Raw genomic sequence first — 144,179 nt, 5'->3', positions numbered from 1 at the left:
TACGTGGCCCTTTATGCGTCAAAGTCTAACTCAGTTGAGAGTATTGCGACTTGACAAGGGAATGGTCCTTCTGCTTACTAGAAGGGAACCCCTTAGCAATAAGTTTCCTTCCCAAGAGGCATATCTAGCTATTCCTGTTTTTTGAGACTCATAACTGAGGCTCTATTGATTCCTTTTTTGCATATTTTAGGGGACAGTGTATCAATGGAGACTCTTTAGCTCAGTGATTGTTGTGATTTGCATGTCTACTATTCATTGCCCCCATTTGCCAGAATCCTGCTCCACACTGATGAGGGGAAATTCTCCCGAAACAGCTGTCTGTGGATGGATGCCTGGCTTTGGTATTTCTCTTGTCATGTGGTGATATGCACAATTGAGTTAGACCTTGAAGCAAATGGGGCCACCCTGGTACTTCCCTATTTGTGTCCCAATACTGGCAACTGAGTAGGATTTAAGGGGCTACATCTCAGGGTGGTTTGGTAATATCATTACTAGGAGGCACCCCCTAGTAACAGGTTTTCTTCCTAGGAGTGATATCTGGCTATTCCAGCGTTTTTAGACTCATAACTGAGGCTCCAAAGACTCTTTTTGTGCATATTCAATGGGGCAATGTATCAATGGAGACTCTTGAGCTAGTACTCCATTGAATCTTTTTGCTGATCTCCCTGAGCTCAGTGATTGTTGTGTTTAGCAGGAGAAAAGGATTGAGGAGCAGTAAAATCACCAGTGCAACCAGGCAGTAGGGAAAGCTAATTGTATGCTGGGCTGTATAGCTAGCGGTATAACCAGTAGGAAGAGGAAGATTGTGATCCCACTGTACAGAGTTCTAGTGAGACTAAATACGGAATACTGGTCCAGATCTAGAGGTCTTACCTACAAACAGTGCTGTACTTACCATTAAGCACTCGTGATCCTCTGCCTAGGACAGCGGTGTTGATTGGGGTAGCCATTCAGTGAATTTAAAAAAAGGAAAAAAAAGCTAGATATTTTTGATGTAGATGCTGCCTCAATGCTGTGGCCTGGAGAATAAAAATGAATATCTACCTTTGGTTAAATTCATATGGATCGGAAATTATGCAAAATGTACCTGCAGATTTGCATTTAACCTGCTAAAATGTCCCATAGCACATAAGATGCTGAGGATGAAGGTATTTTTTTTTACCTTCATCCTTGGCACCACTTCCATGATATTAAGAGTTTAATCCATATGCATATATGTCATTTTGGTGCACTGGCGGCGGGGCTACCACAATGGGGGAGATTTATCAAAGGGTGGAAAATTTAGACTGGTGCAAACTGCCCACAGCAACCAATCACAGCTCAGCTTTCCTTTCAGCATTGCCTAAAGCTGAGCTGTGATTGGTTGCTGTGGGTAGTTTGCACCAGTCTAAATTTTACACCCTTTGATAAATCTCCCCCATTGAGTCCTGGCTGGGCCGGACTAGATGGACCAGGTGATCTTTTTCTCTTGATAATCTTCTATGTTTCTATGTTCTGAATACATTCCCTGTGACCTGTGCAGAGCCAAACCAGTAAGTACACTCTGCTTGTGAGCATCGCCCAACTCTAACCACCACATCGCAGAGAAGAGTGGCAAACAACAGACTAGAGGAGCATCAAGGGAGCTTGGAGAGGTGAGTATGTTATAGTACCTCTTCCCCTACCAGGTTTAGAAGGAAACTGTTGAATTTCTTGACCAAAACATTAGCATGCACAGATTTATTAAGGATCAAAGATCTCTCTTCAGGACCGTCATCCTTTCCAGAGAACTACTGTATGTATTGCAGAGCTCCACTGACCCTCTGGGAATCCCCAATCATTCAAACTGAAAACTCCAATTCACCCTCAAACATGAGCATTTACTAGCAACTAGAGAACCCTGTGGTCTTCATCCCTTAATTTGAATATAATTTGTAATATCTTACTACAGGAGAATAAGAATTCTATAAGGGAGGCACCTATGGAGTAATGCTAAGAAGTCCTATTGTACAGTTACATTACATGTAGATCCGCTTGGAGCATCAGCAGTGATACAGGACACTACCGGCTTTAGTACATTTTCCAGAATTCAGTCAGCTGTTGAACAGTGACATCTTGTGGTCTGAGATAAATCTATACCCTCCCTGGTTAGCTGTGTTCTGCACAGTCCACCACAGTACACAGCCCTGCTACAACTACACATTTAACACCACCACTATAACCCAAGGAAATACTGAATGATACAAAAAAGAACATCTCTTCTGAAGAAACCACGGTTTACCTAGAAGAGTTCTAATTTTATAGGCTGAACACCATTCTCTCTATGATGATATTAAGAGTATTGCTCCAATGGGAGTCTGCAAAATATATTTTTTGATACCGCAATCTCAGGGACTGCTCCACCTCACTATCAACACTAGAGGAAACATAATCCAAGCTCCCTATTTATTCTTGATATCACAACTGTGTCCTTGTTTCCATTCACTCTCTTGTACTGTTTCTCCTGTCTTATTGTGCATTCTTAACAATACACCAGCTGCCATACCAGTATGCCTATAACATACTTGGGTATAGAACTAATATTTGACTAGTCAGTGCAACATGAACACGAGTCCAATTTATCTGGTCGACCTTGACTGGGTGGTCTATTACCAACAAAAAATCTTGGTGTCTGTTTCTCTATTCCAATGGCCTATGGTCTCCCAGCCACATTAATACAGAACTTACCAAAAATCTTAATGGACCAGAAATTCCTAAAATTGTAGGAGTCCAGAGCCCTCTGGACTTTCCCCAACTTAAGGTGGCCTTACACATCAAATAAAACTACAATAGAATAACAGTTAAATAATCATCTAATGAACAATCTTTTCATAGAAACAGATATACACATTTCAGTCCATACTGGCTGGTAAAGTTGATCAGACATCAGGGTACTGCAGCCTCAGCTCCTACTGAAATGAATAGCAGCTGAGGCTGCAGTACCGGGGTGTCGCTGCTACACAAGGAAAAGAGCCAACTGCTTCCAGCTCCATTCTTATTGTAGTGCAGGCGCTGAACAGCTGATTGGCAGGCCAATGGACTATTGATAGCCTATCTTGTGAATAGATTATCAATTGCTTTTTCCTGGACAATCTCTAAGACTTACCTTAATAATGTTAATGCCCTCCTTTTTCTTTTCCCTTACCTTGTCCCTCTTTCTCTTCTTTCTTCTTCTATCGCTCTCTCCTGGGGTGGGCTGCGGAGCACTCCTCTCCTAGCTCCTAAATGCATGCATGAGCCTGCTGTTTGTTATAGCAGTTAGCAGTTACATATATTTTTTCCAGTGTTATTTTTCCCAATCTCCAAATAGTCAGTTCAGGTAGAATTCATTCAGACCATGTTAAACTATTGTATATTCATGATGCAGAGATCGACTGGCCCAGAAATGGATACAGAGAGAAATAGACACCAATGAATGGGCACAGAGATGGAGAGACACAGAGATGGAGAGACATAGAGATGGAGAGACACAGAGAGATGGTAACAGAGATGAAGAGACACAGAGATGGATGTGAACAGAGATGGAGAGACACAGAGATAGTGAGACTCAGAGATAGAGAGACACAGAGAGATGGGCACAGAAATGGAGCGACACAGAGAAGGATGGGCACAGAGATGGACAGAAACAGAGATGGAGAGACACAGAGATAGCGAGACTCAGAGATGGAGAGACACAGACAGATAGGCACAGAAACGGAGAGACACAGAAAAGGTCGGACACCGAGCTGAGCAGACACAGAGATGGACGGGAACAGAGATAAAGGGACCCAGAGATGGAGAGACTCAGACACAGAGATAGATGTGCACAGAGATGGAGAGACACAGGGATGGAGAGACACAGTGAGATGGTCACAGAGATAGTCTGTTTTGGAGCACCCTTAGGAGCACTGCCGCGTCATCCGTCCTGCCCCTTCTAATGATAATCAATGGAGGGTAGGGGCCGGATGATATGGCAGTGCTCCTAAGGGTGCTCCAAAGCAGATTTTAATCTAAGGAGGAATGCCAGCTGTATCCCCACTAGACTGAGGGGAGGGGCAGGGGGTGTCAAGGCAGGGAGGAGGCATGGCCTCCCCTTGTGCCAGATTTACCATGACTGGCACGAATGTGCAGCTGCCCATGAGCAGGTGTGGATTTCTGCACCCACTGTACAGCAGGCACAGGTCAGGCCGGTGTGCGCTTCTCAGTGAATCCGGCGGGTCACTTGGGGCAGGGCCCGATTTATAACTGCCGTACTTGTACGCCGGTCTTCATAAATGTCCCCCAATGTTGTTATATGAAGTGAGATAACCAATCAAGAAACAGTAATTCATTACATTAATTTCAAGTGAAAGCAATGCACAGATTTCATTACAAATGGAACACAACAGTGTGGAGCAAAAAACTGTGGATAACTGAAGTGTAAGGGCACAAAGAGGGGCTAATAACTCCTTGGAGAACAAAGGGGACATAACTGCAAATTGGGCAGAAATGTGGCTTGGTCCATTTTTCTTTTCATTATTTCTATGAAGGTTAGGCCCCAAGAATGATTTCCTCTAGAAGGACCAGGGTACTGCAGTCTGACACTGGACCTATGGAATTACATGAAATACAGTCATTATATTTGTCAGTACATTTTGTGTAATAGATTTGTCATAATCATAATTTTTTTGTGGAAGATATAAGATATATATTTTGGAGCTTTGTGTATAAATGTAAGTGTACAGTCCCATATATCAATAAAAAGGTATACAAACATTCAGTTGTAGTAAATATTCTCCTACATCGTGCAGAATTGTTTGAGGGGGTTTATAAACACATAGCGTTAAAATAGAAAAACAGGAAATCTCTTGTCCCGCTGTTTAAATGTTAAAGATACACTCCGTGTGTATATACACTTAAAATTATCTCCTGTTTGTGATAAGCCTATACTAACTTGGTATTTAAAAAGATGAAATTTGCAGTAAGTAGGTGTAGTTCTAATGCAGGAAAATGGAGGGGGCATCTAATCTACCCTGGGCCCGAAGCTAAGGGGGGTGCAGGTCACCCTTGATACACAGCGCCTCTGTCAGCAGTTTTATTATGTAACAGAGACACTCAATATTGAGCAGCTGGTCTCCTGTGTCCACACACATAGCACTTCTGTCACTTAAAGCTGCCGACAAAGGCGCTGTGCATCAGGGCTGGTGGTATTTAGAGCCTCCTACCTCTCAACTGCCGCTCGGCATTCCGAGGAGCCAAACCTGATGAACAGATCATCGGTTTAAAACACTGCTCAGGAGGGCACACTTTATTATATCCCATGGATGGTAGGGGGGCAGTTTAGCCTTTTGAGGAGGGCACAGTGCATTATATCCTACTGAGGGGGCGCAGAGCATTATAACCTAATGGGGGAGGCATAGTGCATTATATCCTACTAAGGGGGTGGAGTGCATTATGTCCTACTGAGGTGGCACAGTGCATTATATCCTACTGAGGGGGCGCAGAGCATTATATCCTAATGGGGGAGGCATAGTGCATTATATCCTACTGAGGGGGCGCAGAGCATTATATCCTAATGGGGGAGGCATAGTGCATTATATCCTACTAAGGGGGTGGAGTGCATTATGTCCTACTGAGGTGGCACAGTGCATTATATCCTACTAAGAGGGCACATTGCATTAAATGCTACTTAGGGGGCATTGTGCATTATAACCTGTTGAGGAGGACGGGGGGCATGTGTGGGCACCACTGTGCCCATCTACTGCGACACAGCAGGAGGAGATCACTATGTCACAATTTCCACAGACTTCATGCTCATAGCATGTCATGGCATGACTAGAGTACGAATTTCAGTATGGAATCCCGGCAGAGCTCCCCAGTATGTAATCCTGACACAGCCACCTCAAAACATTGCATCCTGAATTAGACACTGCCCTGGTGACAGGATGATCGGATACCAACTGGGAAAGGACCACGCATGGCACCAGCCTAGATCGTAGTTTCACACTAGTGATAGCAACAGCGGAGGAACTGAAATCTATTGTTTTCAATATGTGTATGTCGATTGTTTTCTCTCCGCCAGTCTCTTTTGTGTATGTTTACTTTTACTTTTCACAGCATGTTCTGGTGTTGCTGTTTTTCGTTTCCAACAGCAGAACTGAAAGGAAAACATGCTGTAATAAGTAAATATACACAAAAGAAGCTGGCGGGGTAGAAAGCAATCAACATATGCAGCAATGCATCAGCGGGAGCACCAGGGACCCATAGGAGGGCTACAGGGTAGCGTGGACAGGTAAGCATAGTCTTGTTTTGTTTTTCAATGTGTATTAAATTACACGACCGCCATCTCTACAAATTCATTACCAAACAAGTAATAAACCAAACTTTTTGCAAAGTTCATAACGAATCTCGGCTCATGAAGTTCGGTTCACTCATCTCTATTCGTGTCTGAATGCATATTGACTTTTTCTGGTGTTTTTTTCCTGATTCTTCAATAGAAAACCTGGAATCACGTGATATAGAATCTCAGAAGAATGAAAACTCAGAAAATAAAACACCAGAGACAAAAATGCCTATAGGAAGTCCTCTTCTCAATAAACCCTGAGCATAGAAATTTCATTTCTAGATACCCACATCTACAAATAGGAAATTCTCTCAGATCACACTTTGGATTCCGTATGGAGACTTCAAGCAGATTCTGCCACGTGGCCTCCGCTTGAAGTTCCGGCAAATATCATTGAGCCTATGGGACGGCCAGAACCTCTAGCGGAGGCCGCGTGGCAGAATCCTTTCGAAGTCTCCACGTGGAATTTATAGTGTGAATATACACTTAGGTTATAATCACTGAATACAAGAACTTTGGACAGCAACTGGGTGGTTGCTCAGGGTAAACAGCGTGGTCAGTGACCCAGAAATTGTTCACACCTGACTGGAAGAAATGTATTAGAAATTTAAAAACTGAGGGCACCCTGTTGTTTTGATAGAACAACACAAGCCAAAGGACAGGCAGATACAAACAACAAAGGTGGCAAGAATCCTATTTGTGCCCACATTCTACCCTCATGCAGGAAGGAGGTAGGGCGGTGGTCCACCTTGAGAAAACACTGGAGGGTGGAATCACAAAAGTGTAATATCACAAATTTTTGCCTAGAAAGGAACCACAAGATCATTGATAGCAGCCCTCAACAAAGGTAACTTCCCTTGCCTCAATTGTGCTGTCTGTGGTATCCTGCTCAATGGTTATTCGCCCACCCACACAAAGGTCAGCGTTTTATCATCAAACAGAAGTATACCTGTAATCCTGCCTTTGTCATCTACATGATCATGCGGTTTGGCATATAATAGTAAAATCAAAATAGAGGTCAAACGTTCCATAAGCAAACACAAAAGCATCATTAGAAAATATCTCCCGGATTTTCCCATTTCGAGACAATAGAGATGAATCACAGAATTAGAGATAACGGGTCATTGACGATGTGCCCCCTTAAAGACAAGCGGAGACAGACAGAGGTTACTCAAACAGAAAGAATCCAGATGGATATTTTCACTTGATTCTCTATATCCAAAGGGTCTGAATCTAGAAATGAAATATTTATATTAATTTTGGGTTTGTTCTTGTTGGCATTTTTTTATAGCCTGGATAGCTAGATACATTAGGTTTCATCATTAGGTTTTTATAATACTGTGTTTCCCCGAAAATAAGACGATGCCTTATATTCCCCCCCCCCAAAAAAAAAACAGGCTTACAAATGTCCCCACAGCTCCGGAGCTCAGGGGATTTATGTAGAGGCGCATTGCCTCTACATAAATCCGCACGGCCTCTCCGTGCAAAAATTTTGAAACCTACACCAGCTCAGAGCGTAGGTTTCAGTATATTTTTTTTTCATGGAAAAAATGATAAATGTGGCGCACGCAGAGGCCGCGCCCCCCCCCATAACGCCCCCTCTCCATCCCACTGGCGAAGGTGGCCCAGATGCGAAAAAAATATTCACAAAAATACTGTTTGCGAATATTTTTACGCCGAATTGCCCCATCTGCGCCTAAAGAACGCATTTATGCCTTTTCATACATGTCCCCAATTGTCTTATTTTCGGGGAATGTCTTATTTCTCTCCCTCCGGCCCCTGGGGGGTGAGAAATGAGACATCCTCACCATGACCGAATCAGCGGCAGGTCAGGCGTGCGGCGGAACATGTGGAAGACATGGGGGCTATGGACCAGGCTGCCTGCGGTGCCGGTTTCGGAGGTTGACAAGGAAATTAGGTGAGTCCTGGGTGGCGGCAACTGGCGGCCTTACTTTCAGGGGACGCCTTCATTTAGACTAGGGGGTGTCTTATTTTTGGGGGAATGCCTTACTTAGGTTAAAGGGTAGAGTAGTTGGGGTGTCTTATTTTAGGAGGGTGTTTTATTTTCGGGGAAACATGGTATGACACAAGGTGGTCTCACCTAGGTGGAGTCTACCTTCACAGCAAAACCCAGTGATATTCCACATTTGGAGCACTTTTTTCTTGGCTCTCATTATCTCGGTTGATTCTTCTTGTATTTGTAGTGTGCATGGTTCTTATTCTTATTTGACTTTTTCCCCTATACAGTCCTTGATATAGAACTTGGCACTTTTCTGGCTACGTATGAGGCATGGGGGCAGCCACTTAGTCTCAGCACCCACACAAGGGGTTTAGATCTACATAGGACTGAGGTCCCCTACTAACACTAAGATGGCTGTGACCCCAGTACCATGGAACCTTCCTGATGGGCAGTATAGCCTAGGGCCATGCAAAAGGCCAGCAAGATATAGGCAGCTCTCACCCAAAGCTACTATCCATGCTCAGGTCCTATAATTATGGGATGTTGCCCATTACTTTCCACCACTATTTCTTGCCAAAGTGTCATCATTATGAGCTGTTACCAGTTACTTCCACTAATCTTTACTCATTTTATGCACCAGCACTGTGCATTCTTACATGTACAAGCTTGGGGAACACAGAAATGGCTGTACATTGCACTTATGGTTAATAATAAAGCTTGTTCAGCTACATTTAAACCAACATCAGAAGTTAATATATAATTTGATCAAACCATATTGCCTACTTTAGCCATAGTGCAGCGTATGCTGGCGACCACCACCGACGCAAAGCCAGTGCCCACAGGGGGAGCAGCCCAGTGGTCCAGCGACCCCAGTGTCGTAGAACCAAGCTCCCAGGGCCAGAGCCAAACCCCCCGCAGGCATGGCCAGCAGAGGCAATGGCCGGCATCCAACACCTTGTGTGAACAGATCTAAAAGCCCACTCCATGTGCTCCCAGCTAGACTGGAAGAGAAGGGGCTTACCATGCACATCACTTCCCGCTAATTGGTCACATATGGGTCTTACTGGAAGGAGTGCAAAAAAAACAAAGCAAGGGGACAGAATACAAAAATGTATAAGCCTGGAGAACACAGAAATGGCTGCACATCGCACCCATGGTTGATACTAAAGCTTGTTCAGCTACATTAAAAACCAACATCAGAAGTTAGTAGTGGTCGCCAGCGAATGCTGCACCATTGTTAGAGAAGGGACTCATGTGTATCAGAAGACCTGCACGTGAGGCAAAATGGTTTGATCAAATTATATACTAACTTCTGGTGTTGGTTTTTAATGTAACTGAACAAGCTTTAGTATCAACCATGGGTGCGATGTGCAGCCATTTTCTTGTTCTCTAAGCTTGCGCATTCTTACTGTACATGTATACACACATGCAGAATAAACTAAAAGACTACCGGTGTAACAGGCCAGAGTATACCCCCAGCCCAGACTATACCCGGCGTTAAAATGACCTAGGCTAGATTATACCCCGGGTATATTTTGGCCTAGGCTAGATTATACCCCGGGTATGTTTTGGCCTAGGCTAGATTATACCCCGGGTATGTTTTGGCCTAGGCTAGATTATACCCCGGGGAAAAATTTTGGCCTAGGCCAATTCATACCCCCTCAGGCCATTTTATACCCCCATGAAATCAGTAGCATTAAGTGATATGCACAAGAATTACTTAATTTTTCAACATTTTATTGGGGATTCAGCTTTGTCTGCTGAATTAAAGTGACACTGTCACCCCCTTTGTGCATTCTAACATCTCTACACAGGTGTAAAGGGTAAATTTAGCGTTTTTCATACCTTATTTCATATCATACATCATGGTGTTTGTTCAAGTAAAAAGTGTCCTTTTATCAACTGCAGATTGTATTAAGTGGGCGTGGCCTCACTGCATTAGCACCACTTAGCCCCGCCCACAACGGCACCATTGGCCCCGCCCCCTCGACGGCCATTGGAACAGGCTGGCCGAAAGGTCTAGACTCCACCCCCTTTACGTCGGCCAACCAATAGGCGTCAAGGGGGCGGTGCCAACGGTGCCGTTGTGGGCGGGGCTAAGTGGTGCTAATGCCGTGAGGCCACGCCCACCTAATACAAACTGCAGTTGATAAAAGGACACTTTTTACTTGAACAAACACCATGACGTATGATATGAAATATGAAAATAGTGACAGTGTCACTTTAAGTGAGAAGCTACTGATGGAAATCTTAAAAATATAATCACATAGGGGGAGAATTGTGATTTGAGGAGTTTTGTGAGGAATGAAAGGTGGAATCTGATTGGTTGCCGGGGGCAACTAAGCCAGTGTCACTTTACAGCATGTTTGATAAATCTCCCCCTTAGATGACATTTATCTTTGTTTTTGCACAATTTTTTTCCCCTGGCTAATAAGGAGATTTTGTGCACTTCATAAATATCTGTGCAGTACTTATTCAGGGTTTTGCGCTATTTTACATCAGTTGCCAATGCCTGAACCTTTTTTTTAATAAAAAAAACAGATAAAAAAGGAATCCGTTTTTTAGGCATACACAAAAAACATGGTTGACTGCGTTTTTGTGTACGCTAAAAACAATGCGTTTTGATCTGTTTTTCAAACCATTTTTTTATTTTAAATAAATGCAGTGTGAACCCTGCCTTAGGCATAAATTGTGCAATAAATTGTGCAAGATGTATCAAGGCACTTGCGTTTAATAATGATTTTTGCGCAACAACCGTAAAATTATGCGCAGCCCCTAAAAACCTCCTCCTGCTCATATAAATTGTGCAAATGATGCACTGATGGGACAGCGCCATCTACTGTCAGTTCAATGTGAGGAGCCTAATATGTTTCTCTGGCAGATTCTGTGGATTCGTGGCTCGGAGAAGTTCTCATAATGGCCCAGGACAGATGGAGAAGATGAGGGAAGAACTCCGATCAGAGAAGACGTCCCCTGTGAGTCACTTCATATAACTGCACTGTAATGTATATGGTGTACAGAGCCTGTGTACAGTGCGCCCACCTCTATATGACTGTATGAAGTGATATTGGTCTATGTAGAGAGGATTATATTCAGTAGCAGCGGTGGTGTTAGTCAGTATGTGGTGGTGTTAGTCAGTACGTGGTGGTATTAGTCAGTAGCAGCGGGGTGTTAGTATGTGGTGGTATTATTTGTTACTTGTTATCTGGTACTGTGTTTTATTGGACTTAGTATACTGGATTTGGTCAGTAACAATATGGTGGTGATGGTTGTGGTGTGGCGGTAATATTTCCCCTTGTGTACTGGTAATATTGGCAATATTGGTCTCAGTAAACAGGATTTGTTTAGTAACAGTATGGTGGTAATATGTATAGTGATAATATTTCCTGTATACTGGTATTATTGGTAATATCAGTCTTGAGATATATATATATATATATATATATATATATATATATATATATATACCAATAGCATCGAGAAAGGGGGGGCCCAAGTTGACCTCTTACACCAGGGTCCAAGAGACATTAGCTACTCCCCTGGGTACATTACACCCCTGTGTATGAAAATATATGCCCAGGGGTATACTGTGGCCTGGGCCAGGGGTCAAAAAAACTGTGAAGTAATAACATTATGGCCTGGAGGGATATAGCATGGTCTAGGCTGTTTTACACCCCCAGATATATAGTTTATCCCCCGGGGTATACTGTGGCCTGGTTCGACATTAGATGGATATATTCTGACCTAGATGGGAATACTCTGGCCTAGGTTATGTTACACCCTAGGGTATAGTTTGGTCTAGGCAATTTTATACCCTGGGGCATATTCTGGCCTGGAGGGGTATTGTTTGGCCTAGGCTATTTTACACCCCGGGGTATACTCTAGCCTAGGCTCTTTTTTCCTCCGGGGTATACTCTGGCCTAGGCCAAACTATACCTGGGCCAGTACCGAATCCTCTTTTAAAGGACACCTAACTCTTGCATACAACACCTTGCACCCCTGGGTTACTACACTGCGACATGCCAAAAGGTTTTTGAAATGATAGTAACATTTTAAATACTTCTGCCTCTCAAAGTCTGACCTCATCAGAAGACAAGTAATGGAATATACTGTATAAGAGATGAGCAAATTATTTTGTAACTAAATGCTTCTAAACATGTTCATATTTCTACAATTTCAGACATTTTGAGATACATTTAGGAAAAAAACACTGAAAATGGTTGCAGCAATACTCGCACATTGCTGGACATGGCAGTGATGATGATGATGGATCACATCATCTCGAGGAACCCACACGATGGGCTTCCCCATAATGCTTTGCAGTCACCACTTCACATCAGGGGCACTAGCTAACACACCAGCCTTTCATCCCTTGTGACTCTCCAGTGTTGCTGATCTACACTTTATTCTCCACTATGACAGTGTAAAAAACCAACTGCCTAGAGTCATTTCTAGAAAACCTTTGCCTTCTACCCAAAGAAAATCCCCATAGCAGTGATATTACCACCTTGGCTAACTACTGCTCCCATCAGGCACAGTCTGATTAGTATTAGTGCATGTTCAGAGAACAGAAAACAGCAGGTTTTATCATCAACTATCCCTACCAGGCATCATATACACAGCATAAAGCTGTACTTCTTATTGATTTCTAGACATTTACTGACACTCAGTGGCCGTTTTTCAGTATTACATAATATGCAATACTAGTATAAGCATACAAATTTTTAAGGATTGCATATTACTGCACATAATTCTCTTTGCCACTCGCTTAACAGTGAATGTTCCATTTAAGAAAAATGATAAAGCAGGTCAGCACTTTCACCATAAAAACATTAATTTATTAAAGACGCATTAAAAATACAAAATGTGAACGTCCATAAGGAAAAAACAATGGCCGAAGGCCCTCACTGGTAGATGATGTGCACCACAATAACCATAGGTATAAGAAAGAAAACACGTAATAGGGTTCCTTCCCCTCCCACCTGTGGCCTAATTCAAACAACTGCGATCAAATTATATACAAATTAATATAACAAATAAAATTCTTTTAATAGTTTAGCAGAAGATTAAGTCTATGATTCCACCCCCTTTACGTCGGCCAACCAATAGGCGTCAAGGGGGCGGTGCCAACGGTGCCGTTGTGGGCGGGGCTAAGTGGTGCTAATGCCGTGAGGCCACGCCCACCTAATACAAACTGCAGTTGATAAAAGGACACTTTTTACTTGAACAAACACCATGACGTATGATATGAAATATGAAAATAGTGACAGTGTCACTTTAAGTGAGAAGCTACTGATGGAAATCTTAAAAATATAATCACATAGGGGGAGAATTGTGATTTGAGGAGTTTTGTGAGGAATGAAAGGTGGAATCTGATTGGTTGCCGGGGGCAACTAAGCCAGTGTCACTTTACAGCATGTTTGATAAATCTCCCCCTTAGATGACATTTATCTTTGTTTTTGCACAATTTTTTTCCCCTGGCTAATAAGGAGATTTTGTGCACTTCATAAATATCTGTGCAGTACTTATTCAGGGTTTTGCGCTATTTTACATCAGTTGCCAATGCCTGAACCTTTTTTTTAATAAAAAAAACAGATAAAAAAGGAATCCGTTTTTTAGGCATACACAAAAAACATGGTTGACTGCGTTTTTGTGTACGCTAAAAACAATGCGTTTTGATCTGTTTTTCAAACCATTTTTTTATTTTAAATAAATGCAGTGTGAACCCTGCCTTAGGCATAAATTGTGCAATAAATTGTGCAAGATGTATCAAGGCACTTGCGTTTAATAATGATTTTTGCGCAACAACCGTAAAATTATGCGCAGCCCCTAAAAACCTCCTCCTGCTCATATAAATTGTGCAAATGATGCACTGATGGGACAGCGCCATCTACTGTCAGTTCAATGTGAGGAGCCTAATATGTTTCTCTGGCAGATTCTGTGGATTCGTGGCTCGGAGAAGTTCTCATAATGGCCCAGGACAGATGGAGAAGATGAGGGAAGAACTCCGATCAGAGAAGACGTCCCCTGTGAGTCACTTCATATAACTGCACTGTAATGTATATGGTGTACAGAGCCTGTGTACAGTGCGCCCACCTCTATATGACTGTATGAAGTGATATTGGTCTATGTAGAGAGGATTATATTCAGTAGCAGCGGTGGTGTTAGTCAGTATGTGGTGGTGTTAGTCAGTACGTGGTGGTATTAGTCAGTAGCAGCGGGGTGTTAGTATGTGGTGGTATTATTTGTTACTTGTTATCTGGTACTGTGTTTTATTGGACTTAGTATACTGGATTTGGTCAGTAACAATATGGTGGTGATGGTTGTGGTGTGGCGGTAATATTTCCCCTTGTGTACTGGTAATATTGGCAATATTGGTCTCAGTAAACAGGATTTGTTTAGTAACAGTATGGTGGTAATATGTATAGTGATAATATTTCCTGTATACTGGTATTATTGGTAATATCAGTCTTGAGATATATATATATATATATATATATATATATATATATATATATATATATATATATATACCAATAGCATCGAGAAAGGGGGGGCCCAAGTTGACCTCTTACACCAGGGTCCAAGAGACATTAGCTACTCCCCTGGGTACATTACACCCCTGTGTATGAAAATATATGCCCAGGGGTATACTGTGGCCTGGGCCAGGGGTCAAAAAAACTGTGAAGTAATAACATTATGGCCTGGAGGGATATAGCATGGTCTAGGCTGTTTTACACCCCCAGATATATAGTTTATCCCCCGGGGTATACTGTGGCCTGGTTCGACATTAGATGGATATATTCTGACCTAGATGGGAATACTCTGGCCTAGGTTATGTTACACCCTAGGGTATAGTTTGGTCTAGGCAATTTTATACCCTGGGGCATATTCTGGCCTGGAGGGGTATTGTTTGGCCTAGGCTATTTTACACCCCGGGGTATACTCTAGCCTAGGCTCTTTTTTCCTCCGGGGTATACTCTGGCCTAGGCCAAACTATACCTGGGCCAGTACCGAATCCTCTTTTAAAGGACACCTAACTCTTGCATACAACACCTTGCACCCCTGGGTTACTACACTGCGACATGCCAAAAGGTTTTTGAAATGATAGTAACATTTTAAATACTTCTGCCTCTCAAAGTCTGACCTCATCAGAAGACAAGTAATGGAATATACTGTATAAGAGATGAGCAAATTATTTTGTAACTAAATGGTTGTCACCCAAAGCTTCTAAACATGTTCATATTTCTACAATTTCAGACATTTTGAGATACATTTAGGAAAAAAACACTGAAAATGGTTGCAGCAATACTCGCACATTGCTGGACATGGCAGTGATGATGATGATGGATTACATCATCTCGAGGAACCCACACGATGGGCTTCCCCATAATGCTTTGCAGTCACCACTTCACATCAGGGGCACTAGCTAACACACCAGCCTTTCATCCCTTGTGACTCTCCAGTGTTGCTGATCTACACTTTATTCTCCACTATGACAGTGTAAAAAACCAACTGCCTAGAGTCATTTCTAGAAAACCTTTGCCTTCTACCCAAAGAAAATCCCCATAGCAGTGATATTACCACCTTGGCTAACTACTGCTCCCATCAGGCACAGTCTGATTAGTATTAGTGCATGTTCAGAGAACAGAAAACAGCAGGTTTTATCATCAACTTTCCCTACCAGGCATCATATACACAGCATGAAGCTGTACATCCTATTGATTTCTAGACATTTACTGACACCTAGTGGTCGTTTTTCAGTATTACATAATATGCAATACTAGTATAAGCATACAAATTTTTAAGGATTGCATATTACTGCACATAATTCTCTTTGCCACTCGCTTAACAGTGAATGTTCCATTTAAGAAAAATGATAAAGCAGGTCAGCACTTTCACCATAAAAACATTAATTTATTAAAGACGCATTAAAAATACAAAATGTGAACGTCCATAAGGAAAAAACAATGGCCGAAGGCCCTCACTGGTAGATGATGTGCACCACAATAACCATAGGTATAAGAAAGAAAACACGTAATAGGGTTCCTTCCCCTCCCACCTGTGGCCTAATTCAAACAACTGCGATCAAATTATATACAAATTAATATAACAAATAAAATTCTTTTAATAGTTTAGCAGAAGATTAAGTCTATGATTCAACCCATTGGGGAAGGAAATAGATAACATTAGAATCCAGAAGACTGAGGTGGAGCGGGGCTCCTGGACCCAAAATTATATCATTCCACGGCAGTGCTGTAGCGTGTTTGATTGGCACTTTTATAGAGAGACAAAGCAATGGGTGGGTATAAAAGTTTTTTTAGTTCACCCTCAGTTACACAAATTACCATGGGTTTCATGGGTAGATAGGCCAAAGAATATAATTTAAAAAAAAAAGTTTTTTTCTTTATGGGATAGATTCACTGAAAGTAATGAAATAGTCACAGTAAATGGGCCTTTAACTCCTCTTTTCCACAACCCTTCTTCTCCTCCTGCTTTATCAGAGGCTACCTTTATGGGATGGGATAGAGAGGATGACATTAGATTTTATCACATATTGGGGGGAAAACCGCTGTCAAGTATTGAGACTTTGCGTGTACAGACTCCGGGGGGTTTCTATCCCCTGGTTTGTTTATAATCAATTATTTTCTTACGTTAACACTTTGAGATTTAAATGTTCACTGAGGGCTAAACCCACAGCACTAGAAAGGTTATTTTTACAAAAGGAAATCCCTACACATACACTTTCATTTTTGTATTCTGTCTTATTGGAATCGGTCACACGAGGACATCCTCACTATGTTGGTTCTTGGGAAAGGGAGTTGCAGGTTTCTATTGCCAAGGAGGATTGGGTTAAGGCGTTTGGTTTCACCCATAGGATGTCCACTGCTTGTATCGCACAAGAGAGGAATTACAAGTTGCTCTCAAGATGGTATAGGTGCCCCGCCTTATCACATTCAATCTACCTGGATGTACCAGAGGTTTATGCTGGTGCTGTGGAGTAGGAAGGGGGACAATTCTTCATATTTGGTGGGATTGCCCATTAAGCTGGTCATTTTGGGATAAGATCTTTGATGTGTCTCACAGTGTTACGGGATGTCCCATAGGAAGGTCCCCAAAGGTTGCTTTGTTTTCTATTATTCCTGGGTCTTGGCTCTCTATAAAGAATGGGTTGTTGTGGCATTTTCTAGTGGCCGCCCGAACAGTTACTGTATTTCCAGGAGATGGAAAAGCAAAGATCCCCCTACAGTTGTGGAGAGGATTCATGAGCTTAATATAATTGAGAAGATGGAGGAGTAAGTGGCAGGAAGGGGGGGAGGACAGGATGGCGCTCAGGGGATATGGGATCCATGGAACCAAATTTTGGGGTCTCAATATATGCAGTCAATGTTGAATTATTTTCTTTTTGACAAAGCTTGTATAGCGAAATGCAGCGTTGGGTGAGTGGTCTTACCAGGCAAAATACATTCATACCCGGAGGTTCAAGTATACTCCTCTTTGTATATATTTTCTTACACATTTTTTTATTACCTTACTTTGTTTATATTACTTTGTTCTAAACTTGCACTTGCAGTATATATATCTAGACATTTAACTTATTTAAGCACTGTTGGAGTTCCTTGTTTACTTTGTGCACTTTTATACCTCCTGGGACTGAGTGATATACCATCAACTTAATTTAGCATATAGAGCATACATTATTCATCTATTTTTTGCCCTGTAAGCCATCCAATGGTTGTACTGTATCATTTTATGCTTCCCCCTTTTTTTAGCATGGTTTTAAAACATGTTTTTTGTATGTAACAATAACGTTTTGATTTGATTTAATAATTTAAGAATATTGTCCAGCATCCTTTTTGGTTGTAGGATTTATATATTGTTTGATGTATATGGACATGAGTTACTAGTAGTCATATTTAGGTTACTGATATAATACAGGAATATATTCCTCTACAATACCCCATATATTAAGGTCTTGTTTAGAATAGGTTGTGACGAGAAAAAAAAAACAAAACAATTCTTAGTATCGTCTCTGATTACTGATTTTTCGGGTTTACGCAAATGTTCTCTGTTGTTATGACTGACAATATTGGATGCATGTGTAATAAGGCCTCTTCTTCTCAAATGTGAGGAAAGAGAAACTCATAGAAAATCTGTGTGGAAAAATTTCTACTTAGACAAGTGAATTCACCCAGCTTTGTCTGACACCAGAGATGAACTGATCCCAGTTGTTTCCTTGGTCATTGACAAGATGACTAAGGGTCCTATTATACGGAGAGATTTTTAACTATTAAAGACTAACGATAAACGATCGCAAACAAGATTATTTATCGTTACCTGAAATCATTCACCATATTAGGCAGAACGATGGTTGTTAGTTACGATCGTTACTATGATCGTTTATTCCTTCTGATCCCAGCAAAACAATGAACAATGTGCAATTACACTGAACGATTAGTGAAAAAAATGCGGAACGATTGTGAAATTACAGCGAAAGATTAACAGTGATTTTAGGTTCAGATCTAAATCAACGATCAACCACATACGAACGATTTTTCGAGCGTTGCCTGCAATTACACAGAACCATTATCGTTTAAATTTGAACGATATAACGACTTTTCGCACAATAATCATCCCGTGTAATAGGGCCCTAAGATTCTTTGAGTTTTTGATTGTCACGTTTCCACTGGCCATTTGTATGTGGGCGGTAGGTGGATGAAATGCAGTGATCTGTTTGAAAATGCTCAGGTTGTCAATGATTGAGTTCACAAACTCTTGTCCCTGGTTGCTTATTAGAGTGTCCATAGAGCGAGGGCAGCAAATAACAATAATATTGCTACTACCTTGGCTCTGTTATCTGGAACAGCAGTTGTTTCTAGGTTTTCTATGGGGATTTGCTGCAGCTCTGAACAGTTCCTGTCTTGACCAGAGATGTCAGCAGAGAACACTGTCAGACTAAAAAGAGAACAACATGCATTCTCTATGGAAGTGTGTGACTTCCGGTGTTCAATCATAGGAGAAAGAAGAGGAGTCGTGACGTGAGCACGCACAGGACCAGAACGAAGCCGCGCCGCGGGACACCAATCACCTGTGGTGGGTATATGCACCAGCCAGTAGCGAAATTTGGTGGGGGCAAGGGGGGTGGTCGCTCCCGGGCCCACTCAGACAGGGGCCCACTGAGGTCTCAGACAGTTAATGCTGTCTGCAAAAGCTATTGCTTTTGCAGACAGCATTAACACGTCAGTAGTGGCCGGGGCCTCCAAGCAGTGTCGGACTGGGCCATGGGAGGTGCGGGGATCCTCCGGTGGGCCCCTCCCCCACTCCCGATGACCGACCGGCAGCTGCTGGATCCCTGGCTCCAGCCCCCACCTCGTCCCCGCAAATTGGTCGGAACTGTATGCACTCGCACTCCTAATGAGCGTATACAGTTCTGACTGGGCCAGGATGTGATTGACACAGCATCAGGAGCCATTGGCTCCTGGCTGTGTCAATCATTCTTGTTGCCGGAGGCAGCGTTATGCCTCCAGCCACAAGTTGCTGTGCTCCGCATCGGCGCACGCCCCCCGAACTGCTGCGGCCACCCTCTCCTCTACGTCTCTCTTGCGACTGCAAGCATGGTCTTGCTTGCAGCCGCAAGAGGCAATCTTGCCCCTGTCTGATGCGTCGCTCCCTGGGGGATTCCCAGGGAGCGCACGTATCAGCAACCTTAGTGCGCGTCGCTGGGACTTCCCGTACCGGAAGTCCCGGCCCGGGCGCACACTCAGCTTCCGGATGTGTGCGCTCCCCGAGAATGCCCCAGAGAGCGACGCATCAGCCGGGGGCAGAAGAGGAGAGGAAGCAGCGACAAGGGAGCGCTTGTTAGGTGAGTTGTGTGTTTGTTTTTTTTAATCTGCTGTGCAGGGGGCAATCTATAAGGGGGGAATACAGGGGAGGGGAGCCATCTATAAGGGGGGGATACATCTATAAGGGGGAATACAGGGGAAGGGAGCAGTGTCGGACTGGGGTACCTTGGCCCACCAGGGAAATTGATTCTTGGGGCCCACCCAACATATAAAGACATAATCAGCGCCAAACCTTTCACGTTAGTACAGCGACTTTGCATAGAGCTGTGTATGTGAGCAGCAATACTAGTGCACTGCCAGTCACTTATACAGTTGTTACTGGTTGATGCAATTGTGGTAAAACTGCACCATTTATGTAGAAACTTTAATGAAATTCCAACAATATTGCTGTAAAAACACATAAAAAATGTCATGTGTGAACACAGCCTCAGAAGATGAAGGAAAAAATGACCATCTAGTCTGCTCCTCTATTACAATCTCCAGCAGAGGAGACCCATGACGGTTTTGCCTCACCACAAGCTGTTGGGCTAGAATAAGACTTTAAAGGACCATCATGAAAGGCACATCAGTGGTCATTAAAGTGTTAAAGGGGTACTCTGGTAAAAAAAAAAATATTTTTTTTAAATCTGATATCAGAAGTTACAGATTAGTAAATTACTTCTAATTGAAAATCTTCAGTCTTCCAGTACTTATCAGCTGCTGTATGCCCTGCAGGAAGTGGTGTATACAGTGTGACACAGTGCTCTCTGCTGCCACCTCTGTCCATGTCAGGAACTGTCCAGAGCAGCAGCAAATCCCCATAGAAAACCTCTCCTGCTCTGGAGAGTTCCTGACATGGAGAGAGGTGGCAGCAGAGAGTACTGTGTCAAACTCAAAAGAATACACCACTTCCTGCAGGACATACAGCAGTTGAAAAGTACTGGAAGACTGGAGATTTTTTAATTAGAAGTAATAAACAAATTTGTATAACTTCCTCACACCAGTTAGTTTGAAAAAATATTTTTCACTGGAGTACCCCTTTAAGGTCAATACAAAATGTCAGACAGATGTGATTAAAAGTTTAATCTGTCTCAGGGTTGAGACACCCAACAATGTCCAGAATGTCACTCAATCCATCATAATGCAAGTGAGGGGCTGAGCACTCATTATAGGAGATGGGTTCCATTATAGTCTATGGGCCCGTCATGTGTAACATGACTGATGGAGTGATGATCTAGCCACCACAGGAGGTCTCAGCACTGACACTGACTGATCAAAACATTTTACATGTCTGCATGATGTCAAAAGTTTTTATAATTGCAGTGGAAAGAAAGCGGTAAGCATGGTGTCACACCGCTAGGTTCACACAGTAGTTTGGTCATTTTTTTGTAACCAAAACCGGGAGTGGATTTGAAGCACAGAAAGGCTCTGTTCACACACTGTTAAAATTTAAAATAACGCCAATTATTTGCCATTAAATGGCGGTTGTGCAGGAGATCCGTGAGGCTTGGGCGCTGATCAGCTGATTCAGGATTCTCACATCAAAGATGATAGGTGTTGTAGTAGACGTAGGAGTAAGATTTAAATCAATGGATAATGTGTTTCTAAGGGAATCCTCAATAGATCTGATGATCTCATCTGATGAAACCCGTCATACATTGATTAAAGCATTACTGTTATATCAACTACAACACCTATCATCTGTGATGTGAGAATCCTCAGCTGATCAGAGCCCAAGCCTCACGGATCTCCGGCACAACTGGACCTCCAGAGTGTGACCTTCTCATCACATACATACAGTATACATATATACACAAATAGACATACTGCAGACACACATACAGTATATATATATATATACACAAATAGACATACTGGAGACATAAACACTGTATACATATATACACAAATAGACATACTGCAGACATACATACTGTATACATATATACACAAATAGACATACTGCAGACATACACACTGTATACATATATACACAAATAGACATACTGCAGACATACACACTGTATACATATATACACAAATAGACATACTGCAGACATACACACTGTATACATATATACACAAATAGACATACTGCAGACATACACACTGTATACATATATACACAAATAGACATACTGCAGACATACATACTGTATACATATATACACAAATAGACATACTGCAGACATACACACTGTATACATATATACACAAATAGACATACTGCAGCCATACACACTGTATACATATATACACAAATAGACATACTGCAGACATACATACTGTATACATATATACACAAATAGACATACTGCAGACATACACACTGTATACATATATACACAAATAGACATACTGCAGACATACATACAGTATATATATATATATACACAAATAGACATACTGGAGACATAAACACTGTATACATATATACACAAATAGACATACTGCAGACATACATACTGTATACATATATACACAAATAGACATACTGCAGACATACACACTGTATACATATATACACAAATAGACATACTGCAGACATACACACTGTATACATATATACACAAATAGACATACTGCAGACATACACACTGTATACATATATACACAAATAGACATACTGCAGACATACATACTGTATACATATATACACAAATAGACATACTGCAGACATACACACTGTATACATATATACACAAATAGACATACTGCAGACATACACACTGTATACATATATACACAAATAGACATACTGCAGACATAAACACTGTATACATATATACACAAATAGACATACTGCAGAGCAGACATACACACTATATACATATATACACAAATAGACATACTGCAGCCATACATACAGTATACATATATACACAAATAGACATACTGCAGCCATACACACTGTATACATATATACACAAATAGACATACTGCAGCCATACACACTGTATACATATATACACAAATAGACATACTGCAGACATACATACTGTATACATATATACACAAATAGACATACTGCAGCCATACACACTGTATACATATATACACAAATAGACATACTGCAGACATACATACTGTATACATATATACACAAATAGACATACTGCAGCCATACACAAACATGCAGACACAACACACCTTACATATATACATCTAATCATACTAACACACACAGACTCACCAACATGGATACACAGATACAAAAGCATGCAGATTACACATATAAACCAACTATAGAACTACATTACATAATATATACACTATATACATGATAGAAAACACACACACACACACACATACATATATATATATATATATATATATATATATATATATATATATATATATATATATATCACTCACATGCATAAACACATGACACATGTACAGACACACTGATGACAGATAGACAAGTATATACACACACACTCACATGTTCAGCAGGGCAGGAGGCTTCCGTCTTCTTGTCTCCATCTTCTCCCAGCCAGGCCCAGCAGCTTGCAGCCTCTCCCCATCTCCTGTGCACCGACTGCACACATAGCAACAGGAGAGTCACGTGATTGCAGAGGGGAGGGGGATGGAGGAGGCCCTGCTGCTGCTGCTCTCCTGACAGGCAGGAAGAGGGCAGCGCTGAGGCCCAGAGCTGATGTGCGGGAGTCAGGTGAGCAGGGGGGAGGGGAGGGCCAATGATTATACAAAGAACAGGCCCTGATGCCGTGCTGAACTCACCCAGCAGTGTGGGAGCCAGCAGGGGGCCCCCTTGAGCTCCCGATACTAGGCAGCTTCCAAACGGGAGGCCCTCTCTGGCTTAGGGGAAGGGCCCTGCAAGAGGGAGGAGGGGGTGGGGCCCACCGGGGGATCCCCCGGCTCCCCGGTGGCCCAGTCCGACCCTGGAAGGGAGCCATCTATAAGGGGGAATACAGGGGGGATACAGGGGGAGCCATCTATAAGGGGGAATACAGGGGAGAGGAGCCATCTATACGGGGTGGATACAGGGCGAGACATCTATAAGGGGGAATACAGGTGAGGGTAGCCATCTATAAGGGGGAATACAGGGGAGGGGACCCATCTATAAGGGGGGATACAGGGGGGAGCTATCTATAAGGGGGGAATACAGGTGGAGCGATCTATAGGGGGGAATACAGGGGAGGGGAGCCGTCTATAAGGGGTGGATACAGGGGGGGAGCCATCTATAAGGGGGGAATAGGGGGAGCCATCTATAAGGGGGGAATACAGGGGGAGCCATCTATAAGGGGGGAATACAGGGGGGAGCCATCTATAAGGGGGGGGGGATACAGGGGGAGCCATCTATAAGGGGGTAATACAGGGGGAGCCATCTATAAGGGGTTAATACAGGGGGGACATCTATAAGGGGGCAATACAGGGGGGAGCCATCTATAAGAGTCAGCCTACCCACTAAACAAGGGTGTAAAGCGGCAAATACAGATGTGCAGTTTGTTGAGAGATGACAATGGTGACAGAGTGAGGAGCCTAATATGTCTGTCTGGCAGATTCTGTGGATTTGTGGCTCGGAGAAGTCCTCATAATGGCCCAGGACAATTGGATTTAGTATAGAGGATTTAGTCAGTAACATTATGGTGGTGATGGTAGTGGTTGTGGCGATAATATTTCCCCCTTGTATACTGGTATTATTGGTAATACCATATATATATACCAGTAGCACGGCTTGGTCGAGGAAGGGGGGCTCCAGGTTGACAGTCTGCAGCCCTCAGGGTATGCTGGGAGTTGTAGTACAGTAGTGCAATCCTCCAATAACTTCCTCTGTAGACAGATTTATTGCTGGAACTTCAGGGCTGATGGTTGTCACCCACAGGTTGCAGCCACCAGGAGAATCAAACTGAGGACAAGAATGGTGCTGTCTGTGGAAGAAAGCAGCTATATTTTTCTAATCTTAAGCACTTTTCCTTTTTTTGGTTCTATATTCCAGATATAGAAGCCTCTTACACGGCTCTGTATCCTTATTCACTATAAGAAATGTAGAAGAATATACCCTTTATTATTCAAAAAAATCCTTGTCACCTGCTGGGGTTCCCTATGGGTAATGTTGGTTGGGGGCCCACTTAGACTCACTCGCCCCACCCCTAGGCTGAACCCCTAGCTACGCCCCTGGCACCAGCACCAGTTTGGACCAGAGATGTCAGCAGAGCGCAACGTGTCAGACTGAAAAGAAAACACCATTTTTTTGCAGGACATACAGCAGCGAATAAGTATGGGAAGACTTGAGATTTTTAAAATAGAAGTAAATTACAAATCTATATAACTTTCTGACACCAGTTCATTTGAAAGAAAAAGATTTTTGCTGGATAACCCTTTTAACTATGCACTGATAGGACAGCCCCATCTAGTATCACTTCGATGTAAGCACTGTCCTGTAATTTTACGGCAAGTGGAAGCAGCTGTGTCTGAGTATGATAAAAACAAAAAATCTGCACACTTTATGTTTCAATAGTTTTTTATTCAAATTTTTTCCTAAACAATGAATATACAACCAGCCTGTAAATAAGGCAATGACTTGTGTAGTAGGCATGTCAGCAACAAACACAATGTGAACAAACAAATACTGCAACATATGTGATCGGGTAAATATTTTTGACTAGGGGGGAGATTTATCAAACTGGTGTAAAGCAGAATTGTCTTAGTTGCCCCTAGCAACCAATCAGATTCCACCTTTCATTTTTCAAAGAGTCTGTCAGGAATGAAAAATGGAATCTGATTGGTTGCTAGGGGCAACTCCCCCTAGGTGTAAAGTAGCAACAAAGATAAATTAAAGGAAGTTATAAGGGTCCATGGTGCCCATGTCTTCTCAAAGGACTTAAACAAAAGATTTCCTATAGCAAAAATATACTACGTATATGTGCGGAGTAGTAATAAATCCAATGGCTTCCTGAAGCTTGGGGACAACAGAGGATTTCCAATACCATAGTAACGGGTCTTTTGCGCTTATAAAATATAAAAACATTTGTTTCTTTGATATATGGGCAGGTTATGCGGTCCAATTAGCAAAGGCACAAGTTGGAGGAACCATAGGGCATCAATTGATGCCATAGAAGTGAAAAGACACTCCTCACAGTAAGGCTGTACCATAGGGCCGGTCCATAGACTATGGAACAAGGACCCTCTAACTAAGGCCACAACCCTCCAGCATCTGTCTGAGCAATTAGGATGCATGATGGCTAATCTATCTGGAGTACAGCACCACCTAGTGATCGTTTTATGCATAGATTCGATATGTGAACTGCTTTTTAGAGCACTCCAGGACGACTAAGGGTCCTATTCCACGGAGCGATAATCGGCCGAATCGGGCCAATTAGGCTGATTTTCGCTCCGTGGAATAGAGACAACGATCATCGGCTGATCGTTTATTTAGGTTCAAACCTAAAATCATCGGGCACCAACCGCGCATCACTGTGTGGAATAACGATGCGCGGCAGGCGACCGGCGATTTCACAGATCTCAGCAGGGTTGTGGAGTCGGAGTTGGAGCCAGTTTTGGCTGGAGTCGGAGTTGGAGTCGGAGCTAGCTTTGGCTGGAGTCGGAGTCGGAGTTGGAGTCGAAAAAAATTGTACCGACTCCGACTCCAGCTTTAAAAAAAAATCTTTAAAAAATGTAGAATTGAATTTGATATGAATTTTACAAGTTTTGCTCATGAATATATATTATGAGCAACATTCTAATAGGACACTGGCCCTATTACATAAGGGTGGTCGAGGAAAAGTTTTCGGTCACTATTTGGCAGTTTGTTTCTGAGCTGGAAGAATCCATTGTGTGGGGGGAGATCTGTGCTGTTCTCTTCCTGGATGCTGGATGATTGCATATGAGCAGCAGTGTAATATGAAGATATCCTGTGTAATATAGAGGAGGAGAAGACATAAGTAGTGTAGCTGTAATCTCTGTCCTCAGTGTGTTGTTTTTTCTCTGGGAGAAGATTGTGTGTTTTACTTCAGTGTTCAATGGCTGCAGCTGCGTATGTGTGTGTGTGTGTGTGTGTGTGTGTGTGTGCTATGGCTGCAGCAGGCTGTGTGTGTGCTATGGCTGCAGCAGGCTGTGTGTGTGCTATGACTACAGCAGGCTGTGTGTGTGCTATGACTACAGCAGGCTGTGTGTGTGTGTTATGGCTGCAGCAGGCTGTGTGTATGTGTGCTATGGCTGCAGCAAGCTGTGTGTGTGTGTGTGCGCGCACACACTATGGCTGCAGTAGGCTGTGTGTATGTGTTCTATGGCTGCAGCAGGCTGTGTGTGTGTGTGTGTGTGTGTTCTATGGCTGCAGCAGGCTGTGTGTGTGTGTGTGTGTATGTGTATGCTATGGCTGCAGCAGGCTGTGTGTGTGTGCATGCTATTGCGTGCCCCCACAGTGACCTTCTATATCACTGTGTGACCTCTATATCACTATGTGTGACCCCTCTCTATATCACTATGTGTGACCCCCTGTATATCACTAAGGCTGACCTCTATATCACAGGGATCTGGCATTGTTAGCAGTGTTTCTTTAAGTATGGTGAATATTTAGTTAGAAACATAGAAGACTGTCAGCAGGAAAAGATCACCTGCTCTATCTAGTCTAGTTCTGAGTTGTTCAGGACATGGAGGCTGAAGACTGGCTGCATCCACTGCACACACAGGAGAAGCTGCTTTATATGTTTCCTTATTCCCTCAGAAGTCGCCCCAGGATCATGTAGGACATTAGGGAGAAGCTGCTGAGCCAGTGTGATAAATAACTCCCCTAGTATATGACTGGCCATTTATGAAGGAGCAGAAGTCGGGAGTCGGAGTCGGTCCTGATAAAATTCAGGAGTCGGAGTCGGAGCTGCGGCTTACCGACTCCAGAGCCCTGGATCTCAGGAGAGTGTAATTCCGAGATATAGATGGATTTGCAGGATTTGAAGAAATTTATATAACTCTCTTTTCAGGAGATAGTACTTCTGTTGAAGCTCTTGGTAGGAACATAAACTGTCTTGGGACATGAGATGGGTAATAAGCATGATACTCCTTGCTCTCCAGTCCGAGAGATCTAAATTTGGTAGAAGAGCTTGAACAAATGATAATGGAATATCTTTCAATAACATTTTATGGCCAGAAGCCACTTTCTTATGGTGGTTAATCCCTGCATCATAGGAGGCCCTTACAATTGGATCTGAGCAAACCAGTCCAGCCTACTGCCAGAAATGAAGTAATAATACATCCTTCAGAGAACATGGATGCACCTAATGGTTTTCTAATTGAACCCAGGTAGCAGCCACCGACATTTGCCACCATTTGTCTGAGCTGACCCACCAGAGTAGCCTCATAGTAGCCTTTTAGGTCTGTTATACCCATGCCTCTTGCGTCTACATGTCTATACAGGATCTTTACAGCTACCCTAGGCTGAAAGAGGACATATGTTTTTGCACTCAGCAAAAAAAAGGGATGCAGGGAGGGGTATTGGGATCATGTGAAATAAGTATAGGAATTTGAGCAGTGTAGACATCTAAAATGTAGCTGCTCTACCCACCCAGGGTATTTCAAATTTAGTTCTTTAAAAATATTATTCAAGAGGGGAAGATAATTTGCTGCATAGAAAGATTTACATGGAGTGGTTAATGTGATCCTCTTGGATTGCCAAGAGTGAATTTCCTAAAGAAAATCTTCAAGCCTTAGTAACCCTCCCTATACCTGACCAACCCCAAAATTACCAACCAATTTCTTTGCTTAATTCTGACATCAAAATACAGTGGTACCTTGGTTTAAGAGTAACTTGGTTTAACCCTTAGACGACCCAGGGCGTATAGTTACGCCATGGAAGTCTGTCCCCAGACGACCTAGGGCGTAACTGTACGCCCTGGGTGTTATTCCCGCTATGAAGCGCGCTCCGGAGCGGAGCGCGCTTCATAGGAGGTGGGGGCCGGCTGCAGTGAGCAGCCGGGACCTCACCGGCAATGACACGCTGCAGCGATCGTGCTGCCGCGTGTCATTAACCCCTTAAACGCCGCGATCGCGGCGCGACCGCGGCGTTTAAGTGTAAGTGACAGGGGGAGTCCCCTGTCACTTACCGATCGGGACCCCCGCAGTGTGACTGCGGGGGTCCCGATCGGTAAAACGGACTGCTGGAGGTCTCTTACCTGCCTCCATGCGGTCCGATCGGCGCTCTGCTACTCTAAGCCTGCACAGGCAGGCTCAATGAGCAGATCGCCGATAACACTGATCAATGCTATGCCTATGGCATAGCATTCATCAGTGTAGAAATCCAAGTAATGTATGTAAAAGTCCCCCAAAGGGGCTTCAAAAGTGTAAAAAAAAAAAAGTTAAAAACACTAACACACTACCCCAAAACCCCTCCCCCAATAAAAGTTGAAATCACCCCCCTATCCTATTATATAAATAAAACATATAAAAATAAATAAATAGATAAACATATAATATACCGTAGCGTGCGTAATTGTCCGATCTATTAAAATATAACAAGCGTCATTGCGAACGGTGAACGGCGTACACGAAAAGAGGGAAAAAAGTGCGCGGATTACCGATTTTATGTTACATTATATATATAAAAAAATTAATAAAAAGTGATCAAAACGTCCGATCTTCACAAATATGGTATTAATAAAAACTAGAGATCATGGCGGAGAAAATGACACCCCATACAGCCCCGTAGGTGAAAAAATAAAACCGTTATAAGCGTCACAATAGTCCCATTTTATTTATAATTAATTGCCAAAAAAAAGGATTTCATTAAAAAATACATATATAACATTAGAGAATCTGTGTAACCTGCATATGGTTGTGTTCGGGCTGACCTATAGAATAATAGTATCATGTCGCTGTTACCATATAGTGCATTACGTAGACACAGGAACCCCCCAAACGTTACCATATTGCATTCTTTTTTGCGATTTCACCAATTTATATCTTCATAAATAATATATTTGGAATTCCATCATACATGTTATGGTAAAATGAATGACGCCATTACAAAGTACAACTATTCCTGTAAAAAACAAGCACTTACATGGCTTGTAGATAGAAAACTGAGAGTGCTAGAGCTCTTAGAAGGGGAGGAGGGAAAAACGAAAACACTAAGATCAAAATTTGCGCGGTCCACTGGGTCATTTTGGGCCTGGTCCTCAAAGGGTTAAGAGTGTTTTGGTTTAAGAACTCACAGTTTTTCAAAATTGTGACTTGGTTTAAGAGCATTGCTTTGGTTTAAGAGCTCCCTGTACTGGGTGGGAGCACGAGCAGAGGAGGGGCATGGTCTGTATAGCGGGGTCTACAGCACTGTACTCTGACCCAGGAAGTCTCCCTCACCTTACAAATCATAGCAGATCCACTTCATGCTGGGGCTTGCATCAAGGGACAGGACTAAGGAGATAATCTCCTCATAGCTGTAACCCCTCTCTCCCCGGACAGAGAGACCTGCATGTATGTGCCCACATATGTCCTGCTCATTCCTTCATGCTCCCTGCAGTCTCTGTCCGCACTTGTGTTTCTCATCCTCTCCAATACTGTACAGTAACTTATAATATCACATATTCTGCTGTTTCTGAATGTTTGTTTTATCTGTTTTAAATGTTATTCAGAATAATAAATCATTATTTTTGTGGTGTGGAACCAATTGTCTGCATTTCTATGATTTCTTGTGGGAAAATTTGCTTTGGTTTAAGAGCGGATTTGGATTACAAGTGCGGTGCCGGAACGAATTATGCTCGTAATCCAAGGCACCACTGTATATGCCAAACTACTAGCACAGATACTTGTCCCCCTTTTGCCTTCTTTAATTAAAGTTGACAAAGTAGGATTTATACCAGGGTGCCAAACGTCAGACAACACATGTCGTCTTATTCACATTTTTCGCTATATACAACAGACAGGCATGCCAGCACTGGCATTAGCTTTGGACGCCAAGTAGGCAATCCACTGACTTTGTTGGCTGGGGATAGCATTATAACAGCAATAGTGGCCCTTAGGGTGCGTTCACACCTACCGCATCCGCAGCTTATTTATCGTTGCGTATATGTCGCATACAAATCCCCTGCGATTTTTGTCTCATAGGATTGTATTATATGGAATTTCCGCCAACTATCCACAGCGTTTTTTGTCAAACGCTTGTAATCATGCGTATATGGCAGCGGATTTTAGTCACGTGATGCTAATGATGTCACTTCCGCCCCAGTGGATCGCAGAGGCAGAAGAGTCGACAAGGGCCATTCGTGCGTCGTGCTCTACAGGTAGCGGGTCTCATCTTCTGTTCCTCTGCTGGGATGCCGCCGTATCACCGCATGAGTATAAACGTGAGTCGTCTGATCGAATTGGTGAGTATGTATGTCTGTTAATAATGTGTTCAGATGCATATTATATTTTAATATCGGGTTGTAGTCTTCCAATGTGCATGTTAGGTGTGGACATGGCGCTAATGTGGTAAAAGAAGCATGATCAGTTAGCACTTATACGGCAAGTATGTTTGTATGTAGTGAAGACTGTTTGATTTTTTAAATTCTGCGAAATTGTGATCCCTGGTCCTGGTGAATTATTAAGCATTTGCAGCAAGAAAAGCCTATGCTGTGCAATGGCGCCAGTCTGTCTGTCAGACAGGGAAGGCAACTCTGACTCCCATAGGCTGACATAGTTTCAGAGAGGCTGACGCCAGTCCGCGGAGGAGAAGTTAGCGGGCAAATGTAGCCAAGGCAGCTTGTGGCGGAGGCTTTGGTCATATGCTTCCATTGATGAGGTAGAGAAGTTTTTTTGGCCGTGGTGGCACAGTAATTAGACATTTATTTCCTCTTGCTGCTCATCCCCCATGACAGAGCAGCAATGTCATGCACCAATCAATTGTCATGCTGGGAGAGACACATTCCTTTTTGTGCGTTTTTTTTTTTTATTTTATTGTAACTTTCTGTGCATGAGTGAAATTTTTGCTGTGCATGTTTAGTGCATGTGTGAAATGTTTGCTGTGCAAGTTTTGTGCATGTGTGAAATGTTTGCTGTGCAAGTTTTGTGCATGTGTGAAATGTTTGCTGTGCAAGTTGTGTGCATGTGTTAAATGTTTGCTGTGCAAGTTGTGTGCATGTGTTAAATGTTTGCTGTGCATGTTTTCTGCCTGTGTGAAATGTTTGCAGTGCATGTTTTCTGCCTGTGTGAAATGTTTGCAGTGCAAGTTTTGTGCATGTGAGAAATTTTTGCTGTGCAAGTTTTGTGCATGTGTGAAATGTTTGCTGTGCAAGTTTTGTGCATGTGTGAAATGTTTGCTGTGCATGTTTTCTGCCTGTGTGAAATGTTTGCAGTGCAAGTTTTGTGCATGTGAGAAATTTTTGCTGTGAAAGTTTTTGGCATGTGTGAAATGGTTTCTGTGCATATGCGAAGGTGTTGTTGCTGTGCAACTTGTATGCATTTGGATAGTGATTGGTTTTCAACTTGTGTGCCTGTGGTAAGAGTTTGCTTTGCAAGTTGTCTGCATGTGTGAAAGCTTTGCAGGACAAAGTGTGTGCATGTCTGTATTCTTTGCTTTCAACATTGTGTGCATGTTGGAGGTGATTGCATTGCTAGCTGTAGGCTTGGCAGAAATGTTGACTGAAGTAGTTGTGTGCATGTACCTCGAGCCTTCAGTCCCTGCAGCCTCCTCTGGGGACCTCAATTTGAGGACAGGAGATGATAATCATCCTGTTATAGTGGTGATCAAGGAGCTGTGTGGCCGGGAATAAGGGGTATACTGAGTATGTTTGCTACTCCCCCAGTCTAGCCCATGTTCCCCACAGTCTGCCCCATGCTCTTTCAAGTCTCCAAGGTCTCATGGGGCTCCTAGCTATGTCCCTTACCCTCATGTGGACCCGGACTATAACAACCTACATCTTTTCTTGAACTTCAAATACAACATTCATCTTTATCTGTACTATTACACCCATCATCTCTTTCTGTCCTTATTCCCCCGTCATATTTACCTGTACTACTACACCCCGCATCTTTAACACTACTCCTAATACACCACTCTTCTTTACTTGTAATACTACTGCACCCCTCATATATAAATGTACTCCTACATCCCTCAACTATACCTGTACTACAACTTCTACAATACCTCTCATCTATTTCTTTACTTCTATACCCCTTATGCACTATAGTTCCACTACTACACCCCAGCTACATGCAGGCCAAAAGAAGATATCATATACTATAGAGAGTCATACACTACATAGGCAAATTGTTGTGAAGTTTTACTTAAATGGTGAAAGCATTTTTTACTTTACAATGCCATTGGGTAACTTGTAGCAGCTTTATTTAATGTTTTAAATTATTGTTGTAGATTTCCATATTTTTCACAGTTTATTTTTCTCATATCTTCTAGGTGGAGTCCCATACATGTTTATGGGACATAACGCATGAAAGTTATAGTGACCGGCTTGTCAAGGCAGAAATTTGGCTAAAGATATGCAAAGAATTATATCCAGAGTGGGAAGAATATGCAAAAACCTTGAAAAAGCAAATAAGTACGGAAAATTCCATTGTTATACATATATGAAGCTAAACCTTATCTTATGCAGTTGTAATGTTTTTTTGCTCTTTACGTGATCAATTTCGTAAGTTTGAAAATGAGAAGGAAAGGAGTGGCTCCTCACCCAAAAAACGCAGGATGGCTTATTATGACCAACTTCACTTCCTACACAGCGGCCGTGAGATGCGCAGGTTAGTATTAATTAGCCAATAATATTGCTGACAATAATGGATGTAAGGGCCGTGGTGATCTCCTTAACCAATAAATACAATGTCCCCCTATGTCCATGTCACATTTCAGCATGACTATTTTTTGACAAAGTGAAGGACCATTATCAGCATGACAGCACTATATATATTTTTTTCTTTTTCTTATCACATATTGCAGCACTGATGGCAACATATCTCAAAAAACGACCGAAGCCACGCAGAGCCGGCAGAAAGCACCGGGCGAGGAAGACGCGGCAAACAACAGAGGAGGTAAAGACTGAAATACTTGCCGATGTGTGTAACTTATCTGCCACTGTCCTTTCAAAGGATCATTTAAAGGTGTTGTCCCGGGGTCTTAATTTTGTCCCCAATAGAACCTTTGACCTTTATGCCACCTTACAAGATGTTAATAAATTTATGCGTCTCGTAACGGTCAAGAGACATTTTCTAACAACAAATGAGGACATTGCACCTAACTCCCCCTGCCCTTCCACCCCTCCCTCTCCCCCCCCCCCCACGATCTGAATATGGTGGGTCGTAATGCTGTACCACTAAATTTATTGTTCCATGAACAAATGTCTATTCAATCTTTACTAGACCTAGAAGGGGAAAGCACTGTTCGCACAGATATGGTCACAAATACTGACAAGATACCAGTTCCGAACCCGGACTTCTATCCAGTTAACTCCAGAGCACCTTGCATGGATGCTTTTCAAACCAAGGTTGAGGAAGAGTTAACTGCACTTGCCAATAGGTCCCGTTTCGAAACTGGTAAAGACAATTTGTCTAATGGGGAGAGACGAGCTCTGAAGGATTTGACTTCTAACCCTTACCTTACCATACGCCAATCGGACAAAGGAGGGTCGGTGGTTGTCCTGGACAGGGACCTATATGTCCGGGAGGTTTTTACCATCCTTGGTGACACCTCCACATATAGGTCTCTCTCATCGGACCCCACCTGTGTAGTGAAAAAGAAGTTGCAGAACATCCTGGATACAGGGCAAGAGGGAGGTTTTTTTGACACCCAAACAACGTGAACACATGATGCCCGTTTTTCCTAGAGTCCCTATTTTTCATGCCCTACCCAAAACTCACAAGGGGGGTTTTCCCCCACCCCTTCGCCCGATTGTCTCGGGCATAGGCTCTTTATTAGAGCCCTTATGCATATGGCTAGACATTCTCTTACAGCCTTTGGCTACACGCAGCATAGGGTTCATCCGTGATAGCAAAAGTCTCCTTGCCACGTTGGATGAACTGCCACCCATACAGGATGCCACATGGCTGTCGTGTGATGTGGTGGCACTTTACCCATCACTGCCACATGACCTTTCCATTACTGCTTTATCATACCATCTGCATAAATACAGTAACTACAGTAATGATCTTTGTACTTACATTCTTGAGGTCACACATTTTCTACTGTCTAATAATTATTTTCAGTTTACAGACAAATTTTTTCTCCAGGTCAGGGGCTGCCCCATGGGGGCTGCTTTCTCCCCGTTGCTTGCTAACATTTACATGTCATATTGGGAGGAGGTCGTCCTGCACAATGTACACAATCCGTACCGTGGATTCATCCTCTGGTACGGTAGGTACATCGACGACCTCCTCCTGATGTGGGCGGGCGACGGGGAGAGAGCTAAGGATTTCGTTAAATACATCAATGGCAACACACTGAATTCAAAATTTACGTTTCAGCACGAAATCCATTCAATTTCTTTTCTAGATGTTTTGTTGTCCTTCAATGAGGGTAAGGTCACTAGTACACTATTCAGAAAACCCTCTGCGGGCAATGGAATACTACACGCAGACAGTAGTCACCCCAAACATGTGACCAGAAATCTCCCCATTGGGGAATTCATAAGGGCAATACGCAACTGTACGACTGAACAAGCATACCTGGCCACTGCAACACAATTATCCATTAGATTGCGTAACAGGGGCTACAGTGTCCAAACCATTAACAGAGCACGCAATATTGCTGAAAGTCATGATAGGGCATACCATCTCACAGACAGACGCAAACAAAGAAAGCATACACCTGATCATAAACATCCACTGACCTTTTCCACACCTTTCAGTCCACAGTTTAAGGATATCCAAACCATCATTACAAAATATATACCTATCCTGTTTCAAGACAAACTGTGTGAACAAGTACTTACAGGAGGAGTTAAATGCGTAGCCAAGAAAGGTCAAACTTTAGGTAATATGTTGTCTCCATCAACACTTAAACTAGACCGCAACTCTGATAATAGGGGAAACTGGCTTAAAATGACCGGCTTCTTTAAATGCGCTGCCCCTAGATGCCCGATGTGCACCTTTACTGCCAAAAACACCTCTTTTGTGTCCCACGTCATGGGGACCTCTTTTAAGATCAAGAGCTTCATTAACTGCGCTAGTACATATGTGGTGTACTTGGCGGAATGTTCCTCCTGTCATGTACAATATGTAGGGTCCACCGTGAGGAAACTTAAGGTTCGCTTTGCTGAACACATGCGTGACATTCGCTCCACAATTAGTTTCCCTGGGAACAAATCTATGTCTGGTTTATCCAGACATTTCCACCAATGTCACGAGGGCGACGCTAGTACCCTTAAAATAATAGCCATAGAAAAAGTAAATAAACCCTCAAGGGGAGGGGATTGGGTTAAGCTTCTCAGAAAAAGGGAAGCATATTGGATACTTAATCTGGCCACACGTTTCCCACAGGGCATGAATCTCAAGACAGATTTATTCTACATTTTTTGATTTTCATAAATGTATCCATCTGTATCCATTTTACTCTGCTATTCTTTGCTTCATTTGCCTGGTCATTATTTACACGTCTTGTTACTATACAGTTATTACCTATTTGTTATTTACAATACACGTATTTGCCATGTTTTTTATATAGCTCCTCGGCCATGCTTCGAGGGGGGCGTTCCTTTCTCTCTCCTACCCCTCAGGGGGAGGGGCTAGTGGGAATAGGTACATCCTACAAACTATATAAAGGTTCATTATGTTATATACTCATTGCCATGATTAAGGAGGGTTGCCTCCGCAACGCGTCGGCGCGGTTTTAATCAGTTTTTATTTTTGTATGTACCAATAAAGTTTTCCTTACCACCACAAGGAGCTGTGGAATTTTCCTATGTTGGATCTGCACATACGGGATACGGCCCGCACCTTTATTCACGTGCTCCAGCCTTCCTGAGAACCGTGCTACGTTTGCATCTCTACTCGTGTGGGGTGAGCTGATCCCCAAGTTCCACGTACCTTATTAGCTTTATTTAATGTTTTAAATTATTGTTGTAGATTTCCATATTTTTCACAGTTTATTTTTCTCATATCTTCTAGGTGGAGTCCCATACATGTTTATGGGACATAACGCATGAAAGTTATAGTGACCGGCATGTCAAGGCAGAAATTTGGCTACAGATATGCAAAGAATTATATCCAGAGTGGGAAGAATATGCAAAAACCTTGAAAAAGCAAATAAGTACGGAAAATTCCATTGTTATACATATATGAAGCTAAACCTTATCTTGTGCAGTTGTAATGTTTTTTTGTAGTGGTTTGTGGTTAAGTTTTAACACTTGATTATATATGTTTTATACTAGACACTGACTTGAAGAACAGATGGCGCTCTTTACGTGATCAATTTCGTAAGTTTGAAAATGAGAAGGAAAGGAGTGGCTCCTCACCCAAAAAACGCAGGATGGCTTATTATGACCAACTTCACTTCCTACACAGCGGCCGTGAGATGCGCAGGTTAGTATTAATTAGCCAATAATATTGCTGACAATAATGGATGTAAGGGCCGTGGTGATCTCCTTAACCAATAAATACAATGTCCCCCTATGTCCATGTCACATTTCAGCATGACTATTTTTTGACAAAGTGAAGGACCATTATCAGCATGACAGCACTATATATATTTTTTTCTTTTTCTTATCACATATTGCAGCACTGATGGCAACATATCTGCTCCAGAAAATGAGGAGGATCCCAGTAGTCCAGCACAATCCACAGGATCTATTGGTGACATGTTTGAAACGCCGGATACAGCCCCTGGACCATCACAAAGATCAAGTGCAACACCTCGCAATCGCCCAAGAGCCTCTGGTGACCAAAATGTCGCTTCTGCCTCTGCTATGCCAGCTAGATGCATCCACTCTCATGCTATGGAGCGTGAGACCTTAAGCATGATCCAAAGGGTCGACAAAGAGGACCACTGGGATCAGTTGTCCTCTTCCATAGCTGAACGCCTTAGGCGTCTACCAGAGGCAAGACAGTGGCTGTGTGTTTCAGCTTTGTTTGAGGTAATGTCTTTGTATGCTGATCCGAAGCCTATTCCTGATAATGTATCACTATTTGCTGCTCTTAAGCAAGTAACTGAACATTATCAAAGAAGCTCTCATCAGCATATGAGTTCATATTCTACAGCAATAACTTCACAAACATCAGCTGGGACCTCAGCACTTAGACATGGCAGATCTCCCTCTGATGCAGAATGTTCTCAATTAGGGTCTACAATTGGGGGTCATTTCAAGGGGGTCATTTCAAGGGGGTCATTTCTGGAGATGTTAAACAGCTCGGAAATTCCTTCTAGTGGCACTCAGGAGCAGCAATATAATGCTCCAAACACCACATTCACAGAGGCTGCCAAAGTGGCATCACATGTGCCACCGTATGAGTCACCAATAATGTATTGAACACATTGCGCTAAATGAGACAGTAAGGGCCCTATTCCACAAGAACCTTAATTGGTCAAATCTGCGCTATTCAGCCACACACTTCCCGATTATCGCTTGGTGGAATAGAGAGGACTATCAGTTGATGCTCGTTTCATCAGCCGATTTTTCATGCCTTTATTTACGGCCAGCCTGAAAATCATCTTTCCCCCACTGCGCATCCTTACAGTGAAATAGCGGTGCACGGCGGGAGAGCAACGATTTGAGAAACAGTATACATTACCTGTTGGGGCTTCTACTCCCCTCAGTCTTTCTCCCCGGGTCCCCTGCGCTCTTGCTTTACAATGGACTGGCAGCTGACAGGCCACTCAGGCAATCACAGTCTGTGGCGGTCCCGGCCTTTGAATAACTGAGTGCTCCGTCAGCTGATAGGCCATTCTGAAGCTAGATGGTGCAGGAGCTGGGAACGAAGACATAGTGGACAAGAAGACCTGACAGGCTATGTATTGCTGCTGCTTCTCCAATCGTCGGTCGCCCACTGAGCACCGCTATTCAATCTTAGCGATGCGCATTGGGGGAATGATACTTTTTGGTCTGGCCCTAAATAAATGATCAGCCGATGATCGTTCTCTCTATTCCACTGAGCGATAATTGTCCAAATGGGGACAATTTAGGCCATTATTGTTACTGTGTTACTGAATAGGGCCCTTACACTGTTGTTTGCGCCCAGATTGGTCCGTGGAATGGGGCCCAAAAGTATTTGTGTGTTTACACATTGCCACTCAGGTTGTTCACGTTTACAGTTGTATATGCTATGTTAGCATTTTGTTTACGTTTACAATGTTGCACTTTTTTCTGGGTGTGTAGCCTCAGAAGTTAACTTATTTTGTTTTTACAATTTTAGCTAGATTACTTTGTGTGGCTGCAACACATGTAAGCTAATTTAACTGACTGTGGAAGAATCTGTGTTTGGTAAAGTTCTATATTTGCACATATCACACTTTCTTTACCCAGGCATATCCGCATTTTCCACAGAATTGCCAACACCTGTCCCATTGGCATGTAACTTGCTATATCTAGTGCTGAAGTCAAAAGCAAACCTCAAAAAGAATGTGAGCACTGTCTGTTGAAGATGATGATATTTTGTGCAATGGCCAACTTCCATCATGAGCAACGTGCACCACCATGTATCATCCTCTCTACCAGACAATGGAGGCAAAAAACTGTTGGCGAGTTTGTGCCCTCCCCTTAGTAACAATATGCAGCAGCAGTAACACAGTAGAGTCTGTGTGGCCTCCTTTTTTTAAGGCTTACAGTCCACAGATGCGACCTTTTACTTGTACTGGGTGTAAGTTATGGGTGTTTAGATGTTGGTATTGTGCAAGACCTGTTATATGAGCTTTGCACCCCACATTCACCAGACACTATTTGCAGTTACAAACTGTAATGATGGCGAACCTTATAACACACAATATGGAGATTGGGGCCCATTAAAGAGCACCCAGAATATGCTTTCTGATGTAAAAAATGATTTCTGTGTGCAAAGTGGCTGCATGCAGGTTGATGTTACGTAAAGAATCAACACATTAGCAAATGTTCACGTTTACATGCGACTTTAGACATTTGCTAAATGATTGATCACCAACTAGGCCCAACGTTGTAGTGCAGCATTTACCATAGAATTACAAATTCAAACACAGGCTAATTTTATAAAAAAATTTGGAATTTATTTTACTTATAGGACTTTCCCCCTTTTCCCTTGTGCAATACACGAGGAAAGTGTGGTGCACCATATTTAGTGAATTGCTGTTAACCCCGTACGACATATTGGGTAGGCGAAGTAATGTTGATGAGGTCTGGCTGGCTGCTGTAACCGGCCATCCACTTGGGCACCCTGTGCCACATAATCACCAGTTCAGTTTTAATTGGCTGTGCCTTGTTTGGCTCAGGTAATCACCCTTGGGCAACAGATTAGGTGGCAGAGGGGTCACAGGCATCCAGGTCAGTCTGACCTCCAGAGGCTGTTGGTTTACACCCTAGATGGCGGAGCTGGTTAAAGAGGATCTGTCACCCCCCCTGCCAGGGTGACAGGTTCCCAACCCCCCCTTACAGCACCCTATACTCACCTGATCCCACCGGGTCCCGCTTCCTAATTTGGCCGGGCCACGGAGTTTTCATCGGCCGAAGCCCGGAGCACGCGCTGACAGGAGAGTACGACGCTCATAGAAAATGAAGGAGCATTGGACTCCCCATTCATTCTCTATGAGCGTCGGACTCTCCTGTCAGCGCACGCACCGGGCTTCGGGCAACGAAAACTCTGTGACCCGGCCGAATCAGGAAGCGGGACCCGGCGGGATCAGGTGAGTATAGGGTGCTGTCACGGGCGGTCGAGAGCCTGTCACCCCAGCACCAGGGGATGACAGGTCTCCTTTAACAATTGAGTATCAGTAATAAACCACATTTGCCGGGTGGGGAGCACACGTTGAAGGGGGCCAGTCTTGCAAATAAAACATACAATTATTTGCATCACTTTGTAATTTGTGTTTGTTAGTAAATTATGTGTAAATGACGCATTACCCGTTATGGGTGTGAACCATATTGGGCCCATAAGCATATTGACTACCATAACATCTATTTGTTACTCTGTCAGTCAATAGTGGTCTTTTTTGGTAAAAAAGTGTTGGTTAATCCTACGGGAATATGCACAACTGTAATGTGGATCAGGCTTTTCATGTGCCCCAAAGCATTTAAAAAAGTTTAGTTTAGTTTTTGATAAATGTTTAATATTTGGTAAGTTCATTACAGTGTCAGTCTCTGTAGTTTTGAATCTCAGTTATTTACGCAACCCACTTGTGCAGTATGGCTTATGTGGTGCATGTTATCTATTTGGGCGGATGTATACAATTGATGTTGAAGTTTTACCTTTTTTTTTTTTTTTTTTTTTTTTTTGCCCCATATTAGTAACATTTCTTTCCACATACAGATATCGGCAAATAATCTCTGATCACACTGGGGTGCAAGTTTTAATGATTCCAACATGACCACATGTTGTATATTTTACATTTTAGAACATTTGGTCCCCTTATGGATCTATAATTTTTTTTGGTATTTGTAATCTTGTAAGTTTGTCATGAGCCAAAATTTCTGACCTAGCATTGCAGTTTATGTTTGCGAAGTGTTAAATAAAAGTGTTTGCAAATTCTAAACTGTTGTCCACTTTTTTTTTTACCGTAGATAGGGCAACATCTAAATCCAGAGGGCATCAATGTGAATGTCAATAGTAGTAAAAACGCATTATTGTGTTTTTTTGCCAGCTATCTTCATCCGCTTTGAAATCTAGCAGAAGCAAGGGCCTGAGTTATGGGTATGGCCACAGGGATGTTTTGGATTGACCTCCTGGATGATCACTTCTTTAATTACCACACTCAAGGCATACATCAGTGTGCTTGTGCAGTAACTTATATTTCTGGTTACTAGGGCCTAACAGGCAATACCTCTTGCAATTTTGATTATTCACATGTGTAGTAACAAACTAATGGTAAATTCAACTACCATGTTTGATGTTTCCCAATTGGTATCTTTCGTTACCTACAGTGATGCAAAAATAAACGGCAATATTTACCCAGAAAACATATTTAGAATCGGGTCAATTGCGCTTCAAGTCCTACTGGATATTAATATTAAATTGTAACATAGGGCTGGGCGGTATACCGCAAAAATACCGATACCGTCACTGGCGTCGGTTAACCGACCTCAACACGGCCAGGACGGTATCTGCGGTAATTTTCCTCCCCTCACCCGGCGGCCACATGCTCTGCTCCCCTCTGTTAATCTCCCTCGCGTCCCTGCTCCTACGCTGCCCGGCCAACTATTCTGCTGTCTGGGGGAGGGGGGGCATGTGTGACGCTCACATTTCTACCTGTTACAAGCACGCGGGGCGCCGAGCATTCTGGTGCAGGGAGAGAGAGGGGTGCCGGGTGGAGAGGTGGGGGCTGGACAGCTGGAACCTCCGATTAACCTCCCGATCCTAGCCAGGTCGCACATTTACTGGTGCAGGGCAAGGGATGAAAGATGCTGCTGCGGGGGCTGAAGATGTCACAGGCTGCATCCAGGCCGCAGTTCTCTCTCTGGTGTGTGCTCAGCGCCGCTGCTGCCGGGCTGCACGGTTTCCCTGCCCCCCCTCTCCCGCACATACTGTGGCTGCAGGCGGTCGGGTATAGGTCTGCACATCCTCGCTCCACGGGGCACCGCTCTCTCTCCTGCACAGGAATCCGTCAGTGCTGGAAGCAGCCATGTGTGACGCTCAGTCCGGGACGCTGCCGGCAGATATATGTGCTACAGGATTCCTGTGCGAGAGAGATCGGTGGGTGCCCGGGGGAGCATGGAGGTGCTGACCCCATACCTGACCCCTGCAGACACTGTATGTGTGGGACAGGGGGGGCAGGGCAGCATGTGACAGTGTGACCGGGGGTAGATATTAGATAGAAAGATATAGGTAACTAGATAGGAGATACAGAGATAAATAGATAGATAGGGAGATAGGAGATAGATAGATAGATAGATAGATAGATAGATAGATAGATAGATAGATAGATAGGAGATAGATAGATAGATAGATAGATAGATAGATAGATAGATAGGAGATAAATAGATAGGAGATAGATAGAAAGATAGATAGATAGATAGGAGATAGGGAGATAGATAGAGTCCTATCTATCTATCTATCTATCTATCTATCTATCTATCTATCTATCTATCTATCTATGTATCGCAAACAGTAAAGGCAGCACACAAATCCCAGAGCTTGGATCAAGTAAAAAATACTCTGCAGCACTCTGATGGTAATACAAACGTGGATTTATTCCATATAACAATGTGCAGCAAACTTCACAAGTAATATACGACGTTCCGGCATCTCCTATGCCATTTTCAAGTGCCACTTGAAAATGGTGTAGGAGACACCAAAACATTGTGTATTACTTGTGAAGTTTGCTGGACATTGTTATATGGAATAAATCCACGTTTGTATTACCATCAGAAAATGGGGTTTTCAAAAGGGGTGTGGCTTTTAAAAAGGGTGTGTCATAATTATCGTTTAATTTATCGTTACCGCGGCTGCATGTGCGATAAACCGCGATATTGATTTAGGCCAATATCGCCCAGCCCTATTGTAACAATAAAAGTTCCGCCACCATACTTGGCTACCAAATTTAAAAAAATATTTAGTTTTTGGATGTGTACTCTACATGTGTTTGAGTCTCTCTGTATTGCGCTCTCTCTTTCATCATATGTGTATATATATAACCATATGAATATGTGTATGTTACTTGTTAAATTTTTAGTTATCTGTATCTAGATAGATATATCTCTCCTGATAGATAGATAGATAGATAGATAGATAGATAGATAGATAGATAGATAGATAGATAGATCTTGCTAGATAGTGAGACCTACCTATATCTCTGAAGATAGATGCAGCTATATCTGTGTGGAACCATATATATACATAGACAGAAATAGAAAGAGAGAGATATCACCATCTGATTATATATTGGTATCTATATAGAGATATATGTTTAGATATATATAAATGGATATAGATATATTGATAGTAATATAACTAGATATGTGTCATTTTAGGCTAAGCTGTTTGATATAGCCATATATCATTGTGCGAATCTAGGTATGTTATTTACATCACCATTTGCATAAAATTTGTGGTGGGCAATGGCCACATAACAAATGTTAAAACGTAGTCAGACACAAAAGAAGGAATACACAATATGTTAGGCTTGTTTTTTTTTTAAATTACACATCATGACCCCTTTGAGGGCTGAGACCAATATTTGCCAAATGGAACTACACACACCCACACTTGGATGTAGATGGTAAGTATTAATTATTATTATTTTTTTTTGGGGGGGGGGGTTAATAATTAAACAGTATATACACATAACACACAAATCAAATAAAGTCCTAATATTCTGTGTGGTTCCCAATTACCACATCAACTTCAAAAATCAAAAACTGGTAGGCTGCTGGTAGTGTGTCCAGTAGGTTGTCCTGGATGTAGAGGTAAAATCTTCAAGCTGCAAGCGTTGACTGTTGAGACATGTTGTGTGCTTCCATGTCCATTCCCCCCTAGGCCCTGGGTGGCTACTCATCACCAACACAGGAGTGTTGCCAGGGCACGGCACCTTCAGGAGTTATGAAATAGTCAGCAAACAGATCTCGAACCTGCGCACCCTGATTGGATAAGAAACCCCCACGCCAGTTGATGCCTGCATCAACTGGGGCTTGCTGTGCCTCCACAACTACTTCAGAGATGTTAGATCGACAGCAAGCTTTGATAACCAGATCAACCGTGGGGGTATCCAATTGGATGACAGTGTTCAAGACCCGCCACTGGCTACACATAGTCCCGAAGGTGCACTCCACAACTCTACGTGCCCTAGACAGCCGGAAGTTAAAAATCCTCTTCCGGGGATCCAGTTCTCTCCGTGGGTATGGGCGCAGCAGGTTTGGCATTATTGGGAAAGCCTCATCCGATACCATCACGAAGGGTACTGGCTCTGTGGAGCCCGGAAGAGGTCGGGCGGCTGGAAGCGTGACGCCCTCTCGGAGAACTTGCAGTCCAATTTGAGATGCTTGCAGCACCCGAGAATCACCCGAACTGCCATAGGCACCAACATCAATGGCTACAAACATGCAGTTAGAATCAGCCACAGCCATCAGAATCACAGAAAAGTACTTTTCTATTTACTATTGTAAAATCTGGATCCTGAGTGCGGTGGCTGCTTCACCCTGACATGTTTGCCATCAACCGCACCTAAGCAGTTCGGATAGTTGGCTACAGTTTGAAAGCCTGCCGCAACCTGGAGCCAACGTTCTTCGGATGGGCGCGGCATCACCTTAGGCTGCAATTTCTGCCAGATTGCGCTGCATGTACACCTAACTATTCCAGAGATGGTAGATTTACCAACCCGGAATAGAAGGTGCAGGGATGCATAGCTTTCTCCTGTAGCTAAAAAACTACATATGCAAAAAAGAGAAGGGGGGGGGAGACAAAGAAGACAAAACCATTAAAATCAACCAAGTTATGAAAAGCTTAATGTACATATGTAATGTTAAAAAAAATTACCGCAAGGTGATGAGTAGTCTTTCCTCAGGGCAAATTGACCTCCGCATCCTGGTGTTCTCAAAGGTAAGTGGCAGTTTCACAATCTGCACTAATTCATCAAACTGCTCAATGGTCACACGGCAAAAGCTGGTAAACTTGCATGGATAGCTGTAAATTAGAAGACCACACAAGAGATGAACAGTGTGCTACCACACAAACTACTTTTGCAATAGTCTGTAATTCACCAAGGCTTCAACTGCATGCTTACCGTCGCAAATCCCCATATAGATTGTAGAAGAAGCCTTTGGTGTTATGCTCACGCAGATAGGGATGCACCCACAGACGCTTGTAACGACACTCCTAGAAAGAATAAAAGGCAAAGGAATATTTTGGAGCAGCACGGCACATCTCCCAAGCACATTGAAATCTATATTAGGTATATTTAATAATTATTTTCAAGCTAAAAACTAGTGCAATGCCGAAAGAAACCCATTACTGCTTACTCTTTGGTAAAAGTCATCACTTCTGCTTCTTCCACCATACCACAAATTAAGAAATTCAACACAGATCCCAAGAAGTGGCATAGCTACCATTAAGAAGGATAAGGCTTTTGCTATGGAGCCCTGGCCCTAGGGGTGGCCGGCCCCCCTCGAAAAACGTGGCCTGTCTCAATGGTGGCAGTACTTTTAAAGAGCCCCCCCCCCCCAAACACACATACACAGTTGGACAACCACCTAAAGGGAGAGGCATCAATCTCCAATCAAGGCCCTGGCCCTCCCCTGAGCACATTGTCCAACAGCCACTGGCAGAGATGATCCCTCGCCATAGTTGACAACAGCCCCGTTTTTTTCCTGGTAAGGCCTGGCCCCAATATTGGCAAATCCTGGCCCAGTGTGGGAAGCCCCGCCCCCTGATGCCTACCACAAATGGGATACTACCTAATCCCAGTGGGCCAGAGGACAGAATCAATGGGACACAGGAAGGAGGGTAAGTAAGTATAGTGGGGACACTGAGGTTCCCTAGCATCCTGTGCCATGTGGTCACTCAGTTTGGCTAGCATCATGTATAATGGGGTCACTCTTCTTCCCAGGCATCCTGTATAATGGGGTCACTCAACTTCCCTGGCATCAGGTACAATAGGGTCACTCAGCTTCCATGCCATCTGGTATAAAGGTGTAATTCTGCTGCCCTGGCATCTGGTATAATGGGGTCACATAGCTTTCCCAGCATCTTGTATAGTAGTGAGTCTAATTGAGGTCACCCAGCTTTCACACCATCCTGTTTAATAGTCAGTATAATGGAGGTCATCCACCTTTCTAAGGAACTTGTTTAGCAGTCGGTATCGTTAACGGCCTGCAGTGTCAAACCCCACTCTCCCTCCTCCGCCTCAAAGCGGTCCCCACACCTGCAGGGACTCAGCGCGGCACATATACTTAGAGCAACCTCCTACTCCTCACCAACCCCATCATAGGGTACAGCGTTTCAGAGCTGGCGAATGGGGGGGCAAAACAATATTGGCGGACAGATAAGCATGTTGGGGGCCCCATATAAATTTCTTAAATGGAGCCACTTGCTTCCAATTGACGCCACTGCTCCTAAGATGCAATTCTTATTGAGATGTCAGGAACTATGACTAAGTTTTAGAATTAGAAAAGGCCAAAACTAATAATAATAAGTGACGTCTCTCAATGGCCAAGCAGTGTAATATTTTTTACTATTGTGTAAAAACATCTTCTCGGACCTTAGTAATAAACATTTCCATCTTTCCACTCAACAGCAGATATGGTTGCAAGTCACATATTATAAGGAGAAAAAAAAACCCTGGTGAGGAGGGCATCACTGACATCTGAAAATACAACTTTTTACAACCACAACTGCATTTGATGAGGTAAACAAAAAGACAGATAAATTACATTAGAATGTACGTAATTGACCAAAAAAATGCCACCCAAGACGCCGAAAAACCAAACACCAGTGAACACCATTGAAATTAACCGGTTCAATTAAAATTTTTTTTTTTTTTACCTCATGCTGAATTTTTTGGTGACACAGCGTATTTTGTGTTTAATTATAGGCTTAATTCACCACAGTGGCCAAATTTTACCACACTGAAGTGATTCCTGTCACGGATTTAGTGAGGCTAATTTGATAAGGTTTTTTTTTTTTACATTTCAATTAGATGCCAGGCAACTTTATTCAACATTCTATCATTCAAAACGGACATTTCAGTTGCGATAAACTTGCTGCGGGAAAAACCGCAAAACGCACACATACGCGGATTTCTCGCAGGTTGAAATCTGCACTACCAGACCTGCGGATTTCTGTGGAAAAATAAGCTGCGGATGCGGTAGGTGTGAATGCACCCTTAAGGGTCCTATTACACGGATCGATTTTTAAAGGGAAACTGTCACCCCCCGTGCCGGGGTGACAGGCTCCCGACCCCCCGCTACAGCCCCCTATACTCACCTGATCCCACTTCTGGATCCGGTCGGGTCACGGAGATATCAGCCGCTGCAGCCCGGCGCACGCGCTGAGAGATGAGTCCAACGCTCATAGAGAATGACTGGAGAGTCCAGCGCTCCGTCATTCTCTATGAGCGTTGGACTCATCTCTCAGCGCGCGCGCCGGGCTGCAGCGGCTGATATCTCCGTGGCCCGACCGGATCCAGAAGCGGGACCTGGCGGGATCAGGTGAGTATAGGGGGCTGTAGCGGGGGGTCGGGAGCCTGTCACCCCGGCACGGGGGGTGACAGGTTCCCTTTAACAATTAATGATGAGATTGTTTATCATTAACCTGAAATCGTTCACCATATTACACAGAACGATGTCCCGCTAAGGACAAAGGACAGGTCCCAAGATTCCACATGTCTGGTTACTCTAGGTCTTAACCTAGATATAGCCTTGACAAAGTTCTTTACTTCTAGAATCCGGAACAGTCTGTAGTTCAGATGAACAGAAAGGGCCGCAATCTGGACCTTGATGGAGCCCGTCGTCAAACCTTTATCAAATCCCTCTTGGAGGAACTCTAATAGCTGAGGAGTAGATGGTTTTAATGCATTAATCTGTTTTGACAGACACCAGGTCTGGAAGATGTTCCATACACAGGTGTAGGATTTGTTTGTTGACGCGCTACGAGCATGTGAAAGTGTACGGAGCACATTCTCGGAAAAACCTTCCGAATCTAATAGGGTCCCCTCAGTCTCCAAGCCGTGACACTAACACTGGCTAGGTCCTGGCATAGGTGATGTCCCTGAGATATCAGATATCTGGTTCTAATGGGAGTTCCCAGAACTCCCCCTTGCTCATATTCATGAGCAGAGTGAACCACAACCTCTTCGTCCAGAATGGAGTGATGATGATCACTGATGTCTGATCCATTCTGATCTTCGTGAGAACCCTCGGAATCATGGAGATGGGGGGAAATATGTATACCAACTTGAACGTCCATTGGATTGACATTGCATCCACCACCGATGGGTTGTCCGCCGAATACAGAGAACAGAAGTTCCTCAGTTTGACATTGTTCACATTCCTGATCTCGCACGGTAAACAGCGTAAGCGCAAAAAAATTCCAAAGTGCAAAATTGCCCATTTTTGGTCGCATAAAATCCAGAAAAAATGTAATAAAAAGCGTTCAAAAAGTCGTATATGCGCAATCAAGGTACCGATAGAAAGAACACATCATGGCGCAAAAAGTGACACCTCATACACCCCCATAGACCAAAGGATAAAAGCGCTATAAGCATGGGAATAGAGCGATTTTAAGGAACGTATATTTGTTAACAATGGTTTAAATTTTTTACAAGCCATCAGATAATATAAAAGTTATACATGTTATATATCACTGTAATCGTAACGACTTGAGGAACATGCATATCAAGTCAGTTTTACCATAGGGCGAACAGCGTAAATGCAAAACTCCCCGAAATGAAAACAAATTCCGCGATTGGCTGAGCACAGTTATGCTCAGCCAATCGCGGCTGAGCTTCGGATGACGCTGCAGAGGGCGGCTGGCACTCGGGAAGATCCGCCGGCCGCCCGAAGAAGACGTCACTGCTGAGGATCGGAGACCGTGGTCGGCACGTGACAGGTATGTATAGCGCACCACACTTCCGGGTACACGGGTGGGGGTGGTGGGACACGGGGAAGGGGGCCATTTACAGACATAACATACATTACAAAGTTGTATAACTTTGTAATGTGTGTTATTCTGTGAATAATTTTTTAGCGCTGGACAACCCCTTTAATCCTTTTCTCCGGGAAAAATAAAGGGAAGAAGGCTTCCAAATCACCTATTTCTAGATGGATTTGTGATGCTATTGGATTAGGCTATTCTGCTGCAGATAGATCTCCGCCGGACTTTACCAAGGCACACTCTACTTGTTAGGACTCAGGTCGTGAGTTCGGCTCAGCGTCTATAGCAACCAGAATGCCTATGTTTTTGCTGTAATCTGCTCTGCTGCACTCCACCTGCTGATCAGCATTAGCTGGTTGGCAAACAAAAACTGGAGATGCACTGCTCTAAATGTCATAACATATGTAAATACCAATAAGAGAACGGGTGCACAAAGCCCGCATACCAAACAAGATACTGAAAGCGAACAAAAAGAAGTATGCAGTAAGGGCAATGGCACACCAAAAATAAAAATGAATATGAATATCTTTATTTAGCAAACCATGAAGGAAAAACACTTGAAAAAAGTTAAAAACACTTAAAGAGGACCTGTCACCCCCCGTGTCGGGGTGACAGGCTCCCGACCCCCTGTTAGATCCCCCTATACTTAGGTGATCCCGCCGGGTCCCGCTTCCTGAGGCGGTCGGGTCATGGAGATTTCAGCGCCCGAAGCCCGGTGCGCGCGCTGAGAGATGAGTCCGATCAGGGCCATCTTAACAAAACTATGGGCCCCTGGGCACAGCTGTGAACTGGGCCCCCCGACCCAAGATCAAGTCCCAACATCCCCCTCCCCCTAACCTTGTGCTGTGCAGCCCCATGTGGGTGTATATTGTACTGTATGGTTCTGTATGGGTGTATATTGTACTGTAGTTCTGTATGGATGTATATTGTTCTGTATGGGTGTATATTGTTCTGTATGGCTCTGTATGGGTGTATATTGTTCTGTATGGTTCTGTATGGGTGTATATGGTACTGTATGGTTCTGTATGGGTGTATATGGTACTGTATGGTTCTGTATGGGTCTATATTGTACTGTATGGGTGTATATTGTACGGTATGGTTCTATATGGGTGTATATTGTACTGTATGGTTCTATATGGGTGTATATTGTACTGTATGGGTGTATATTCTACTGTATGGTTCTGTATGGGTGTATATTGCACTGTATGGTTCTGTATGGGTGTATATTCTACTGTATGGTTCTGTATGGGTGTATATTGTACTGTATGGGTGTATATTGTACTGTATGGGTGTATATTGTTCTGTATGGTTCTGTATGGGTGTATATTGTACTGTATGGGTGTATATTGTACTGTATGGTTCTGTATGGGTGTATATTGTACTGTATGGTTCTATATGGGTGTATATTGTACTGTATGGGTGTATATTCTACTGTATGGTTCTGTATGGGTGTATATTGTACTGTATGGTTCTGTATGGGTCTATATTGTACTGTACGGCTCTGTATGGGTGCATATTGTACTGTATGGGTGTATATTGTACTGTATGGTTCTGTATGGGTGTATATTGTACTGTATGGCTCTCTATGGGTGTATATTGTACTCTATGGTTCTGTATGGGTATATATTGTACTGTATGGTTCTGTATGGGTGTAAATTGTACTGTATGGGTGTATATTGTTCTGTATGGCTCTGTATGGGTGTCTATTGTACTGTATGGTTCTGTATGGGTGTATATTGTACTGCATGGGTGTATATTGTACTGTATGGTTCTGTATGGGTGTCTATTGTACTGTATGGTTCTGTATGGGTGTATATTGTACTGTACGGCTCTGTATGGGTGTATATTGTACTGTATGGTTCTGTATGGGTGTATATGGTACTGTACGGCTCTGTATGGGTGTATATTGTACTGTATGGTTCTGTATGGGTGTATATTGTACTGTATGGTTCTGTATGGGTATATATTGTACTGTATGGTTCTGTATGGGTGTAAATTGTACTGTATGGGTGTATATTGTTCTGTATGGCTCTGTATGGGTGTCTATTGTACTGTATGGTTCTGTATGGGTGTATATTGTACTGCATGGGTGTATATTGTACTGTATGGTTCTGTATGGGTGTATATTGTACTGTATGGTTCTGTATGGGTGTATATTGTACTGTATGGCTTTGTATGGGTGTATATTGTACTGTATGGTTCTGTATGGGTGTATATTGTACTGTATGGTTCTGTATGGGTGTATATTGTACTGTATGGCTCTGTATGGGTGTATATTGTACTGTATGGTTCTGTATGAGTGTATATTGTACTGTATGGTTCTGTATGGGTGTATATTGTACTGTATGGTTCTGTATGGGTGTATATTGTACTGTATGGCTCTGTATGGGTGTATATTGTACTGTATGGTCCTGGGCCAGGAGGAACATGGGACCAGTCCACAGGGGGCGGGGCTTAACGGAGGGGGGAGCTGCAGCCGCCCACATCACAGGCCGGCCCTGCAGCTTATTTATGTGAGGAGAGGAGAGCGCTGGGGCAGTGCGCAGCGTCAGTGCGGCCCTGTAATGTACTGGGGAGAGGGGGGCACAGCGTGGCTCATCAGCTTCCTTTCCTTTCTGCAGGGTAGGCGACTGCCACTGGGGCCCCCCATGAGTCATAGGCCCCCGGGCAGCCGCCTACCCTGCCCAATGGGAAAGACGGCCCTGAGTCCGACGCCCATAGAGAATGACGGAGCATCGGACTCCCCATTCATTCTCTATGGGCATCTGTCTCTGCTGTCAGCGCGCGCGCCGGGCTTTGGGCGCTGAAATCTCCGTGACCCGACCGGCTCATGAAGGGGGACCCGGCGGGATCACATAAGTATAGGGGGATGTAACAGGGGGTCAGGAGCCTTTCACCCCGGCACGGGGGTGACAGGTGTCCTTTAACCCCTTAGCGACCCATGACGTATCTGATACGTCATGGTGCCGCTCGGGGTGTTCAGAGCGGGGTCCCGCCGGGACCGCGCTCTGAACGGCGCTGATCCCGGCTGACACGTGCAGCCGGGCAGTGCCTCTATTAGCCGGCGCGGGTCCAGTTGCCGCGCCGGCTAATTAAGCCTCTAAGTGCAGCTGTCAAACCTGACAGCTGCACTTAGAGGCACTGCGCCGCACGTCCCTGGTGTCTAGTGGGACGGATCTCCCCCCCGCGATGCGATCGCGGGGGGGAGATCCGTTCTTCTGCCCGTGCCGGACCTCAGCGTCTGAATGACGCTGATCCCGGCTCGGCAATAGATTGCTGTGGCCTGCAGCAGGCCATAGTAATCTGTGACCGATCTAATCGATCTTTGCTGTGTATATACACAGCATTGATCTCTATGAGAGATCAGTGCTGTCTATATACAAGTCCCCCAGGGGGGCTTCTAGTTACAGTAAAAAAAAAAGTAAAAAAGTGTTTTTATTAATAAAAAATCCCCTCCCCTAATAAAAGTCCAAATCACCCCCCTTTTCCCATTTTATAAATATAAATTAATAAATAAATAAATAAATAAACATATTTAGTATCGCCGCGCGCGTAATCGCCCGAACTATTAGTTAATCACATTCCTGATCTTGCACGGTAAACGGCGTCAGCGCAAAAAAATTCCAAAGTGCAAAATTGCGCATTTTTGGTCGCATCAAATCCAGAAAAAATGTAATAAAAACGATCAAAAAGTCGTATATGCGCAATCAAGGTACCGATAGAAAGAACACATCATGGCGCAAAAACTGACACCTGACACAGCCCCATAGACCAAAGGATAAAAGCGCTATAAACCTGGGAATGGAGCGATTTTAAGGAACGTATATTGGTTAACAACGGTTTGAATTTTTCACAGGCCATCCGATACAATATAAGTTATACATGTTATATATCATAGTAATCGTAACGACTTGAGGAACATGCATAACAAGTCAGTTTTACCATAGGACGGACGGCGTAAATGCAAAACTCCCCGAAATCAAAACAAATTTGTTTTTTTTTCAATTTGACAGCGCAAATGATTTTTTTCCGGTTTCGCAGCATATGTTATGGAAAAATAATGCCTGTCATTGCAAAGTACAATTGGTTTCGCAAAAAATAAGCGCTCATATACATCTCTAGGTGAAAAAATGCAAGCGCTATGGACTTTTAAACTTAAAATGGAATAAGCAAAAGCGCAAAAACGAAAATAGGCTTTGAACTTAAGGGGTTAAAAAACAGAACAGGAGACCATGATTGTAATCATGTGCTCAGGGCCAATAGTGGAGAACCATATACTCCAGGTAAATGTCTCAAACCCATCCATTGACATAATGCTAGTCCCTTGTCACCAAAAGAATCCTGGTCTCAAGTAAGTAAAATTGTATATAGACAAAGTGCAAATGCATGAGAAATAGATGAAACATAGAACGGTAATACAAAAATATAAATGAGTCCCTATAATGAGTATACTATAATTCCTGATATAAATAAACGCCAAATCCTTTAGCAATAAAATGTACACATGAAGGAAGTTTAGCAGAGATGGAAAATATCTATAACCAGCAAAAAAAAAAAAAGGGGGAAAAAGAGACAAACATGCAGCACCTAAATGAAATGAGACACAAGAGACCTAGGGAAGACAAGTGGTAAAGGACAGGGGGGGAAGAGGCAAGTAACCAGTAACTATGGGCCTATTTACACTTCCGTAGGAGGGGATTAAAACCTTTACTAATTATGTTCATTAAAATATTCCTTCGTCACAGGGGCGAATATACCCCATAATAATTTTAGCTTATAAAAGTTGCATATCGTTGTAATCGTACTGATGTAAGGAACATAGAGAACATGTCAGTTTTACCATAGGGCAAACGGTGTAAACATGAAACATTTTCTTTTTTTACAATTTGAGGCTCGGTTCACACGTTGTAACAGTGCGGCTGTATTTGCGGCTGTAATTGTGCGGCGGTATTTTTGGTGGTTCGTGTGTATGCTTGGAAGTATAGGATATGCGGCTGCACAGTGCACACTATGTCTGAATCTACGGCCCTTTCGTAAACGGACACGTAAAAAATTAACAAGACCATTGTTTGCGGCTGGACATGCGGCCGAGGATTGACAGGCGGTCCGTACGGAGTACTTCAAAAATAGCCGGCAATGATGCCGAATGCCGATGCCTCTAATAGTTAATATATTAAATTAATCAAACACATTTTCTTTGTAATCAAGACACTTTCATTTATAATTTATTTCTAACGAATCCATCATTTTGCAATTAAATATACTGTTAAAAAAAATAGATATATAAATAAATGTATATTTATCTATATATTTATTTTTTGACAGTATATTGAATTGCACAATGATGGATTCGTTAGAAATAAATTATTGACCAACGAAACTGAATTTATTTCCACGAAAATGTGTTTTATTCATTAAATATTAATTAGTACAGGAAGCTCTATAAGCCGTTAATTCATATGCCGGCAATAGAGCTTTCTGTACTAATCATCACTTTACTTTAATGAAAACATCAAATGTTTCTTCTAATTATGTTATCACAATAGCATTATTAGAAGAAACATTTAGAATTATATGTGCGCTCAGCTGATTGGCTGTTCGGCTGAGCGCACATATAATGAGCCGGTCCGCAGCACACTGACTTCATTGTGCTGCGGACCAGCGAAGAGGACACATCGGGGTGAGTATAGAGCTCTCCACACCCCCTCCCCAGCACTGCACCCCTCCCAGCAAGGAAGGGGGGTCACTTAACCCCTTCCTTGCTGGGATGGGTGCAGTCTGACATCAGTCTGGCCCCCAAGGGGTTAAGGGGGATGCAATACATCCTCCCTTAACCCCTTGGGGGTCAGACTGTAAGCAGCGATCTGTAAAGATGCTGCATACTGTAAGGAGCACAACACCGCTCACAATGATGGATGTTGTGCTCCTGTTTGTGTGTATTTTGTGTGTTTCTCCCTTTTTGTTTTTCAGATATCGGTATCCTGGGGATTACGTCGGATTCCGTGGACTACGTCGATGACCGGCGGTTGTTCTTTGAATTTTTTTAATAAAATGGTCAATGAGGGGTGTGGGGGTGTTTTTATTTGAATAAAAAATATTTTTAACTTGTGTCTTGTCTTTATTTCTTTACTTTATAGACTTAGTAGTGGAAGCCGTCTAATAGACGGAATCCATTACTAAGTTGGGGCCTAGTGTTAGCCGGTATAAAATGGCTAACACTAACCCCCTATTATTACCCCAGTACCCAATGCCACCAGGGGTACTGGGAAGAGCCGGGTGCCAGTGGTCCCGGAGCGTCAATATTGGCGCTCCTGGACCGGGCGGCAGCAGGCTGGTAAGATTTAGGCTGGGGAGGGCCTAAACCAATGGCTCTTCCCACCCTGGTGTTACCAGGCTGCTGTCGTTTGGTTTTTAACCCGGCTGGTTATAAAAATAGGGGGGACCCTATGTTTTTTTTAAATTATTTATTTATTTAAAAAAAAAACCGCATAGGGTCCCCCCTATTTTTATAACCAGCCGGGTTAAAAACCAAACGACAGCAGCCTGGTAACACCAGGGTGGGAAGAGCCATTGTTTTAGGCCCTCCCCAGCCTAAATCTTACCAGCCTGCTGCCGCCCGGTCCAGGAGCGCGAATATTGACGCTCCGGGACCACTGGCACCCGGCTCTTCCCAGTACCCCTGGTGGCATTGGGTACTGGGGTAATAATAGGGGGTTAGTGTTAGCCATTTTATACCGGCTAACACTAGGCCCCAACTTAGTAATGGATTCCGTCTATTAGACGGCTTCCACTACTAAGTCTATAAAGTAAAGAAATAAAGACAAGACACAAGTTAAAAATATTTTTTATTCAAATAAAAACACCCCCACACCCCTCATTGACCATTTTATTAAAAAAATTCAAAGAACAACCGCCGGTCATCGACGTAGTCCATGGAATCCGACGTAATCCCCAGGATACCGATATCTGAAAAACAAAAAGGGAGAAACACACAAAAAACACACAAACAGGAGCACAACACCCATCATTGTGAGCGGTGTTGTGCTCCTTACAGTATGCAGCATCTTTACAGATCGCTGCTTACAGTCTGACCCCCAAGGGGTTAAGGGAGGATGTATTGCATCCCCCTTAACCCCCTGGGGGCCAGACTGATGTCAGACTGCACCCATCCCAGCAAGGAAGGGGTTAAGTGACCCCCCTTCCTTGCTGGGAGGGGTGCAGTGCTGGGGAGGGGGTGGGGAGAGCTCTATACTCACCCCGATGTGTCCTCTTCGCTGGTCCGCAGCACAATGAAGTCAGTGTGCTGCGGACCGGCTCATTATATGTGCGCTCAGCCGAACAGCCAATCAGCTGAGCGCACATATAATTCTAAATGTTTCTTCTAATAATGCTATTGTGATAACATAATTAGAAGAAACATTTGATGTTTTAATTAAAGTAAAGTGATGATTAGTACAGAATGCTCTATTGCCGGCATATGAATTAACGGCTTATAGAGCTTCCTGTACTAATTAATATTTAATGAATAAAACACATTTTCGTTGAAATAAAATCAGTTTCTTTGTTCAATAATTTAATTCTAAGGAATCCATCATTGTGCAATTAAATATACTGTCAAAAAATAAATATATATATAAATATACATTTATTTATATATATATTTATTTTAACAGTATATTTAATTGCAAAATGATGGAATCGTTTACATTTAATTATTGAACAATAAAAGGGACTTTATTAGACAGAAAATGTGTTTTATTAATTCAATATATTAACCATGAGACACATCGGCTATAGTGCAGAGGATCGCAAACCCCGGTAATAGCGATTCATGTAAACTGTTTCCCTGCTTTCCCAGATGCATCCAGAGGTGTTTCCATCACTTTCTTAACATTTTATTTGTTATTTTTAGTTGAACCAGATTTCCAAGTAAATGACCGTATGTTTTGAGCCGCATGTCTATTTTTTCCCACGGCCGGAGTTTCACCCGCACATTTACAGCCGCATAAAAAATACAGCCGCACAGTTACAGCGTGTGAACCCAGCTTGACAGTACAAATTTTTTCTGGTTTTGCAGCATATTTTTTGGGAAAATAAAGTCTGTCATTGCAAAGTACAATTGGTGTCGCAAAAAATAATGGGTCGCTCATATGGGTCTCTAGGTGAGAAAATCCAAGTGCTATGGCCTTTTAAACATAAAGAGGAAAAAGCAAAAGCGCAAAAATGAAAATTAGCTTTGACCTTAGGGGGTTAAGATGTACCCTTTAGCTCACAATTCATAATTCCTACGAAAACAGGGGTATTTGCACCATAAGGCTATGTTCACACTACGTAAGTTTCCGGCCGTAGCGCGCTCCGTGAATAAGCGTCCGGAGATTTACGTAGTTTGCGTACAATGGAAAGTATACGATCTACGGCCGCACAGTTCACACTACGTACGAACTTACGCCCGGATCATATGCGGCGCCGTAAAAAATGAACCAGACCATTGTTTCGGGACGGAAATGCTGTAACTTACGGCCGTAGCGTAACATGCGGTTCCGTACGTAGTGGTGATTTCTTCACTTTTACACCTTTTTGTGCCGATCCAAAAGGTTCTGTGGGGTGTCCGGGCCTAGGCGAAGGTATCCCAGTAAAAGACCACTGTCAGATCACTACGTAAGCCGCTCGGGAAGCGTACGTAGCTTACGGGCGTAAGTTCGCGGACCGTACGTAGCCGGACGCAACTTGCGTAAATTCCGGCCGGAGTTTTACACGTATACGTAGTGTGAACATAGCCTAAGACAATATTCACTTGCTTTACAAACAACGACCATTCCGCCGTGAACGGCCATTGTTTAATGCTACGTATGGCTGGAATTAATGATAATGATCTTTAATTCCAGCTGCAGGTAACGATAAACAATTGCCGTTCACGACGGAATAGTCCTTGTTTGTACATCGTGTGAACATAGCTTAAAATTTATAATGCGCTTTATTCTGAGTATTTTGATCCCACATCCACAGGGCAATTGCCCAGGGCCCCCATCCCCCGGGGCCCCCTACCGCAGTAACATTATGTGTTAGGGGGCAGGAGTGCACTGGCAGCGTCCTGCAGCGTCTGGGAGTGGTCCCTGGCTACAGCTAATGGCTGCTAACAGGGGTCACACAGAGGCCGCAGGACACTGGGCTCCCGATGTGGGCTCCCTCCCCCTCCCTCCTGTGCCATGTGACCTCCGTCCTCTTGGTGAGACTGGTGTGATGTTACAGCAGTCGGGACGATGGAGGAGATCATAGTTGCCAACAGTCCCGATTTGGCCGGGACTGTCCCGGATTTGACAGGGTAGACCCGGCAAATTAAAGAGGATGTTCAACTCTTTGCAAAATAAAAAAATTGCAGGCGTAGTAGTTCTAGCTTACCCAAGTCCCCCTAGCAATTTCTGCTGTGATCTGCTACATTTTGGGGCCACTGTGAATGTTTTTCCTTTCACCCATCTTTTCTTTACTTCCTGGTTTGGATCATTCGAGCGCAGGACCTGCTAAACTACACAGACGAGCATTCTCTGTGTGCCTGAGCCGCCCCCTTCCACCAGCCTACTTCTTGCAATTCCTCCCACATTCCCTCCCCCAGTGACCACTAGCCTATCTAAAGCATACCTCCCAACTGTCCTGAATCCGGCGAGACAGTCCCGATTTTGGGGTCATGTCCCGACATCCCGGGACAGCCCCCATGTGTCTCTCTAGCCCCCCCCCCCCCACAAGCTTAGCACCCGCTTCCCAGTTACACTGGCTGAGCAGGAGACATCGGCATCCTGCTCTGCCAAAACTCTTGTGGCCGAAGGCGTCATTCTGCCTCCCGCCACAAGAGGCGGCTCTCTCCCCCCTTAGCCCCGGCATATGGAGTGACGTCACTCACACAGAGCAGTGAAAATAGACGCTGGAAGACAGAGGAGCCCAGCTACAGAGGTGAGTTGTTTTTTTGTGGTTTTTTTTTCCCTGTACAAGGGGCATTGTCCACATGGGAGAGAGGAGCAATGCCTACCAGTGGGCAATGGCTACCTGAGGGGGGGATTACTACCAGGGGGCAATGGCTACCTGAGGGAGGGGCTTACTACCAGGAGCAATGGCTACCTGAGGGGCGGGTTACTACAAGGGGGCAATGCCTACCTGAGGGGGGGCATTACTACAAGCGGGCAATGGCTACCTAGGGGGGGCTTCCTACAAGGTGGCAATGGTTACCTGAGGGTGGGGGGACTTACTACAGGGGGGCAATGGTTACCTGAGGAGGGGGGGGGTTACTACCAGGGGGCAATGGCAGCTGCATACTGCTCCACAGCTACAACCCCCAACATGTCCTTACAGCTGCATACTGCTCCACAACTACAACCCCCAGCATGTCCTGACAGCTGCATACTGATCCACAACTACAACCCCCAGCATGTCCTGACAGCTGCATACTGCTCCACAACTACAACCTTCAGCAAGTGCTGAAAGCTGTATACTGCTCAACTACATCCCCAGCATGTCCTGACAGCTGCATACTGCTCCACAACTACATCCCCCAGCATGTCCTGACAGCTGCATACTGCTCCACAACTACAACCCCCAGCATGTCCTGACAGCTGCATACTGCTCCACAACTAGAATCCCCAGCATGTCCTGGCAGCTGCATACTGCTCCACAGCTACAACCCCCAGCATGTCCTGACAGCTGCATACTGCTCAACTACAACCCCCAGCATGTCCTGACAGCTGCATACTGCTCAACTACAACCCCCAGCATGTCCTGACAGCTGCATACTGCTCCACAACTACAACCTCCAGCATGTCCTGGCATCTGCATACCGCTACACAGCTACCGCTGACAGCTGCATACTGCTAAACTACAACTCCCAGCATGTCCTGACAGCTAAATACTGCTCAACTAGAACCCCCAGCATGTCCTGACAGCTGCATACTGCTCAAGTACAACCTCCAGCATGTCCTGACAGCTGCATACTGCTCAACTACAGCCCCCAGCATGGCTTATCTACTCCATGGCTTATCTACTATAAGAGGGCATAGAGGTGGCTTATCCACTATATGAGGGCACAGAGGGGTCTTACAACTATCTGAGGGCACAGAGGTGGTGTATCTACTATATGAGTGCACAGAGGTGGCTTATCTACTATATGAGGGCACAGAGGGGCTAAATACTACAGGGTGGCATAGAGTGAGCACTGTTACAGTGCAGAGCAATATAGATGGGGACTTTGTATAGATGGTGAGGATGGTGCAAAAGCAAAAAGCCTAAAACATTTGTCTGGCTGATTCTTCAGGAACGAGGCATTGCCAGGAGTGGTTTTCGTGATTGGCTGTACGAGATGAAGAAGAAAAGAAAAAGTGAGCAATTCTGATCAGAGAAGATGCCCCCCGCCGTGAGTCACTAAATGTAGCTGTACTGTAATCATGTATATGGTGTAAAGAGCCTGTGCACCATTTGTATCTACCTACATATGGGTCAGTGTGGTGGAGATACTGGTCTTTGTATAGTGGATGTTATGTAGTAATGGTATAGGGGTATAAGTCACTATGTGGTGATAATATTTGTTTTTCATATAATGGTATAGGTGACGTGAATATGGGGGCGTGGTTATGGGTAGGGCGTGTCTATAGGGGACGTGGTGCATTGCTGTGACTCTCCCTCACTGCATAAAGTAAGAACCACAAAAACCCCAGCCTCAGGCTAGGTTCACATTGCGTTTTTGCAATCCGTTTTTTTCATCCATTTGTTTGCATCCGTTTTGATCCGTTTTTCCATTGACTTCCATTGTAAAAAAAAAAAAACTGATCAAAACGGATCCGTTTTTTTTTTTGATGGGCACAAAAACGTAGCTGACACTACTTTTGTGTCCGTTAAAAAAACGGATCTGTTTTGATCCGCTTTTTTTTACAATGGAAGTCAATGGAAAAACAGATCAAAACGGATGCACACAAATTCATCCGTTTTTTTAAATCCGTTTTTCATCTTTTTTTGCAAAAAACGGATTGCAAAAACGCAGTGTGAACCTAGCCTTAGGCAGCAGAGTCAATTTCTGTGATTCTATTGGCTCTGAGAGACCATGTGATGAAGGTCCTGAAGAGCACTGTCAATGGCTAAAAAGGAACCTGTGACCCTGAGGCCTTATTCACACATCCCGTAATTTACGGATCTGAGTTAGTGCACATTGATGTCTATTGGACTATTCACACTATCAGTAGCAGAAATGGATGAAAATCAATCCTGAAAAAAAAAAGGACATGTCCAGAGTTTTTTACGGATCACTTCATTGAAATCAATTGTTTATGGATTGTTTACGGATTGTAACATGTTTGGCATCCGTATTTCCGTAAAAAAATACGGATGAAGTGCAACTTGAAAAGCAGTGAGTAGTAATAACTGATTTACAGAAATATGGATGCAATACGGATGTCCAATCCGTAATTTTTAGCGGGTTGTTTCAGGACCAGAAAATATTACTGAAGGTCTGAGTGTAACAAACTAATAGGACTCTATCACTGCCAGGACCGCCCAGTGCTATGACACGTTTGGTGATGTATTGGCACAAAATGAAGGACAGTTAGGCTACATTCACACAAATAAATTTATTTGTATAGATTCCGCAGCGCTTTTTTTTTTCTATGCATACAGTACAGAGGTACATAATACACAGTTAAATTAGAATAAATAAAAACATAATAAATAAAAATAACAAAATCCAAAGTAAAATGACCAGACTGGAACTGGAAGCACATGGGTGGTATGTATAACTTTGGGAAAGGAACAAAAAGGAAGAAAAAAGTTTTAAACTGGACAACCCCTATGTCCCGTATATGTCCCCATAACGGCCCCCCCAATGAAAATCCATAAGCCTATGAAGTAAAGCTGTCAGTATTGGCTGGAGACTGTATATTCTGCCTCCAGCCACTAGATGCCGCTCTCTCCTCCCAGCTACAGGGCCTGCTAGAAGAGCCTGAAGGAAGTGAAGATGGCCGTGTGCTGCAGGGAGACAGGTAATGATGAGGTTTCCACATGAGGGAGATTATGGTGGAGAAGAAAAAGCTGTATACATTGGTGTGAGAGGCTAGGTGAATAGTAATCAGAGCTTTGACTGGTATATACCAGACACACCTCACTGTATTATACTGGTGGTATACTGAGGGGATTATACACCAGTATATACCAGTCACAGCACACTGTATTATACTGAGGGGCCTATATACCAGTATATACCAGTCACAGCACACTGTATTATACTGGTGGTATACTGAGAGGCCCACATGAGGGGATTATATACCAGTCACACCTCACTGTATTATACTGGGGGTAAAGTGAGGGGTCACATGAGGGGATTATACACCAGTATATACCAGTCACACCTCACTGTATTATACTGGTGGTATACTGAGGGGCCCACATAAGGGGATTATACATCAGTATATACCAGTCACAGCACACTGTATTATACTGGGGGTATACCGAGGGGCCACATGAGGGGATTATATACCAGTCACACCACACTGTATTATACTGGGGGTAAAGTGAGGGGTCACATGAGGGGATTATACACCAGTATATACCAGTCACACCTCACTGTATTATACTGGTGGTATACTGAGGGGCACACATGAGGGGATTATACATCAGTATATACCAGTCACACAGCACACTGTATTATTCTGGGGGTATACTGAGGGGCCACATGAGGGGATTATATACCAGTCACACCACACTGTATTATACTGGGGGTAAAGTGAGGGGCCCACATGAGGGGATTATACACCAGTATATACCAGTCACAGCACACTGTATTATACTGAGGGGCCCACATGAGGGGGTTATATACCAGTCACACCACACTGTATTATACTGAGGGGCCCACATGAGGGGGATGATGCTGAAGGAGATAAAGCTCCAGTCTGCTCCAGTCATCCCCAGTCTGCTCCAGGAGACAAAGCTCCAGACACCCCCAACTACCCCCAGTCTGCTCCAGTCATCTTCAGTCTGCCCCAGCTACCCCAAGTCTGCGCCAGTCATCTCCATTCTGTCCCAGCTACCAAGTTTTCAAGGTTTCATTGGGCCCCATGACTCCTAGATACACCCTCCCCCTCATCTGTTCCTGTACTACTACACCCCTCATCTATTCCTCTACTACTACTCCCCTCATTCTTTTGTGTTGTTGTGACTGTAAAGCTCTAACTGGGAAAAAAAAAAAAACACTGGTGACAAGACGCACTTCGTTAACCGCACCCACGATAGACCACACCCACAATAAGCCACACCCATTGTCAACGCTAAAGTGTCCCTTGAAAAAATTTTCAAATGTTGGCAACTATGGTATAAGTGTGTGTCCACTGTCCAGCAGAAGTGTAGCAGTAAATAGACTGTATATAGGAGCTGCAGCCATTCTCTGGCCTCATCAGTCCTGTGTAATGGCTGCAGGTGACCACGGAGGCCGGTGATTGGCTGCAGCTCCTATGTATAGTGTATGATGATGTCACTAAGGCAATACGGTGTATATTATTGAGGAAAAAATAAGGTGGTATTCATTCCTTAAGTGGCGTTCACTCTATGGCGGTAATATTGGTCTGTATATAGCGTGTATATTGAGTCATTACCGCCATAGAGTGACACCACATAATGACACTATATATAAACTATATACAGAAAAATATTACCGCCATAGAGTGACTGCCCACATGAGGGGGATGATGCTGAAGGAGATAAAGCTCCAGTCTGCCCCAGTCACCCCCAGCTACCCCCAGTCTGCTCCAGTCATCCCCAGTCTGCCCCAGTCACCAAGTTTTCAAGGTTTCATTGGGCCCCATGACTCCTAGATACACCCTCCCCCTCATCTGTTCCTGTACTATGCCTAAACCCCAGGAGAGTAGTACAGTAGTTCCTGTACTACTACACCCCTCACCTATTCCTCTACTACTACTCCTCTCACCCTTAAGTGTCCCTTGAAAAAATTTTCAAATGTTGGCAACTATGGTATTAGTGTGTGTCCACTGTCCAGCAGAAGTGTAGCAGTAAATAGACTGTGTATAGGAGCTGCAGCCATTCTCTGGCCTCATCAGTCCTGTGTAATGGCTGCAGGTGACCACGGAGGCCGGTGATTGGCTGCAGCTCCTATGTATAGTGTATGATGATGTCACTAAAGCAATACGGTGTATGTTATTGAGGAAAAAATAAGGTGGTATTCATTCCTTAGGTGGCGTTCACTCTATGGCGGTAATATTGGTCTGTATATAGAGTCATTACCGCCATAGAGTGACCACCACATAATGACACTATATATACACTATATACAGACAAATATTACCGCCATAGTGACTGCTGCCTAACAACTCTATCTATCTATCTATCTATCTATCTATCTATCTATCTATCTATCTATCTATCTGTCTACTATATAAAGACCAATATTACCTCAATAGAGTGACCGCCACATAATATTGGTCTGTAGTGTATATAAAGTCATTAAAATAATAAAGCTGTTACTTACCTGATCACGTTCCCCGATGTCCTCAGGCTTTGACAATATTTCAGCATTTGGTGTCCCACCTTCAACTTTGCCCAGGGCCACATTTAGTCTAAAACCGGCCCTGGTATGCCCTGAAACCATAAGGCTCCATGCACACGCAGCAAAAGTGTCGAAATTCCGCGGCGGAGAATGAACATGTTCATTCTTCAGCACCGAGAGAGAAGGCGCACAAGCCTCCCATAGACTGTCATTATGACAGGGAGGCTGGCGGGATTCCGACACTTGTGCACGGAGCCTTAAGGGTTAATTTGTTCTATATCATACTCAGAGCTGTAGTTGCTACTTGTTTTGTGATCAGGACAATGTTTTAGCATGGAGTGGAGCTGAAACTGTTAACCACACTTATGGTGCGTTTACACAGAGATTTATCTGACAGATTTTTGAAGCCAAAGCCAGGAACAGACTATAAACAGGGTGCAGGTCATAAAGGAAAGACTGAGGAAAGACTTTTCAAGTCCATTCCTGACTTTGGCTTCCAAAATTGGTCAGATAAATCTGCCTGTGTAAACGCACCATAAGGCTATATTCATACGTCTGTTGTTCTGTCAGCATTTGCGCACACCCAATCGTGGACAGAACATAGAACCAATGTTATTACATGGCCTTGTTTACATGTCTGTTCAGATCGCTATGTTAATGAAGCGGAAATGTAGTGCTCTTTGAAGCAAGGAGCAATACAGATGCACATTCGTAGTGCGGCTGCACTTCGGGTGTGTGAATGTAGCCTAACATGGGTTGTGGGTTACAGCAATGATAGCGTTATAACTCTGACCCCTCCCTCTAGCTTCTGAGCAAGTGGCAGGTTGCTGGCCAAGCCTCCATGGATGTTGTCTGCAGGTCATATGTAAGTGTGCTGCACCAAGTTTTTATTGTGTTTTTTTAGAGTTTTAAGATTGTCAGCTTTGAAGGCATTTTGCCATATTTGTATGCACATTACATTATGTGTGTCCAGTAGAGAGTGCAACTCGAGCATGCCTATGGCTGCATCCAACTTCTTCAGCCAACGCTAATGAAATGCTGAACGCTCGGGCTCAAATTGACCCAAGCATGCTTACAGCGATGGCTTATGGTGCGTTTACACGGAGAAATTTATCTGGCAGATTTTTTAAGCCAAAGCCAGAAACAGACTGTATACAGGGAACAGGTCATAAAGGAAAGATTGAGATTTCTCCTCTTTTCAGATCCATTCCTGGCTTTGGCTTTCAAAATCTGTCAGATACAATAAATCTCTCTGTGTAAACGCACCATTAGCAAAAACCATCCCACCTCACCATGTGGAGGCTGTTTAACTGGGCTGTGTGTCTGAGAAAGGCGTCAATGTAGTTTAGTAATGCGTTGTTCGAGTTTGTGCAAGTTTAATAGATGATGTTTGTTCACATTTGATGAGTCCATTGATGTTCACTGTATCCAGAGCAAAAGGTTAAAGGGGTTGTCCAGTGCTACAAAAACATGAGCACTTTCTTCCAGAGACAGCACCGCTCTTTTCTCCAGCTTGGGCGGGGTTTTGCTGCTTAGTTCAATTGAAGTGAATAGAGCTTAATTGCAAGCCGCACCTGAACTGGAGACAACAGTCATGTTGTCTCTTAGGGTACAAACACACACGGCATATACGCTGCGTATTTACTGCTGCGATACGCAGCAGATACGCAGCAGATTAGATCTAAATAACTGAACACAGTATCAAATCTGCTGCGTATCAGCTGTGTGTGTTTGTACCCTTTGGGGTACAAACACACACACCGTATACGCAGCGTATTTACTGCTGCAATACGCAGCAGATACGCAGCAGATTAGATCTAAATAACTGAACACAGCATCAAATCTGCACCACCAAGTCTGCTGCAGATCTGCTGCGTATCTGCTGCGTATACTGTGTGTGTATACGCAGCAGATACACAGCAGATTTGATGCTGTGTTCAGTTATTTAGATCTAATCTGCTGCATATCTGCTGCGTATTTGCTGCGTATCGCAGCAGTAAATACGCAGCGTATACGGTGTGTGTGTTTGTACCCTTAGGGCCCTTTTACACGGAAAGATTATCTGACAGATTATCTGCCAAAGATTTGAAGCCAAAGCCAGGAATGGACTATAAACAGAGATCAGGTAATAAAGGAAAGCCTGAGATTTTTCCTCTTTTCAAATCCATTCCTGGTTTTGGCTTTAAATCTTTGGCAGATAATATGCCAGATAATCTTTCCTTGTAAAAGGGCCCTAAGGGTACAAACTAGTGTTGTCACAATACCAGAATTTTGAGTTCGATACCAATACCAACTTTTTTTTTTTCAATGCTCGATACTAATTCGATACTTAATAAATTAAATAAAAATCAAACAAAACAAAAAAATAGAATAGAAATGCAGTAGTCATGTAACACACCAGCTATCAGGGGGGATGATGGGGGCTGTAGTCATGTAACACACCAGCTATCAGGGGGGATGATGGGGGCTGTAGTCATGTAACACACCAGCTATCAGGGGGGATGATGGGGGCTGTAGTCATGTAACACACCAGCTATCAGGGGGGATGATGGGGGCTGTAGTCATGTAACACACCAGCTATCAGGGGGGGATGATGGGGGTTGTAGTCATGTAACACACACCAGCTATCAGGGGGATGATGGGGGCTGTAGTCATGTAACACACACCAGCTATCGGGGGGATGATGGGGGTTGTAGTCATATAACACACCAGCTATCAGGGGGGATGATGGGGGCTGTAGTCATGTAACACACACCAGCTATCAGGGGGGATGATGGGGGTTGTAGTCATATAACACACACCAGCTATCAGGGGGGATGATGGGGGCTGTAGTCATGTAACACCAGCTATCAGGGGGGATGATGGGGGTTGTAGTCATATAACACACCAGCTATCAGGGGGGATGATGGGGGCTGTAGTCATGTAACACATACCAGCTATCAGGGGGGATGATGGCGGCTGTAGTCATGTAACACACACCAGCTATCAGGGGGGATGATGGGGGTTGTAGTCATATAACACACACCAGCTATCAGGGGGGATGATGGGGGCTGTAGTCATGTAACACACCAGCTATCAGGGGGGATGATGGGGGTTGTAGTCATATAACACACCAGCTATCAGGGGGGATGATGGGGGCTGTAGTCATGTAACACACACCAGCTATCAGGGGGGATGATGGGGGCTGTAGTCATGTAACACACACCAGCTATCAGGGGGGATGATGGGGGCTGTAGTCATGTAACACACACCAGCTATCAGGGGGGATGATGGGGGCTGTAGTCATATAACACACCAGCTATCAGGGGGGATGATGGGGGCTGTAGTCATGTAACACATACCAGCTATCAGGGGGGATGATGGGGGCTGTAGTCATGTAACACACACCAGCTAACAGGGGGGATGATGGGGGCTGTAGTCATGTAACACATACCAGCTAACAGGGGGGATGATGGGGGCTGTAGTCATGTAACACACACCAGCTATCAGGGGGGATGATGGGGGCTATTCCTGCTGTCAGGGAATGCAGACCGCTGACCCAGCAGGGTGACCTGGATTTGGGCGGCAGGGTAATCTGCTGGCTACAACCCCCCCTTCCCTGTCAGAATCAGGCCGACTGTTCACCCTCCTGCCCCCACCTCACAGTCCCGTCCATATCTAGTGGCCGCATGTCCTCCTGCCTCCCCCACCTCCAGCCTTCTCCTCCGGTCTCCCCCGCCTCCAGCCTTCTCCTCCGGTCTCCCCCGCCTCCAGCCTTCTCCTCCGGTCTCCCCCGCCTCCAGCCTTCTCCTCCGGTCTCCCCCGCCTCCAGCCTTCTCCTCCGGTCTCCCCCGCCTCCAGCCTTCTCCTCCGGTCTCCCCCGCCTCCAGCCTTCTCCTCTGGTCTTCCCCGCCTCCAGCCTTCTCCTCTGGTCTTCCCCGCCTCCAGCCTTCTCCTCCGGTCTCCCCCGCCTCCAGCCTTCTCCTCCGGTCTCCCCCGCCTCCATCCTTCTCCTCCGGTCTCCCCCCCCCCCTCCAGCCTTCTCCTCCGGTCTCCCCCCCCTCCAGCCTTCTCCTCCGGTCTCCCCCACCTCCAGCCTTCTCCTCCGGTCTCCCCCACCTCCAGCCTCGTTCTCCAATCTCATCTCCCGGACCGCAAGCTGCTCTCTTCCCTCTCTGCAGCCGCCGACCCTGCTCTGACCCCTGAGCTATGCAAGGCTATATATTATTGCTATAGCATTGCATAGCATCAGTAAAATCAGGGCTCTGCTAGTAGAATGTGGCTGAGCCAGACTCTATTAGCAGAGACACTGGGAGGGTGAGTGCGGACCTCGGGCTGTGAGGTGACCCATCAGCCTCCCGCACTCACATTGCGGGGGTGCCGATCGGACACTTCACAGCCACCTCAAGTGTTAAATGACTGCCGCCCGCGGTATCTCGGGCCGCAGTCATTAGCAGCCGGGGTCTGCTACACACAGTAGCCGACCCTGCTGCATATGGAGGGGGTTAGGAGAGGGTTAAATGCGGCTGTCAGTTGTGACAGCGGCATCTATATAGTTACATAGCCGGCACAAGCGATCGCTGTGTGGTGGCTATTTGAACTTGGCGCCGCTGAAGCGTAGAGAGGGAGGGCGGGCTAAGGAGAATAACAGTACAGGGGACGCGCAGAAGACATGACAGGCACTCGGCTCGCTGCCCGCCATGTCTCCTGCTGTGTACTCTGATAAGCCGTGCAGCAGTGTGCGGCTTATTATAAAGTATCGAATACCAGGAAATCCTGGTATCGAACCGAAAATATGCCCCTAAAATCGATAGTAGAATCGATTTTTCGGTGCATCGTAGGGCTGGGCGGTATACCGCAAAAATACCGATACCGTCACTGGCGTCGGTTAACCGACCTCAACTTAGCCAGGACGGTATCTGCGGTAATTTTGTGTTTCCCAGAGAGCTTCTGCACGCAGTCGCGGCGGCGTGAGCGCTGCACGTTATGTGCAGGGACGCCGGAATCAGAGCGGGAGGTGGAGGAGCAGCAGGGCCCAGGTGAGAATGCCCGCCCCCGGCACCCGTCCAGTGTGAGCGCCCGCCCTCCCCCTGTCCCATCCCATCGGCGTCCCTGCACACACAGGACATTAACGTGCAGCGCTCGCCGGGAGGGGGAGTTGGGGGAGCGGCACCAGTCCTGTCCGAGCGCCCTTCTCCTCCGGCCGGCGAGCGCTGCACGTTAATGTCCTGTGTGTGCAGGGACGCCGGTGTGCGCGCGGGAAGTGGAGGAGCAGCAGGGTCCAGGGGAGAATGTTCCTGAGTGATCCTGTCCTGTCCGGCGTCCCTGCACACACAGGACATTAACATGTGCAGCGCTCGCCGGCCGGAGGAGAAGGGCGCTCGGACAGGACTGGTGCCGGTCCCCCCCCTCCTCCCGGCGAGCGCTGCACATTAATGTCATGTGTGTGCAGGGACGCCGGTCAGATCTCAAGGTGGAGGAGCATATGCATGCAGCTCCCTGTATACCAAGACCCCTGCCCGCCCCCCTGTGTACCCAGCCACCCCTGCCCGCCCCCCTGTGTGCCCAGCCACCCCTGCCCGCCCCCCTGTGTACCCAGCCACCCCTGCCCGCTCCCCTGTATACCCAGCCACCCCTGCCCGCCCCCCTGTGTACCCAGCCACCCCTGCCCGCCCCCCTGTGTACCCAGCCACCCCTGGCCGCCCCCCTGTGTACCCAGCCACCCCTGCCCGCCCCCCTGTGTACCCAGCCACCCCTGCCCGCCCCCCTGTGTACCCAGCCACCCCTGCCCGCCCCCCTGTGTACCCATCCACCCCTGCCCGCCCCCCTGTGTACCCATCCACCCCTGCCCGCCCCCCTGTGTGCCCAGCCACCCCTGCCCGCCCCCCTGTGTACCCAGCCACCCCTGCCCGCCCCCCTGTGTACCCAGCCACCCCTGCCCGCTCCCCTGTGTACCCAGCCACCCCTGCCCGCCCCCCTGTGTACCCATCCACCCCTGCCCGCCCCCCTGTGTACCCATCCACCCCTGCCCGCCCCCCTGTGTGCCCAGCCACCCCTGCCCGCCCCCCTGTGTACCCAGCCACCCCTGCCCGCTCCCCTGTGTACCCAGCCACCCCTGCCCGCCCCCCTGTGTACCTATACACCCCTGCCCGCTCCCCTGTGTACCCATCCACCCCTGCCCGCCCCCCTGTGTACCCATACACCCCTGCCCGCTCCCCTGTGTACCCATCCACCCCTGCCTGCCCCCCTGTGTACCCATCCACCCCTGCCCGCCCCCCTGTGTACCCAAACACCCCTGCCCGCCCCCCCGTACACACCTGCCCACCTCCCCGTAGAGGAGATAGATAGATAGGAGATAGATAGATAGATAGATAGATAGATAGATAGATAGATAGATAGGAGATAGATAGATAGGAGATAGATAGATAGATAGATAGATAGATAGATAGATAGATAGATAGGAGACAGGTAGATAGGAGACAGATAGATAGATAGATAGATAGATAGATAGATAGATAGGAGATAGATAGATAGATAGATAGATAGATAGATAGATAGATAGATAGATAGATAGGAGATAGAGAGATAGAGAGATAGAAGATACATAGATAGATAGAAGATACATAGATAGATAAGAGATAGATAGATAGGAGATAGATAGATAGATAGATAGATAGATAGATAGATAGATAGATAGATAGATAGATAGGAGATAGATAGATAGATAGGAGATAGATAGATAGATAGAAAGATAGATAGGAGATAGATAGGAGATAGATAGGAGATAGATAGATAGATAGATAGATAGATATAGATAAAGCAGCAAGAGTCCGCAGCACACCAGCATGTAGTGAAGAGTGGTTCATTCCATCAAATAAGGTACAGGATAAAACGTTTCAATTCACTTCAGAATCATTTTCAAGCATGCTTATCTCTTCAATATATGCTGGTGTGCTGCGGACTCTTGCTGCTTTGTATTTTGGAATCCCCTGCCAAAGGCCTTTCTGTGTTCAGCACCCTCTACTTCAGCCTTGGATGTGCGTCTGTCACGAACGATAGATCGATATCTTTACAGCGTGTCAGTGCAGTGCCATCTACAGCCCCCTATAATGTACGTCCCTGTACTGTCACCTGTATATACTATATACCCATCATATATACTCTGGGTACCTATAGTACATAGCTATATACCTGTATATACACGTCCTGTAGTGTGCACATAGCTGTATACCTGTATATACACGTCCTGTAGTGTGCACATAGCTGTATACCTGTATATACACGTCCTGTAGTGTGCACATAGCTGTATACCTGTATATACACGTCCTGTAGTGTGCACATAGCTGTATACCTGTATATACATGTCCTGTAGTGTGTACCTAGCCTTGGGTTGCTGCTCATTGAGTTACTGTACTTTTTTTAACTTTATTGAAACAAACTATCCCCAGTTTGGCACGGCCGAGTGGGTGTGGCTTGTAAAAGGGGTGTGCCTTACAAAGGGGGCGTGTCATAGTTATCATCCAATTATCGTTACCGCAGCTACATATGCGATAAACCGCGATATTGATTTAGGCCAATATCGCCCAGCCCTAGTGCATCGTGCATCCCTAGTACAAACACACACAGCAGATACGCAGCAGATTTGATACTGTGTTCAGTTATTTAGATCGTATCTGCCGTGTATCGCAGCAGTAAATACGCAGCGTATAAGCAGTGTGTGTTTGTACCCTTAGGGTACAAACACACACACCGTATACGCAGCAAATACGCAGCAGATCTGCAGCAGATTTGATGGGGCAGATTTGATGCCGTGTTCAGTTATTTAGATCTAATCCGCGTATCGCAGCAGTAAATACGCTGTGTATACGGTGTGTGTGTTTGTACCCTAAAAGAAAGTGGTCATGTTTTTGTAGCACTGGATAACACCTTTAATAGGGTACATTTCTTCCATAGCAAATTTACTGCAGAGTTGTTTAAAGAGGTAGTGCGGCGCTAAACATTTATTCACAAAATAACACACATTACAAAGTTATACAACTTTGTAATGTGTGTTATGTAAGTGAATGGCCCCCTTCCCTGTGTTCCCCCCCACCCACGCTAGACCCGGAAGTGTGGTGCATTATACTCACTCATACTCATAACTGTGCTCAGCCAGTCGCGGCTGAGCAGCTGATGACGCGGCAGAGGGGGGCTGGCATGAGGGACAGCTGGAGCGACATCATTGTCCCCAGATGGCGGCCGGGGGTCGACACGAATGCGGTGAGTATATTGCACCACACTTCTGGGGTGGGGGGGAACATGGGAAAGGGGGCCATTCACTTACATAACACACATTACAAAGTTTTATAACTTTGTAATGTGTGTTATTTTGTGAATAAATGTTTAGTGCCGCACTACCCCTTTAACACCAGCAGACAAGTACCAAGCTTCCCCAGGGCTGGCGTTAGGGGGGAGGGGCAAACAGGGCAATTGCACAGGGCCCCCATCCCCCGGGATCCCCTACCGCAGTTACAGTGATTGAACTGGCAGCGTCCTCCAGTGACTGGCAGTGATCCCTGGCTACAGCTAATGGCTGCTATCAGGGGTCACACAGAGGCTACAGGACGCTGTGCTCCGGTGTGTGCTCCCTCGCTTCGTCCTCCTGGTGAGACTGTTGTGATATTACAGCAGTCGGGACAATGGAGGAAAGGGTTGCAGTGTAAGGATCAGAGCCTGCTGCTGCTGCAAGGAACATGAAGGGGATGCACCACTACTCCCAGCATGCTGCTAGAGGGAGTAAGTATACTGTACTGTATATGTAGTGTTAAAGGGGTGCTCCAGCGTGGGACACTTTTTTGGGGGGACCGGGAAGGAGGTGGCTGAAATAAAAGACGTCCACTTACCTCCCCGGTTCCAGCGGCGTGTCCCGCATCACGTCTCTCAGGTGCCCGGTTCCCGGCCGCTTCCTGGTGTCTGACGCGCTCGAGACGTTACATCTCAGGTCCGCTCAGCCACTCAGTGAAGGAGGCGGGATCCGTTTGAAGTCTGCTCGGATCCCGTCTCCTTCACTGAGTGGCTGAGCGGCCCTGAGACGTAGCGTCTCGGGCGGCGTCAGACACCAGGAAGCGGCCGGGCACCGGAGCCTGGAACCGGGGAGGTAAGTGGACGTCTTTTATTTCAGCCACCTCCTCCCCGGTCCCCCAAAAAAGTGCCCCCACGCTGGAGCACCTCTTTAATGTGTATGAATGTAGGTCTATAATGGATGAATGTAGTGTGTGTTACATGTCGTGTGTACTGTATGGTTTGGATCTGTATAATGTGTTTTCATTGATGTGTTTGTGTGTGTGTGTGTACAGTGATCCATCTATGGCGGTAATATTGGTCAGCATATAGTGTATATAGAGTCATTATGTGGTGGTCACTCTATGGAGGTAATATTGGTCTGTATATAATGTATATATAGAGTCATTATGTAGTTGTCACTCTATAGCAGTAATATTGGCATGTATATAGCAGGGGTCCTCAACTGGTGGACCGCGGAGGCCAGCTGTCCGGACCCTGACTGCAGCTCCCCTTTGCACAGTAACTATGAGCGCTCATAGTTACCGTGCAGCAGCAGCACTGACAGAGAGGAAACTATTTGCTCCCTCCCTGTCAGTCACTCTTGTGGCCGCAGCGGTCACAAGAGGCTGCACTCTCCTTCTGGCGTTGGCGCTCGAGTGATGTCACGAGCGCCGGCGCCAAGACTAGGTGAGAGCGGCCTCTTGTGACCACTGCAGTGCGATCACAAGAGTGAAGAGAGGAGGAGACGCCCGGACCAAGGTGAGTATAAGTGTTTGTTTTTTTTTTTATGTTATATGCTATATACTACTGGGGAGCACACAGCGGGGATCTTTATAAATGGGGAAGAGCACACAGGGGGTCTCTATACAAATGGGAGCACATAGGGGGTCTCTATAGGAACGGGGGAGCACACAAGGGGTCTCTATACGCAAGGGGAGAACACGGTTCTCTATACAAATGGGGGGGAGCACATGGGGTCTATATACTACTGAGTGAGCGCACGGGGGGATATATGGGAGGGGGAGCACACAGGGCTATATACTACTGGGGAGCACAAAGCGGCGGTTATATACTACTGGGGGAGCGCACATGGAGGCTATATACTACTGGGGGATTGCACAGAGGGGCAATATACTACTGGGGGATTGCACAGAGGGGCAATATACTACTGGGGGATTGCACAGAGGGGCAATATACTACTGGGGGATTGCACAGAGGGGCAATATACTACTGGGGGATTGCACAGAGGGGCAATATACTACTGGGGGAGTGCACAAAGGGGCTATATACTACTGAGGGAGAGCACAGGGGGGCTATATACAACTGGGGGAGCGCACAAGGGGCTATATAATACTGGGGGAGCGCACAGGGGGGCTATATACTACAGGGGGAGCGCTCAGAGGGGCTATTTACTATGGAGGGAGCGCACAGGGGGGCTATATACTACTGGGGGAGAGCACAGGGGGACTGTATAATGGCTGGTGATAAACAAAAAAATGCCAGTTTTCCCACTAATAAGCATCAATTCTGTATGTAAATAGTTCAACTATGTTTGTGAAACATTAACAAGAGAAACAGATCGCTGATCTCAGGAAGGACAGCCAAACGATAACACTGCCGTATGCTGGTTAAAGCGCTCAATGCAGTGAAATCCTAGGGGCTTTGCTCCCTGCTTTCACTGCATTGAGCACTTTAACCAGCAGCCGGCAGTGTTATTGTTTGGCTGGTCTTCCTGAGATCAGCGATCTTTTTCTCTTATGGCTTTACTAGACATTGCCCCCACCTAGCCAGAATCCTGCTCCACACTGATGAGGGGCAACACCCCGAGACAGCTGTCTGTGGATGAATACCTGGCCTTGGTTTTCCCTTGTCATTACATTGACTTATAGGGCCACTTAAAGCAACTCTGTACCCACAATCTGACCCCCCCCCCCCCCAAACCACTTTTGCCTTCAGATAGCTTCTTTTAATCCAAGATCTGTCCTGGGTCTGTTCGGCAGGTGATGCAGTTATTGTCCTAAAAAACTACTTTTAAACTTGCAGCCCTGTGCCCAATGGGAGTGTCTGTGCCCTAACTTTGCACCACCCCTCCGTCCCTCCTCCCCACCCTCCTCATCATTAGGAATGCCACTGGAACATTTACTCATGTCTGAACAATGCACAGGTGCCTTAATGATCCAGCCAATTCAGTATTCACACAGGTGTGGAATAGGAGGCAATCTGCCTGGAGTATTTCTAATGATGAGGGCGGGGAAGAGGGACAGAGAGGTTGTGCCAGCCTAATGCATACACAATGTAAGCCCCGGCCGTTGGGCACGGGGCTGCCAGTTTAAAAGTTGTTTTTTTAGCACAATAACTGCATCACCTGCCAAACGGACCGCAGAACAGATCTTGGATTAAAGGCCGCTATCTGAAGGTACAAGCGGTTTGGGGGGATCAGATTGTGGGTACAGAGTCGCTTTAATATGTTGGTTTTGGTGGTTTCCCTACAGGAGCCACCCCTTGGCTGGGTCCTTCCCGGAGGGATATCTTGCTACTCCTGTGTTTTGAGACTCTTAAATGAGGCTCCACGGGCTTCTCTTTTGCATATTCATGTTTCCCAGGGAGCAATGCACCTAGGACTTCACTGCATGGAGTGCTTTAACCAGCAGCTGGCAGTGTTATCGTTTGGCTGGTCTTCCTGAGATCAGCGATCTGTTTCTCTTATGGCTTTACTGGACATTGCCTCCACCTAGCTAGAATCCTGTTCCACACTGATGAGGGGCAACACCCCGAGACAGCTGTATGTGGATGGTTACCTAGCCTTGGTTTTTCCCTTGTCATTACATTGACTTATAGGGCCACTTAATATGGTGGTTTTGGTGGTTTCCCTACGGGAGCCACCCCTTGGCTGGGTCCTTCCCGGAGGGATGTCTGGCTACTCCTGTGTTTCGAGACTTTTAAATGAGGCTCCACGGGCTCCTCTTTTGAAACATTAACAAAACAACACGTTTACTACTGATGGAAGTAATATTGGCGTGTATAGTGTCATTATGGAGTGGTCACTCAATGGTGGTAATATTGGCCTATTTAGTGTGTTTTCTTCAATAACGGTATGGAGGTAATATTTGGTCCTGATATAGTTTTTTTTTTTTTTTTTTTTAAACAATGCTTATAAATAGTTTTTGTGTTTATTTGTGTTTACACACCACTAGTGGCAGTCCTGGCATGTAGCGGCAGACCTGGCATGTAACCTTCTGAACTGGCTCAATGTGACTAAGGGCCCTAATACACGGAGCGAAATCGTCCGAATCAGGCAGATATCGCTCTGTGTAATAAAGACAACAATGATCAACTGATCCATTGTCTTTTTGCAAGTTTAAAAATCATTGGCTGATTGTGCGTATAAAATAATAAAGCTGTTACTTACCTAATCACGCTCCCCGCTGTCCTCAGGCTTTGTCTGTTTGTTACGGCCAGTGATTGGCTGAGCGGCCTATCTCTTCAGAGACAGAACCAGAAGTGAGAGCTGCAGCTGCGGTGACTGGGAGATCCCAAAGACAAGGCCTGAGGACACGGGGGAATGTGGTCAGGTAGTATATATCTTTATTGTTTACTATATACAGCAAGGGTTGCACAGACATCACTAATGTGATAGAGATATATATAACCTTTGCTGTACAATGTAGTAGGCTCTCTAGACGAGCTCCATTCTACCAGATTGGCACTCACTTATCCGGAATATCAGGCCGTGTAATACGGCCCTTTAAACTGGCCATACACTTTCAGCAACTGCTGATTGAACAATCTTTAGGTGCGTTTACATAACGATTATCGTGCGAATTTGCGCAATAACGATCGAATTCAAACGATAATCGTACGTGTAAACGCAGCGAACGATCAAACGACGAACGAGAAATCGTTCATTCTGATCTTTCAACATGTTATCAAATCGTCGTTCGCAAAAAAATCGCCGATCGTTCCGTGTAAACAGTCTTCACGCGGAAGTCCGGCCGCCCGTAGCCCTGCCCCGCCGGCTCGATTGGCGCCACTCTGAACGCCGCCCCGATCGTAAACCACCCCCCGTCACAGCCGCCCCTCCGATCGCCCCCGCCGCTCCGATCGCCCCCGCCGCCCGGCCGCGGGCATACGTTACCTGCTCCGCGTAGCAGGTCTTCGAAATCCCCGGCTACCCTCTTCAGTGCATTGATTGTCTGAAGCGGGGAGCCGGGAATTTCAAACGGCTCCTCTTCAGCCAATCAGTGCTCCTCTTTACCACTGATTGGATGAAGAGGAGCCGTTTGAAATTCCCGGCTCCCCTCTTCAGCCAATCAATGCAAGGCAGCACTGATTGACTGAAGAGGAGCCATTTGAAATTCCCGACTCCCCTCTTCAGCCAATCAGTGCTGCCGTGCATTGATTGGCTGAAGAGGAGAGCTGGGAATTTCAAACGGCTCCTCTTCAGCCAATCAGTGCTGAAGAGGAGCACTGATTGGCTGAAGAGGAGCCGTTTGAAATTCCCGGCTCCCCTCTTCAGCCAATCAATGCACTGAAGAGGGGAGTCGGGGATTTCGAAGACCTGCTACGCGGAGCAGGTAATGTATGCTCGTGGCGGGGCGATCGGGGCGGCGCAGGGGGCTACGGTTGACCGTGGGGCCGGGCTGCGGATGAGCGGGGGACCGGGCTGGGAGCGGGGGGCCGGGCTGCAGGCGCGCGATCGCAAAGTGATTTTTCCGTACGATATATCGTACCGTCTAAACGCTGATCGTTATGAAAAAAAAATCGTTACTCCGACATCGTTAATCGTACGATCGGGCCAATTATCGTTTCGTGTAAATGCACCATTTCAGCTGACAATTTTCTCTTCCTTCTGGCCCCGTCCTCCCCATACACAGGAATGTTCGGCACAGCTGAGTGTTTCTGTGTTCTCTATGGCAGGGGTAATGCTGCGTTTACACATTTGAGCGATAATTGTTCTGTGTAAACACAGCAAACGATCAAGCGACGAACGAAAAATCGTTCATTTTGATCTTTCAACATGTTCTTAAATCATCGTTCGTCGTTCGCTAAAAATTCGCAGATCGCTTTGTGTAAACAGTCTTTCAAAGATTTACCCTGTGTAAAAGATAGGCTTAAGCGATCTTAAAAACGATCGCAATAACGATTTTTCTTACGAATCTTCTAACGATTTTTCTCCATCTAAACACTGATTGTTATAAACAAATCGTTGCTTCAAAATCGCTAATCATTCGATCGGGCAAATTATTGTTCCGTGTAAACCCAGCATTAGCCATAGCCAGACCTATCTGATGGCGGCTTATCTCTCTGAGAACAAAGAGATTGGGAGTTGATTTTCCATCATGTCCACTGACATCATCTCAGAGGACTGTCCAGAGAGCTCCATACACCTTATGGTGCATTTACACAGGCAAATTTATCTGACAGATTTTGGAAGCCAAAACCAGGAATGGATTTGAAAAAAGGAGAAATCTCAGTCTTTCCTTTATGACCTGTTCCCTGTTTATGGTCTGTTCCTGGCTTTGGCTTCAAAAATCTGTCAGATAAATCTGCCTGTGTAAACGCACCATAACACTGATGGCCGAACCCACCACGAGCAGCAGATACCACCGACAAAAGTGTAAAATGTATGAGGACCTTAAATTGTAGTTATACCGGTGTGATCTGCATGTGTTAGGATTACTAAACCATAGATCGCCCCTGTTTTTTTCCTGTTGTCTATTTTCTTGATTACACAAAAAGAGGGGGGTGATGCAGCTCACTGCCTGGTTTGGCTGAGGTTACCTGTACTATGACCCGTCATAGATAGAAAACAAGTATCAAGGAGAAGAAGAGTTGCACAGTCCTCAAAACGCTTTTGTGTTTAACCCTTTCACGACCTCGGGTCATTGATTCCTCAATGCCCAGGTCGTTTTAGGACCCCCATTAGGATCCCATAAGCTGATGTCCCTATGTCTGCCCCCTCTCCTCTGTCCCCTGCCGATGTTACAATCTTGTGACAGCAGCAGGGGAGAGAGGGAGGGGCCAGAGCTCTTGGGCACACGCCCAGCCTTCCCTCACTCTCTTCCCCCGCCGGCCTCCATAGCCAGGAAACCGGAAGCCTGAGGCTTCTGGTTTCCATGACTACCATCGGGGCTCTGCGATCACTTCACAGAGCCCCGATGGACAGCGGACAGAGAATTGTCCCTCTGTAGAGGGAGAATTCTCTGTCAGAAGCCTTATAGATACTGCAGTCAGCACAACAGTGTTGACCGCAGTATCTATAGGGTTAACTCTCAGAACCGGAGCGCGGCTGCGGTGCTGAGGGTTGTGGCAGGTTGAGACCCGCCGCGGATGACACTGGTGCAGCTCCTGCGCTTGTGTCATCTTGGATCGTTAATTAACGTCGCTGCAGCATCAGTCATAGGCTGCAGTGACGTTAATTTACAGTGCAGAGGCAGGAGGAGGTTAAGAGAAATGTTTTCTGCAATGGATATACTGTATCCTAACAGTGTGTGGATTTAACTACTTCAAAATGTTGCTTAAAAGGTAATTGCTTTTGCATAGTTGCTTAGATAACAATCACTTGTGTAAGAGAAACACTGACTCTGCCTAGGACCACAATGGTCAGCAAGTCCTATAATGGTAAGAATTAGAGATGAGCGAACTGGGTTTGGGTTCGAGTCCATCCGAACTCGAACTTTCGACATTTGGTTAGCGGTGGCTGCTGAAGTTGGATAAAGCCCTAAGGCTATGTGGAAATCATGGATATAGTCATTGGCTGTATCCATGTTTTCCAGACAACCTTAGAGCTTTATCCAAGTTCAGCAGCCACCGCTAATCAAATGCCGAACGATTGGGTTCGGATCGACTTGAAACAGAACCCGGTTCACTCATCTCTAGTAAGAATCAATCTGATAATATGAAAGTGTAAATAAAATTGTACATCAGAAAACATAATAAAAATCCTCATCAGAATGCTGGTATACCACATTCTGGTATAGCGTTAATAATATATCACTGGCATCTAATAAATTAGTCTCAGGTAAAAAACATATACATATAAAAATTTATAAACAACTGTTGGCCACATAAACTGCAGGGCCCTGCAGCCGCTCCTCTCCGGGTGCCCGGGAAAGCCAGATCCAGTCCTGAGAAACTAGGAAAAAATTCCCAGACTGAATCCAGCTTTCCCTGGCACCCGGAGAAGAGCTCAAAAGGCAACAGGCTGATAAGCTGACTGCTCAGCTAATGAAGCATTTTGCTTCTTTTATACTATAAGAGCCCATTCACACGGAGTAAAACAGGCGGAAATTCCAAGCAGAACCCCCACTGCAGACTCGCTCAGAATACTGCCTGCCTCTGCACGGAGGCAGACGGGATTCCGTGCAGAGTGCGCCGCGGGGGTTCTGCTCAGAATTTCTGTCTGTTTTACTCAGTGTGAACAGGACCTAAATTTGCTCATCTCTACCCAAGTCCAATGCATTCAGATTGTGGTATGCAACCTGGTATGCTACTGCTCACGTTTAGGGTGCCTTCACACGTAATTGATCCGCAGTGGATTTCACGCTGCGAATTTGCAGTGAAATCCGCTGCGGTTCCAGTGCCTTTCATCCCTATGAGAACCTATGACATCCTGCTGTGAGTATGAATTAACCCCCCGCCGCCCGGCGCCAAGAGCATACATTACCTGCTCGGCGCCGCGGCTGCATGTGAGGCTTCTGCTCCGGTCCTGCTCAGCCAATCAGTGCTGCTGTGCACTGATTGGCTGAGCAGGACCAATGGGAGCCGGGAGCCTCACATGCAGCCGCGGCACCGAGCTCTCGGCGGCAGGGGGGTTAACTCACATACTGCGGGATGTCAATCCCACTGCGAGTATGTGCTCTCATAGGGATGAAAGGCACTGGATCCGCAGTGGATTTCACTGCGAATTCACAGCGTGAAATCCGCTGCTCTGGGCCCGATCTGTTGGAAACGAAGAGCCACCCCGACACTGGGGGGGGGGGGGGGGGGCGAGATTTATCAAACTGTTGTAAAGTAGAATTGTCTTACTTGCCCCTAGCAACCAATCAGATTCCACCTTTCATTTTTCAAAGAATCTGTGAGGAATGAAAATTGGAATCTGATTGGTTGCTAGGGACAACTAAGACAATTCTACTTTACATAGTGTTAATAATAAAAAAAAGCCAGCTTACCCTCTCCACTGCGCTTCACAGCAAGGGCTCTCACCCCAACAGGTGCCACTTGTACGAACATATAATGAAATGAGTCCAGCTTCCAGCAGCGCGGTTGCAAATGGATTTATTCGAGATTTCCGTCACCGTACACAGATTGCGGCATGCCCCCAACGAGACCTACGCGTTTCAGCTGCTAGCTGCAGCCTTAATCATGGCTATACTTCATATGGCAAACTCGCACTAAATAGCTAACAGGTAACAGTGCATGTCGCCAGTACCTCCCACCAACTTCCGTGATGACAACAGCAACAATCACCTGCAGGCTAATAAACAGAATCATCCCTGAAGTCAAAAGACTGTGTGATTAATAACATAAACATATGTAAAAACAACACATTAGTACACTGGCATTGCGAGAATGAAGATGTACAATACTATCGAATACTGCCATGGACTTGATTAACAATATATAGAACACAGAGGACTAAAGATAACGTCATAGAGAGTGCTCACGTATCAATGTTCATATCTCAGCTAATCTACCTAGTTCATTGATAATATATTAGTAACTCCTTTCGCAAGTTCATTCCATGTGGATGACAAGTTTTAGACAGAACATCCAGAAAGCTTCCTTGTCTTTAAGCAATTTTTAAGTGTCTCCTCCTTTTACCGGGGTCTGCACCTTTTGTATAGCAAAAATTCGAAAAAACCTTGTAGAGCTTTGATGTTGGTCGACAAAATGTTTCGATGCCCCCGACAGTTCTATTACCTGGGTGCTCGATGTCATGTCGGTGTTCACACGCGCGCGTCTTGAGTTTGCGCGTAGTACACCCTACATAAAGTATATTGCAACTGGTGCATTTGATAATATATACCACATTATAACTGTTGCAGTTGAGAAATTATTTAATCTGAAACTTTTGGCTTCCCGAAGCGTCAGAGAACTCCTTACATGGCGACATGCACTGTTACCTGTTAGCTATTTAGTGCGAGTTTGCCATATGAAGTATAGCCATGATTAAGGCTGCAGCTAGCATCTGAAACGTGTAGGTCTCGTTGGGGGCATGCCGCAATGTATTCGGAAATCTCGAATAAATCCATTTGCAACCACGCTGCTGGAAGCTGGACTCATTTCATTATCAATTCTACTTTACACCTGTGTGATAAATCTCCCCCTGTGTTTTTGTTGTAAATGTCTACTTGCCCCATCACCCCGGATTACCCTCTGTTTCCCCCTTCTTTTTTTTTTTTTTTTTTTAACCACCCCCCACACCTGAATAAAAGTGCCCTTGCACCGCAACAATTTGTGGCAGTTTTGCGGCATGATGGTTAGCTGTGTGACTCCCTACCGCTGTATGAGTGCCTGAGAATGTAAACGTATATCTATTCTGTGACCGGGTTATTGGCACCACAATTTGCAATGGCAATAACCACAAATACAAAACTGCAGAATTCAAGGAAGAACCGCATGCAGTTTTTCCAAAGGAAACTATAAAAAATAAAACATAACAAAAAAAGTATAATGTGAGCTGAGCCTGATTTTATAATAAAGCCTGTGAGATCACTAGTTTCGTTTATCACAATGGAAGCCTTAGAACTTATGTTTCAAGTTTCAAAACATGGTCAATATTAGCAATGATCAGGAGGCTGAAATGAAACTTGGCAGAGTCATTCTTTCCTGAAATGAAACCATTTGCAGTTAGTTTCGTTTCCACTGATGTGAAAGCAGAAACTGCTATAAAGCCTGGCTGTATAGAGACGGCAGCTCAGTGAGAGGAGGACATCATCCCAGCAGGTACCATCCGTTACTCCTTCAGGGTGTTATGTTCCTTTGTGACTCTATTAGATTTGTTGACTGAATTAAGATTCCTGATGTACTGTTAGTTTATATTATTATTTTACACGGACAGTAGCTAACTACTTGTTGGCATTGTTGGGATTTTTATCTGTAAGCAGATCAACTCATTCATGTTGAAATATATTCATGATACGTATTCACTCTGAATCAGAGACACAATGGGACAGAATCTAAATTGTCAGATTGAATATTGTTAATTATGGTTGTTTGTGAGTTATATTGGCTTTGCTTTATTTTTTTTTATTTTTTTTTTTAAGAGTGTTAGAATTTTTACTCTGTTGGGAACCTCATCTTCACTACAAGTGTGCGCTCCAGTAAAGCTCCAAATGGTAAGTAGGCATTTTAAGAGCATGTTATCTGGAATAGGGCAAATTTATAAAGATTGAAGTATTGCTCCGCAGTACACTCCAGTGTTAGGCTTGGGTTACACACTGTGAAATGAGAACAAAAAAATGACTATAAAAAGGCTGAAAAAGAAGTCTGTCAATTTCAAAATCCCACAGCCAGCAGGGAAGATTGTAATAATCAATACTTGCCTCTCCTTGTGTTTGCAAAATGCTGGTTCACAGGCTCCGGGACCCCCACCGGAAGGCATTTCCCCCTGAGTTTCAAGGGCATCACAACTGGGGGGGGCTGATGGATTGTGCGCTGAGCCAATTACTGACTGCAGCGGTTAATTCTCCCCATTGTACATACAGTGTATGTAGTTCCAATGTTATACAGTGTATGACGCTTGCTTTACTATAGATTTGTATAGAAAATATTATATATACAAGAGTTTAAAAGGCTGTTATTTATACCTGTAATATCTTTCCTAGATTTAAGAAAGACGGTTATTCTTTACAGAAAGTCCCGTCATCAAAGGCATAATGGCCTGGACCAGACCCTATTCACTATATTTTATGGGCATGCTGTATGACCTGGGCAGAAGTCCTTCTGCAGTGTCTAGAGTAATATCCTATCTATATACTGGTGTTACCTTTCATTGCAGTCCTGTCTGTGATGATAAGGAGAATGCTGGAAAATGATTTGCCTGGAACAGAGAGTCTCAGCTTTAGACTAGGCCTAGTGGCCAAACTCGAAACTGCAAGATTGTCTCATTAGTGGGTGGAGGATTGGGATGACAGAACGTCTGAGGAGGGGGAGGAGGGAGGAGTAAGCATTATGTGAGGGAGTGAAGACTTTAGAAATATATGAGTTATTGTAACATCCTATTTATCATAGCAATAGTTTTTAACTGTTTTATATTAATAGGATCACAGAAAAACTAAAACGTAACCTTTATTCTAATCAATATAAATAATCCCTACCTAAACAATATACACAGTGATAATAACAAAATACAAAATAGCGTCATCAACTAGATGATCGCTTAGTAAAAAACACTTTGCCAGCACCAAATAATAGAAAAGGTGATAAACCTACACTCGGAAGGCCCTTCGTGTATACAAACAATATATGTGGCAGAGAGGAGATATGGGCACAAGAGGACAATAGACAGACGTGGATGGAGGGGTCTGTATTTCCCTAAGCTATAAGTCCCTTGCTCTCCCTGCCCTAGGCAGAGTGATCGTACTGATAAGTACGGCCCCGCTCAGGAACCTAATCCCTGGCTCCTAATATACCCTGCTAACTCTGAGGGGAGCTTGCTATCTCACTAAGCCAGTTGTCCTGTCTAGCTGTGTGTACTAATGAGATATATTACCTATACTAATTATACAGTACACACCAATCCTGGTAATATACAAACATCCACCACCAGTCTGTAATCAGCCGTAACATAACATGGCAGACTCTAGTGTCTCTGATGGTATGAACACACTAAGTGATGTGGTTCCCACTAGGTTAGTCAGAGTCCAGAAAGTGACGCTATGGGGGTAGATATCTTAGAGTACCCCAATATGATGTATATGTGGGATGTTATTACTTTAGTTACAACACAGCATCTAGCAATATACCCTCATCCAGGGGGATATTTCATCCGGCACTGGAGGGGTACACCCGCAGTCACCTCCGAGGATGAAGGTAAGAGACATACATTCATCTTCAGCTATAGGAAGTTAATAGCAGGTAAAATTTGTCTAACTTGCTGATAGTTCCCCTTTAAGCGTATTGATAAAAAAAAGTTGTAGTTTTCTTAATTACTAAAGTGAGACAAAAGCTATATAAATTGGGCAACATTGTAATCTTACTGACCCACAGAACACAAATTAAATACCCCCCCCCCCCCCCCAAAAAAAAAACAAAAACAACGATGACACATGTAAAAAAACAAACCCCTCCAGGATACAGTACAGTGCTGTGTAAATAACATCACTCCCCTTTATGCAGCTCCTTTAACATATAGTCCCAAGTAAAAACATCACTCACCTCTCCTCAGCCCCTTCAACATACAGACAGTCAATAACATCCAGCATATGGTCCAAAGTAAATAACATCCAAACCCTTCTAGAACCTGCAGCATACACTCCCATGCAGGCCCGAACTGACAATCCGGCGGCTCAGACAAATGCCTGGTGGCTGCCCAGATTGGCAGTCTGGGAAGGGGTGCCTGGGCTGCAACACTAAATGGTTTTGTAGCTGTGCTGCAAATCTGAGGCTGAAATCTGCTGCCGAACTAAGGAGGCTGCCCGCTGCCAGATACTTGGTCATTTCTCTGGCAGCGGGAAGCTCCCTCTGTAAGGTGGCCTTCAGCCTCCAATTGGCAGTGCAGTGGGCAGCCACGGCACTGCCAGTTGATCTTTAGTTGCGCAACTCCCCTGTCGCGCTCCTCTCACATGTCACAGCTTATCTAATAGCCATCTAAAAGTGTCAGCAATTTGGAACATGAATGGCAGCTGACAGATTCTTTTATAAGTTTTTGGAAACTGAAAAACACAACAATAAAGGTAGAGACCAACTGTACTAGAGGGGTAGTTAAAGGAGAAGTCCAGTGAAAACTTTTATTAAAGTATAGTATTGCCCCTTAAAAGTTATACCAATATACACTTTTTACGGGAAAATGCTCAATGATCCAGCTGTATCTGTAGGAAGAGAGTGAAACAATATGGTAATTCAATGTTTTGATCTCCTATATATATATATATATAGGTGTGTGTGTGTGTGTGTGTATATATATATATATATATATTATTGCAGTATATATTGATTTCTTTTCTTCTGTTACAGCTTTAAAGAAAACATAGCGGGACGCTGCAGCAACTATGGGTAAGGATTTACATCCATAACATGAATAATATGTGATTTCCTTCTACCTTATTTGGCTGAAATATATGAAGTAGGCATTTGTTGTATTTTATTAAAGAGAATGTACCATTAGGTACACTTTCTTTAAAATCACACATGATTCGAAGGGCGCTGGCACGGGGAAGCCGATGCCGCAGTCCTTTTTTTGAACCACGACCCGTTTCCCGCGGACTGCGCCATTGAATTCATGGTTACTGGGCCGGGGGTGAAGCACTGGGGGTGGGCTCCATGATGCAGCTCCATTGATTCTAATGGAGGGGCGGGGGTTTCCTCCCACTGGGGGCGGGCCGGCCCGCCTCCAGTGCTTCACCTCCGGCCCGGTAACCATGAATTGAACTGCGCCGTATGCGGGAAACGTAGCATTCTGTCAGATAAATCTCTGTGTAAACACACAAGTAGTTAGCCATTGATTGCCTGAGTGGGTACTATGGCCAGTGTTGAATTGAAAGCAGGAAGCTTGCTCAGCTAGGACTAGGCATGAGGGACAGTGACAGCAGGGGATCATGGCAGGTGAGTATGTTCTCTTTTTCAATTTTAGCTTTGGCCAAGTCCATACATTTGATTTACCTAGACAACCTGTTTAATTTTACCTCTGTGCTGCATCCTTAAAGGTAAACTATCATCAGTTTGTGCATATAAACCTGCTGATAGGTACCTGTAGCTGAATAGGTGGCAATTTTGGTGCTACATAGTAACATAGTTAGTATGGCCGAAAAAGGACACATGTCCATCAAGTTCAACCAAGGAGGGGATGGGTGCAGGGAAGGGGGGTATACAAAGAGTGGATGGGTGAAGTGTTTGCCAAGTGGACGCCCAAAGACTCAGTGAGTCTAAGTCAGCTTGTAACATCTGCACATCTTCCATAGACTGTACTGTACTACAAAGCGTGGTGTCATCTGCAAAGATAGAAACATTGCTGTTAATTCCATCCTTAATATCATTAATAAACAAGTTAAACAGAAAAGGGCCCAGTACTGACCCTTGGGGTACACTACTTATAACTGGGGACCATTCAAAGTAGGAATCATTGACTAATTTTTAGGTACGATTATTTAGCCAGTTTTCAATCCAGTTACAGGCTATGTTCACACTACGTAAAAGCACGGCCGTTGTTGCCATCGGCAACAACGGCCGTACTTTGTGCAGAGTGGAACACTGCCTCTCCTTCTATGGGATCCCGGCCGGAGTGTATACACATCGTATACGCTCCGGCCGGGATCCCGTGTGGCGCCGCAAAGAACTGAATTGCAGCCGTAGGAAACCCTGCCAGTTCACACAATGAAGCGAGCGGCTCTGGCCGCTTGCTTCATTGTGTGCAGCGGGGAGTTCTGTTGCGGATGCGCGCTGATGAGCCCGCATCAGAACACTATGGCCATAAAGATCCTCCGGCCAATACTGCAGTTCTGATCGTTGCTCTTACGTAGTGTGAACATGGCCACAGGCTAAACCTTCCAAACCCATAGTTCTAAACTTATCCATCAGACGCCCATGAGGGACTGTGTTAAACGCTTTTGCAAAATCCAGATATACTATATCCACAGAGACCCCACTATCCAGGCTTCTACTCACCTCTTCATAAAAACATATTAGGATGGTTTGACAGCTGCTATCCTTAGTAAAACCATGCTGGTTATCACTTATAATACTATTAGCCACTACATATTCCTGGATGTAGTCCCTTATAAGCCTCTCAAATAGTTTTCCCACAATGGACGTTAAGCTTACGGGTCTATAGTTACCCAGTAAAGTCCTAGAGCCCTTTTTAAAGATTGGCAGTACATTTGCCTTACGCCAGTCCCTCAGCACAATACCAGTAAGCAAAGAATCACTGAATATGTCATACAAGGGTAAAGAAATTACAGAAGTGAGGATCTTAGCAAACTATTTGATCAAACAGAGTGTACCATGTCACCACGTTAAGGCGTCCTCAGAGAAATGGTCCTTACTAGCATTTTCATACTAGCAATTGCCTCTCATGGTACACTCTGATCAAATAGTTTGCTAAGATCCTCACTTTTTAACCCCTTCAAGACTAAGCCTATTTGGGCCTTAATGACCAGGCTCATTTTTCAAAATCTGACCTGTCTCACTTTATGCTCTTATAGCTCAGTGATGCTTTAACATATGCTAGCGATTCTGAGATTATTTTTTTGTCACATATGGCACTTTATATTAGTGGCAAAATTTGGTCACTACTTTGTGTGTTTTTTGTGAAAAACATCAAAATATCATGAAAAATTAAAAAAATTTGCATTTTATGAACTTTGAAATTCTCTGCTTCTAAAAAAAGAAAGTCGTAGCACATAAATTAGTTACTAAGTCACATTACCGATATGTCCTCTTTATTCATGGCTTCATTTCATAAACATATTTTAATTTTTTAGGGTGTTACGGGGCTTAGAAATTTATCAGCAAATTACCACATTTTCGTGAAAGTTTCCAAAACTGATTTTTTTAGGGACCAGTTCTTATCTTAAGTTGATTTAGGAGGCTTGTATACTGGAAACCCCAATAAGTGACCCCATTTTGGAAACTTCACACCTTAAAGAATTAATCTAGGGGTATAATGAGCATTTTAACCCTACAGGGGCTGGAGCAAAGTATTCACTATTAGGCCGTAAAAAAATGGAAAATTAAAATTTTTCAATAATATATACGTTTAGAGTAAAGTTTCTAATTTTCAAAAGGAACATCAGAGAAAAAGCACCCCAAAATTTGTAACACAGGTTCTCATGAGTACAACGGTACCCCATATGTGGGCATAAACCACTGTATGGGCACACAGGAGGGCTCAGAAGGAAGGGAGCGCCAATTAGCTTTTCCAATGCAGATTTTGCTGAAGAAGTTTCTGAGCACCAGGTGCGTTTGCAGCGCCCCTGTAGTGTCAGCAGAATAGAACCCCCCCAAAAGTCACCCCATTTTGGAAAGTACACCCCTCAAAGAATTCATCTTGGGGTAGGATGAGCATTTTGACCCCACAGGTGTTAGAGGAAAGTATTCAAAATTAGACCGTAAAAACGAAAAATTTGAATTTTTCCAATAATATGTTCGTTTAGTTTGAAATTTCTCAATTTCACGAGGAACAAGAGAAAAAAATTACCCCAAAATTTATAAAGCAGACTCTCTTGAGTACAACGGTACCCCATATGTGGGCGTAAACCACTGTATGGGCACACAGCGAGGATCAGAAGGAAGGGAGCGCCAATTAGCTTTTTCAATGCAGATTTTGCTGTAGAAGTTTCTGAGCGCCAGGTGCGTTTGCAGTGCCCCTGTAGTGCCAGCGGAGTAAAATCCCGCCATAAGTCACCCCATTTTGGAAAGTGCACCCCTCAGAGAATTCATCTTGGGGTAAGATGAGCATTTTGACCCCACAGGTATTAGAGGAAAGTATTCAAAATTAGACTGTAAAAATGAAAAACTCAAATTTTTCCAATAATATGTTCGTTTAGTTTGAAATTTCTCAATTTCACGAGGAACAAGAGAAAAAAGTTACCCCAAAATTTATAAGGCAGATTCTCTTGAGTACAACGGTACCCCATATGTGGGCATAAACCACTGTATGGGCACACAGCGGGGCTCAGAAGAAAGGGAGCGCCAATTAGCATTTTCAATGCAGATTTTGCTGAAGAAGTTTCTGAGCGCCAGGTGCATTTGCAGTTCCCCTGTAGTGCCAGCGAAGTAAAATCTCCCCATAAGTCACCCCATTTTAGAAAGTGCACCCCTTAGAGAATTCATCTTGGGGTGTGGTGACCATTTTGACCCCACAGGTATTAGAGGAAAGTATTCAAAAGTAGACAGTAAAAATGAAAAACGCGAATTTTTCCAATAATGTGTTCCTTTAGTTTGAAATTTCTAAATTTCTTGAGGAACAGGAGAGAAAGTTCACCGCAAAATCTGTAACGCAGGTTCTCCTGAGTAGAACGGTACCCCATATGTGGGTATAAACCACTGTATGGGCACACAGCCGGGCTCAGAACGGAAGGAGCGCCAATTAGCATTTTCAGTGCAGATTTTTCTGAAGAAGTTTCTGAGCACCAGGTGCGTTTGCAGAGCCCCTGTAGTGCCAGTGGAGTGAACCCACCCCATAAGTCACCCCATTTAGGAAAGTGCACCCCTTAAAGAATTCATCTTGGTGTGTGGTGAGCATTTTGACCCAACAGGTATTGGAGGAAAGTATTCAAAATTGGCCAGTAAAAATGAAAAACTCGCATTTTTCCAATAATATGTTCATTTAGTTTAAAATTTCTAAATTTCACAAGAAACAGGAGAAAAAACGTACCACAAAATCTGTAACCCAGGTTCTCCTGAGTACAACGATACCCCATATGTGGGCGTAAACCACTGTATGGGCACACAGCAGGGCTCAGAAGGGAAGGAGCGCCAATTTGCTGGAGCAAAACCGCAGCTAGTATCGGTTATTAGAATAGCGCAGTTACTAAAATACAATAAAAAACGTGATTACAGGTAACGTGGGGTGGTTACGGACAGTCTGGGGTGGTTCCAGGTAATCTGGGGGTGGTTACGGGCAACCTGGGGTGCTTATGGGTAATCTGGGGTGGATACGGACAACCTGGGGTGGTTACTGGTAGTCTGGGGTGGATACGGACAACCTGGGGTGGATACGGTGAACATGGGGTGGTCACAGGCAACCTGGGGTGGTTACAAGCAACCTGGGGTGGTTACGGGTAATCTGGGGTGGATACGGTGAACATGGGGTGGTCACAGGCAACCTGGGGTGATTACCGGCAACCTGGGGTGGTTACAGGCAACTTGGGGTGGATACGGACAACCTGCTGTGGTTACAGACAACCTGGGGTGGTTATGGGTAATCTGGGGTGGATACGGTCAACATGGGGTGGTCACGGACAACCTGGGGTGGTTACAGGCAATGTGGGGTGGATACGGACAACCTGCTGTAGTTACAGACAACCTGGGGTGGTAACGGGTAATCTGGGGTGGATACGGTCAACATGAGGTGGATACGGTCAACATGGGGTGGTCGCGGCAACCTGGGGTGGTTACAGGCAACCTGGGGTTGTTACAGGCAACCTGGGGTTGTTACGGGCAACCTGGGGTGGTTACGGGCAACCTGGGGTGGTAACGGGCAACCTGGGGTGGTTACGGGCAATGTGACATGGATACGGACAACCTGCTGTGGTTACAGGCAACCTGGGGTGGTTACAGGCAACCTGGGGTGGTTACAGGCAACCTGGGGTGGTTACAGGCAACCTGGGGTGGTTACGGCAACCTGGGGTGGTTTTGGGCAACGTGACATGGATACGGACAACCTGCTGTGGTTACAGGCAACCTTGGGTGGTTACAGGCAACCTTGGGTGGTTACAGGCAACCTGGGGTGGTTACAGGCAACCTGGGGTGGTTACAGGCAAGCTGGGGTGGTTACGGGCAACCTGGGGTGGTTACGGGCAATGTGACATGGATACGGACAACCTGCTGTGGTTACAGACAACCTGGGGTGGTTACGGGTATTCTAGGGTGGTTACAGGCAACCTGCTGTGGTTACGGGCAACGTGGGGTGGTTACGGACAATCTGGGGTGGTTACGGGCAATCTGGGGTGGTTACGGATAAACTGAAGTGCTCATAGGTAATCTGAGGTGGGTACCTGTAATCTGGCGTGGTTACGGGCAATCTGGAGGCGGTCATTGGCAATTTGGGGTGGTTAGAGGCAAGGTGAAGTGGTCAGTGGCAACGTGCGGTGGTCAGAGGCGACGTGCGGTGGTCAGAGGCATCCTGCGGTGTTCAGAGGCAACCTGCTGTGGTTGCGTGCAATCTGGGGGGGTTACATGTAATCTGGCATGATTACGGCAACCTGGGGTGGTCACAGGAAACCTGGGGGGGGGGGTTACAGACAATCTGGCATTGTTATGCATAAACTGAAGTGTTTATAGGTAATCTGGGGTGGGTACATGTAATTTGGGGTGATTATGGACAATCTGGAGGGGGTCACTGGCAACGTGCGGTAGTTACGGGCAACGTGCGGTGGTTACGGGCAACATGCGGTGGTTACGTGTAATCTGGGGGGTTACGTGCAATCTGGCGTGATTACGGACAACCTGGAGCGGTTACGGGTAATCTGGGGGGGTTAAGGGTAATTTGGGAGTAAACTGCAATTATTACTATAATAAAAAGTGTGTGTTTTATTTTTTTGTATGTTTGTCACTTTTTGTATTTTATACATTCATTTTCACTGTATTGCTATGATTACTGTGATATTTTCTATCACAGTAATCATAGTTCAGTGACAGAGACCAAATTGGTCTCTGTCACTTTAAATTTTCAGAGCTTGGCTGGTTGTGGAGCGCATGCGCACTTCATAACCAGCCAGGAGACCGAAGAGGAAGGAGCTCCAGGAGCAGGTAACGTATATGGGGAAGGGGGGGTGACTGGGGGACGGGGGTGACAGGGGGGGTGGGGGCGACTTGGGGGGGGGCACGGTGACACTTTTTATCCCCTGTCACCAATCATTGATGGTGACAGGGGATAAAAAGTGCCGGGTTCCACATGGCACAAGCGATCAGCGGTATATAGTATATACCGCTGATCGCTTGTACCGGGACCCCACAGGGGGGGGTCCCGATGACTGCCCCATGCTCTCCGCTACCTCCGGTGGCGGAGAGCATGGGGCTTTCATTCATTTTTATTTTCTGATCACTGTGAACAGACATTAGTCTGTTCACAGTGGTTGCGGCGGCCATCTTGGATCTGATGGCCGCCGCGGGGAGGGAGAGGGTTAGTGACCAGCCCACTAGGGGGGCTGATCTGGGGTCTGATTGACTTATTTCATCTCCCCCCGCCGTGGATTCACGGTGGGGGGAGATGAAATGCAGTACAGCGTCGGTCCATTAGTGACCGCCGTATCGGCGGCCACTAAGGGGTTAACTGCCGGGATCCGGGCACGGCACGGATCTCGGCAGTTGCGGCGGGTGCCCGGCTATCACTGACAGCCGGGCCCCGCCGGGGATGACAGGAGTGCAGCTCCTGCGCCCCTGTCATCCCGTGGACGTACCGGCACGTCCATCTGCAGGAACTGTATGCAGATTTGGACGTGCCGGTACGTCCATATGCGGGAAAGGGTTAATATCTAAAGAGCAGGTGTTTACCATGTGTACACTGGGAGGAGTATATACGGTAAGCACTTGCACCTGTGGGTTGCTGTTGCACCTTCTGTATTTTTGTTAGTAAGCCAGTTCAATACATTACATGTGTTATCAGCACTGGTCTGCTCAGCCAATCAGTGCACAGCAGCACTGATTGGCTGATGGGACCGACGAGAGCCAGGAGCCTCACATGCAGCCGCGCTGCCAAGCAGGTAATGTATGCTGCGGCGGCAGGGGGTTAAAGGGGCTGGGTTACATACTTGCAGCGGACTGAAAATTCTGCTGCTGGTATGTAACCCCATTGAGCTTCACAGTACAAGAATTTGCATCGGATTTAGCTGTAAACTCGCAGCGTGAAATCCGCTGCAAATCCAGTATGTGTGAAGCTGGCCTGAGGGTGCCTTCACACAGGACGTATCGCGAGTTTTGCAGTGAGATCCGCTACGATGTAAGGTTCTGGCAGGTCCCTGTGAATACATACTTGCAGCAGATCTTTAAGACCGCTGTGAGTATGTAAATCACCCACCCCCTTAACCCTTTAATCGGCTGCCGCTGTATACATTACCTGTCTTCAATCCTTGCTGCACAGGGTCCCGGCTTCCTGCTCTCCCGCCCAGCCAATCAGTGGCTGCGGCTGGGCAACACACTGACTGGCTGGGCGGGAGTGCAGGAAGCCGGGACCCTGTGCAGCAAGGATTGAAGACAGGTAATGTATACAACGGCAGTCGGTTAAGGTGATTAACATACTTACAGCGGTCTGAAAGATCTGCTGCAAGTATGTACTTACAGGGATCTGGCAGGACGTTAGATCGTAGCGGATCTCGCTGCAAAACTTGCAGCGAGATTTCCGCTGTGATACGTTCTGTGTGAAGGCACCCTTAACTCCACTTATTCAAACCGAAGAGAACAAAGGTGATTGTCCCAGCACTCCGTTGGTTAAAAATATCAAAAACTTTTTCATTCCAAAAAAGATTAAAAAGCTCATGTAGTGGTCGGCAAAAAACCTACGAGTTTCGCACGCCTGCACGCTTAATCATGGTCTAATTAGCAAGTAACAAAACACAAAAACAAAGAGCGGCCAATCATGAGCACTAACATGAATTTGTCATTTATGACGTAGAAATACACCTGTGGAATAGGTAATGCGCATTGAAACAATACAAAACATGGCATATAAATTCAATGATTAAACCAGTATTTAGTGTGTTACTCATAGTGACATAATTGCTAGACACACATAATTATATATCATGTTCTCATATACACTATAAATTTGTGATGTTATGGAGCCTATTATGGAAAACTATTTAAATAGATATGGTAACGATGTTTACTAATGTTCACATTGAGAAGGCATATCTATATAGATGAAATCTGTATATAATATCTATAAGAACCAACATGATTCAAGAGTGTATTACTTAAATAGGCGGACAACACTGTGCGGATAGTACTAGTATGTATAATGAAATAATAAATCATTTTTAAAATGTAAACCATTAGGAAAACTTGTGTTTAATTTAAAAATGTATTCCGCCTCCAGATTTAATAATTTTTTTTGTTGATTACCACCCCTCATGGGTTGGTTTGGGATGAAGTGTCCCCCAGATGTTTTTCTATGAAATGTTTGGATGCACCTGAGCAGCTTGTATGATTGTTTTTTTTATATCAGTCAGATGTTCACTTATGTGTTTTTTGAGCTTATGTGTTTTTTGAACAACAGCTGTGATTAATAAAAAAGTTAGGCAGTGTGAACATAGCAGAAATATGGAAAATTTACAGATGCATCTGTATTTGAGTCGCTCTCCAAAGACTTCCACTGGTGTTTTCCATCTGCAAATGGATAAAAGTAGTGCATACTGTGTTTTGAAAATATGCTTGTATTTATGCATATCGATAGCCCCATACATTAATTTTAGCTCTGTGTTATGGTGCCTTTACACGAAACGATAATTGGCCCGATCGTACGACTAACGATGTCGGAGTAACGATTATTTTTTTATAACGATCAGCGTTTAGACGGTACAATATATCGTATGGAAAAATCGTTTTGCGATCGCGCGCCCGCAGCCCGGCCCTCCGCTCGCAGCCTGGCCTATCATAGGCCCCTCCCCCCCCCCCCCCCCCCCCCGCTCATCCGCAGCCCCCTGCGCCTGGTCGATCGCCGCCCCGCTCCCGCTCCGGTCGCTAATCGCTGCCGCTCCGGTCGCCCCGCCGCCGCTCCGGTCGCCCTTCCCCCCTACACCCCCCCGCCGTCGCCGCTCCAATCGCCCCCGCCGCTCTGCGGTCATCCGTTACCTGCTCCGCACAGCAGGCCCCGGTTCCGCTCTTCAGTGCACTGATTGGCTGAAGAGGGGTACGGCTCCTCTTCAGCCAATCAGGGGGCTGGCGATCGGAGCAGGGGGGGGGGGATCGAGTCGGCGCAGGGGGCTGCGGGCGGGTGGCGATCGGAGCGGCGGGGGGGGGATGGGGGGGGACGACCGGAGCTGCGGTGGGTGGCGATCAGACCGGCGGCGGGGGGGGGGGTGGCGATCGAGCCGACGCAGGGGGCTGCGGGGGGCCAGGCTGCGAGCGGCGGGCGGGGCTGCGGCTGGGCAGACTATCGCGCGACGACTGTTTACACGGAACGATCGGCAAATTTTTTGGCGAACGACGATTTCATGACCTGTTGAAAGATCAAAACGAACGATTTCTCATTAGTCGCTTGATCGTTCGCTGCGTTTACACGTACGATTATCGTTCGAATTCGATCGTTGTCGCGCAAATTAGCACGATAATCGTTACGTGTAAATGCAGCATTATGGTCTACAACAAAAAGTAATGAGGATGCAAAATGCACCTGTGCAAATTGACATTAGGCAGATAATTTACCTGTGCGTTAAATTGGCACTTTCATTTCTAACAATTTTTATAGTTAATGTGGTTCCTAACATATTTGTAAATCACTCCATTAACCAAAAATTACCTCCAGAAAAACAGTTCTAAAGTCTTGGCTATTTGCAATCTGATTTCCACCTTCAGTTGTCAGTGGCGATGTATCACTAGTAACAGTTAGATCAGGACAGTGCTGGAAGTTGGGGGATTAGCATGAGGTATTTGCAAGAGAGAAAGAGAACACCTAAGAAAGCCTCGACTTTGTACCTTAAGGGTATAAACCCACACACCGTATACGCAGCAGATACGTAACAAATATGCAGCAGATTTGTTGGTACAGATTTGATGCTGTGTTCAGTTATTCAGATCTAACCTGCTGCGAGTCTGCTGCGAGTTTGCTGCGTATCGCAGCAGTAAATACGCTGCATATGCGGTGTGTGGGTTTATACCCTTAGGGTAGCTTCACACGTACCGTATCGCTGCGTTTTTAACGCTGCATTTTTATCGCTGCGTTTTTGGTACGATTTTTACATGCGAGTTTTGATTTTCACATGTAAAAAACGCACCAAACACGCAGCGATAAAAACGCAGTGATAAATACGCAGCGTTAAAAACGAGTTTAACACCACAAAAAACGCAGCTACTTTCATGCGAGTTTTGTGCGATAAATACGCAGCGATACGGTACGTGTGAAGGCACCCTAAAGGGGTTGGCCACTTAGTAGTAAAATTTCTCAGTGTGTAGTATTAGCAAGTGTACGCACTGTATATACTGACAGCAGCTCCCTGTGTACCTCATAGAGCTAAACTCACACTTCCCTCATCCAGGCTGGGCTGCCCTGCTCTCTTTTCCTTTTTTCCATAAAATGGCCGACATGGAGGAGCATGTGACCAGGCCCCGCCCCCCCAGTGTCCACCATAGGCATATAAAGGCCCAGTGGTGGACACTGGGGGGCGGGGCATGGTCACATGCTCCTCCATGTCAGCCACCTCATGGAAAAAAACACCACAGAGCAGGACAGCCCAGCCTGGAGGAGCGGAGCCTGATTTTAGCTCTGAGGCACACAGGGAGCTGCTGTCAGTATATACAGTGAGTACACCTACTAATACTGTACACTGAGCAATTTTACTATAAAGTGGCCAACCCCTTTAAGGTTTAGCCAATTCACCTGTTAAAGATGATCCACACTGTTCCTCAAAGTTAAATTAGGTTTTCTCTCATATCTCTGACCATCCATGAGGCTCACAGCAGTGTACCTCCTGTTGTATGTCCACAGTGTGGCAGTGCAATTTCTTACCCCCTTAGTATCTTAGCAGGAGCTCAGTGCTTAGCAATACCGTGGCCCCTGGGCTGTCCACCCTACCTAGGGCCTCCCTGTGCACAGGCACACTGATACAGGACCATAGAACAACGAGCTTGCTCGCTTCAGTGTGACCTCTGTGCATTCACTATCTAGTAGATGCCCCCTCTATAGTAGATTTCACTTTCTGTACATCCCCCCCCCTATATTAGATGGCCCTCTGTGTAGTCCCCCTTTAGTAGATTGCCCCCCCCTTTAGTACATGGTCTCCTGTGTATTCCACCTTTTAGTAAATGGCCTCCTGTGTAGTTCATGGTCCTCTGTGTAGTACCTGCTTTAGTCTATGGTCCCCTATGTAGCCCCGCTTTAGTCCTTGGTCCCCTGTGCAGCCCCCCCAGAGTAGATAAATAGAGGGGGGGGGGACTCACCTCCCACATGTCATGACCAATTCATTAAATAAGTTAAAGGGAGAGGGGCATGATTGAGCATGTAGCCGGACGCACGCTGTTACAGCTCCTGCATACCGGCGATTCTCCTGGGCTTCTGCGGGCTCCTCTGTCGGTGCACACTCTCCCCTCCTGTACCGGAATTTCCCAGCAATAGCGGAGCAGCTGTTATGGCGGGCGGCGGCACCCGAAAGAACACCCGGGACGCCAGAGATCCGGCGGGGCGCGGGTCCAGAGGCATCCAAAATGGCGGCGGCAGCTCTGTAGCCACGCCGAAGCGAGCAGCACAGACAACTCCGGGAGGCGCTACATCTATATTGGCGGCATTTGCCAGACCGCACTCAGAGGGTAAGGAGCGCAGCCCTATCACTCCCCAACCCCTCAGCCCCCGATCTCAGCCACAGGACTCTGACAATTCTCAGGCCCGGAGCCCTCCCCCAGTAATGGCGCAGCAACATGTGGCGCAGGTGCATAGGGAGGAGGAGGAAATCGAAGAGGAGCTGCCTGAACCTACCCTGCGTGAGGTATTTCAGGCTGTCACTAAGGGGAATCTTGCTATAGCCGCCCTACAACAACAAGTGGGCACAATACAGGAGGAGTTGTCCTTTATGAGGCAGACTGTGCAGAAAGTGAATGAGAAAATAGTGGCTGCGGAGGGCAGGATCAGTGACCTGGAAGACAAGGTGGCCCCTGTTGTCAGAGATACACGCAGGCATGACCAACAACTTTCTGCACTACTCCTTAAAGCTGATGATTTGGAGAACAGGCTTCGGCGCAATAATGTACGCATTGTGGGGGTCCCTGAGAAAATTGAGGGCCTAGATCCCACAAGATTTTTTGAAAAGGGATCAAAGATACTTTTGGGGATGATACGCTGTCACCCTTATATGCTGTGGAGAGGGCCCACAGTGTCCCCACCCGTCCGCTGCCACCTGGATCGCCTCCGCGTTCGGTGCTGGTGAAACTTCTCCATTACCGAGACAGGGATGCCATCTTGCAAGCCGCACGTAGCAAGCCTGATATATCCTTTAATGGTCAACGCATTTCCTTTTACCCAGATTATTCTGCAGAGATTCAGAAGAAGCGTGCTAGGTTTATAGAGGTCAAGCGTACCCTGCGGCAACTTCAAGTTTCTTATGCAATGCTGTATCCTGCTAAACTGCTGGTCTTGCTATGGGCGAAACGCATTTCTTCATAGAGCCCAAGGATGCCGCGCGGTGGCTTGAAACACACCATCAACAGTTGCGACAAGGAATGCGCCAGGACTGACGAGTGCCTTCACTCCCACCTGTATGACAGGTGCACCGTTTTCACTAGTTCTATGGTTACACCTCTGAAGATGGAGCCCGCAGTTGCATACATGTATCCTATTATTGCGGGGCTGTGCGCTTAGTCCACCTGCTGCTGGACTTTGCTCTACTTTTTCTTTTTTCTCTGTTTGTCTCATTTTTCTTTGTTCTTATGGGACTAGTTCTGGTTTGGTCTTTATGGCCTGTGTTTTACTGGCAATCCCTGTACAACGTGTTCCCTGAAATTTTTCTAGATGCTCAGCTGTCTTTTCCTGCCTTGCACTCCCGGCTAATGTTGGTGTATATGCTGTCACATATTGTCCTTCTCTATCAGTATGGCGTCCGGCCTTAGGATTCTCTCCTGGAACATAAGAGGACTGGGTGAGCCTAGCAAACGTTTTGCTTTATTTGATAGCCTACGTACTTACCAGCCCCTCGTCTTGTGTTTACAGGAGACACATCTGACAAAAGATACGGCCCAGTATCTACAAAGAGCATGGGTCGGTTGGTGCTACCATTCCTTCTTTTCGCAGTACTCTAGAGGTGTCAGCATACTGATACACAAAAATATCCCTTTTGATTGTTTGGAGGTTAAAACTGATTCTCAGGGCCAATATGTGTGTCTATATTGTTCTATATATGCTGTGAAATATGTGCTATGTGCGGTATACATCCCACCACCTTATAATAGCTCTGTTTTAAAGGAGGTGTTGGTCTTTGGTGCCGCACATCCAGATGCCTCACTGCTCGTCATAGGTGACTTTAACAATGTGATGGACAGCCTTCTGGATAGGGTGTCTTTGACACCGGGTATCACTTCGGATAGACATAGTTCCTTAGGAGCTCTAATATTAGAAGTAGCCTTGTTTGATATTTGGCGGGCACAGCATCCTGGTGTGCGGGCCTACTCTTGCTATTCTGCCTCGCATGGCAGTTTATCTCGTGTAGATATGGTGCTTGGGGACGCCCGAGTTCTCACACAGGTACTGGAAGTAGAATACCTCCCCCGTACACTTTCTGACCACTCCCCCCTGTACCTGTCCTGGCACATCCCGGGGTGTGGCGAACCACGGTTCCAATATGGCGATTGAACCCCCACTGGTTAGTCATTCTAGATGTTCCTGGTATACATATGACAATAGAAGATTATTTTAGAATTAACGCAGGTACAGCCTCGCCGCAAATAGAATGGGATGCGATGAAGGCATGCCTGCGGGGTTATTTTATACAACAAATTACCCGTACTAAGAGGGAGAGGGGACGTCTCCGGGCAGCTTTGCAGAATTCACTTATACAGGCAGAGGCTCTTCACGCTGAGGGATGCACTACACATACGGCTAACGGATTGAGGGAGGCCCAACGAGCTCTCACTGACTTTGATTTAGAATCTGCAGCTCATAAAAGGAACTTTGCCAAACACATGTTTTTTGTGGAGGGTGAGCGAACGGGTCACTTACTCTCTGTAATTTCCAGAGTCCTACCTTCTTAACTCATATACAAAATAATAGTGGTGTTCTGGTCACCTCTACACCGGCCATTATTGGGGTATTCCTCATCTACTATGAGGCTCTTTATAGCTCTAATTTGGAGGTCACCCTCCCTCAAATTTCTGAATTTCTGTCATCTATTTCTCTTCCCACCCTTACTGATGACGCTAGAGAGTCTCTGGACTCCCCGGTAACATTGGAGGAACTGGAACTGGCAGCCGCGTCCATGGCTAATGGTAAGGCCCCAGGGATGGACGGGCTACCTGGGGAACTATACAAGAAAGTTGGGGATGTGCTGTTGCCCAGGCTGTTAGAGGTCTGGCAGGCCTCACTGGAAACAGGTTTCCTTCCAGAAACCATGCGGGAAGCGGTAATTGTGGTCCTGCCCAAACCTGGCAGGGATCCGTCCTTGCCTGGGTCATATAGGCCTATTTCTTTATTAACAGCAGATATAAAAATTTTGGCTAAAGCCATTGCCACCAGGCTGTCCCTGTATATGTCCTCCCTGGTGCACCACGACCAGACGGGATTTATACCAGCTCGGTCTACGGCGATGAATATTCGCCGACTATTTATCAATCTACAGTTGCCCTCGGGGGGGTTGGGTGCGCGGGCGGTCTGTTCACTCGACGCTGTCAAGGCCTTTGACAGCGTCGAGTGGCCATTCCTTTGGGCGGTGTTGGAGAGGATGGGCTTCAGACCCCGGTTTATCACGTGGGTTAAACTATTGTACTCTTCACCTTGTGCTAGATTGAAAATTAATGGGGGACTGTCCTCACGATTTCCCTTATATAGGGGAACCAGGCAGGGCTGCCCGCTCTCCCCGCTCCTGTTCGCACTAGCGATAGAACCACTTGCAGCTCTAATAAGACAACATCCGGACGTTCGTGGGTTTAAGAGGGGTCCGCATGAGGAAAAAATCGCATTATATGCGGACGATGTGTTACTATACCTAAATGATATGGATAATTCTTTATCTACGGCTATTTCTCTCATAAACGATTATGGTCGATTCTCTGGCCCGTCCATTGGTTGGGACAAATCTGTGCTCATGCCAGTTGATGAGGTCTCTGTCCGATTGTTGGACCCCTCTATCCCCTTGAAGGTTGTAAGTAACTTTCGGTACCTTGGGATTACAGTACATAAAGATATTAGAACATATGAGCGGCTTAACCTTGCCCCTATTCTCTCTAGGTTCCAATCTAAATTGGGTGTGTGGCGGAAGTTACCGTTATCAGTGGTGGGACGTACAAATCTACTTAAAATGATATGGATGCCCCAACTGCTGTATGTGCTCCACAACTCTCCCCTGTGGGTTCCCTTGCGGTTTTTTCATAAGGTACATAGTTTATTCAGGGATCTGATATGGGGCTCCCAATATCCACGCATCCAACTGGAGACTTTACAGAGGGCAAAAACGGCGGGAGGCTTAGCGGTACCTAATGCTATGATATATTTCTTGGCGTCTCAGCTTCAACATCTTCGTGGATGGTAAACTGATACAGTTTCGGACCCTACGGCACTATTACTACAATCTCACTTTGGATCATCTCAGCTGTTTGAGGTCTTAGAGGCAAAGAAATTCTTCACCGCCACGGCGAGTTGTCCCACTTTGCAGCTGTACCACAGGGTCTGGTGGAAGATCCGGGATATGTATGGGCTGACGGGCTGCTCGCCTTATACCTCTATCTGGGATACACCCTGGCTGGGAGAACTTTTTTTCCTGGAGGGTTTCTCCCAGTGGAAATCTTGGGGCCTACGGAGAGTGGGACAGTTGTATAACAATGGGCAGTTGAAGAGTTTTCAGCAGTTGGGAGAGGAATACCCTATACCGAGAACCCAGTTTTACAAATACCTACAGTTACGCCACGCTTGCGAGGGGGAGGGGGTAGTTCTCACACGAGAACGGGTTCATGTTCCACCCATACATATTGTTGGTACCTCTACATCAGCCTCTGGTCTCATATCTATCCTATACCTTCACATTCACGAGAAATTCTTGGAACAACATCCATTAACTATAAAAGAAAAATGGGAGGCTGATTTAGGCCCGTTGGAGAACGATCTCTGGAAGGAGCTTTTGGGTTTTGGGACTCCTCAGCTGTCTGTAGGTGAACAGCACCGTTTGTCGCAGATATACTTACTACACCGTGTATATAGGACTCCTGCCTTCCTGTTTAAGGTGGGGATCCGCCTGGACACGCTGTGTCCTAGATGTCGGAGGGATGAAGGGGGGCTCCTGCATATGTTTTGGCGATGTCCTAAATTGACTAGATACTGGCAAGAAGTTGCCTCTACCATTCAGAAAGTATTCACTATTCAGATAGAGCAATCCCCCTTAGTCTGCATTTTGGGCTATGTCGAGGACATCGCCCTTCCTGCTCCTGAGAAGCTGGCCGTGGCCCGTATACTTTATATGGCCAGGAAATTGATAGCACAGTCCTGGCTGGATCAAACTCCCCCAACTTTATCCTCATTTATAGCTAAGGTAAACTGGCTCATAGCCAATGAGAAATATGCTTATGAAAAAAGAGAGGCTCTGAAAAAATTTGATAGAATCTGGGCACGGTGGCTTGACACGCCTGGACTGGCGCCCGTATCGCTTACTAGGGGCAGGACCCCCCCTTCGCCCTCGCCCCCGGATGGAGTACCATCGGGCAGGTGAACTGTCTTTGCTGATTGCTGGATAGCTGAGCATTAACCTAATTTGTATCCAAAGTTATGGAACTCAATTCCAATCATTTTCTCTCATTGTGACGCTTCATCTTTATATTCCTCAGGATGGACTCTGATACGTTGTCTGGGACTATGCCAAAATATTCTTTATTTCTGTTTCTTTTGGGTATGTTGTCTTTTCCAGGGGTGGACTCTGTGTCTGTTCTCCACCCCTGCTGCTGTTGTCTGACCAAAAAAATGACAAAACATTTAATAAAATTCTTTTGATTTAAAAAAAAAAAAAAGTTAAAGGGAGGTCTGGATGCTTTTGTTGAAAAATATAATAAAAAAATAAAAAATATAATATTACGCTCTGCGCCTGAACTCCAGAGACATCACACATCGTGCCTCAGATGAGTGAGATTTTTGCTCTAAGTTATGGGCATTAGATTTCTGGTAATACATTGATCCAGGGATTGTTCTGATTGCCATTAGAATTGGGAAGGAATTTTCTCCCTGTGATGGGGCAATCTGCCTCATAGAGGTTTTTGCTTTCCCTAGGATCAACACAGTAGAGTCTCCCTGGGTTGAACCTGATGGACTCTTGTCGTCTTTCAACCTTATGAACTATGTTACATGTTCATGTTATGTTACATGCTCCCCCGTAGCTGCAGGTCTCTCGGCACTGCTCTCCCCTGTTCTCTCTTCTGGCACACGCAGCGTGTGTTACAGGTGCTGCCTGCGTCGGATGTCCCGGCCACCTGTCAGGAGTGCTGATAGGCAGGACTTCTGGTGCAAGCAGCGCAAGCGAACAAGGGAGATCAGCGCCAGGAAACCTGCAGGAGAACATGTGGGAGGTGAGTTTTGTTTTTAGTCAGCTCACCCAGGACTGCTCTGCAGCTGCACATAACTTGGGGGCCCGTCTGGTCAGCCCCCAAATGAGTTGCAGCTGCAGTGAGAACAGATGTGGGTGATTTGTGCGGCTGCCTGAACCGCCCACATTATAATCTGCCACTGGTGCCCCTCCTCACTGTGCTGATGCTTTCCTTTCTTGTCACATAGCAACTTGCAAGCCCACTGCATCAGTAATATTTCAGTAATAGTTGTCAGAATTATGGAATGAATTGTCAGCCAAACATGAAATTCATACAAATGTGTATCAAATGTAAAAAGCAAAAGCTAATTTTTAGATAGATAGATTTGGCATAAGGTATATATTACATGCTGGGGCACTATAAATTCATTAAAATAAATGTATAATCTTTTATTTATACACCATTTTACATTGAGTGGCAGCAGTAAGGGGTTAAATGGGCCTCTTTGTTGCCACCAATGTTTGTGTCGAGAACTGCAGGGTTGTCCAAGCCCTGGTCCCAGCTCTTCTGCAGAGTGCAGGTAGTAATCATTGCTAGCTGCAAAGGCTCCCACTCACAGGGTAATACTAAGGGTCCTCTTCCACGGGCCAAGGAGGGCCCGATCAACGATGTAAACGAGTGGCGATCTGCTAGATCGCCGCTCGTTTACTGGGCCTATTCCTCGGCCTGATGATCGTTGTGCGAGGGCTACAAGGACATCGTTACCGATGTCCTTGCAGGATCATACATTACCTGTCCAGGCTTCTTCTCCGCGCTGTCTTCATCCCCGGGTCCCGCGCGCTCTATCTTCAGAATGGCCGGTCAGCTGACAGGCCACACTCAGCCAATCACAGGCCGCGGCGGTCCCGGCCTGTGATTGGCTGAGCGCTCCGTCAGCTGACCGGCCATTCTGAAGATAGAGCGCGGCGGACCCGGGGATGAAGACAGCGCGGAGAAGAAGCCTGGACAGGTAATGTATGCTGCTGCTTCTCAAATCGTCGGTCGCCCGCCACGCACCGCTATTCAACCGTAGTGATGGGCAGTGGGGGAACGATGATTTTAGGTCTGGCCCTAAATGAACGATCAGCCGATGATCGTTCTCTCTATTTCACCGAACGATAATCGTCCGAATCGGGCCAAATGGGCCCGATCTGGCCGATTATCGTTACTGTGGAATAGGGCCCTAGCAAACAGCCCCCCCCCCACCATATACTGTATATTCTAATAAAGATATACAGTACAGGGGGGGCTTTGTATCCTCAGTGCAGGACCAGCCGGGATTAACATAGGTGGCAGCAGAGAGTCCTGTGTAAGATGGTGTATAAATAAAAAAAATATACATTTATTTTAATGAAGTTGTATTACAAATTAATATAATGCTATTAAAGTGTTAAAAAAAAATTTAACAGATATTTACTCTCTGGAGTACCCCTTTAAGTTTCCACTGTCTAAAAAGTAGTGTTATATATCTGCTGCTTTAGGGCACTATTAGACAGGCCGATAGGGGCCCCATAATAAATGTAAACGAGCGCCTGCAAGATCGGCGCTCGTTTACAGGGCCTATTACACGGCCCCATAATCGTTTAACAAGGGCTGCAGGGACATCGTTACTGTTGTCCTTGCAGCCCTTGCTAAACTGGTATACATTACCTATGCCGGGTTCAGGGCTCCTCCTGCTCCTCTTCTCCCCCGTCCTGCGCGCTGCAGCTTCAGAGAGGTCTGTCTTAGATGACAGGCCACTCAGCCAATCACTGGCTGCGGCGGTCCCGACCTGTGATTGGCTGAGCGGCCGTCAGCTAAGACAGGCCGCTGTGAAGCTGCAGCGCGCGGGATCGGGGGAGAAGAGGAGCAGGAGGAGCCCTGGACCATGGAGAGGTAATGTATTCTTTTGCAAATCGTTAGCTGCCGGTCGCGCACCGCTATTACACGTAGCGGTGCGCGGTCGGTGGCCAACAATTATAGGTCTGAACCTATATCAACGATCAGCCGATGACAACGATCATCGGCTGATTGTTGTGTTTATTACACAGAACGATAATCGGCCGGATAGGGCCGATTATCGTTCCGTGTAATAGTACCCTTAGATTGCCTAAAGTTTACGCTTACTATGACATAACCTCCTGGTAGTTAGCATCCCCCCTCCCCCACAGTATATAGATAATCCCCCTGTTAGCTAGCCCGCCCTCCCAGTAGATAGCCTGCTCCATGTTAGGCATATGCCCTGTTAGTTACCTCCAACACCATGTAACCATCTCCCATGTGTGTAAAAAAACAAAAACAAAACTTACCTGGTTTGTAGTGCTCTCCTTCCTCTCTCTGCTCTGTAAGTAAACAAGTGATATCACTTGTGCACTGCAGCACTGGGGGAGGGAGTGACCTCTCGCGGCAAGAGGCATATTGCTGCTTGCGGTTACAAGAGAGGTTGGCAGGGCGGGTAGCCAAAAGCTCCTCGCTGTGTCAAACACAGTTTAGCTTCAAGTGTTCACAGTTAAAGGGCTCACTGCACAGGGGCCCAGAGCATCAGAGGGGCCCCTGGATTACCAAATCGGGATCACTGAGAATTAGTGTTGTCACGATACCAGAATTTTGAGTTCGATACCAATACCAACTTTTTTTTTTCAATGCTCGATACCAATTCGATACTGAATAAATTACATAAAAAACCCTCACAAGAATAGAAATTGAAACACTAGCTAGCTGGGGATGATGGGAGTTGTAGTCATGTAACACACACCAGCTATCAAGGGGATGGTGGGGGCTGTAGTCATGTAACACACACAGTTCAGCTACCAGGAGGATGGTGGGGGCTGTAGTCATGTAGCACACACTTCAGCTATCAAGGGGATGGTGGGGGCTGTAGTCATGTAACACACACTTCAGCTATCAAGGGTATGGTGGGGGCTGTAGTCATGTAACACACTTCAGCTACCAGGGGGATGGTGGGGGCTGTAGTCATGTAACACACTTCAGCTACCAGGGGGATGGTGGGGGCTGTAGTCATGTAACACACACTTCAGCTATCAAGGGGATGGTGGGGGCTGTAGTCATGTAACACACACAGTTCAGCTACCAGGGGGATGGTGGGGGCTGTAGTCATGTAACACACTTCAGCTACCAGGAGGATGGTGGGGGCTGTAGTCATGTAACACACACCAGCTATCAAGGGGATGGTGGGGGCTGTAGTCATGTAACACACACTTCAGCTACCAGGGGGATGGTGGGGGCTGTAGTCATGTAACACACACTTCAGCTATCAAGGGGATGGTGGGGGCTGTAGTCATGTAGCACACACACTTCAGCTACCAGGGGGATGCTGGGGGCTGTAGTCATGTAACACACACTTCAGCTACCAGGAGGATGGTGGGGGGTGTAGTCATGTAACACACACAGTTCAGCTACCAGGAGGATGGTGGGGGCTGTAGTCATGTAACACACACTTCAGCTACCAGGAGGATGGTGGGGGCTGTAGTCATGTAACACACACTTCAGCTACCAGGAGGATGGTGGGGGCTGTAGTCATGTAACACACACTTCAGCTATCAAGGGGATGGTGGGGGCTGTAGTCATGTAACACACACTTCAGCTATCAAGGGGATGGTGGGGGCTGTAGTCATGTAACACACTTCAGCTATCAAGGGGATGGTGGGGGCTGTAGTCATGTAACACACACTTCAGCTATCAAGGGGATGGTGGGGGCTGTAGTCATGTAACACACACTTCAGCTACCAGGGGGATGGTGGGGGCTGTAGTCATGTAACACACTTCAGCTACCAGGGGGATGGTGGGGGCTGTAGTCATGTAACACACTTCAGCTACCAGGAGGATGGTGGGGGCTGTAGTCATGTAACACACTTCAGCTACCAGGGGGATGGTGGGGGCTGTAGTCATGTAACACACTTCAGCTACCAGGAGGATGGTGGGGGCTGTAGTCATGTAACACACACCAGCTATCAAGGGGATGGTGGGGGCTGTAGTCATGTAACACACACCAGCTATCAAGGGGATGGTGGGGGCTGTAGTCATGTAACACAAACTTCAGCTATTGGGATGATGAGGGCTGTAGTCATGTAACACACACAGTTCAGCTATTGGGATGATGAGGGTTGTAGTTGCACATTTCGTGCTTCCAGGGCTTGGTGACCAGGATCTGGGCGGCAGGGTAATCTGCAGGTTACAGCCCCCCTCCCCCATCAGAGCACGGCCGACCTCCTGGTCATCCCCCACTGATGTCTGCCCGGGAGTTATCTGAGGGCCCTGGCCGCTCCTCCTCACAGTCCTGCGGCCCCCACCTCACAGTGCAGCCAGATGGAGTGGCCGCATCTCCTCCGTCCTCCTCTCCCCGACACCCGCTCTCCCTCTTCAGCCTCCTCACCTCCTCTCCCTTCTCCTCCGTTCTCCTCTCTCCCGGACGGCCCGCTCTCCCTCTTCAGCCTCCTCACCTCCAGCCTTCTCCTCCGTCCTCCTCTCCCCGACCCCCGCTCTCCGTCTTCAGCTTCTTCACCTCCAGCCTTCTCTGTCCTCCTCTCCCGGACGTCCCGCTCTCCTCCGTGCAGCTCCACATGCCACATAAATCATCTCCCTGATAACAGAGTCTGGCGGAGCCGGACCCTATTATCAGAGAGACACCGGCAGCGGGGGTCTGCTACACACAGTAGCCGACCCCTGCAGCATACGGAGCGGCTCAGGAGGGGTTAATGCCGCTGTCAGTGTGACAGCGGCATCTACAGAGTTACACAGCCGGCACTAGCAATTGCTATGTGCCGGCTATTTGAAATTGGCGCCGACGGGAACGGAGGAAGAGAGAGCACGGAGGAAGTGACAGGTGGGAGCAGGGGGCGGCACACAGAGAACACGGCCGGCGCTCAGATAGCCGCCGGCCGTGTTCTCTGCTCTATACTTTGTTAAACTGCGCTATAATGCTAATTAACAAAGTTTCGATACCAGGAAATCCTGGTATCGAACCGTTTTTTTTGCCCGAAATATCGATAGTAGTATCGATATTTCGGTGCATCGTGCATCCCTACTGAGAATATGGGCTGTTTGAACCATGGGTCCTCAGGAAACTGCTCATATGATAATCTGCCACTATTAGGCCCCTTTTGTGGAAGCCCCAGTCTAAGAAGCCACGTCCCTTTTGTTGATCATGGTGGGGAAACCGTTTCTGACGCATTTTCAATTGGACATCTGCCCCATTGTTTTTATATAATGAAAGTTGATGAAGTCATAAATATATGTTGTTTTGTTTTTTTCAGATTTCTTTCAAAGAGCACCACCATTCCTCATCCAGCTTCAGAGTATTTTGCGAAAATACCCAGATGGAGGACAAATACTTAAAGTATGATTGTGTTTCTCCCTATGTTTACATGCTTTGTCAATGTGTTTCAGACAAAATGTAGACTCTTCTGCTCCACGGTCAGAAAGGGGGAATGGCTTATTAAACAGTGGGTGTAATCATCAAAAACAACTTTGCATATTTGAACATATGTGTAATTCACTCTATTAACCAAAAATGCTGATTTCTGTGTGTAATTAAAAGTTATAACATTGGCCACTAGGTGTTGCTGTTACTGCTCCTCTGCCTGTTGGCAATACAGATTTATTTATGACATCTGCAGGGCCTAAACAGAATACAGGAAGTGAGTGCAGTGAGTCTAGTAGCAGACTTCTTATGAAAGATTTGGTAAGCAGCTTTCATAAACCACTATAAATGTAATTTTTATTGTATTATGACTTTCATGCTTCCCACAGTCATGTCCATCTTGATGCACTATTTTACGGCAATTTACATAATAACAAAACATGATCGTAAATTTATGACTGTGAAAACTAGGAAAGTCGTAATTAAAAAATAAAGAAATTTCCAGTGGTCTATGAAAGTTGCTCACCTAACTTTCTGTAAGATGTCTGCTGCTAGGCTCACTGCACTGTGATTGACAGCACAGGAGAGCTCTTAATGTCCCACCCACACTTACTGTATTTCTTCCAAGTCCTCCAGTTGCCATAAACTAACCTTTATTGATAGCAGGCAGAGAAGCAGCAGACACATAGTGGCCAATTTTCAATAACACACAGAAACCTTTTATTTTTATTTTTTTACACCTCTGTCCAAATATGCAAAGTAGTTTTCAGTTACATTTAAGTGCAACTGTGTCAAATCTCCAAAAATGAGAAGAGAATCTTTATTAGGGTAGCTTCACATGTACTGGATTCGCAACGGATTTTATGCTGCGAGTTTGCAGTGAAATCTGCTGCGAATCCTGGTACTGCCACTTCAATGGGGTTACATACCCACAGCGGAGTATGTAATGCTAGCCCCTTTAACCCCCCGCCGCCTGCAGCATACATTACCTGCTCAGCACTGAGGCTGCATGTGAGGCTCCTGTTGGTCCCACTCAGCCAATCAGTGCACGGCCCTGTCGCATTTACTGATTGGCTTAGCGGAACCCCCTAGACCCTCACATGCAGCCGCGGCACCGAGCAGGTAATGTATGCTGTGGGCTGCAGGGGGTTAAAAGGGCCGGCGTTACATACTCGCAGCGGAATGGAAATTCTGTTGCGCGTATGTAACCCCATTAAAGTGACAGTACCAGGATTTACAACGCATTTCGCTGCAAACTCGCAGTGTGAAAACTCCGCTGCAAATCCATTATGTGTGAAGCTACCCTTGAAGCTTAGGGTGCCCTGGCCCTGACTGGCTGGGGGGAGAGAAATAAGACATCCTTCCCGGACTAATTACACTAGGACCAAGAGCACATAAGGCGTGGGACCATGGGTCAGGCACAGCGTTTACAGCATTCAGTGGGACGTGCAGCAGGGAGACGTGCGGAGGACGTGGGGGCCATGGACCAGCATGCCTGCTGTGCGAGCTTCAGAGGTCTACAAGGGTGAGTCCTGGGTAGTGGCTGGTGGCAACAGACGGCCTTACTTTCGGGGGATGCCCTAGTTTAGAGTAGGGGGTGCCTTATTTTTTGGGGGGAAGCCTTACTTTAGGCTAGAAGGTAGGTTAGTTGGGGTGTCTTATTTTAGGAGGTTGTTTAATTTTCGAGGAAACACAGTGTGTTATCAGGGCACCATCAGCTATTTAATGACTATACATTGTTAGCGTTGGTTATAGCTCCTATTTAAGCCTATAGGCAGCTATCTTTATCCTTTTACCTTTTTTACTTTGCTGCAAGAAAAATGTGTGCAGAATATTGTGTGATATTATTCTTTATTTTCCAGGAGTTGATACAGAATGCTGATGATGCTAAAGCCAGTGAAGTCATCTTCGTTTATGATGAAAGGAAATATGGGACAGATACTCTATATGCAAAGGACCAACATACCATCCATGGTATTTTATTATAAGCAGTGGGAAATATGGATATAGGAATGCTGACTTCTTTGTGAATATATATCTGTTTTTTTAAATAAATCAATGCTATGTAAAATGGTTTTATGCAGCTGTTTTAAAGTGACACTCTAACCCCCTTTTTGCATTATGAATTCTCTACACAGGTGTAAAGGCTAAATTTTGCAGTTTTCATACCCTATTATATATCATATGTCATGGCACTTGTTCCAGTAAAAAGTGATCTTTTATCATCTGTAGATTGCGCTACACTACCTAGGCAGCACCACTTAGTCCCGCCCATGTCACTACCATAGACCACGCCCCTCTGTGACATCATTGCATAGGCTCTGCGCCTATTGGTATGGGCTAACCTAGAGGGGGGGCCTAGATCTTTTAGGCTGTCCCGTTCCAATGGCCGTTGAGTGGCTACGGTTGCAATGTGAGGGGGGGCTAAGTGGCGCTGAGGCCGTGAAGCTCCACCCAGGTAGCACAATCTGCAGATGATAAAAGTTCTCTTTTAATTGGAACAAGCACCATGATGTAAGATATGAAATTGTAAAATTTATCCTTTACACCTGTGTAGAGAAGTCATAATGCAAAAAGGGGGTGACAGTGTCACTTTATGGGTGCCTTCACACATAGCGAGTTCGCAGCAGATTTGACGATTCAAGTTTCTCAGTGAAATCCACTGCGATATTCGGTACCATTATAGCCTTGCATTCTCACAGTGGTTTTTCACACAGTTGCAAGAATGTAGTGACAACCATGTTTAACTAATTAGCTGTCGTGCTCCCTCGTCGTTTTTCTGCTTCAGTCTCCTGGCCCTGGCTCACTGATGGCCTACTCAACCAATCACTGGCTGCGGCAGGACAGCACACTGATTGGCTAAGCGTGCCATCAGTGAGCTGGGGCCAGGAGACTGAAGCAGGAGCATGACGAGGGAGCGCAGGCGGGTTAGCTTGGGCTGCTTATTATTTTTACCGACACAGTAGCTAATTAGTTAAACAATGCGGTCTCTACATTCTTCCAGTGGAATGAAAATCTGCAGGGCCATAGGTTATTATGGTACCAAGTATTTCACTATGAAACTCCCAGCGTCAAATCCGCTGCAAACTCTCTACATGTAAATTCAAGGGAACGTGTCATTTCGCGAATGACAGCATTCAATAGAGATGAAGTTGAGCAGATTGATAAATTGTTTTGTGGGAATAGTTCCAGGATACATTTCATTTATTTATTTGGTACTGCTCGCCTTCAATAGGAATAAAATTTGCATGTTTCCCCATTGCCTGAGCTGTAGATATAGATCCATACATCCACAGGTACATCCATGTTCACATATTATGACCGTTTCCCAAACATGCTACAATAATAAATCATCATGTCCCACAGAAGCTGAAAAAAGGGTTTTCGGGAAAAAATATATATTTATGATATTTATAATATTCTTATTTGTTACAGGTCAATCTCTTCTGGTATACAATAATGAGGTGTTTAGTGACCGTGACTGGGAAGGAATCCAGAAACCAGGAAACAGCATTAAACGCAAAGACCCAGACACTGTTGGAAGATTTGGACTGGGCTTTAATTCTGTATATCACATGACTGGTTAGTCTAAAATCTGTTTCATGTGTTGCAATGAAACAGTTAATATGTAAATATGCCAGCTATACCATCTACAAGAATTTTTAGTAAATAACAGTTAATAGATGAGAGAGTATGCACAGAATGAGATTTGATTTTATACAATGGTGGAATTCTGCATCAGATGCCATGTTATAGAGGTAGGAGGGAGTAACTCCATGATACCTACCACCCTATACAAATACAATATAGAGCCACATGAAACATATACAACTTTCATGTTACAGAGCTGCAGGGAGTCCAGACTCCATTGCACAAAACTCGACACCTTAAAGTGTCACTATCTTATAACTTAAAATCTAAATCCACAGTAGATGTGATTTAAAGCAAGTTAAGATCTATTTTATTTTTTTAGTTATCATACTTCAAAGCAAAGCTATCCAGGTCCAGTGTCCTGGAGGCAGCTTTTTAGTCTTGTACTGGATGAAAAAAAAATGACTGCCTTCTCTGTGAGCATGCAGATGACTAGGCCTTCCTGCATTTTTAGTCTCTCTTTTTCAACCAGCACTTGCAGATTTTGGAAGTTATAATGACAGGGCCCATTTAAGGTTCCTATAACCAAACCTGCCACTCAGTATAAGGTGTATCTCCCATAAGATCTCCTGACCCACCACCAACAGATGATGATAGTTGAGATAAGGGGTATGATGGAAAATCACTGCCCGATGCCTTTATTCTGGGAAAGATAAGCCGCCACCAGAGCTCTCTGGCTGAAGCTTAACCCTCCCTAAAGAGAACACAGGAATGGGCCACGTTAACACAACGTATTTTTTCAATAAATAACAGCTGTTATTGCGGTTTGCAATACCGGCCTCTATTTATTGAAAATGTCAAATGACATTGTGTTCTATGGAATCCCAACACAGTATACACTCCGCTCAAAACTGACATGTCAATTTTGTGCTGCTGTTATTCATTGAAGTTGACAATGCAGACAATATAAAGTGGGACTCAGGCCACACTTTACATTGTCTGCAATGTTTAATTGCAGACATGTGTTGAATTGGAATATGCCTGTATTCCAATTCAAAAGAAATATAGTTCATCCGGACGGTACTGCAGTGATGAACTTCACAGACAGTGGCCATTCTGTGATACGGCCATGTCACAGAACGGCCGCTGTCTTACAGCGTGTGAACCTGGCCATATTCAGTCTGGCTGGGGAGGACTGGGGCCAGATGGGAGAGATGACTCATGGCTGAACGATTGTTATTGAACAATCCGACAGTTATTGAAGGTGTATCGGCATGGATCGAGTTAGGTGTAGGCAACCCCCTCTACCAGTCACACCATGCAAAACAAGTGTATTGAATTAGTGGTAGAAATTCAGTTCCCTCTTTCAATTTTACAGATTATCCAGCCATCTTCAGTGGAAAAAATATTGGGATTCTAGATCCACAAGAAAATATATTCAACAGAGGAGGTCGGTTATGGAGCCTTGAGAACAAAGATAAGTTTTCAGAAGATTTAGAGGACCAATTCCAGCCTTTTAAAAGTGTCTTGGAGTCTCTTGGTCTGGGTTCATGGGAGGAAATTCTTGATTCTGGCTATTTTAAAGGAACTCTCTTCTGCTTCCCTCTTCGACCATGTCCATCTGACATTTCTGAAAACATATACAGCTCAGAAAGGGTTGAAGAGCTCTTTGAGTCTTTCATGAAAGATTCTCACATCGCCCTTCTTTTTCTTCGCCACGTTAAAAGCATTTCTTTGAAGAAAATTGGAAATGATGGAATAATAAAAACTCTTCTAAATGTTAATGTATCTACGGAAGAATTACTAGAGACAGATGCAGCTGGGATAGCCATACAAACAGTTTGTAAGGTTATTTCACTAAAGTACATGGATAACAAAGAGGAAGAATGTAAATGGCTTTTGACCACCAGTAAAGACCAAGAGAATTTATTTCCAGAGCTGACTGAGCTGAGCAATAAACTTTGCAACAAACCTGTTCTTGACTTGGCGTACCCATTATCCAAGCAGAATATGGATTCATTTGGAGGACGTCTACATTGTATTCTCCCACTTCCAGACAAAGAAGAAAATCAAACTGGCTTTCCATGCCTTATCAATGGATGTTTTGATCTTACCGATGACAGGAGAAGCTTGAAGTGGCCAGAAACTGACCAACAACATGATGAAGGTGCTAAATGGAATCAGATCCTGGTAGAAAAAGTCTTACCATTAATGTATACTCAGGCAGTAAAAAATTGTGTGTCTTTAGTAAAGAAGTCGAAAATGACGGTGGACATGGCATACAGCATTTGGCCAGATCCTGACAAAAACATACATAAACCCAGATGGCATGACATAGTAAAAAAGCTTGCTCTTTGTCTTGAGAAAGAGACAGTCTTGCAAACAATTGATACAACTCAATGGATAACTGCAAGTGAAGCTGTTTTCTTGGAGATTGACAATATGGAAATTCATACTTGCTTAGAAGAGTTGCTTCTCCTTCTAAAGGTTCCTTTAGTTCAAGTTCCTGGTCATGTTTTTAAAGTTCTTCAGATGGCTACAAAGCACATCTCAGGTCTAACTATTGTGTCTCCAAAGTTTGTGAGGAACCTGCTGCATACAGATGACTGGCTTCAGTTTTCAATTGAGAAGAAGCTGTTGCTTTTAATGTACATAATAAGTGATGGGCAGAATAACGAACTGCTGAACCTGAAACTTCTGCCGCTATCCGATGGATCGTTCACAAGCTTCCAAAATACAGAGAAGAATGGCATTGTTTACATTGACAGCAAAGTGTTTTCAAGGTGAGGGAATTTGTACTTTTGAGTTGAATGTTTTCTGTATAGTCAGCCACTGTAAATCATCAGTGTAATGTGTCTTAAGGCTATGTTCCCTCACAGTATTTTTGCTCAGTATTTTGGTCTGTACTTTCCAACCAAAACCAGGAGTGGATTAACCCCTTAACGACATCGGGCGTACCCATACGCCCCCGTTGCCTGGGCTTTAACGCAAACGGGCGTATGGGTACGCCCGATGTTTCCCCGATCGCTGCGTGTTCACACACAGCGGTCGGGGAAGATGGCCTGCTATAAATCATAGCAGGCCATCATAGCTTCTCGGCACGGGGGGTGGTTAACACCCCCCGTGCTTACGATCGCCGCTATAGGCTGATCAATTCAGATCAGCCAATAGCGGCGATCGGAACCTTTCCGGGTCATCGGTGACCCGATGACCCGGAAAAAAATGGCGGTCGGTGCTGTCCGAGGACGGCACCGACCGCCATTACTGTAAAAAGTAATGGTGGTCACCGTGCCACCGGCCCGATCGCCGTGAACGGCCGGCCGGCCGTTCACGGCGATCGGGCCGGTGGCACGGCGATCAGAGTCCCACAATATAGTAAATACCTGCCCTGGACCCCTCAGCTAGGTAGCGGAGGGGTCCAGAGCAGGTATTTGTACATTACTCACCTGTCCCGGGCTCCTGATCGGCGTCTTCCGGGTTCGCGGCGTCCTCCGTCATTCCGTTCGGTCTTCGGGTCTTTCCGGCGGTCCCCGTCGTCTTCTTTCGGCTATTTTCGGCTCCAGCCTCGTCATTTTCCGGATTTTGCGCTCTGCTGCCCCCTAGCGGCTGATATGTGTAATACACTTATCAGCAGCTACAGGGATATTCAGAATGTAGAAAGGTTTTTTTTTTTTTCCAAATTTTTTTTCTTTCTATTTTCCGCACCCTATCGCCGCTGAGTGTTGATCAGCATCGCACGAAAGTGCGCTGCTAATCAGCAACTCCTCCTTTTTGGCGTAGGGTGTTTTTTTTCTATATCCTACTGCCACGGTCTGCTTATAAGTGCCGCACATAAGTGCGGCATTTATCAGCAACTCCTTTGTTGGCGTAGGTTTTTTTTTTATACTTACTGTAAAAAAACACGTCAAAAACACTACATTACACCACACTACATTGAATAAAGTTTGACACTACACCACTATATACCCCATATACTAGTCCCCGTATAAAGATGGCCCCCAGGGTGTTTTCGGCGTCAGAGGGATACGTTATTATTGCCTCCGACACCGAAACAGCCAGTGAGGATGAATGGGGGGGATCCTTCTTTCCTCCATTCATCCTCATCATCCATTGACGTGTCTGGGGGTAGCGTAGCGTACGCTGCCCCCCAGACACGTCTTTTCCGCCAGTACCGTCCCAATAAGAGATGACGGTATGGTGTGAAATTCTACACACTCTGTGACAGTACCTCAGGGTACACTTACAGATTTAGGGTACGTGCACACTGCGGAATGGCGAAGGATAACCCTTTGTGCATTCCGCAGCTGGCACCCGCCGGCGGACTGATGCGAGCGCATGTCTCTACCCGTGTCATAGACTCCATTCTATGCACGGGCGGAATCCGTCGTCCATCCAAAGAATGAACACGTTGGACGGAGAGCGGAATCCGCCCGTGCATAAAATGGAGTCTATGACACGTGTGGAGACGTGCGCCTGCATCAGTCCGCCGGCGGGTGCCAGCTGTGGAATGCACGAAGGGTTATCTGTCGCGATTCCGCAGTGTGCACGTACCCTTAGAGTGTATGTAGGAAGGGACACCCGAATCTAGCCCCCAGATGCCCCCTCCGCCCCCATCCTCGGAGTTAGTGGGGAGATCGTCCGGGAACTGATCTTCCCACTGCTGGATAAAGGTCACCACCACCTGTACGGGGATAACTTTTATACCAGCACCCCCTCTTCCGGTCCCTCGCTGCCCTGTAGCTTGCGGCACGATCCGAACATATCAGAAGCAGTAATAGCGCCCTAATATTTAGCAGCCATGGAGCGGACCCAGCGCTTCTGGATATGAAGGACCCCGTATCGCACCAGGACAACATTTTCCAGGTGACGTCCCCCACACTGGAGAACAGGAGACCCCAGAAGAAGTGCAGAGTGTGGCGTAACAGGGGGATCAGGAAGGACACCATTTTCCAGTGTGACACCTGTCCTGATCACCCCGGCCTCTGCATACTGGATCGCTCCAAGGCGCACCACACGTCACTGGGGTTCTACATTATCTAAATTCTGTCCCTTATTCCTATTTCAGGGGTCACGTTGATGCAGGGATTATTCTGATCGCCATTATGGAGTCAGGAAGGAATTTTCCCCTGTGATGAGACTACTGTCGTCTGCCTTACGAGGGTTTTTTTTGCCTTCCTCTGGATCAACACAGGTTGAATTTGATGGACACCTGTCATTTACAACCTTATAAACTAATAATTGGCCTAATACCCCCAAATAAATTAGAATGGTCCCTTTTTCCCCAGCTAAGTAGGTATGGCCGCCATTCCCATTAGAGGATGCCATGATGCAATTACAAAGCCTCTGTGCGGCCAGGACAGTAGAAACCCCCCACAAGTGACCCAATTCTGGAAACTACACCCCATAAGGAATCTAAGAAGGGGGGCAGCGGGGATATGGCCCCCTGGTGACGGCCACATTTGGGACGTGAAAATGAAAAAAATTGTATTTTTTATTTTCTCGGCACATGTTCTACGTAAGTGCCCGTCACCAGTGGGGTCCATATCCTCACTGCACCCCTTGTTAGATTCCTTATGGGGTGTAGTTTCCAGAATGGGGTCACTTGTCGGGGGTTTCTACTGACCTGGCAGCACAGGAGCTTTGTAATTGCGACATGGCCTCCATCCTCCATTCCAGCCTCTAAATGGCGCTCTGTCCCTTTGGTGACTTGCCCTGTGCCCATATGGCACATTATGCCCACATGTGGGGTATTTTCGTACTCAGGGGAAACTACCCTACACGTTTTGTGTTCATTTTCTTTTTTAACCCCTTGTGGAAATGGAAAAAAATCAAGGCTAGACCAACATTTAGTGTAATTTTTGTAAAATTTTTACTCTAAATTATTAATCTTGTCATGTTTTTTCATTTTCACAAGGGGTTAAAAGATAAAAAAAAAACATTTAATGTGTAGAGCAATTTCCCCTGAGTACGGAAATACCCCACATGTGGACATAAAGCGCCATGCGGGTGCAGGGTAAGCCTCCGAAGGGAAGAAGCGCCATTTGGTTTTTGAAGGCTGGATTTGGATGGAATGGATTTCGAGGGGCCATGTTGCATTCAAAAGGCCCCTGTGTTGCCAAGACAGTTGAAACCCCCCACAAGTGACCCCATTATGGAAACTGCACCCCTCAAGGAATGTAACAAGGGGTGTAGTGAGCATGTGGACCCCACTGGTGACGGACACAAATGTGGAACAATGTGGCGTGAAAATGAAATATTACATTTTTTACACTATAATGTTGGTCTAGCCTTGAATTTATCATTTTCACAAGGGGTTAAAAGAGGAGAAAAAAAACAAAATGTGTAGCGCAATTTCCCCCAAGTCCGTAAATACCCCACATGTGGACATAAAGCACCATGCGGGTGCAGGGCAAGCCTCCGAAGGGATGGAGCACCATTTGGTTTTTGAAGGCTGGATTTGGATGGAATGGATTTTGAGGGGCCATGTTGCATTCAAAAGGCCTCTGTGTTACCAAGACAGTTGAAACCCCCCACAAGTGACCCCATTATGGAAACTACACCCCTCAAGGAATGTAACAAGGGGTGTAGTGAGCATATGGACCCCACTGGTGACGGGCACAAATGTGGAACAATGTGGCGTGAAAATGAAATATTACATTTTTTACACTATAATGTTGGTTTAGCCTTGAATTTATCATTTTCACAAGGGGTTAAAAGAGAAAAAAACACACAATATGTGTAGAGCAATTTCCCCCGAGTCCGTAAATACCCCACATGTGGACATAAAGCGCCATGTGGGCGCAGGGCAAGCCTCCGAAGGGAAGGAGCGCCATTTGGATTTTGGAGGTTGGATTTGGCTAGAATGGATGATGATCGCCATGTCGCATTTACAGAGCCCTCGTGCTGCCAAAACACTGGAAACCCCCCACAAGTGACCCCATTCTGGAAACTGCACCCCTCAGGGAATCTAACAAGGGGTGCAGTGAGGATATGGACCCCTTGATGACGGGCACATTTGTGCCATGAAAGTGAAAAAATGAAATTTTTCCCTTTCACGTCACATTGTTCCACATTTGTGCCCGTCACCAGTGGGGTCCATATGCTCACTGCACCCCTTGTTAGATTCCTTGAGGGGTGTAGTTTCCAGAATGGAATCACTTGTGGGGGGTTTCCAGTGTCTTGGCAGCACGAGGGCTCTGTAAATGCGACATGGCCCTTGAAATCCTTTTCAGTGAAATTCAGCTTCCAAAAGCCAATTGGCGCTCCTTCCCTTTGGAGGCTCGTCCTGCGCCCCCTTGGCACTTTATCGCCACATGTGGGGTATTTCTGTACTCGGGAGAAACTGCGCTACACATTTTTTGTCTTTTTTTGCCTCTTATACCTTTAAGAAAATGAAAAATTGAAGGCGTGTTTTTTAGGTTTTGACACCCCAGAGCCTCTGCCAACCTGAAGTGGTACAGTCAAAAATGACCAAATATAACTGAGGCGTTGAAATTCACTAGGCGCTCCCTTATATCTGAGGCTTGTGGTTGCGTCAAATAGCGCAATAGGGTCACATATGGGGTATTTCTATAAACTGCAGAAACGGGGCAATAATTATTGGGGTGCATTTCTCTGGTAATAGGTTTATAATTATGAAAAATATTGGATTACAATAAAATCTCTGCACAGAAAATTAAAATTTTCAAATTCCTTACACACTTCGCTTTTATTTCTGTGACTCCCCTAAAGGGTTAAAACACTTTCTGGATGTGCTTTTGCAGAGTTTGGGGGGTGCAGTTTCTGAAATGGGGTGCTTTGTGGGGCTTTCTAACATACAGGCCCCTCAAATACACTTTAAACCTGAACAGGTCCCTAAAAATATCTGATTTTGAAATTTTACTGAAAATTTGGAAATTTGCTGCTAATGTTTTAAGCTTCCTATCGTCTAAAAAAAATGAAAGATAGTTTAATAAATGCCGCCAACATAAAGTAGACATGTTGCTAATGCTATTTAATATATAATTTATGTGGTATAACCACTTTCTGTATACGCAAAAAAGTTTCAAAGTTGGAAAAATGCATTTTTTCACATTATTTGGGTTTTTTTCATAAAGATTTGTTATGATTATCGACTCCAATTTACCAGAAATGTAAAGTACAATATGTCACGAGAAAACAGTCTCAGAATCAGCCGGATAGGTAAAAGCATCCCGAAGGTATTAATGACTAAAGTGACACTGGTCATATTCATAAAATTTGTCTCTGTCATTAAGGCCATTTCAGGCTCTGTCCTTAAGGGGTTAAAAACACAGGCTATGTTCAACACTGTTGAAATTGAGTAAATGGCGGTCATGTAGCAAATTAATTACCGTTATTGTAAAACATTGCCGTTATTTGCCATTAAATGACTACCATCCAATCGATTTCAACAGTGTGTGAACATAGCCTTTCTGTGTATTCAATCCACTCCTTGTTTTGGTTGCAAAATGCTGAGCAACAATACTGTGTGGGAACATGGCCTAAAGGGAATCTTTCAGCTACTTGCAATGTACAGAGCAGCAGACCCCTATTGTAAGAATATAGGAAAAAAACATGGACTATTATTTTTATTTCTTTTTAGCACACACTGTGAACTAAGGGTCCTTTTAGGCATAATTGTTTGCCCTGGCTGCACGAAGGATTGCTATATTGTTCATGCGGCCATTTAAATGCATTATCAGCCGCCCTGTTTAGACAGAGAGGTATGCGGCTGATAGTGATGCACAAAAGATTCAAAAACACTCACTTTTTAATTATCAGGTAAATGAGTGTTTCTAAGAACATGATAACCGGCCTGTGTAAATGGACCTCTATAACCTGCCCCATCCTGGACAGAGCCCTCTACATTACCCAGGGAAATCAGGGGAGGGAGGAGACATTTCACTGTGGCTCTGCACCCCCCCAACTGTTCAGCTGAATTATCAAATTCATCCAATTACAGTTGTTAAAAGTAACAAAGCTATAAGAAGCGAAAAACAGTGTTAACACAAAGTCCTTTTATTTTTTGGCAGACATTTATTACCGGGGCTTGCACATAGATTCATTCCAGAGGATCTGCCAGATGATCTACATTTGTTCCTTGTTAATATTGGACAATCAGGTGAGTACATTTATACAGCTTTAAAACTTTAAAGCAACTCTGTACCCACAACTCCTCCCCCACCCCCCAAATCTTTTGTACTATCTGATAGCTGCCAAGATCTGTCCTGGGGTTCGTTCATCAGGTGATGCAGGTATTGTTTTAAAAAAACAACCTTTAAACTTGCAGCCCTGTGTCAAATTGATGTGGCCTAGAGTATCTGAGCCCTAGGCCTGCATTGACTCTCCATCCCTCCTCCCCGCCCTCTTCATCATTAGGAATACCCATGGGTAGGATTTCTCCAAATCATCACTGATCCGGCACCTGTGCAGTGCTAAGACAAATGATGAATAGCAGAAATCTTGCCATGGGGCGTTCCTAATGATGAAGAGGGCAGGGAGGAGGGACGGAGAGGCATCGCAGGCCTAGGGCACAGACACTCTTGGCCACGGCCATTTGGCACAGCGCTGCAAGTTTGAAAGAGGTTTTTTAGGACAATAACTGCATCACCTGCGAACGGACCCCAAAACAGATCTTGGATTAAAAGCAGCTATTCGACGATACAAGTGGTTTGGGGGGGGGGGGGGGGTGCAGATTGTAGGTAACGAGTCACTTTAAGGCTGAATTCATACAATTAGAAAAACTATAAAAATTTAACTGTTATTGATATTTCAGTAATATAGCTACCTGGCACCCAATACATATTGACCCTTTGGCAATGTAGTGTAGTATTTTGGTATTTTTAGACAAAGTCAGGAGTGGAACTGATACAATTATAATAGATTTGCACATTTTTGTGTTTTGGGCCTACTTATGGTTTTGGGTAAAAATAATGACCAAAATATTGTGTACTCCCAGTAATAGTCACATGTAAGATGTTGTATCAGTGAGGGTCTGGGTGCTGGAATTAATTAGTAGAATGAATTGGTAGAAGGACGTGGCTGTAAGTGCCCTTTCATCTCCCATCTGTGCACTTTATGTAACTAAAGCAAGTACTATGCAGAAGTACAGTGCAAGTCTATGAGACTTCTGGCAGTTTCGCATACTGCTCGTTTTAGATACCTGAAGTGCATAGACTGGAGACAGTGGGGACAGAAGTGTGTTCTTAATAAGAAACTAAGTACAATAACAAGGGGTGAAACCTAGGGTTATTTGGGGGAACAATCAAAAGCAAGTGGTCACTAAACCCACAGTAAGTCTATTTAAAGGGAACCCATCACCATAAATATGCTACCTAAGCTATTGGAATCATGTTATAGAGCAGAAGATTGCTATATAGCTTAATGAGAAAAGATTCTTTATAACTTGTAATTTTTTGTTTGAAGTCTCTGATGTTTCCATGCTAAAGAGTCCACTCCATTGAGTGACACTGTCTACTGGACTCCTTAACACAGAATGATCAGGGATTTCAATAAACATGTTACAAGTTATACTGAATCGGTTCACTTGCTCTGTTTAGGTCCTTACCATGCGAAAAATAGCTCTAGAACTACATTGTTCTCACCTATGTTATTGGGTTGGTTCATGTGTCACACTGTGACTGGTTGTTTAGTTTTATGATTTTTTGGTTAGTTACCGGTACATCAAATATGTATTTGTTTTAAAACGTATTCATTCTTTATTTTATTATTATTGTACCTGTAAAGTAGGCGCTGTGAAATCTGTTGGCGCTATACAAATTAATATTATTATAGTACTGGCATCTTACTGTGTGTCAGTACATTATGCATGTGCACCATAATATGCACAGTTACTTGTTAGGGCATATACAATGTGTTACCTAACTATATATACACTGGCCTGACAAAATATGTATATGATTTTAGTCTCAGATTGCAACCAATCATAGCTAATTTTGAGAAATGAAAGCTGAGAGGTGATTGGCTGCTCTTTTTGGGACAAAAATCAGACACATTTTGTGTGTATATGTGTAGAGGCAGCGTTGCTTTCATGAGCTGTCTGTGTTAAGTATTGTATAACAATACTTATTATTGTAGATTTTGACTCCCTATTGAACAATTGTGACAACCTAAATTTACTTCATCTTTAAAATCTGCAATGCAGGTCAATGTTCATCTGGTTTCTCTGTGGTCTCTTTCCATAGCATGGGGATTAGATTTCTTAAATCCTATCTGAATTGCTGCTACTGTATATGCCATGCATAACATAGTGGCTACCATGGCTATACTCTTATAGTAACTACCTATTTACATATGTACTAGTCTCTTATGTGAAAGCGCCAATACCACCTTTAAACTAAAAATGATTTCCTTTTCTCGCTTTTTTTTTTTTTTCCTAGGAACATTCAAGAATCTTGTGTGCTTGACTGGAGAAGTCATATGCAAGAAGCTACAAGAGGCCCTTCCTCAGGAATGGCGCAATGCTACTGACAAAGTCCATTGGTATCCAGGAGTCTCCAATAATCCACCATTACACTGGATTGATACATTGTGGACCTTCCTTCAGCAATACGACAACATTTTAGGTTTCCTTGAGAACCAACCAATTGTACCATTAAGACAAATCAAAGAAAGTTCAAATGACATTGTTCTTGCAAGACTGAAAAGGAAAGCCATTCTCTTTCAGAAAAGCGATGACCACAGAATCACCGAGGGCATTACTCTAATACTGGAGAAAGCTGGCTGTACTATAATACGAGACAAGAATGATTGGCTGTGGCACAAAAACTTACATCTATTCATATTGGCTCCAACACCAAATAATATTCTACAAATCCTCTCAAACTTAAACCTCAGCCAGGTTTTGGAAATCTTTAAAAGCGCACCAAAAGAAGATGTAAAGATTATTTCTGACTTGTTATCCCAAGCTTACCATTTTAACCCATCTGAATTGGACATTTTATACAAATTACCAATTTTTTGCAGTGTGAAAAATTTTACATCCCCTCATTCTGACCTTGTGGATGCCAGGTGCTTAACTGCATTGGACTGCAACACCGTCCCAGCTGTACCAGAAACCTTAGTGTTCCCAGATGTTGTGATAAAATGCAGAGATGAATCAGACAGGAGGCTATTACAGCAGATGAACATAAGATTATTAAATGCCGTAGACGTTGCTTTACTGCTGGTTAAAGCAATTCAAAAAGATTCCTATATTCATCATGAAAAGGAAATTCAAAATGTAATGTTCTGGATATTGAGAAATGGATACGCACTATTCACTCAGAGTGACCAACTGAAATCCATCTGCAGAAACCTTAACTTCATCCCTTGCAACAGTCATTTTCAACCACCACCGAACCTTTATGATCCTATGATCGACACATTGAGAGTTTTGTTTGAGTCAACAAAATTTCCACCCGTGAATTATCATGAAGATTCGGTGCTGATGTCACTGAGAATGTTAGGGTTGCTAGACTCCATCAATAAAATCACACCGGAGGACATCTTAAAAATTGCTCAACAATTAAGTCAGGGTAAGGATATGCCTTCTTCCTTACGCAAAGCTAATGCCCTTGTCGAGGTGTGCAACGGCACTAAGGTTTTATCCAAGTTAAGCTCACACAACTTAAAGGAACTTGGCGGTCTTCCTTGGGTCCCTATTATTTGTGAAGGTTCGCAGACTACATTAAAAGAGCCAAAAAATGTGAGAAGCATGAAATACTATAATATCATTGAATTCTCAATGCCTCTAACCGACTGTTTTATTGAAAAAGCAAATGATATTCTTGGCCTAAATGATCTCCCACCTCCTGAAAAAGTTGCGGAAAATCTTAAAGCACTCAGACTCAACTATAAGTCAATGGACCAGTACTCCTTTTATAGAAAACTCCATGACATTTACAAGTATATACAAGATCATGTTAACCAATTCCATAGGGATATTCTCAGAGAAGTTGTGATTTGGAATGGAAATGGTTTCTCTTTTCCACATGAGACTGTTTTATGCTACCCAGAAGGTCTGGATCTGTCATCCTGTGTCCATAAAGTGCCACCTGATTTTTTAACGTACAAACAACTTTTTGCTAGATGTGGTGTAAAAAGCACATTACCACACAATGAAGTCATTGAAATTCTGCATAAATTAAAAGATTGCATAGACAAGGAGTGCGCTGATTATGGATCTTCCAAAGACCTGAAGCTTGTCATTTCTATCTTGGACTGGATGAAGGTTAACTCTGTATGTGGAAGCGATGAGATTCCTATTCCAGTTCAGTCTGACAAGGGGTGTTTTAGACTAAAACCACTCTCTAAAACGTTATACTGTGACATGGAGAAACAGTACTTAACCAGTACTTATATGGACTATGGCATTGTACATGAAGAAATTTCAATGGCCACCGCCAGATACCTAAATATTCCACTTCTGAGCACCAAGGTATTAAAACCAGAGTTTTTTGATCCATGGGGACCATCTGAACCAGTGACTCTAAGAATAAAAAACATTCTTAGAGAATATAGTGAAAATGTGGAAATTTTTAAAGAAATGATACAGAATGCGGACGATGCAGATGCTACAGCCTGCCATTTCTTAGTAGATATGAGACAGAACTCTGAAATACGTAAAAGACTAATAGACCCCGGAATGGAAAGCTGTCATGGGCCAGCACTATGGTCTTACAACAACAGTAAATTTACAGATATGGATTTTACCAATATTATACGCATTGGAGCAGCCACTAAAGAAGCTAATGTGCAAAAAATTGGCAAGTTTGGCTTGGGATTTAACACTGTCTACCATATCACTGATGTGCCTTCTATAATGAGTGGTTCACAAGTTCTTATATTTGACCCAAATGCAAACCATTTGCAGAAACACATTTCACAAAGAAATCCAGGCATGAAGTTGGATCTCCAAAAAAATTCTGAAGTGCTTCATATATTTGCTGACCAATTCAAGCCATACTCCAATGTGTTTGGTTGTAAACTTGCACAACCTTTCAACTTTAACGGAACTCTAATTCGTCTGCCATTCCGAACAGAAGAAGAAGCTAAAGAAACAGAAATCTGCCACCAAACATTTGGGAAAGAACAGATAAATCTCTTCATGACTGATTTTGAAAATTCTTCAGAAACTCTACTAATTTTCTTAAGAAATGTAAAAGAAGTAGAATTAAGTTATCTGTCCAGCAGTCAATGTCCTGGGTACCAGACCCCAAAAGCGCATCTTCAAAAAGAAGCAGTCCAAACACTGCAGGTTTCTCAAGGTGTGTTACTACAACAGGAGCAGTTAAACGTATCTAAGCAGCTGCGTGAGCATAAGGATATCTTGGACATCAACTGCACAAACATTGTAAAAATAACTGCGCAGAAATCTAATACAAACAATATACAATTCTACTTAATGCAATCTGGCCTTGGAGTGAAGGAATCTGTTAAGAATTTCATGCAAAAAGAAAAACTACTTTGCCTCCCAGTTGCTGGGGTTGCCCTTCCTTTAAAGAAAAATCCAAGTACTGGAAAATGGATGGCTAATTTAGAAGGTTTTCAAGGGATAGTGTTCTGCTTCCTTCCCCTTCCAGTTTCTACTGGGCTGCCTTTTCATATAAATGGAACTTTTTCAGTGATGTCAAACAGAAAAACCTTGTGGGAAACAACTGCAAAAGGCGAATGGAATAAACATTTACTATGCGATGCTGTGCTAGTTGCTCTCATAACTGCATTACTACAACTACAAGAGCTAAATCTGAATGGTGATACAGAGGACTACTACTATCACACTTTTTGGCCTGACATCACAAAAGTGAACACTCATTTCATAGAAATGGTTAAAAGCTTTTACCATGCAGTAGCCTTTGGACTAGAGAGCTCCTTGCCCCATCTATTTACCAATGGACAAGAATGTTTCACCATAAAACATGCATGCTTTCTGGACCTGGAAATGTTCAAGGACGAAACAATACAACATCTTGTCAAAAAAGTATTTTCCATGCATTTACCAAAGCCATACAAGGCAGTTGACCTCCCAGATTGGGTAAAAGGAAGCTTCAGTGTGAGTAACTGCTACAGTGAGCTAGAGAAGAACTGTTACAACTGTAAGAGATTCTACAGAGAGATAGTATTTGAAAAACTGGACTGTTTAGAGAGAGAAGATCGAAATGCTTTAATACTTTACGCCATCGATCTGAAAGATAAAGAACTGTCGAGTTTGTTGTTATCAAAACCCTGCATCCCATCATCTTTAGATGGCAACTTACAATTTATAACAAACCTAGTGGACCCAAAGGGCAAAGTGTCAGCACTGTATGATCCTGAGGAAGGACGTTTTCCTAATGGGGCAGAGTTTCTCAAACTAGAGCGGTTAAATTACCTGCATACCCTGGGTTTACTTAAGGACAAACTTCCTCTAGAGGAGCTGATGGAGAGAGCAAAAAAAATAAAAAATATCTGGATCTATGACCGCAAAAGGGCATTAAAACAAATTTCATGTGTACTCGAACTATTGAGCGATTTACTTAATGAGCAAGGGTCTATTGAAAATGGAGAATTTAGAGACATCGCCTTCCTTCCTGCAGTGCCTCCACAAAGCAATGCTGTTGACCTAGATGATCTAACTTTAATGAAGGCAAAAGACCTTTATCAGTACAAACATAAAGCTCTTGTCTCCATGATTTACCCAGTCCTAAGCCAAAAACATTTGGAAAACATTAGATTGTCTGCTAATGTTACGTCTTTCCTTGGCATTGATCATAAACCTTCTATTCAGGATGTTATATCTCAACTACAGAAAGTTTCCGAAGGCATGAATTTGCTGAACAGTGATGAGTCTTTTTCCTTAGCAAAAGAGTGTTACGCTTATTTAAATAAAAGACTACAAAAAGAACCAAAGCATGCTGGCCTTGTGAAGAAAGAAGCTTCTGCTTTCCCCTTTGTTTACATTGATAATGACTTTGTACCAGTGAATGTGGTTGCCCACACAAATCCTTTGAATGTTTCCCCTTATTTGTATAAACTACCAAAGCACTATGAACATTTTGAGAATCTATGGAATAGTGTTGGAATTTGCAGAGAATTCTCCTTAGAACAATACTTTTCCATCTTGGAACAGATGGCTGTTAATCACCAAGGGACTAAACTTTCACAATGTGAGCTCTTAATGGTAATAGATATAATTAATCATTGCCTTGATAAAATACCAGAAAATCATAACTCATTTGTCTCAAAGCAAGTTTTTCTGCCGGACACGAAATGTAAATTACGACATGCGGATAAGATCTTTTACAATGACTCTCCCTGGCTTCCCTATGATCAAGAGCTCAATTTCTGCAATGAACGACTTCCCCGAGCTGTGGTGTCAAAATTGAGAATCAAGACAAGAATTCATCATACACTTCAAAAATTAAAGTATTCAGATCTTTCCAAATGGGGATCCCACTTTGGTGCAAAGGAAAACATTACTACACGCATCAAAAATATTTTGAAGGAATATTCTTTGAAAAAAGATATACTTAAAGAGCTGCTTCAGAATGCAGATGATGCCGAGGCTACTGAAGTTCATTTCGTGCTGGACTGCAGAACACACAAAAAAGAAAGGGTTTTTGGGAATGAATGGCACCCGCTTCAAGGTCCGGCCCTTTGTGTTTACAACAACAAAAAATTTACTTCTGAGGATATTGATGGAATTCAAAACCTTGGTATTGGTGGCAAGGAAAACCATTTAGACAAAACAGGGAAGTTTGGGCTTGGCTTTAATTCTGTCTACCACATAACAGATTGCCCTTCTTTTGTCAGTGCAGATACCGTCATGTGTGTTTTTGATCCTAACTGCATGTTTTTGGACTGTTCTAATGAAGCCAGCCCAGGTCAAATGCTTAACATTAACAATGAGTTCAAGGGAACATTTCAGAATGTTTATGACACCTTCTTACCATCCATGTTCAACCTACAAGAAGGAACAATTTTCCGTCTACCACTAAGAAGGGCAGACACAGTGGCAGAGTCTAAAATAAGTCACCACCTTTCATCGTTGGAAGATATCAGAAATATGTGTGAAGACCTTGATAAAGATGCAGACATGATTCTGTTCTTAAATCATATTAGAAAAATGACTTTCTCAGAAATTTCAGAAACTGGAAATGTCCGAGAGCTCTTTTCTGTTGAGACTACCATTGATGAGATGAATTCACAGAAAATATCATTGTTTCAACAAAAACTCGCTAACTATGTTAGCAATGAGGCTTGCCTTCCTGAAGGTGCACCATTCAGAATATCATCAAAAGTTAAAATAAAAAGGAGCAGCTCAAACACTGTAGCCAGCTGGCTTATAGTCCGACAACTGGGAGTTGAAAGCATGAGTGGGTTTAGTACATTAGAAGAAATTTCAAACAACTTACATCAAACCCTTATACCACATGGCTCAATAGCTGCCTGCTTTAATGAATCAGTAGATGGTAGGGCTTTCTGTACTTTGCCTCTTCCTCTAAAAACTGGCCTCCCAGTACACATAAATGCAAATTTTATTGTGGATTCTGCACGTCGAAATATTTGCACAGAGGATGGTAATAGTCCAAAGACTGCCTGGAATATGTTCCTCCTCTCAGATATTACAGCGCCACTGTATTGCTACCTCCTTGACTGTCTATGTGAAGAATTGACAAAGGATAAAAGTCGACCACTGCACTTTAGAAATTTTGACTCCTGCAAGAAATTCCTTGATGGCTTCTTCTCATTTTTCCCTACCAACACTGAATGTGTGCCACCACAGTTGAAAGCTATAGTTACAAAAGTTTACTTAACTCTCTTTGAACTGAAATTACAAGTAATTCCTCTTTACAAAATAAGTAATACAGAAAATAAATCTGCCAAGAAAAACAGCGTAGTTGTCCAGTGGTCAAACATTGGAAAATCCTCCATTACTGAAGAGCCATTCTTTTTAAATCCAGAAAAAGACAAGGATATTGAACATGTACTTCTGAGCATCAACATGCATCTGGCTTATGGAGGTCATGTATGTAAGGCTTTTAAAGAAGCTGGTGTAAATGTCTACGAATTAAACCCACAAACTCTATGCTGTTTTCTAAAGGCTGTTCCTTTGCTTCCTAATGGACATTGTCTACCTGCCCCTGTCACTAGTTCTGTGTTCAGAAAGGAGGAAAACTGTAAGGCTCTTTTAAACTTCTGTTTAAAATATTCCTCGCCAGAAAACAATGTTGATCTGCAAGGAGTTCCTCTATTAGTTACTGTCGATGGGATGCTTCATGACTTTGACAAAGACAAACCGAAATTTTCTCAACGTTTCTCAAAACTTTTTCCTGAGGCAAGTAGTGAATTCATAAAATACAAAAACACCCCTTTTTTGGAGAACTGTGGTTTTGTGAAATGTCTAGACATAAAGAGTTCTGTCACTTTAGTAAAGAACCATCTGGGGCCAATGTATGAAATTCCTCTAAAAACAAATGCAATCCATCCCATCCCGCTTTCACAAAATATAGCTGACTGGCTAAAAGAGCTATGGCTTTTTTTTAATAGTGAAATATTGATGCAGAAGGCTGGAGAAGAAAATGCGAAGTTTGATGAAATTCTCGCTATCTTTAACCAATGGGCAATTGTACCAGTTTATTTTAAAACATCATCTAGTAAACAAGGTATCGTCTATGTTCTTCCCCTTGCTGACCTTAAAAACATTTGCTTTCCAAGCTGCAGTGAGATGGCCAAGTGCCTTTTCAAACTAGGATTTCCCAAATTACATTTGTCCACATTTCCAAATTTTATCATTCAATATTTCAATCCCCACATGTTGGATGCAGAAAATCTTGAATTGGTCCTAGAACAACTAAGTTCTAGAAATGACCTTCAGTGGAAATTAATGGAAACTACAGAGCTTGATGCACTTCTGTTTTGTATTTTACAAAAATTGCCATCGAAACAGAACCAGGGCATTTTATTAAATAAACTCAAAACTTTACCCTTGTTTGAAACCATCCAAGGCAAAAGACAGAACTTAGTTGGATGCAATAAGATTTATCTACTTGACACAAAACTTGACATGAAACCTTTTCGACTTTCTGACCTGCATCCTTCAATAATTTACCTTACAAATAGTGATCTTAACAAGAAGGCTAGTCAGCTTATGAACATCCCATTAATCAATGACTTGGAATTACTTACTGACTATCTTCTCTCGGATCTTGAATCATTTAATGAAAATCAATTACTGCATATTTTACGTATGGTTTTACAACTTCAGTATTGCCAAGGTTTCCAGAGTAAGGAAAAACAGATTATCACCTCACTCGCATCTGTGAGACTGATCAGAGACAAGTGTGGAGTACTTCAAAAGGCATCGTACTTCTATGATGATACAGTAGAACTGTTTTCTGTGTTAGAGCTTCATGGGCATTTCATCCCCAACAGTTTATGGGACTTGTTTGGAATAAATCAGAGCAACTTACGCTATTTTCTGCAAAAACTTGGAATGAAAACCTCACTTACAGAGAGAGATTTTATTAAATTTGCAACTGAGATTGAAAGAAATGCTAAAGGCAAAAGTTCTTTAAAATCACTTCATACCAAGGCCAAAGCATTGTACAAATATTTGCTATCTATAGATTCAGAAAAAATAAGCCATTCATTTGTGACTGAAGTAAGAAACATTGCATTTATCATTCCATTTAATGTTGACGACAAACTAAAAGCACTACACCCTTCATTCACTGAAAATGTTGCTACAGTTGCACTTAACGGTTCACTGTTCACGGTTCACGGTTCACTGAACAGAATTAGTTATGAATCATTGGTTTGGACATCCATGCCATTACTTAAATCAGTATATAACAAGGAAAAGTTACTAAAAACTTTTGGAGTACTGAATGAGCCACCTATTAAAAAAGTAATTGACAATATAAAAAACATATGCAAAGTTTCATGTGATAGCAAAGAATTGCAGGATACCAGAGGCACAGCACTGAAACTGATATATGGCTTCCTTCAAAACAAAGGTGATAACATTGATATTACCACTTTAAAGGATGTTCAGTTCATTTTGGTAAACGATGAAAAGGATATTGCATTACCAACACAAGTAGTTTTCAGCCTTCAAAAGGAAAATCATTTTTGGCCATACCTGTTTAAGATGCCTCGAGGGCTTGCATGTTATAACGATTTCCTTCAAAAAGTTGGAGTTGAGGCTGAGCCTACAGTCTTCCATTTTGCCAATTTACTTTCAACAGTTTATGCAGAGACATTGGATAAGACTTGTTTGCACGCAAATCTAAAAACGACGGTGTTTGCTGCTACAAGACAACTTTTCAATTTACTAAGGGAAAATAAAGATGCTCAACGCATCAGTTCTTTGCATCTTTTAGCTATGGATGGTAAACTCTACGAATCATCTAGTCTGGTCTTAAATAACTGCCGATCTCACATTACATCAGAGAAACTGAAAAGTACATTCAAGTTTGTTTACACTGCATGCACGAATGAGCGCTTTGACTCTTATGAACTGGAAAGTCTTCTGAAATGCTTACCGGAAAAGATTCGTCCTAGGATGCTTTCTGACATCACTAAAGAGTCTCTCAATGTGGATGAAGAAAACCTGTGCTCGTATAGTGATCAATGCTCATTAAAATTAAAGTTTGAAGAATTATTTTCTTCTTTGCAATTTCAAGATGGACTGATTTGCCTTCTTCAAAATCAAAGCAAAGGGAAAATGAAACAGGAGGAGGCTAGAGAAAAGTGTAACTTTATATTCGGGAAGTTGGAGATAATCTGTTTCTCCCAGTTGCAAACTGTATTAATGTATGAGGATAAACCCTTGGATGCTACGCGATGCAAAAAAACTGTGGTCGTAAAAAAAAACAAAGAAAGAGGCTGTCAAATATACTTCCAACATTGCGACTCCTTGCAGAACAGAAAGTTGATTGAAATAGTACAAATGCTGGCAAAGGAAATTAATGATCTGATGAAAAATATATTAACACATTCATCGATATCTGTTGTCACACAAATGCTTTCCTGCGATGATCCTAATGAAATAATCGATGTTCTCAAAGACAATTGTTTGTGGAATAGCTTTAGTACTCAAAGTACTTCTTCTTTACCAAAACCAGGTGACAAAATTTCCAGTGAATGTTATGATTGTTTGGATATGAGCATCATGAATACTTTCAAAGTTGGTGAATATGTAGGTTACATGATTCCGTCCGGAGAAGAAAGTTACCTATATGCCATCATTGTGGAGGAACTAGACATAAAAATGCTTGGAAGCTGTGAAATCGAAATGTATCTCATAGACATTGGTCAGGAGGATATGATTGAGGCCAGTGTTCTTAATTTATACCAGTTCAAGAGATCTGAAAGCCAGAGCATAAAAGCTCTTTGTTTGCTTGGGAATGCACAACCTCCAAAGAGTCAAACATTTTCTATTGAACACATGAAAAAAGAGATTGATCTTTACTTAAGCAAAATATGGGGATTCCCTGAAAATGAGCGCAGGCAGGCTATAAGACGACTTTATTTGAAATACCATCCGGACAAAAACATTGGACACGAGACACTTTACACGGGTGCTTTTAAATATCTTCAGCACAGACTTAAGGAAATGGAATCCAGCCAAAGAAAGGGCTACCATGCCTCACAATCTTCACCTAATAGCTCTAGAAACACTGGAGGCTTTTGGGCTGAATGGAACAATCAAGCGTCCAACCACAAGCACAGTCGTGAACACTTTTCCAGAACATCCAGATGCAATTATGATTTCTGGGAATACCATAGCACTCCCACCCACCCAAAACCTCAAGAAGCAGAAAGATGGTTGAGGCAAGCAAAATGTGATCTTAAAGCTGCAGAACATGATGTTGGTCATGGTCACACGGAATGGGTGTTTTACAAAGTACACCAGGCAGTGGAGAAAGCTTTATTTGCAGCACAGTATATTAAGACAGGAAAAATAAATAAGGATTATACTATAGTTCTCTTAGCAGAGACAGTCTCCACTTACTGTGACACCCTTCAAAGTATTCATGATGATGTGCTACAACTAAAAGCATGCGGTGTAGATAAAGACAGAACACAGTATCCCAGTTGCCATACTCCACCTGGTATTCCCAACAATAGTTTAGACGCTGATAAAGAAGACAAGGTGATTGCTCTCGCTAAAGTTGTTGTCAAGAGGTTAGAGAGTTACATACTTGTATAAGAAAGCACGTTATACTTTGTTTTGTAAACTAGTTCACGTTATTGATTTTTTTACTTCTTTTGTATGTTGTTAGTTTGTATATTTTCTGTAACAGTCCGATAACAACATATATAGCGCCTACATATTCTGTAGCACTTTACAATTTTGTGGTCACATATAGAGACAGTAATCAGATGTTACAAAACTACACACTAATTCCATGAGGAGTCAGGGCCCTGACTCCTACAAAATAGACAATTTACTAATTTACAGATTGTACATTCCATGTTATACATGTTTCTGTATAAATATATGCATAATTTTATATTCCAAGCACAAGTATCCTAGTAAAATATGTTATATGCATACTACAGTGTGGCTTTTTGTGTTTGTCAGGGGAAAACGCAACATAAAATTATCATATTCAACTGAAAATTTCCCTAGGATTCAGTGTTTTTTAAGCTCACTATTCGATAGATCATGGACAGCAGTTTAAAAAGGCTCCATTGACATCACATTTATGTTCTCTACCCTGTGGGTATACATTATAATAGCATCAAAAAGATATTGAAACATATACACCGCAGTGTAGCTATAGGCTTCGGTAGACCAAACAATCTACTAGTGTCTATAGACTACTATGCTTTCCTAGCTTAAATAAAACAGACACAGTCATAGCAAGTGCATGCACTGTTATACGTTTAAATACCCTTTCAATGGTATTCTGACATATTCCAACAGCAGAGAAAAAAAATGTGATGTCAATGGGGCCTTACTTTGAATATTAATTAAAGAGTTTATCCAGGCCAAGGAGCATATGGCTGTTTTTTTTTCCAGAAACAGCACCACCGATGTCCTCCGTTTGACTGTGGTTTTTCCAGCTCAGTTCCATTGACGTTAATAAAGCCGAATTGTAATACCACAGGCAACGTGAGGACAGGGGTGGTGCTGTTTTTGCAAGAAAATAGCAGTTTTTTCTTATCTAGGATAAAAGATGATGATTCCACGCTCACTGAGAAATCTGGAAAAATATCCTTTATTTGTAAGATTGACTTAGATGCAGGCCTCAGAAATAAAGAAGCATTTTGTGGATATTGGGAACTTTCAGTAGGGTTTTTTTCCAGGTACCATTTGTTTTCAAAGGTGTCAAGGAACCCCCACACCCTAAAACACCACCATATTGAAATTTACACACTCCAGGAATTTATCTAGTATCTGACCCCCATAGATATTTCATTGAATTTATTTACCCAATGATATATAATATGTTGGCTTAAAAGCATATACACGGGTTCTGACAGGAGGCAGAGACCCTGGCAGAAGACAGATCAGTGATAAACGTGGTACGGTAGGGCTAAGGGTACTATTACACGGAACGATAATCGGCCCGATTGAGCCGATTATAGCTCCATGTAAAAAATACAATGATCAGCTGATGACAACGATCATCGGCTGATCGTTGATATAGGTTCTGACCTATATTTGTCGGGCGCCGACCGCGCACCGTTATGTGTAATAGCGGTGCGCCGCCGGTGACTGACGATATATATTACCTATCCACGTTCCAGGGCTGCTGCTGCGGTCTTCTGTCCGGGTCCTGCGCGCTCTAGCTTCAGACCGGTCTGTCAGCTGACAGGCCGCCCGGCCAATCACAGGCCGCAGCGGTCTCGGCCTGTGATAGGCTGAGCGGCCTGTCAGCTGACAGGCCACTCTGAAGTTAGAGCGCGGGACCTGTGGAGAAGAAGACCGCAGGAGCAGCCCTGGAACGTGGATAGGTAATGTATATAGTTAAAGGACAACTCCGGTGGGAACCCCCCCCCCAAAAAAAAACACAGACACCATACTCACCATCCCTCCGGTGACGATCGCCACTCCATTCGCCCGCCGTCCGCCTCACCGTCACCTGCGTCTGCCGTCCAGCGATGTCTCTTGCTTCCGGGTCCATGAGAGAGAAAAGGCTGCCAGTGCGCTTGCGCATCGGCAGCCTTTTCATTGGCTGGAGCGCATCACATGGCTTCCAGCAAGCTCAGCCAATCAGGGCTGAGCAAGCTGGAAGCCATGTGATGCACTCCAGCCAATGAAAAGGCTGCTGGTGCGCATGTGCACCAGCAGCCTTTTTCTCTCCCATTCACTCTCAATGAAGACGCCGAAGAGGAAGAAGACCCGGACCGCCTCCCAGCTCTGACGTCACCCGACACCAGAGAAGAGGACCGTGACGACCGTAATAGGTAATGTATACATTCTTTAACTTCCGGGGTGGGGGGTCGGAAAGTGGGGGAAGGGGGCCAGACCGGGTATTTAACCCATAGCTGCACCAGGACGTTACTGAACGTCCTCGTGCCGCTATGGGAGTTCAGAGGGGGGTTGCGCGGCGACCCCCCTCTGAACTGCCACGATCCCAGGTGCCGCCTGTAGCCCGTTGATTGTGGCTATACGGTCCGATCGCCGTGCCCGCTAATTAAGTACTTAGAAGCAGCTGTCAAAGTTGACAGCTGCTTCTAAATACTTGCTCATATCCATCCCTGGTGGTCTAGTGGGGGGATCGCCCCCCTGCGGCGCGATTGCGGGGGGGCGATCCCCGCATCCATCCCGGGCTGGGGTCTGCGCCGTAATGGCGCTGATCCCGGCTCGGCATTCTATTGCTTTTGGCTGCAGCAGCCAAAAGCAATAGAACACCGATCTCATGGATTCATGCAGTATAACTATACTGCATGGATCTCTATGAGAGATCAGAGTGCATATACTAGAAGTCCCCCAGGGGGGCTTCTAGTATATGTGTAAAGTAAAAGAAAAATGTATTTTTAATAACACAAAATCCCCTCCCCTAATAAAAGTCTGAATCACCCCCTTTCCCCATTTTATAAATAAAAATAAATAAACACAAATAAACAAACATGTTTGCTATCGCCGCATGCGTAATCGCCCGAACTATTAATTAATCACATTCCTGATCTCACACGGTAAACGGCGTCAGCGCAAAAAAATCCCAAAGTGCAAAATTGCGCATTTTTGGTCGCATCAAATCCAGAATAATTGTAATAAAAAGCGATCAAAAAGTCATATATGCGCAATCAAGGTACCGATAGAAAGATCACATCATGGCGCAAAAAATGACACCTCACACAGACCCATAGACCAAAGGATAAAAGCGCTATAAGCCTGGGAATGGTGCGATTTTAAGGAACATATATTTTATTTAAAAGGTTTTAATTTTTTACAAGCCATCAAATCAAATAAAAGTTATACATGTTACATATCGTTGTAATTGTAACAACTTAAGGAACATATATAACGAGTCAGTTTTACCCCAGGGCGAACGGAGTAAAAACAACCCCCCCCCCCAAATTAAAAAAAAAAAACATTTTTTTTTTTCAATTTCACCACACATTGAATTTTTTTCTGGTTTCCCGGCACATTTTAGGCAAAAATTACATCTGCCATAGCAAAGTACAATTAGTTGCACAAAAAATAAGGGCTCATTTGGGTCTCTAGGTGGAAAAATGCAGGCGCTATGGCCTTATATACACGAGGAGGGAAAAACGAAACCGCAAAAATGAAAATTGGCTGTGTCCCCTAAGGGTTAACCACATTACAAAGTTATATAACTTTGTAATGTGTGTTAAATAAGCGGAAAAAAAAATTCGCCGGAGTTGTCCTTTAAGCAAGGGTTGCAAGGACATCGGTAATGATGTCCCTGCAGCCCTTGTTTAACGATTATTGGGCCGTGTAATAGGTCCGGTAAACGAGCACCGATCTAGCAGATCGCTGCTCGTTTACAGGTATTATCGGGCCTCCATCGGCCCGTGTAATACCACCATAAGGAGCAATTATAAGGACAGGGGTGAGTGACTGATTAGCTCTGAGGCTGTCTTGACAGCACTGACAAATGACAGATGGCAGATAATATGCTCAGGAGTGGTCAGGACACTTTAGCATTATTGCTCTTATAGTTTATTTCAGTCAGTTCCAGCAGGCGCTCTCATGCAGGGCCATGTTTACAGCTTATGCTGCCCTCGTCACTCAGACTTAGCCACACCCTATTAGTGTAATTCCATAAGCATCAGAATGTTTTCATGCAGATCTGTCACAAATATGAAGCAAAAGTTACATTTACCATCGCTATCACCCTTTGTCCACAAATCAATCATAAATTCACAACATAATGAGAAGCTGTGGCTGCAAATGTGCAAGTACATTTCACTTCTTACTCATGTAATTCAACCAAAGGGCAAAACTTTTCTCCAGACCACATTATGGATAGAAAATGATAGAAAAACATTCTATGACAACATTCTATACCACCTTTCTAAGCCTACATTCTATGTCACAATTATTATGCCAACAGTATGTGTCCACATTTTAAGCCTATATAATGTATATGCCAACATTCAAATCCTACATTCAATGCCAGCATTCCATGACTACATTCTATGCCAATATTCTAAGCCTACATTCTATACTACCATTGTAAGACTACAATCATTTCCAGCATTATATGTCAACTTTCTAAGCCTACATTCTGTCAACATTATAAGCCAACGTTCTATGCCTTCATTAAATGCCAACATTCTAAGGCTACATTCTATGTCAACATTCTATAACCATTCTCAGCCTATATACTATGCCAACCAAAGAAGAAAACTGATTTTATTTCCCCACATTATGACAGCAGCATTTACATTAAAATTATTACTCACTGAAGTGCTGCCCTAGGCACAGGATCATGAGTGCCAAATGGCAAATACAGCCCTGTAAAGGACCCTCTGCTTCTAAATACTGTCACATAAAAGTTCTCTTCACAGAAGTGGTAACCGGTGTTAAACAGCCCTAAATAGCTGTGATTTGTCCAACTCATAGGACTGCTCTGAGTGATCTCATGTCAACTAGCTGTGATTGATCTCTATCTGGAACAGTGGAAATCACATAGACGTTACTGTGTCAAAGAACACTGTTATTGATCATTCCATGGACATAAATGTGTGCCTATTTGCTTTAAGGCATTGTTAAACTGCTTAAATGGGTGTACAAGTCTGTCTAAATACAGGAAGACATTATAAGAAAAGCCAGCAGGATTCCATTCTCCCTAGTGGTAAGGGTCTTCAGATGCAGGATGGAAAAAGATGCAGTTTGAAGTTTCCGTCATGGAAAATGCACTGATTTTCACATCAAAACCAGCAAGATGTCGCCTAAATCCCATTCCCCCATTGTAGGAAAGGTGGAACAATGAAGTGAAATTACTCTATTTTTTGCGCAATTCAGCTTGGAAGCCACAGTTGAAGTCTGTGTTTCAGAGCTGTCCCCCAACTGGCCACAGCTACACAGCTAAGTGGATAACAAAAATGGCATCCTTTGCACATGTTAACTAATTGGGATCTGAAGCACGGACCCTTGATATGTAGGTCTATATATCAAGGGGCATCTCTAAATATTATGAGCTACAAACATGGGCTAACAGATAAAAGTGTAATATAATGACCTTTTTTTTTTTTTTTTGTAGAAGTTTTTTTTATTTTTTCAGGATTCCTCTCTCACATTCCTCACAATAAACAAACAGCGACAAACACATTTTTTATACTCACTATCACTCTGGGGTCCTTCATGCGTCTCCATTTCTTGGGAATTTCCTTCTTCTGCGGCTGGATGCGTCAGATGTCTGACAGCTTGCTCAGCAAATTGGAGCTAAGCAAGCTGTCAGAAGAGGGGCTTGCCCGCTGTGAAGATGTCATCGCCACAAGATAGTGCCGGCCGTGGTCGACAGGTACGTATGCTTTTTAATACCTTCGGGGGGGGGGGGGGGGGGGGGGAGATGTATGTCGAGGAGGATGTTGGTAGGAAAGGGAAATTATCTGGGGAAAAAAATCACCGGAGTTATTTGTTAGCTTTGTTAGCTGCAGCTAATAGCTTACAGGTGGGCTCTGTCCTTTTAAACACCTATAGTACTATATATCGAATAACTGTTTGCAGAACGGCACTGTGCGGCTCAAGGCTCAGGTAGGGTGCACAGCCTCACGGTCCCAGACCCAGGTCCCGAAGGTAATCTAACAGAATATAGGAAAAGGCGGCACTCCAATTACAGTGAATAAAAGTGGTTTAGTTTATTCACCCAGTATGCAACGTTTCAATCTTCCCAATGAGATCTTTGTCAAGCAATGTAATCAGCAGTAAGGGGCTGGTATATAACACACATAAGGACAGCCCAACAATTAGTGACATCATCATAATCACAAGATATAAACAAACATCATAGTTGTGAAGTGCTATAGTGTATATATAATTATACAGTGAAATATTGTAGTCCATCACATATCGGTTGTAGTAGATGCGGTCGATCGCAATATATAAACATTAGTCCATAGAAAATAGTGAATGAAATAAGTCCAGTAATCCAATGGTTAATGGAGGGGGTCGTGACTCACCAAGATATATATCAAGCAGCTGCTCCGCCATGCCGTGTACTCGGTTCGATCCTTGTTTGTACACAAAGCTATTGCGCATGTGCCAGGAGCGCACCAATGAGAGAGTTGTTATGGAGTGTCATGTTCGCCAATCCTGTGGGGAGCCTGACGCATGTTCTATGATGTCACCGAGTGCAGTTCCGCCATCTTGGAATCTGGACAAGGCCGCCCGTTCTATGCAAACTTTATATGTCACTATTTCACTGTATAATTATATATACACTATAGCACTTCACAACTATGATGTTTGTTTATATCTTGTGATTATGATGATGTCACTAATTGTTGGGCTGTCCTTATGTGTGTTATATACCAGCCCCTTACTGCTGATTACATTGCTTGACAAAGATCTCATTGGGAAGATTGAAACGTTGCATACTGGGTGAATAAACTAAACCACTTTTATTCACTGTAATTGGAGTGCCGCCTTTTCCTATATTCTATAGTACTATATATATATATATATATATATATATATATATATATATATATATATATATATATATATTGTAAAAGGTATACATAATATGTACCTATACATAGGTATATACACAACCTATATGAAATACTGTATACAAATCTGGGCACCTGTATATATAAAAATGCTATAGCTGAACTAGAGCTGGTGAGCAAGGTAATTAAAGGGGCATTCCAGTATACACAAAAATCCCTACCTGAAAGTAACACTATCTGAAAGTAAGTCAACATACAGCAATTAATACCAGGACAGGGGGTGGTGGGAACATAACAATGAAGGGATACTTACCCATTCCGTGCCTCTACAGCCAGGGCCGACCTTAGGGTAGATGGCGCCCTGTAAAAAATTTGCTTTGGCCCCCCCCCCCCCCCCCGACACTGTGTTATTAGAATCAGTGCTCCAAACAGTAAAATGCCCTTATAGTGCCCACCATACAGTAATTACATATTGCCTTCATACTGCTCTGAACAGAAAGATAGCACCAATGATACCATTACATAATATCGCCACACCCTGATCACTATCACTACAACCCTATAACAGAGTGCAGTTACATCCAGTGACTCACAGG

At 44.5% G+C, this 144,179-nt stretch overlaps 1 protein-coding gene and 1 pseudogene across 2 annotated transcripts; one reads left to right on the top strand and one right to left on the bottom strand.

Moving 5' to 3' along the window:
* Positions 1-44,631: 44,631 nt before the first annotated feature.
* On the bottom strand, positions 44,632-49,186 carry LOC138768705 (uncharacterized; annotated as a pseudogene).
* Positions 49,187-62,677: 13,491 nt separating this feature from the next.
* On the top strand, positions 62,678-137,046 carry LOC138769969 (sacsin-like). 2 transcript variants are annotated; one of them, XM_069948768.1, is made up of 9 exons: positions 62,678-62,739; positions 84,542-84,613; positions 87,453-87,491; positions 110,804-110,886; positions 112,773-112,884; positions 114,346-114,492; positions 115,880-117,284; positions 123,534-123,622; positions 125,901-137,046. In XM_069948768.1, exons 3-9 carry the CDS (start codon positions 87,488-87,490, stop codon positions 136,694-136,696), a joined length of 12,636 nt encoding a protein of 4,211 aa, XP_069804869.1. In that variant the 5' UTR covers positions 62,678-62,739; positions 84,542-84,613; positions 87,453-87,487; the 3' UTR covers positions 136,697-137,046. The 2 variants fall into 2 exon arrangements, with proteins under 2 accessions (XP_069804869.1, XP_069804868.1); XM_069948767.1 differs by lacking the exon at positions 62,678-62,739 and adding an exon at positions 84,190-84,221.
* The last annotated feature ends 7,133 nt before the right edge of the window (positions 137,047-144,179 follow it).

The sequence above is a fragment of the Dendropsophus ebraccatus genome, chromosome 12 (assembly GCF_027789765.1).
Source record: "Dendropsophus ebraccatus isolate aDenEbr1 chromosome 12, aDenEbr1.pat, whole genome shotgun sequence".
In the NCBI taxonomy this organism is placed as follows: Eukaryota; Metazoa; Chordata; class Amphibia; order Anura; family Hylidae; genus Dendropsophus; species Dendropsophus ebraccatus.
The sequence above is the reverse complement of the archived record's forward strand: the minus strand, read 5'-3'. Positions and strand labels throughout refer to the sequence as shown.

What these genes read in the sequence shown, in the direction of transcription:
- LOC138769969 (XM_069948768.1), top strand. An exon ending in GGACCAACATACCATCCATG is followed by an intron (nt 112,885 to 114,345) that starts GTATTTTATTAT and finishes TATTTGTTACAG; the next exon opens with GTCAATCTCTTCTGGTATAC. An exon ending in TGTTAATATTGGACAATCAG is followed by an intron (nt 123,623 to 125,900) that starts GTGAGTACATTT and finishes TTTTTTTCCTAG; the next exon opens with GAACATTCAAGAATCTTGTG.